The sequence below is a fragment of the Cyrtonyx montezumae genome, unplaced genomic scaffold (genome assembly GCF_038088225.1).
Source record: "Cyrtonyx montezumae isolate F1298 unplaced genomic scaffold, pur_monq_1.0 scaffold_3, whole genome shotgun sequence".
Classification (NCBI taxonomy): domain Eukaryota; kingdom Metazoa; phylum Chordata; class Aves; order Galliformes; family Odontophoridae; genus Cyrtonyx; species Cyrtonyx montezumae.
In genome coordinates this window covers 58,534,714-58,676,786 of record NW_027072034.1, presented here as the reverse complement: position 1 = coordinate 58,676,786, position 142,073 = coordinate 58,534,714, and the positions used below count along the sequence as shown (strand labels likewise).

Genomic DNA, 142,073 nt, shown 5'->3' with positions numbered 1-142,073 from the left:
TTTTCTTTTGTTCCAAACCAGGTTGTTTGCCAAGCAAACGTCAATAGATGTGTGAACCACCTATAGCAAATGTTCATACAATGAAAATTTCAGAAGTGACTGGTGATATTTGCTCAGGTATTATTTTCAGCCACCTGCATGGAGTTTACAAAGCGGGCGGGCAGCCATCCTATCTTTTGTGTTTTCAGCCTTCGTTACTGAGTTACTGCAACTCATTCCCAACACTGAAAATAAACTTACCCATTTTATTCCTCTGCCTGAATCCCATGGCTTCCAAAGTGAGAGAGATCACATACCTGAAAAACGTGAGAGGACCCTTTGCCTTTGAACTCTTCCATGTTTACAGATAGAAGCTGCCTTTGGAAACCCAAAGAAAATGGTGATCTAGGGGATGTATTGCTATACACCTGATGAACATGGAAAGTGCTCCAAACAGCAACATCTCTGGTAGTACATTTTCTCTGACCACGTCTTCCTGTGGCATTAAGGCCTGCTCTCTAATAAGCCAATATAATTATGTGATTTTCACAAGCAAAAAAGGAAATGATTGTGAGAGATTACAAGTGTCTCTCTTGTTAACAAAAGCCATGACAAACTCTTTTTGAAAGTAATCTTCAGTGTGAGTGTACTGCATGCATTACAAAACAGGGATGTAATATCCAACCTAAGTCCAGGTAATGATGACAGAGGAGCCAAAGGCTGGCAGTGCTGGAGGCTGAAGTAAAGGAATCACACTTTTAACCTATGGTGACTTGGAAAAAATTTTAATACAATTGTAAGAATGAAGGAGATAAGAAGTCTGGAAATTGTGCAAAGGAAACACACAGATGGACACAGTGGCCATGGCTGACAGGACACAGGAATGTCCTCTATCAAAAAGGGGAAGGCAAAGAGCAGGACAACCACAAAGAAAGACTCACATAAAACTGTCATAGAAGTGATCAGACAAATTTTTGCAGAACTCTTCTTTCCAACTGTGAACACGTTGAGAATTTTTTTAATAAGGCTTACTGTTCTCTAATTTCTTGTCAGTTGATCGCAGGAGGACATAAATGGAAAATCAGATACAGGAAACATCTTAATATAAGGTGTTTGGAAAGCCCAAATTACATGCTTCAGCAGCACAGTAGCTAGGTAATAGATCACACTGCCCAGGAAATATACCAGGCACATAAGCAAACTTACTGTTGGCTCAGAGCAAGCATATCAAGACAACTTGATATTCAATCCCACTTTACTATAAATTATGTGGATTCACAGTCTGGTTCCTATCATAACAGTTCTGTCTATCCAGAGGGTAGACTGATGCCTGAGTTGTGATGCTACAGAATTATAGAACCATTAAGGTTGGAGAATATGAGCTAGTCCAACCATCAGCCCACTCGACCATACCCATGACCACATCCCTCAGTTCCACATCCACATGGTTGAACACCTCCAGGGACAGTGACTCCACAATGTTCCTAGGCAGACTATGCCAGTGCCCTTCCACTCTTTCTGTGAAGAAATTCCCCCAAAATCTGGCATATATTTGTTCACATGGTCATCTAATTTGCAAAGAGACTTAAAACTGCTTTTGCTATCTGTCTTCTGAATAACCAAAGGATAGTGATAATTTGCAAAGTTATAATCAGTAGCAACAGCAGTAAGAGGCCCTTTGTCTGTAATTGTGCCCAGAAACTAAAGAGAAATACCCAGAAAGATGATTTCTAAACAGTTTTTCAAGATCAATATCAGAGAGATATTGAACACTAGAATTTGAAGCAGTTCAGCAGTTTCATACACAGCCTGTGAGTCTAGGTGTCTACAATGGCAAGAAAGCCTGCAATGCTTCATAGTAGTAGGGTGACAGCTCAGAAGACTCAGTTCTTCTTTTTTTTTTTTTTTTTGTAATAATAATAATTAAATAATTCAGGGTAACTTTTTCTTTTTTTTTTTTTTTTTTTTTTGCATGAGCTTGCTTTGGCAGGGGGGTTGGACTCAATGATCTCTAGAGGTCTCTTCCAACCTCTACAATTCTGTGATTCTGTGATAGGTAAGAACAAAGTTAAAGATTCAGGGCCATGTTTGGATTTTTTACACAATGAAAAAGACCAAAAACCAGCAAGTTAAAAAATGACCAAGCTCTAACACTGAGTTATCATTTAATGGACAGTATTACATCTTGTTCATTATAGAATCTGTGTGGATTTAATTTTTGAAGTGTTCTCAAGGCTTTGTCTTAGACTCAGACTTAAATATGCTCAGTACCATACAACATAGCACACAAAAAAATCTCCCATGCTCCTAAAACTGTATAGTTGAAATATGAATCAAGAGATGTGTAGGCAAAAAAATATAAAGAAGTAGGTGCAAATATTTGTTTTATTTATTTATTTCCTATTTTGATTTTATTTTTATTTGTTTAAAATTATAATCTTGTTTTTGTTATTTTGCTTTAAATTGTGATTTTGTTTTCATTTATTATATTTGTTTTAAATTATTATTCAAGAGATAGTGAGGTGGCTTGTTAGATATAGTTATTTCATCTTGTGTGCAGCACAGCTTGCAACTAACAGAGAAGAAAGACTGCTAAAACCAGTGTAAGATATCAGAATTGTTTCTGAATATCTCTGGGGCTTTTTATTTTTCCTTTGGTGAGGATTTTGTTTGTGTTTTAATAGGGCAGTAAATTGTCCCCATGTCAGTATGTTGACTATAAACTGAATGACAGAAGGAATGATGATATTGTACACTTCCTGTTAGGCTGTTTTAGAGCTGACAGATGGACACCCATGAGGAGATTGCCAAGAGGCAGCGAAAGCTTTTGTTTGTATGGAAGGTGATGACCTGGATTGGAGAGGTGTACATCTGAGTCATCAGTATGATGATTTGCATTGTGTTTACAAATAAGATTATCTTGAGAGAAGATGTAAAAAAGCATTTCACAGATGGCAGGAAAATTAAATGTGGCGTAAGAGCCTAATGTTCCAAGAGAGTAAAATTGTCAAAATCTGTCTTATAGTGGTGTATGTAGCTCAACAAAAAATCTTCAGCAGAACAGCAGCAGCTGCCTTTCTTAACCTGTCACTTATTTTCCCCATCATGTGTATGAACTAATTCTTTATCATGTTTTATATTGAAGCAGGTACAGACAATTCATATGACGCAAAAAGGGAGGGTGTGTTTGTTTTGGAAAGTGCCACGTTAAATTCCACATTCAACATTACAATACAACACACATACACACACACGCATACACACATACAAACAAAACAAAACAAAAAAAAGGAAAAGAAAAAAAAAGTGCACTGTTGCCAAAATATGACAAATGTCTCAGGGCATGAACTCACGCTGGGTTCTCATACACTTCCCTGCCACCTGCTGCCATTCTCTTCTGCAGTGGGACATGCAGCTCTCCCTGCCTTGCCAGGGAGCAGGCATTTCGAGCTCAGAGCAGCTGCTTTTCCATCTGCAGATAGCACAGGCCATGAGAAATCTTTTATCACAGAAAACCACTGTGTGTCATCAAAGATTTTATCATCAAGGAGCTGTTTGCTCTTCAGAGCGGAAGCATGCAGTTATCTCCACATACTCAAGAGGCTTGCTGCCCACATCCCTTCAGAACTAGTAAAAGCAGATGGAAACCTCAGTGCAGGAAGAGGCACACACACCGGAGTGGTTTATTCTCATCCAGACACATGTGTTCTGAGCGTTTCACCAGCAGCACTGAGCAGTGGGTGGGCCACATGACTGCTGCTGCTACTACTTCAAGAGGTAGGATTTTATTTTTATTGGCTCAAGCTGCACAAGTTTGCACTTCAAGACCCTGAGATTCAGGTTCAGTACCACTTGCAAAGACACTCCGAAAAGCACAGCATCCTCTATTCATGGAGAGAATGGGCTCTGAAAAAAAATGGCAACAGATATTGCAGGTGGAAAGAGGCTTGGGTAAGATTTAGATTGCACTTATCCTAGGGCATGTTTCTGTCCCATAGGTATTGCACTGTGTGTGCGACATGAGGCAGTCAGCACAGGAGACTGATACATTCGAGAGATCCTGTGCATGAGCAGAGCTAAGTCCAAAGATAGAGTAAACCGCAGCCTAACTCAATTGGTAGCATGGGTCTGCCTCTCACCATTTAGTGGTACAAAGACTGATTAGGAACAACTTCTTCTCAGAAGGAGTGGTGAGGCACTGGACGAGGCTGCCCAGGGTGGTGTCCCTGGAGGTGTCCAAGAACTGTGTGGATGTAGCACTGAGGGACATGGTCAGTGGGCATGGTGGGTGTGGGCTGATGGTTGGACTAGGTGATCTTAGAGGTCTTTTCCAACTTTAATTGTTCCATATTTCTACAATTTCTACCTAAAGATGGGGACTAGCCCAGGTTCGGTTGTGAAGTGAAACTGGATAGTGCCCAAAATCCTGCTGGCTTTGCACTAAGACATGTTACAGAGTGAAGAAGCCCTGGCAGTGCAAGAGATTTGGGTGTTTGGTTTTGTGATTCACACAGGACTCTAGGTGTGTGCAGCTTCAAGGTTGCATGAGGCAGCATGAGGCCAAAGGCAGCACTGACCAAAATGCAGCAGTGTGTCAATACAACTGCTGCTATGTCAAGAGATTTGCCTTGTGGGCACAAGATGATTATCTCGTAGATAAATCATGTTCTGATTAACTAGATGACTTCTCAGATTAGAGCTGTAGGCGGCTCCTTGCATTAGTGCTTTGGCACTAGCACTGAAGGAGCTAGCTCAGGTAGGTTTATAGAAGGTGACATTTTGTACATCCAGAATCTTATTTCCTTTATACATTCCTATAAATCAATCAGAGGTGTAATAAAGGACCATAACTACAGTGAGAATGACGTAAAATTCCTTTCTTTAAGATATGTCTCTGTCTCAGTTGGAAGTACAGTCCAAGATACCACCTCAGCTTTGGGTTCTCAAGGTGCCTGAGGCCATCGGGTGCTTGAAGTGAGTTGATTTTCTCTGTCCACACCTGGCACAGCTTTAAATCCCCTGCGGCCATGTTTCTCCAAGCAGCCTTGTCCCACAGGAGTGTAACTATGTGAGGCAAGGCCCTGGTGTTACCACTCACATGGCTGCACAGCGCAGGCCTCCCCACAGCCCCATCAGAAGGAATCAGCTGGGATGCTGCAGGAAGACGCATTTTCCAATTACTCTCCTGGTCTGCACATATCACAAAAGTGTATCAGTGCTGAGGTTTTCGTGGTAAGTGGGGAGAGGAGTTAACAGAGTGCTACTAGCACTATCTAACCTCAGTTGTTTTATCCCAACATGGCTGTGGTTTAGTCTTTAAACAAGCTGAAAGATAAGCAAATAGCTGATGTGACCCCTCTTGCATCATGTATGTTTTATGAAAGCAAGCAGCACTGTGTAATGTTGTGATTCATACCTTACCACCAAATACTCAATGAACTAATCGTTTCACCAGAACAGGTGTTGCAAGTGTTTTTATTCCTTCCCAGTATGAACACTGAGGGAACCCCATGCAGAATCATAGAAGAATAGAATCATTAAGGTTGGAAAAGACCTCTAAGATCACCTAGTGCAACCCACAACAAACCCCCACCGTGCCCACTGACCACGTCCCTCAGTGCCACATCCTCACGGCTCTTGAACACTTCCAGGGATGGTGACTCCACCACCTCCCTGGGCAGCCTGTGAGCATCTAGGGGATCCTGTGTTGATTTTGTGTCAATTCTCACAGGCAAACGACCAAATAAAAGACAGGCAAAGAGTAGAGTTTTGTGGCACATAGTGATAAATCTGTAGATCAGCATTCATGATTCTCTTCCTTGCTTAATGAGGCACAATGTCTTACTTGTCACTAGCACCCCAGATTTACGTTCCCATAATTGCTCACTTGATTTCTTCCTAACATAATGCATGGGCTACACAAACAGGAGAATCTTATTTCTGTGAAGAATCTCATTGCAAAGGCATCCTGGAAAGAGCAGAAAAAGGAGGGAAAAAAAGGAAAAAGAAAAAATAAAACAGCATTCACGTCATTAGTAGAATCACACAAGTCAAAAACTGAAAACAATTGAACATAGTTCTCAGCTCCCTTGAGAGCTGACATTTAAATCTCACATATACTTCTTGCAAGGCTTACAAGGTCTTCTTAAAAATACTTTTGTCTGCAGCTGAGTGATGAAGCACCAAATCCAAGCCATGCACGCAAAGAGTCTTAAATTGACTTTTCGTTGGTATCTACTGTTCTAAATAATTTTTATTAAGAAATGCAATTTTGAGTAGAGACACACTGAGAAAAGGTTACTAATATCATTTTTTAAAACTTTCATTTAGGTCTGAAAACATCTGGAGGAAATCTATAAGGCAGAAATAAAGCATTGTTTTGTTTTAAGATGGACTACTAGGATCCTAAGGTCCTGAAATACCACTGAAATCCTCTAAACATATCACATTTCTCTTCTCAACATTATAAAATCAAAAATCATTTGCAGTTTTAAAAGGGGGAGGGGATAATTACAGTGCCAGCACTTTTCCCTTAAAGCTTATCCTGACTAAATGAAATTTGTAGTCCAGAATGGATTTGACAAAGAAAAGCCCTTTAAGATTCAAATAATAAAAATGTTGAGCAATTCTTAAGTCTGTTCTTAAGTCACAAGGCTGGGCAGCTTGAACAGACACAAGAGACTCGTACATTTGGTAAGCACAGTTGTGCAGATAAAAGGGCAAGCACTGCAAGTTTCCGAAGTGCAACCCTATCACCTGCTAACCTGTGGACTCTGCACTGCATTTACAGTCCTTTGGAAACATTGTCAGCCCTGTGCCAATCTGTTATTTTGTTTTGACTTTCTCACTTATTGCAGTACAACAGTATCATTCAGTAGTTCTGGGAAGTTATATCATAATTTCTTTTCACTCTGCCATGAATAATTCAGTTTGTTGGTCAGAGTTGTCTCTCAAGCTCATCTTTTGCAAAATCAGAGAGAAGCTCTCCATCAGCTTGTTCCTTGAGCTCTATGCTGGTCCCATCCTCTCAGAAACTATCTGTGATGAACCAATTCTTCTGTGAGCTATATTAATGGAAAATGTAATCAAATGCTAATATTTTTAGCTGTTTTGGGTAAGAGTTTATCACACAAGTTATCCATTCAGGAAGCAAAAATCAGCTCTTGTGTCCAATTCGTGCCTTATAGGAATATAATATACCTATCACGGTTCTGGAACTAGAATACAGGGAGCAGCAAAACATACACTGATACTGTCAAGTGAGGCGATAGTCAGAAACAACCATCTGTCAGTTTCCAAATATAGAAACAGACAAGAAATGGCAATTCTGTAGAAGAACTAAGAACATTTCTCCCAGTGACCAGTGTCTGACAGCAGCAATAGCTCATGGGAAAAGCATAAGAGACAGCATAAGCATGGTGGTCTTGTTGTGGTTTGCATCTAGACCATTGTCCCTATACTTGTCTTGTCCTTTTTGGAAATCAAATCATTTATTCCTCCAGGGTATCTTGAGACAATAAGCTCAATAAACCTGTTACACACCACCGTGAAAAAGTTTTCCCTTTCGTTTTCGCTGTTCTCTTTTCCTTTATAATCCCACTAGACACCCCCTACTGTTTGTATTTTGAGAAAGAATAAGTAATCTTTTCCTATCTGCACTGAACCATACTATTCCTGATTTTATAGTCTCCTATCACAACTTTTTACCATTCCATTTGCCTGTTTTCCCAGACTTATGAAAATTTGTACGTTTAAATTGACTTTCTGCAGGGATCATTTCAGTCTCTGCTCTTCTCTTTACCTTTCCTAGCTCTGCAGTATTCAGTGAGTGGTAACCAAAGAGGAAAGTGTTAAATTATTTATTGCATTATATTATACTATGCTGATTTATACTCTGAAATTCAGAGAAGGTTTATGTTGGGTATTTGGAGAAATTTCTTCTCAGCAGGAGCAGTGAGGCAGTGGCACAGGCTGCACAGGGAGGTGGTGGAGTCACCGTCCCTGGAGATGTTCAAGAGCCGTGTGGGTGTGGCACTGAGAGATGTGATCAGTGGGCATGGTGGGGGTGGGATGATGATTGGATCAGGTGATATTAGAGGTCTTTTTCAACCTTAAAGTTTCTGTGTTTCTGTAATTCCTATCTAAAAGGTGGCATACTCATGAGTTGTGCAGTGACTAAAAAATACTTTGTTAAATCCCTATCCCTTTCCCAGCAATCTCCTGTTTGCCTTTTTGACTGCTGTTTTTGTGTTGGTTTTTTTTGACTGCTGCTGAGACCTGATCCAGTCCCTTACACAGTAACCTTACATTCTCAAGGTGACAGCAGTATCTGAAGGCAGTAACTGAAGGCAGACAAATCCACAACGTAGATACCACATTGACTTCAAAGTGCCTCAGCCAAAGAACAAATGTGCAATGGAGTGAATCCATTTCTGTTTCTGAAGACATGGTCAAAGTACGGTTTATGTACCTCTTAGCTCCTATTCAAATGCCTCATGCTAGACAGTAGTGGAAGTATGGACATTTTGCATATAATTTCATTTAACCTCTATTAGTTTGAACTGCCAGCCAGTCCTAGTCCACATTAACTTGTCAAGAAAGACTCTGATTCATTTATTTAATAGTAAAAGGTCAAAAACCAGAGTCCATATGGCAGTTACAATGGCTTGTTGCTTGTTTTAACTATAAACAGTTTTGGAAAAGGAGGGATGCCTCCCTACATCTACATTTTTTTTGTTCCTAATGGCAGATCTGCATGACTCCTGAGCATAGATACTATACTACAGAAGATGGACACATATTGTCCAGAAAGGGCATTAAGATGAATTAATTCAATCAATAAAATAATTCAAACTGAGTTTAACTGAGATGTAGATGCACTGTGAGAGGGAGGTGAAAGTTAAATAGCAGACTTTAAAACACTCCTTGAACCAAACACAATGACTAAAATAATATTTTAGCTATTAAAACATTAAGAATTTTAAAGCAACATGCATTTGTAGAATTCATAAGGTCTAAAATATTGCACAGAATCTATACCAAACTAGTTAAAGAAAAAAACTTTGACAAAGGAAGCTTCAAATCCAAGTAGTGTTGATCTTGGTTGGAATTTCAGTGCACTTTCAAATATGATACATTATTTAAACATAGCCCAGGTTACAGATTTTATTTAAAAGATATTTGTCTGGCACCAAGGGAAAGCTGCAAAGTAAACTGTGATATGAGTTACACAAAAGCAGCCCATCATTTCTGCAGAATACTTCTACTGTTGAAAAGTCCATTACATACTGAGAAACAGTTAACAGCTATTCATGTGAAAACCACAACTAATGCTGATGGAAACTGCATGTACTGTGAGTACTGCATGCACTACTCTCTTTTTGTATGCCTTGCAGCCATTTCTTCATCTTCCTCAGCAAGAGAACCATCCTGCTCTATACAGACTATGTTTCCAGTGCCATGACTGATCAGCCCTTTCTTTCTTTTCCTATTCCTCCAGTTTCTGACATGCCAAGATGCATATTCCAGCACTAACATGTTCATTTGTATGGAGTTGTTCCTGAGACATTGTCAGGAGACTGATCTGGTCTACCAAATCCAGACTGACATGAAACTCCCCTAAATCTGCAGGTTTTAGACCCTGAACTCTCATTTGGATCTATCACCACTATGCCCCCCTACTTCTGAAGGATGTCCTAACCTCCCTATGGGCCTCTTTTGCTGGGTCTGGGACTACCTTTCAGACCAAAGGCCTTCTGGCCAAAAGGTTTGAGCAGAGCTTTTTTTGTAAAAGCCCGTGATCACTCCTAAAGCACATCCCTGAGCTATTATTTCCATAGGCTTTTTTTGTGCATTTATTGTTCTTTTGGTGACAAAAATAAATCAAAGCCTCTCTGAGCACTCTCACACAAGGTTTACAAGAAGAAAACAGTAACAGCCTGTGGATAATAATTAAACAATCCCCACTTAACTTGGGGTTAGAAGACTGTTGGAGCTTGTCTTTAATTTTGCTCATGAGCTCACAAAGTTCTGTTGAATAATAGTGCTATTGACTCCAAAATCTCCAATGTGCCATTAATTCAGGAACTGTGAAAAAGTGACAATCAGAGCTGCAACAGATGTGGCTGAATAGCTCAAGTCACAGACTACAAAGAGAGAACAGCATTACTTACTGAACTCTGACCAGAAAGGGTGGGAGAGCATCCCTAGAGGCAGGAGAGAATGAGCGCTCATCACAGACAAGTGAGAAGGCACCACACTAAAACCGATTTATTCCATAGGTGGCAGAATTAACAAAACCCCATTTCCTTTGGGTTTGTGGCATGGATGGAGTTCAGTGGTGAACATACGCTGTGCCCCTGCTCGTCACATATCACTCTCTGAGTCCTCAGCCAGCCCTCCTAATGCAGCCTGTGAGGAGTCTTAGCCCACTGCATGCCCACAAGAACACCAAGAGGGGTCCTGGTAGCCCCCAAAGGCTTGCTTTGTCTTACCAAGTCTCTGGTTGCCATCACACGAGCTTTGTCTGACTTATTGTCTGACCATTGTCTCCCTTAGCCAATAATCCCACAATAAATCAGTGCAAAACCCACAGTTTTGTGTGGAGAGAAAATAACACTGGTTTGGTAGAATGGTACACAGCATTGCTTGTAAATAAGTTATCCTTTTCTCTCTCATGGGATTGTACTTTGATTTTAAAGGTAAAAGGAAATGTTGATATGTAAAAGGAAATTGTACATGTACACTTGTTTGTATATATATTGTATACACACAGCCATCTCACTATGAGCACCCACTCTATTATCTACAGGCATGGCAGCATTTTGTTTAACTATAGTAAACCAAGCCATGTTATTGAAGTTTTCTTGCAGATAACCATCATTTTAGCATGTCATTAATTATTTGTCATAGAGCCAAGGTAAAGATACAGAGCACTTCAGAGCTGCCCACCGTCTTTCTTTACACAGAACTTAAAGCCTCAGTTTGTGAAATTAGGCCTTTAGTTTGCAAAGAACAATCACTCTTTTCTTCTAAATTTGCTAATTGTAAAGAAAATTTGAATTTAGTACCACTGGAAACCAGAAGGCAAGTGAAACACTAAAAATCAGAAGCATATAGTCATGCCTTGTGATGGGAGGCAGATGTGAAGCTCTTAGGTGATCATAGAGGTGCTTTCTGAAGAAGTGCTTGTTGCCCTTGCTAGGAAGACCTTGCATAGGTACCAATTTTCTCTGGTCCAGCAGCCAGAAGGAGATGAGCAGTCTTGTCTCACATGCAAAGACATATGAGGCCAGCCCAGAGATGACAGGGGAAGAATCATCGTATCACATAACATCCCGAGTTGGAAGAGATCCGTGAGGATCACATAATCCAACTCAGGGCTCCACACAGCACCACCAAAAAAAATCAGATCATGTGTCTGAGAGTGTTGTCCAAACAACCCTTGAACTCTGACAGTTCAGCACTAGGGTCCACTGCCCTGGGCATCTTGTTCCATGCCCTCTGGTGCATGCCCTAACACCCAGCTGCCCCTCCCCTGACACAGCTCCATGCTGTTCCCTTGGGCCCTGTCGTTGTCACAGAGAGCACAACTCAGCGCTGCCCCTCCAAGAAGAGGCATTTTGAGCAGTGTTGGAGACTGTCAGAGCTCTCAGAGTCAGTACTCACCCACTACTGTGTCCTCCGCTCCCTTGTGCTGGGCTTTACCTGGCACTATGGAAACCTCAGCTCTGTGGGTTTGAACCACAGTGTTAATATAACACGCTATCCATCCCTTGTCTTGATGACCAAAGAGCACAGGGGCAGAGGTGACCAGAGCAATAATACATTTGTCCAATTGCATTAAGGAGAAGTGATTTATTGTGTGGCAATCTTTGAGGGAGACACTATTTAGAAAGAATACATCAGGAGAAAAACGTGTCTGAATAGAAATGCAGATGAAATGCAATAGCCACAGTTATCACTGAGAGGATCTGAACCTTGCCAGCGAGCAAAACCACAATAAATGGCTAATAAAAACGAATCCCTGTAAAGCATTAAAAAAATGTACATTACCATTATGTTGTGGTTAATTCTCAGACAATACTGCAAAATAACAGTGAAGTGCTACTTCCTGTCATTTTAAGGAAAAGAAACCCAAACACCAAGAATTCTTTGGGCTAAGGAATGCAGACATACATCATGTCTGTGAGAATCATAAAAAGATCAAATGTAATATTTTCTTTCAGCACAGACAACTGCTTTGAGATTTTCCATTCAGACAGCCTTGAAAACCGCCTCCAGCATTTGCCAATTACTACTGACAAATACCATTTGGTAGTGAGTGATGTTTTAAGTGAAATAAAACAGCGAAGAAAACTGAACATGATGAAAGGATTTTTTTTCTCCCTCTGAAGTGACTGTAAGTTATATATTCACAAGGTAGGGTTTACGCTTCCTGCCAGTGACAAATTCCATGTGATGTTGAGCGCGGAGCTGAAGTTTGTTTGACAGTAATAGGAAAGGAAGACAAAACTCGTTTTCATGTTCTTTTAAGCAGTCAGATATTTTTTAGCTATAAACAAAGGAAGAGTTGCTAATACCTCTGTTCCACATCATTCTTCATAATATAAGTGCACTAATGGAGAGAATGATTCTCTAATATTGAAGTGGTCAGAGTGCAAAGAGGGTTTACAGTGGATCCTGCTGTCAGGAGCACTTGATTTACATATAACTGCAACCTGCAGCCAGTAACAACTAGCACATACCATATTTTTAAAATATTTATTGTTCACAGAGAGCTTTGAGACAAGGAAAAATAGTTCAAGCCATATGACTTGAAGAGGTGTTTAAAGAATTATTTTAATAACTGACTATTAGTACTCTTCTGACCTTTTCTCCTTTTAAACACAGAATAGCAGTCCATTTAGCTCCACATTTACTACCTAAGATTGTCAGAAACATTACTCACAGGTCCTTGTATCATGATATCTGTTTTCCTCACATTCTCCAACTCTGCAGCCCCATAGGAAGCAAGCAAGTGTTTATAAGGAAGGAACAGAGACCCCAAAGCCCAGATCCCAGAGACATCCCCCCCCGATCCTTTTCTTGCCACGGCTCACACAGTAACACAGCAGTGTTGCTGTTGGCCCTAGGACACCAAGTTACCAGAATTCTGTCTTTTCCTCCCTAGGGGAGTAGCATCTTTTTTCTAACTTGTACAAAGCTGCATCGTTGCAGCAGCTGTTTTCTGAATTATCCAAGTAATGCTCACATTTCAACCCCTACTTGACATTCAACAGTTGCATCTTGTTACTGACTCAGATTCAGATCTTACTTTAATCTTGAAACAGTGGGGAAAATGGGGAAAAATCCAGAGAATGTGGGTACATTAGGAACATTTTTCATGCTGTTTCATTTTGCTATGGCCTGGGGTTTCTTTGTTTCACAATCCTTTGCATGTTTCCTCTACCAACAACAACAACAAAAAATAGCTTAGAAGTGCTCAACCCATCTTTTTTCTAGCACTTCTTCTTCCTTTTAGGTGGAGAAGTGATCATCAGGCGATTCTTCCAACAATTTTGAAAAAGTCAGGGTTGTGATATGAGTTTTATTTTGATGCTAAAGTTGAAAACTTCAGCAAGGAATTTCCTTCAGATCTCAGGAAAGGACTCCTAGCTCGCGCTCCCTGATTATTCTCAGGGAGGTGCAACCAAGGGACTCACTTGCCAGCCAGTCCCACAGTCACGAACATAGTGGCAAATTCACTGTGCACACAATGCCAGCTGGTCAGAGCGTGTACAGATGACGTGAATCAGGCTGTGCACAGGTGCAGAGCTATTGTCTAGCACACATACATGACAACCAACATGCACAGGCCTCATTCAGTGTAAAGATGCTGTTTGGCTATGTGCATGTGGCTGGTCAGGCACCATATGCCATTGCTACAACAATGGATCTCTCTGTCTTCCGGAAGTCCCAGACTAAGAACACTTATTTTTACCCAGACAACACTCTTTTTGGGAAAAACAGACATGTGACAGCCTAACCTCAGCACTTCAGCTGCATCGGGTGCTGTTCCTCTGTGGCTTTGTCCTTGTGCTGTTGCTGGAGGAGAGTAAGAGCAAGCTCAATAGTAGGTAGATGGAAGCCATGCAAACCTTTTAGCTGTGAGACTTGCACTCTCAATGGAGGATGTTAGTCTCACCTCGACACAAGCACAACATGCTTCAGGATAGCCAGAGCTACCTCTTAGCCAATCCAGTCATACTGTACAAATGGGAATTGTAGCTCAATGCATTCAGGATTCCCTGAGACATAAGCCTCAGACTACACCCAGGTACTTCCAGTGCAAACTGGGTTGATAGAGGAGTCGTGATCTCTGATACTCTCATGAGGCTGCAATAATTCCCTTACAACTGCAAAATATTTTATTATTTTCTTCTAAAAAATGAACATTAAACTTTGACACAAATAAGCCAATTGATTTCTGTCAGGAAGATTTGGACCACAGCTGTGCCTAGTGAAGCCCTGAGGCCAAATATCAAAGGTGAGATGTAGCTCCATTCAAGCTAGTGGAATTAAACTGACATAGGATTAACTGATTTTTCAGTTTTAGCCAGAAGCAGTCAGGGAGAGACAATATTAGGCCTCCTGAGGTTCAGATAAGACTGATCTGTGCTCTTCTCACGGCTTGTACCAACTATACATGCTTTTCTAACTGTATCTGGAAGTGGAATGGCCATTCCCCAAGGGCAGGGACCTCTTCAGAGAAGTACAAGCACCTACCGTTGCAATAATCTCCAGTACAGTTATGCTCAGGGCTGGCTTCAAAGCATATTAGGTGTGATTTTCTGACTTTCTGGTACGAATTTAGCCTGGAGTCACAAGGAAGCAAATCTCTGTATATCTGACTATCCTATTCCCTTCTTCTCTTCTTTATTTTCTGAATACATTAGACAGTTTGTATCAATGTGACATAAAAGTAGCAGTCTCAAAGCAGCAGTCACAACCATGCTGTCTCTTGAGTGCTGCTGGCTGTACCCTCAAAGCCAGTGTCTCTGACTATGCGCTTCTTAGCCTCAGAGCATGGTTAAAGGGCTGATTATGAAAGCACCCCACTGGAAGTGCCTGAAGAAACTTGACAAAGAGAACTGCTCATTTCTTTTTGATACATACTCCATACCTCACCAAACAGCTTTACACTTAGTCATCGTAGCCAGAGCAACTCATGTCTTCCCAAATCTTATCCCATAGAGCACAGCTCCTCCAGTGAACAGAGGTTGGATGTGCTGCATGTCACAGATGTGGCCAATGTTATTTCCATGCCAGCAGCAGCATGACTGACATGACAAGATGAACTTCCCACCAGGCAACATGGAGGCATCTTCATCTCCTTGTGAATGACAGCGTGAAGATAGGCATCCTGACTGACCAGCACAAACACAGGGCTCCTTCTGTCACTGCAGCTCTGGCTCATACAGGGCTTTTTCTGCCCTGAACTTCAGCCTAGGGACTCTGTTCTAATGCTGTAGTGCTGCGCAGCCAAATGAACCCAAAAGCCCTGATATCATGGAGCTCCGATAGCACTGGCTAGCCACAGCATGGCACACACAGACACACATATACGCTTGCCCTATGTTGTATCATTTTCTAATGGTTACTGATCCAGACTGTGTGCTTATCCCCCTCACCTTCATCTTCCAATCTGTACAGAATTGGCAACCCTGACCACACACCATATGGTGTGTATGAGGGTACAAAACACCCCCTATCCAAAGGGACCACGCTGTTCCTCCTATTCTAGCCCCCCCTTCCTCTTCCACCTCCACAGCCCAGCCCACACTGCACTTCCAGCAGTCCTTTAGGAGTCTCCCATGACCCACACAGAGTTTTCCCACTCGTGAGCAAGGGGCCTGCTAGCCCAGCTTAGAAACATTTCAGAGCAGTATGAGTCATCTTGGGATGGTAGAGTCCCTTATGATCTCTTGCCAACATCCTTTGCAGACCAGCCCACCCACACCCAAGCATCTCTGTCCGTATGAAGTTCATCTCACGGGAAGGATACACAAATGCACTGGCTCTTTCTTGTTGCAAAGAGGGCTGGCTTCTTGAGGATAGAGATACAGACTCTGGAAGCCTGCCCAGGCTGGGTGGTACAGACAGGCATGGCACCAGCCTCATGCTGAGAATGCCCCTCTGTCCTCTCCATGGCCATCGTTGTCTGCCAAAGGTCAGAAGATCCAAAATGCCTCTGCCAGCTCCTTCCACAGCAGCCCCAGCAGGAGGGAGTAACTAAAATAGCACATCTGGCTGTATCTGCAAAGGATATGGTGCTCATCTACCTATTTCTCCAGCCCAACTCCAGCTCTCTCAGGGGTAAGAGTCTGGAAACTTATAGGTGTAGGTAAAAAGGAAGAGTAATTTCAAAAGTGCAATGTAAATTCCTGCCTCCTGCCATGCTCATAGCGGTACTAGAGCTCAATCCACTACAGTGCTTTCAAGATTGGTGCATTGCAGTATGATACAGCACTGGAGACTGAGGAAAAGAACTAAGGAACAGGACAGAGGATTTCATGAGTAAACAGGAGCTTTGCAAGCAGCATTCCTCTTCACTCCTTCTCTTTAATCTACAGGACAACAGGAACAATCCAAAAGGGTCCAGAAGATGTGCACTGAGTGTTTCAGGAGTCCCTGGGAAACAAATATACAACAATAATAAGTAATCTCATGCCTGACCAATCTGAAGGCCTTCTATGATTGAGTGACAGCATCGGTGGACAAAGAGAGAGCAACTGATGTCATCTACTTGGACTTGTGCAAGGCCGTTGATGTGGTCCCAAACACCATCCTCACCTCTAAATTGGAGAGATGTGGATTTGAAGGGTAGAGTATTTGATGGATAAGGAATTGCTTGGATGGTCACAGTCAGGGGGTTATTGTCATTGGCTCTATGTCCAGGAGGATGGTGGCAAGTGCTATCCTCCAGGGGTCCATCTTGGGATTAGTGTTCTTTAATGTCTTTATCGATGACATACACAGTGGGATTGAGTGCGCCCTCACTAAGTTTGCTGATAACACCAAGATGGGTGGTGCAGTTGCTACAATAGAAGAGACACCATCCAGAGAGACCTGGGCAGGCTTGAAAAGTGGTCCCATGGGAACACAATGAGGTTCAACAAGGCCAAGTGCTAGGTGTGACACTTGGGTCAGGGCAATCCCAGTTATGAGTACAGACTGGAAGAGGAACTCATTGAGAACAGAGGGCTGGGGCACCTCTCCTGTGAAAACAGGCTGAGAAGCTGAGCTTTAGCCTGGAGAAGAGAAGGATTCAGGGAGACCTCATTGCAGTCTTCCAGTACTTGAGGGAAGCTTGTGAACAGGAGAGGGACTGACTTTTTACAGTCTGATAGTGGTAGAACAAGGGGGAATGGTTTAAAACTAAAAGAGGGGAGATTTAGGTTAGGTGTCAGGAATAAGTTTTCACTGAGAGGGCAGTGATGCACTGGCACAGGCTGAGACACTGCCCACAGCGGGGGTTGGGATGGGTGTGCTTCGAGGTCCCTTCCAATCTATGCCACTCTGTGATTCTATGAAAATAGGGAACAAATCTCCAGAGAAGGAAATTAATAGTTAAACATCAGCTTATTACTATTATACAGTAGAGATCCAGAGGAAATATATCAGAGTTCATTCAGCTATATCGAAGGTCATTACTGGAGGAGACTTGTGCAAATGATTGCATCTGGCACCTAAACTCTAATGAAAGAGGCACAAGTAGACACTGCAACCCCATCAACTAAATAATTAGGACTACAATAATAAAGATGATGTGATTCATTAGTTATGGCTCAGGTGTTCGTGGAAGTTCGTGTTTCATGGAAGAACAACCTGATTTAACTTGAGAAAGGAGTAACTTAAAATGTAAGAAAAAAAAAAACTGAAAGAAGATGTAAGTCTATACATCCTCAAGTTTCAACTGAACTCATCAGAAAGAATAGCACATCTTTTAATTATTCATGTAATACTAGCTACAGTGTATCCATGGACAACTACACTGTCTACTACTAAAAATATAATAGAATATATATGATTATATCTGCATGTAACTACCCTGTAAATTCTATTTCTTTGTAATACAGCTGCATCATCTAGTGGACAACACAGAGATTGCACTAGTTTTACTCAGTATAGGTTGGGGGCTGTTAAATATCTTTCCTTTTCCCCTTAACGAAGCTCATTACAGTGAGTCAGAAAAGTTAATTCCAGAACTAGAACTATGGTCTAAAACACAAATGAGTGAATCTTGGAAATATATACATTTTTTACTTTCTACTCCAATCTTCAGCAGGCTAACACCACCTAAATTTTGTTACAGGCAGGAGTACAATTGAGTTCTTTTAGTTAATTCCAGTCACTGAGCTGTGATTTCTCTTTGCACTGAAATTATAAAAATCATGACTCTCACATGGCTCAAAACCAATTGCTGTGCCAAACTCCCCAAGAAAATGAGGTAATCCTTGTAACAATTTTGCTTCATATTTATTATCTAATCAAATGTACTGTTTTGATGGGAAAATTTCCTTCAGTCTTAGTGTTCACCCTGTCTATACTCACAGAAGCACCAAGTGCAAACAATCACTTCAAATTATGACAAAGCGTGGCATCTTTAAAGAGGTATTATTTACCTTCTAGGTAGGGAGGGGCTACATACCCTGGGAGACATCACTTTTAAAAGCTCTTTCTTTGGGAATGTCATCTTTGAAATGTTTTCATAGAGCATCTAAAAGCTTTAATTATCAGAGTATGAGAGTTGATACTCCCTTATCTTGTCCTGAATAGACAGGTCTAAAGGCACTTAGCAATGATGGATGAGCTCCACACATTACAGCTGAAGAAAACTGTAAACTAGGAGCCACTCTCTGTAGAAGATCAAAGAAAATCCATGCCGTATTTACATAAATTGACACAGGAAAGATACTATCAGATGGTTTCATGTTTATCATTTTTCAGTGTCTTCAGGCTGCAGTACATCAACTCCCTCTACTCCAAAAGTAAAGAAAAAAAAAAACATAGAAAATCAAGTTGTACTATTTCTTCCTCACAATTTTATCACAGGATATAAAGCTTCTCTCACTGCACCTATTCAAACTCAGTGTCTGCTCTACAGTCACACCATACAGTCCAACTTCAGTTCTCTGAATAATACTGCACAAGCTGGAAGAAAATCTAGCTCACTGCCATGGTCAACACTAGGTTTGTATTACTAATGGTGAAAAGCTGGGGTTTAATCCTACTATTGCTGAGATTTGCAGATGGAATCTGAAAAGAAATTTATAACAAGAAGGAAATAAATCATATCTTTCCACACTAGGATCACAGCTAAATTCCTTTTTAGACTAAAAAATAGCCAGAGTCAAACGTTGACAGCAAGTCACTAAAGCTACAAGATGTTTGAAGCTCAAAGGGGTTCTGAATAGAGGTTGACAGTCAGTAACTTCACTCTTTGAAAAAAGACTTAATGTTCTCTAAAACAGCTGGAGAACATTCCCAGTGCAGTTCCTTCCTCAGGCACCCTACCTCATAGACCAGCTTAGGATGTCCCTTTGGCCTGTAGTTCAGGTTTGATTCAAAAACTGTATCTCAGCTTTCGCTGACAACACATGTAGATATACGTATAAATGCTGATTCATTACCTATGCCATGTCAGTTTATTCGTGTTAAAAATGCACTGCTATTGATGCTTTACAAAAGTGCTAGTCCCAATACTGTAATTTATTTGGGCAGGAATTTGTCTTTGACATTAAAGACACATGGTTCTACTCAGAACACTTGCTACAGTGCTTAAGGTAAAGCTGGGGGCTTACTGCTGTGTTTACATCCAAGAGACAGAAAAGAAATTCAGGCTGCCTATTATCTTGCACTGCCAAATCCCCACCCTATAGCCCCTCAGGGAGAGTAGGAGTTACAGAAGTAGATAAAGCCCATATTCAGACCAGCTGGTAAAAATGTGTGGCCTATATTGCAATAAACTTCTGTCAAACTAGTATCCATTTTGAAAGGCATGAACAAAAACACTTCTTTAAGTACAGTACCTTGTAAAGTATGTAAACAATATGTAAACATTTCTACTGGTACTGGTACTCTGCCAGTCATTTCAACACATTGTCAAATAGTTTTGAACCTGACTACTCCAAACTTCCGTTGAAAGACCTTGACTCTTGCACTGTGAATACGCATTCACCACCCTCCCTCTTCATGTCATTCATGGTGACTGGAGATGTTTTTGCAGGTGTGACCAAAGCAAATGGGCAACAGTCACAGAGTCAGGTTCTCAGCTCTGCCGTCTCTGCTGTAGCCATGTTCAGTGATACAGAAGGGCTCACTGGCAAGCTGATGAAGATTACCCTTGTTGGGATCATTTCCTTGAGGGGGTACGCAACCAACTGGTGTATTAACTGCGGTGCCAAGTGATTTACATAGGTTAAAACCACAGTTTAAGCAAATACAAAATTAAGTTGGTCCAAAGGATATAATACATATTCTTCTAGTTCCTGGAAGCACTCCAGTTCCTCTCCCAATCAATTCACTTAGCTCTCCGCTGTGAAATAACAAAGAAACCACACACTGGCAGCATTTCCACATGAACGATCCATAAAGCGTGAGAGTACAAGAGTCTCACTGCATTCAGGTAAATAACAGCAAAAATAGCTCATTTTCAGGATTTCCTAATCCCAGGTATAAGTTAAGAGGATGACACCTCAAAAACAAGAACAAATTCTGCTGTCAGTGACATGGAATCTGATTAACAGCAAACAGTTACTTCCCAGTTCCCCTGGCTCTTTTCAAGCTAATCCAATACACTTTCCTAGTTAAGGAAAGGCCTTTCTCAGAGCTCCACAGTTTGGTAAATCTAACAGGAGAGGAGGAAAAGAAAAAGAAACAGATGTCATCAACAGGACTGGGACACAAGAACTCTGGGAGGTGACAAATAGATATTGGTGTCTCAAATAGAACAAGGCAGAAAGAAAAAGAGCAAGGAAAACCCCTGGAATCCTCAAATCCAAACAAGTTTACACAATAGCACACTAGTTCACAATGAATGTTCACAAAGAAAGTCAGAAAGTGCATTGGTGCTAGCTTATTTCTTAAAAGTTTTCACTTGTTGTATTTTTTTTCTTTAAATGACAATAGCTAGAATGCTTTTATTGCTAGATAACATTTCATTTATTTAAAAATAGATAACAATCTTGGAGAAAATTAACCCATATAGTTACAAAAATAAACACTCTTTAGAAGCATAATTCCTAAAAACGCATAAAAGTATTAATGAAAAAGTACAAAGTGTGTTTCACCACACAATGGGAAATAATCATAACACAACAACAATACAAAGTTTATACACCCTACACATGCGTCCTGCTTAGAAGCACCCTTAAAAGAAGCATCTTTCTTCTCTTAAACTACATAGAGACCTTGAGCTCCCGGTTTAGGTAGAACTAATACTGAAAGGCAGCTCATGAGAACATCCCCTTGAAGGCAAGATTAAAACATCTGTCAGTGCTATCACCAGAAATGACCAAAAATAGAATGAAACGTCTGGGTGGGCTTCCAAATAAGAAACAGAGTTTAAACTGATACATCCTTTCTGTTCTCATTTCCAGCAGGAGGAGTCAGAACACAAACTAGTGAGTCTGGAGGAAGCACTGAGAGTAAAGGAAAGAAATTCTCACTTCCTTACGTTCAAGAAACACGATCTGAAACTGCAGAGAACAATTTGGTGTCAAACACAAAAGGACTGATGGTGATCTCTGCTCTAGTTCACACTTATTGCTCCCATAATGAACTGACACCATGCAAACTACTAATTCTTGAGCACACGCACGTATCTCAGGGAAAAGGTAAAGGATTAGTTCTGGATGAAAACAAGCAGCTCCCTCCTTTCCCCTCTCTGTCAAGTACAAGAACTCAAAATACATGCAGAGGAGAGTCTACCTGACCCTCTGATCCGTGCCTTTGCCCCACAGGCACAGATCAGAGGGTGTGACTGCTGGAGTCCCCAGTCCTAGAGCTGCTCAAATTACTCTGGAAGCTGTTTTGCCCAAAGCAATCATGATTTGGATGAAACTGATGAAAGCTGCCTGTGCCCCTCCCTACCCTTTGGAATAACCTTCTGTATTACTGAAGATCAGCAAAGAACAAAATAAGCCTTCAGTGCACACGCAATCCCATAAACTAAACTGGGCACATTATGATGGTTTTTACATTATTCTTTGCTGCTCAGGTCCGTTAAAACAGTTGAGCAAGGCAAGTCCATAGCAAATGAAATCCAGCTATTGGAGAAGCTATCACAGTTCCAGTGGGTCAAACTGTTGTCACGTTCAAGTCACAAAGAATCTCCGCTGATTTTTCTAGTATTTTCAGATCTTCCAAACGCAGTGCTTCTACCAAAGTCAGCTGTTCTTTGAGGTTCCCTTTGTCCCTCTTCATCTGGGAAATCTGGAGTTTATACAGATGGAATGAAATTATTCAAAATTGAAATCACTTAATATAGGCCATGAACAGAAACTTTGCGGAAAGCTCATCTACCATAGGGATCCCAAGCAAATATGTAAAAGTACAGTGTTTTTTTATCTTTACGTAAAAGTTTTTGAAAAAGGATGGAACAATCATCATGTGGATAGGAAGCACGCTAAAAAGAGAGGAAGTGAAATGCATCAAGGCAAGTCTGCAACACTTTATATGCCTACTTTATTTAAGTCTGAGTTTGTTTTTTTTTTTAAGGGGTAACTTCAAGAAATGTATTGATAGTATAGGCAGAGAAAGGTTAAACATGATTCACTTGTTTACAGTGCTTTGTACAGTCCTGATGTTTTAGTCATTGCTAAGCAGTGCTGTACAGAGCCAAGGATGCCTCAGATTTTCAGCTTCTCATACTGTCCTGCCTGTCCTGCCAATAAGGGGGATGGGGGGGCCACAATTAGCTAGGAGGGAACAGAACCAGGACAGAAGACCTAAACTGGCCAAGGGGGTATTCCATATGCAAAGAACTACAGAACTGAGGGCAGTTGGCCAAGAGGCCTGCTGTTGTCTGAGGACTAGATGGACACTGAGCAGCAGGTAGTGAGCAACTGCTTTGCACATTGCCTGTTTTGTAAATGTACAGATATAAATATATGCAATTATTATTACTGTTATTTTTCTCTCTGTTTTCTGTCTTAGTAAATTGTTTTTATCTCAACCTATGAGTTCTATTTTTTTTTAAACCATCCTTTCCCCTAATCCATGTGGAGGTGGGGGGAGTTAGTGAAAAGCTGTGCAGTGTTTAGCTGCTTCCTGGGTTAAACCACAACATGCATAAGCCCTGTAACATGGTTTGTTTCTCTGCTGCAGCCACGAATTCTGCTGAGTAATTAATTCAGGGGTGTCAGTAACCCTGGTAACAAACCCTACACCACCCCACTGAAGTCAATTACTTCTCTCACTCCATTTTCAACCCTGAAAATTATCCTGCTGTACAATCATGCTAGGAGAGAAAATAGCCACCTGGTTCTTCTAGCCAAATTACCTGCAGAAGGACATGCTGTGTCTCCTCTATTAAAAAATGGCATATCTTTGTTGTTATATTCAAAGCCTGCTGTTCATTTCTGGCTGAAATTACATCACCAAGTAGCGTCCTCCTCCAGCAAGTACTAGAAACAAAATGTTTGAACGACATGTAATCACTTGCTGTATTCCACAACTGAATAATAAACACATGATTATATTAAGAATAACATCACTGGCATAAAGAAATGTAGGTTAACATATCTGAAAAAGGCACAGAGCATACAGATGAGACAAGCCAGAGTAAATGAAGGTTTAATCATCCAAAGCAGCAATTCCAGTCCTCCAACCTTATCCTTTCAGACAAAGTCAATCTGCACTTGGACCAATACTTTACTGCTCTGCCATGCTGCCACCAACTTCAGCAGCACCAGTTAGAAGTGCAAATTGTTCAACAACTTTGGCCCTAAAATTTCTGAAACAGTCTGTGGAACACAGATGCCAAAGAAATTAAGCAAGGTTGACAGTATTTAAAAGTTCCATCAAACCAAAAGAAAAATAGTCTGCTGTCAGAATCTTAAAGAAACATCTGGTTCTTGAAATAGAAGGGGAAAACAATGGGATGTGTATAGTGTTTAATACAACAAAGTCAAAGAACAAAGCAACAATTATGCAACGATTTTACAGTATATCTTAGTCTCTGACTTTCTTGTTTTCCCTTCTCACACGGAGTCAGTAAGATAGACACAGGAGATCCAGAACAATTGCTTCCAGTATCTTACAGGCAGCAAAGAACAAATAAAGGAAAATGACACATGCACGCTTTGTAAATGTTCTAAAAGGACTGAAACTTACAATTCATCCTCTCCAAGACTTAACACCTTGAGGGCCGTAAGTAGTCTCCAAGATGGTCCATCCCATCCAAAGGTCAAGTTTCTAAAAAGTCAGAAGCGCTGAGATGCAGAAAGTACAAGGTGTCTTCTACAACCTGATAGCTTTCTTCCTGACAGTTGTTAACAAGAGAACATCTACTCTACAGAACTAGAAGATTCACTGACTACCTTTACTCTGCTGCTAACCAAAGTTAGAAGGAAGACAGGCTGGACACTGAAGCCTATCTGAAGTTCTGACATTGGTATTAACCACTTGCATGTTCTCTCACATGCAGCAAGTAAACCACTTTGTTACACAAAAATGATTTTATGGTGGATTTTGATACCAGAAGCAAAATTTGACTCCCAGAAAAGCTGAAGAGTGAAAAAGAAAGCTCACATGGAAACAAAAATCTTTAGATACCTACTCTAACAGATCATGATCCTTTAGAATGGAAAGTTTTGCATTCTTCTGCTTATCCAGTGGGGGGGAATATTTTAGAAGAGTATCTGCATAGAAACAAATGTAAATGTTTATGTAAATCATATGCAGAAGAAACCACAATTCTCAATTCTGAAATGACACTTCAATTGTATTAGTCAATTAGCTAAAGAAGAAAAGTACTAAATTTAGAGGAACTTTAACATAATCAAAATGTATTTGGGAGGTGCTCACTGTGTCTCAAAAGGAATCAGCAACCTGTAGAATTGTATCCTAACAATGAAAATTAAGACTCAAACCAAAGTTATCAACAACTCTCAATAACTCCAGCTAGTGGGAACCAATGGCACAATTGAAGACATCCAGTTGTGGGAAGCTCTTAATAAATGCTGGTATGAATAACAATTTCACAAAAGGAAAATTTATGGAAAACACCTCCAATTTATAAACTCCAATCCTTGCATTCTATTCAGATCAAAGTGAGCTCTATTCCTGTTCTTAGAAATATATAGAAATATTTTGATAGTACTAAAATAAAAACACGACAACGCCTCAATATGCAGTATGCATAAATGTATACGCAAGCATGTAAACTTCTTCACTATCCTTTAGTTGTCCATTTCTAACCACACCTCCTGTTGAAGAAATTCTGCTCTCTTTTGATGTACCTTTCAATGTTAAGACAATCTATAAACCCAACCTGATGAGACATAAACACTGCTATGAGGGTTATCAATGGCAACAAATCCATATTCTAGTAGCAGTCGCTGATTATCATGAGGTCCATAGCAGATAAATACTTCTTCATGCTTCTTGCACTGTGAATTTGTCTGAATTTCATAGCTTCTTGACTGTTCATTAAATGCAGCCTTTACCTATGAGAAATTGAAAATAAAAAGTTTTACTCTAGGCAGGAAGACAGGGGGAACAGGAATCAGATCTTTAATATTAAAATCCAAAAAAATTAAGTACTTCTCTAATACTGAAGCAATAGGGTACAAACAAGTGTTTTAGATGTCTGAAAAGGCAACATATTTGGACAACTGCACCCTAAAATTACTCTTACAAATATGACTATGAAGAATGAAAATCAAAACCTTAGCATGGAGGATGTGCCATCCACTCTGCAGACTTATTACAGAAACCCCAAGTCTGCTAATAAAGACGGCTTCATGCAGATCAGACTACTCTTGTGCTGTCCCAGAAATATGCTGGCACACAGAATTTCATTTCTGCTATCAAGTGGAACTGCTCTATACACTTTCCTAAGACAACCCAGAAGCTTCAAGCCAGAGGTGAAGTAAAACAAGGACCGTGTAACATAAGATTTGCCCGAGGAGTTGAAGCCATGGGAAGAGAAGTAACGTTATGTTTCTTCCCAACTGGAAGCAAATTGCATCCAGTCACTGTGGGCTTTCCCTGTACCTCTGCTATACTGAATAACAGCCTCCAGGGCATATATGAACCATGCACACTTAGCTTGCAGGTGTCTTCCAGATATACAATTTCTCCACTATCTCTCTCTGGCCTCCAGACATTCCTTATCTCTCGCATAAATGCATACTGTATTTAGATAGTACACTCTTATATCAAGAAATTAAGTGATCTATTTTCAGTCTCTTACCTGAACATTTGGACTGTGGTTTAGCAAATCTAAATATGGTGCCAATGCATAAACATCTGGCTCACGAGAAAAGCATTCCCTCTGGGAATGTTTCATGTATATTGTTCTGGTATTAATAGTGCACCAAGCCCACTCTAGGGCAGTGTAGTTAAAAACAGTTGCTGTGTTCTCAGCAAACAAAGACTGCAGGGAAGAGAAAAAAGCCTTGGAAGACAAGTACAAGTCATGGACCATTGTTCTTTGCTCCTGAGCTTGCTTTCTTAAAGGTTCAGGAAGAAGTTGAACTACATCTTGTTCCAAACAAACTGGGCAAGTGTACGTCTTGGGTAAAACATCCAGATAAGGTTTCCACAGAGATTTCTCACCAGCGTGCTTCTCTGCTATTAAAAACGTGCACAGTGCTATCAAAGGAGATACAGGAGGCTTCCACCTATTAAAAAAAAATAAAATAAACCAGATATACAGAGGTGAGACAGGAAATTGATGCAGCAGTATTTTATCTCTCTTTTAGTTCTTTAAAAGGATATAAATAGCTTCTACTTTAAACTTCTTTGTAGTTAATCTCCAAGTCCTTTTGATGATTTCAAAGGGACTTCTGACTTAATTTTACTGAGAAGCTACAAAAGCTGGTTTGTGATACAAATTTCAGGTTCACCTTTTTCTCTCTGTTGGCTTTTTTTTAGGCCACATAACAAGTACTCAATACCCAGCATAGGCCTTTTTCCACACTTTCTAAAAGGCTGTGTCCATGTGACTGCTTTGCAGCCTCATTTTATTCTCCTTCTCTTTGAAATTCCCTAGAAGCCACTCATAACTGACATTTAGGTCTGAGCCAGACCTAGAGGCGAGATGCATTCAAGCCTGTACCATCCCTCCAAATCTGTACTCAAATCTCACTTCTTGAACATTCTGGATGCATGAAAGTTCACAAGAAACACTCACAAATCAGGGTAAGCAGTTATGTCCTACCACCACTTAAGATGATTCATCTACTAATCCAGAGGAAGGGACAGTTGAAAAAGTCTTGTTTTATTTTCTTGCCACAATATGTCACTTTTCACTTACTTTGTTATGTATTCTCCTAAACAGCTGTTAAGGACTGTGCTGGTGGTGACTAAGCATTTTTCAGGCAATGAAATAACTAGTTCTCCTGCCTTTGAGGAAAACAAGAACAAAACAAACAAACAAAAGAAAATAAATAATCAGTCAAACACACACACACAGAACAGTAAACATCAAGTATAAATGACTCATCTGCTATATGATTTATGCTATATGATTTTCCCAGAAAACAGTAATTCCAGGAACCAAACAGATGTGATTTTGAATTTAATGGAAACTGGCATGGTTTTATGACGGTCAAAGTCGAGGGAAAGAGGATGACTGCAACTAACAGGAACTTTCACCTGAAGAAAGTCAACTATTCACAGAGAGTTTGGTGCCTGGTTACTCAGCATCACCACTTGCTTTGTACTAAGATATACGAGGACTGCTCCAAAAGTAATTCCTCCAATTTTATCATGTTGGTCCACGATAACAGCAGCAGATGTTGGTGGTATGGAAGCAGAGCTTTGAACCTTCCACCAATATTCTGTTACATTTTGTTACCTGTGACAGACAGCAGCAGACGGGCAGTCTGATACAACAGCTTCTGGCATAGAAATGTGTATGAGGCAAAGGTGTATCAATGAATTTCTCCATGTGGAAAAAATTCTACCCACTGAATTTACCAATGCCTGCTGACTGTTTATGGAGACCAAATAGTGGATGTGAGCACAGTAAGGCAGTGGGTAATGTGTTTCAGCAGCGGTGCAAGTGGGTCACCTCTGCAGGTGCAGATTTTTAGGAGCATGGCACACAGGCTCTCGTTCGTTGCTGGTGAAAATGCAGAGCATAGTGCTGACTATGTTGAAAAGTATCTTGTTTTGTAGATGAGAATTTACTCTATCAAATAGTGTTACTGTGATCTTCTCCCAGGAGCAAGGAAGTCAACTGCAGCCGGTGCAAAAGAAGCTATGCAAGCCAATGACTAAAGGAGAAGGCACACAGCAGGAAATGACTCCTGGCGTAAGTCAGCCAATTTTTGCCTTTAACAGAAACACAAGGCTGCATATTGAATCACTGTTGATGAGTATGATAATGTTTTCAGCCAACAAGTCCTCAGAGTACATGCGATATAATTTTACAGATAAGCTTGAACTACAGTTTCTGGTATTAGCCTAGAAATTGCATTCAGAACAAGGACTGCAAGCATCTTGTCTGGAATTTTGAGTTTCTTGGTTACAAAAGTCACTACATATCAATGATTCTAGAATATGAATCAATATTACAAACCTGAAGAGCTTTTGTTGTCATCAGTCCTCTTCCTGTACCTAAAGTAGGAACAAAGAGGATGCTTAGAGTAAAGTACAGGAGATAGTGGTAAATTGCAATAAATGAACAAGCCTTGGAGGAAAAATTCCAAAAGAACATACATACCATTACAAATAATAAAAAAGCAATAATAGATTGTTACAGATATACATCTCATTTCTTTTTTCTCTGATGCTCTCTTTACTTTTCTGCTATTTTTCATGACCTGGTGAAAGCCCTTCTCCTGCACCCCTGCAACTTCTCCAGATCTAGCAATTCTCACTTTCTGTTTTCCATTTTTTTCTTCAAACACATCTTTCGTCATTGGCTCTTGTTTCTGCTTTCAGAGTTTGAACTAAATTTTACAATTTCTATTCCCAATATTTTTCTCTGATTCATACTATCATCTCTACTCACTCTTTAATAATGCAAAAGTTTTTGAAACACTACCTAATTAAAGAGAAAAAATATGAGTAAATATATTTACTGCAAACAGCAGTAAGTTAATCCAACCTCTAAAATCATTTACTTGTCTGTTTCACTAGAGATGCTGATCTTCCATGGAAGAATAAAAGATAAAGAAATGATTCCAAGGTTGTGTTCTAATACTGCAAACACTCAAATACTGCTCCTCTTGAAAACTTACTCTTAGCACTTAATGAGTATCTTTATTTAAGAAACAATGAACAGTTCATGTTAAATAACATTCACATGCATTTGCAAAAAGTCTTTAGAGGACTAAGGGTAAGGGGCTCTTTTTCCTGATGCTAGCCATGTATGGGGCTCAAAACAGAAGCAGGAATCCAACACTCTAATTAGAATCAAACAAGATATAAGGACCATCAATAAATCATTAAAACATTACCCCAAAACTGTGCTGGCCTTAAACTACTGTCTCCAAATCCTCTGACTTTGAGCCACTTCTTAAGTTTAATGTATTCCAGTTCGTGACTGCAGTTGACTAAAAATGAAAAAGAATAGATGAATGCTATAAAATAGTACCTTATTTTTAAACAAAAGAAACTAAATATTTTAAACACTACATTTTGGACTTCTTAGAGTAGTGTAATAGAATAGCAAGTAAGGCTCTTCTCAAACTAGTTTACTAAGCAGTGGGGCTCTTGGCACTGGGAACTCTCTGAACTAGTGGGTTCATTCAACATATTCAAGGGGAAAGAATGTGAGAAAAAATACTTTCCAGTGCTCAAAAAACAAAGCTGACAACATTCACCATATTCTGACTGGAACTGTAAACTAACATTGAAAAAATTAATGTTTATGAATGTTGTTTTCAAAGCACAAAGGTGTTTGTGAAATCATAAAACAATACTTAGGCAAATGATTGTGTTATTATTTAGCATTACTTTCAGAGTTAGTACCTCCATATGTAAATCTCTGCAAGTGTTTTCTTCTTCTCTTTCGACTTGTCCGGCCTCTGCTTTTCTTCATATTAACAAACTGATTTTTCCTTATGTGGGCTGTCTGAATTAAAAATATTATATATTTCAAAAATGTGTAACGACCCTTTCAAGCGTTGTTTCTTTCCATAGAATCAAAGAACCATGAGGGTTGGAGAAGACCACCAAGGTCACCTAATCTAACGGTCAGCCCACCCCCACCATGCCCACTGATCACATCCCTCAGTGCCACATCCACACGGCTCTTGGACACCTCCAGGGATGGTGACTGCACCACCTCCCTGGGCAGCCTGTGCCACTGCCTCACTGCTCTTGTTCCCAGTATCCAACATAAAGCTCCCCTTGCACTAACTGGAGGCCATTCCTTCTCATTCTGTCACTGTAACGTGGGAGAAGAGGCCAACCCCCAACTCACCAAAACCTGTTTTCAGGTGGCTGTAGAGAGCAATTAAGGTCTTCCCTGAGCTTCTTCTTGTCCTGACTGAACGCACACTACAAGGCCACAAGCAAGGCCGCAAACGAACACGAGTAATGGCCGTACAGCACCGACTGGTTACAACTGGGGAATCCCGCTTCCCTCTGGCTCCCGATCCCCCCACCCTGAAAGCGTGACGAGAGAGACAGCAGAGACGAGCATCCACCTTCCAGCAGACCCACGGGACGCACCTGGGAAAGAAAAGGAACAAACCCCAGTACCGCTGCCGAGAGCGACCCGCCCCAGCCGCCGCGGGAGGCGGGGCCGCCCGCCGCCATTTTAGGTGCGGCCGCGTTACCGTTGCTGTGGGTCGGGCTAGTTGTCCCTGCGCTGGGTTGAGGAGCGGGGGAAGGTGCGTGGTGCTGGACGTGGGCTCTCTGGTTTTTACAGCGGTAGGGTCTGTCTGTCCGGCCCTTGGGGAGGTTGTGGGGTGGCTGGCTGGCGGGCGGTTGTCCGGCGAATTCAGCGCTGTGTGTGGGGTCTTGGGGGCTGGTTTAAGTTTCTTCCCCGAGAGATGGCGGCTCCGGGTTGGCTACGAGCCTGTTCTGGAAGGGAAACGGCAGTTCAGTCTGAAGTGAGCACACCCTTTTACTGAGCCCTTGTTTATCGACTTGGGTTGCCTCGGTGCTCGAGCTGATGCAGCTGGCTGCCCTCGCGAGGAGGTGGTGTTCCTGTGAGGTGGATGTGCCAGGTGCCCTCCTATTAGCAGCAGACATTGCTCTGCAGAGCACTTAGTGGTGGGGATGCTTGGGCTGTCTGTACTACGTTAACACCTAGTGCATTTCTTTGCCAAAGCCTCGTGCTGCTTCAGCAAATTAATGCCCGTTTATAACATGGGATTATGTAACTCCAAGTGGAGTTCTGAATAGAATTTGTAAGGTAAAAAGACTCTAGTTCGTTTTTTAGATATGCATTTCTGTCATGTCACCTGACTCCCCACAGCAGGGAATGAATCTGGGTGGTCTTTAAGGCCCTTTCCAACGCAAGCTGCTCTGTGATTCCCTATAACTTTTCTCTTTGCTGTCTGTAGTGACTGTTGCTTTGGTATACTCCCAAAGAAGACAATGTCCAGTGTGGCTGTGGTGACTGGCTCCAACAAAGGGATCGGACTTGCAATTGTGCGGGATCTGTGTAAGCAGTTCAAGGGGGATGTGTACCTTACTTCCCGAGATCCTGGCCGTGGCCAGGAAGCAGTGGCAAAGCTCCGAGAGGAAGGGCTGCATCCACTCTTCCACCAGCTGGATATTGATGATCCGCAGAGCATCAGAGCTTTGCGGGACTTCCTGAAGGAGAAGTATGGAGGTCTGAACGTGCTGATTAACAATGCAGGGATTGCTTTCAAAGGTAGGAGTTTGGGATACTCACAGATACTCAAAAGTAGGCTGTTTGGGATACTCATATTAATCCTGTGTGGTATAATGTGGTGAAGTATAATTTATGCAGCAAGAGTTTTGTGGAGTCATTTCTAATATGGAATTTCTGGGCTGTTGTTTGACTGAGTAGGCTGCCTGCCATCTCAGGGATGACAAGAGGAAAGCATGAAATGACTCTTCCTCTGGCACCTGCTGTGTTAACAGTGTGTGTGAGGATGCTTCCCTGGGTTATTTTATTTGCATCACATATTAAACCTGGAGTATTTTCATGTTTTGAGTTGGGTTGGTTGCCTCAGTGCTTTTGTGTTCCGTCAGGCCCATAGTAGCCCATTATCTGTATGAATGCCATCTATGTTATTTTGGGGTATTGTTTTCTCTCATCTGCAACCTTCATACTTTGCTCTATGCTCAAAGGTACAGGATGATAAAAGAGTACCTTTGATCTGAGTGCTTTTGTTATTTAACTTTCTCAGGCCAATTAACCTAAATCTTGGTGTGTTGAGTAGGAGTTGAATCCTTTCATCTCCTCTGGAGTGGGAAGGCAGTGAAGGTGAGGATGGCATAACAGTAGTAAGGTAGGAGAGTGCATTCCACTTGTAGATGATTTTCAGTGATTTTTTCATAAGCAACTTAGCTCCAAATAGAGCAGATCACAAGCATGACTACTAGCTCATTTCTCTGCCATTACAAACTTGCTCAGTGTGTGTCTTCTGGACTTCTTAAAAGTAACTTTTCATATTTATTTACAAAGACATACTGTATCTGAACAGTGTAATATAAGTGCTCATACTCCTGTTCACAATGTGAGTTGAGGCAGCCTGTCAGGTAGTGCAGATCAAACCTCACTCGCTGCTGAATTCCCAGCTTCTTGTGTAGTGGGAATGTAGCAGCGGTGTTCTGAAGTTCAATCAGCTGCTGTATTTTGTTTGATATTCTATACACAATAACAGAATGGCTTGGACTGAAGCCAGCCCCAACCCCCTGCTGAGGGCAGGGCTGCCCCCCAGCAGCTCAGGCTGCCCAAGGCCCCACCCAGCCTGGCCTTGAACACTCCCAGGGATGGGGCACCACAGCTTTTCCAGGCAGCCTGTGCTGGGGCCTCACCACTCTCTTGTTGGAATACTTCTCCTGACATCTAACCTAAATCTCCCCTTGTTTTGTGTTAATCATCTACTAAATAAGGGGCAGATATTAATATAATGTGAGTGCATCTGGAACTGTGGACAAATAGGTGCTGAAATCTTACAGCAGTGGTTAAAAGATTTTTATCTCAGTCCAAATAGATAATGCAGAAACCTTGCAGATACTCAGAATGGCATTGCTTTAATTCATAATGAGATCCTTAGCTCAACCTGCTGGTGTCAGTGGGTTCGAACTAGACTGGGCTGTAACTGAGGTGTAGTGTGTGTTGTTGCTGGCTTCTCAGCAGCTTGGCCTTCACCAGGTTAACAGCACTGTAGCAAGATTTTCTGCAAGTCGTGTGATGCATCATGAACTTACTGTTGTGTACTCACTTAGGATATAAAACACTCATTTAGTTTGGAGAAAATCTTGAGATCATCAAGTCCAGCTATCAACCACTACCAAGGCCAGCACTAAACCATATCTCTAAGTACCATGTCCACAAGTAGGTAACAACAATGTGCACAGTGAAGTTTCTGTTGTATTCGTTTTAACATGGTAGATTTTTCTGTTTAGAAGTTGTTTCCAGTTGCTCTGCCTTGACTTCATGCTTACAGCTTACTGTGAGCCAGCAGTAGGTCACATAGTCAAAAACTGTAATAGAGAAGCTGTTTATAACTGGTGTTGCATTAAGTATCTACTGCAAAGGATAGAGAGTTTAATTCCTATGTAATCACTGTGATGCATATCTCATATTTCAGCATTTGTACTGAAGCTTGCCTTGCTAGGTTTTTGCTGACATCCCTGACTTGATGCTTTCTTCATTAAAGTACTGTTTGTTATTGCTGTTAAAGATTAACGACTTATTGCCTTTTGGTACTGTGCTATGCATAGTACAAAATCCTTATTTCATAAAAGGCCATTTCTCTGTGGACTGACCTACATTCTGGATGAGCATCTCTGAAAGCAGTGACCTGCTGCTGCTTTTTGGAATTTACATAGGTCTGAGCTATGGAAAGAAGTGAAGACCTTCTTCATCTGTATAGGTGGCCTTTATCACTGCTGAAATTAGGCCTGTGGCAGATCAGGAGTACTGTCTCTTCTGCTTGTTTCCCTGCAAAGTAGAGGTTGGGTAGCATGTAGCTTACTGCTAAGCCAGGTTGTCAGCTAATGGCATATCCTACCCCATTTTTGTTAGTGGCATGCTGTCAGTTCTGTCTGAAATCGCAGCCTTAAGTGCAGTTCAGTGGTTGGCATAAGATTACCTGTGTCAGTTCCCTACTTCTCTGAACTGCTATTTCCCATTATTTTACTTCTGTGAGCACTTTGATTTGACACTTGTACTTATCATAGGTTGTTGTTGTTTTTTTTCGGACTGTACCAAATGTTATTCTTGTATTCTTATAAAATCTTTTACAACGTGTGTTACTGATCTGACCAGGTGAGAACCTGAAAGATGAGGTGACAGATGAGTTAGGCTATGGAAGCTGTTGGCTGCCTTAGTTTTGAATGTGAAAGCTGGGGGTGTAGTCTAACTTATGCATTTTCAGTGGCAGTACCCTAGATTCAGGGTCTCCTTCCCTTTTAATTGTCTTCCTCCCCACACTAACAGGCTAGTGACAAAGTGCTATGCTGTGTGACGCCTCTTAACTGTGGTGTCAGTGGCAGCCCCATTCTTTGATGGGAATAGGTAAGTCAGTGGATTGGTTAGGCAGCTGTAAGATAAACTGATGTGGTTTTCTGTTTGTACCGTAACTTTCCTTCAACAGTGGTATAATTCTGATATTTTTCTCTTTGTTTTTCTTCCTGTCCTTTGCTACCACCACTTAAAAAGTTGCTGACAAAACACCATTTTCAGTCCAAGCGGAGGTTACACTGAAGACAAACTTCTTTGGAACCAGGAATGTTTGCACAGAATTGCTGCCACTTATGAAACCTTATGGTAAGTATAACGTAACAAGTAGATAAATAGTTTTATATGACTCTTGGTGCTTATTAAATAGTGAAATCCTATCATGTCTTGAAGCACTGTGCCCAACAAGTAACCAAATTTGATGTCTGAATTGTTGTGAACTAGCAAGAGAAAAAGAGGAAAATGAACAACTTTGGTACAGATGAGTGAACTATTGATTCATCTGGCTCATTCCTGTGTACTGAAATGCTGGGAGAGAAAAAGCTTACTGCAGCTTTGCATGCTGGGATTTGTGTTCTGGAAACAAGCTGATGGTCTCAATGCATTAGCAACTAGATTTGCTTTTGTTTAATTCTGCATTATTCTGGCATTTGGACTGCATTCTTCAAGATGTTGCAAAACTGGGAATGTTTTCCACCGAGACATTAAGACCTAGAATTCAGTGTTGAGCTTTTGCAGATTAACATTACATATTTTTGTAATGAAATTCACTGCAAATGCTGAGTATAAACTGGATTGTGATTTTCTAGCTGTTTGTAACTCAAGTTCTTAGTAAATTCACATAAAAAAATTTACAGGCATTTGTTTCAGAGAACACACAGCAGGCTTGAATTTTGAGTTTTAGTGTGTATGGATATAATGAGTGTTTATTCTCTTTTTAACAGGTAGAGTGGTGAATGTCTCTAGCATGGTATCTCTCTCAGCTCTGGGGAGCTGTAGTCAGGAACTGCAGAAGAAGTTCCGCAGCGACACAATCACTGAAGATGAGTTAGTGGAGCTCATGACAAAGTTTGTGGAAGATACTAAGAAAAGTGTGCATGACAAAGAAGGCTGGCCAAATACTGCTTATGGGGTATCCAAAATTGGTGTCACTGTCTTGTCCAGGATTCAAGCCCGGATGTTAAATGAGAAAAGGAAAGGTGACCACATCCTTCTCAATGCCTGCTGCCCTGGATGGGTGAGAACAGACATGGCAGGTCCAAATGCCACTAAATCCCCAGAGGAAGGGGCTGACACCCCTGTTTACTTAGCCCTTCTGCCTTCTAATGCTGATGGTCCTCATGGCCAGTTCGTTAGTGACAGAACTGTTCGAACCTGGTAAACTTAATGTCTCTGGACCCTTGCAAGTGGTAACATGGCTGTGAATTAGCTTGTGCCTTGGAGCAATTTGATCCTGTCCACTTTAGTACTGGGTCTTTTATGTAGTGAGGGCTACAGTTAACTGTGTTTCTCTAATGTTTTGTCTATACTATGGTACTTCCAAGCAACATCTGTTGGCCTGTTTGCAACATTGACTGGGTAGCCTGACTTTTGATTTGTGGGGTGTTCCAGCTTAGTTAACACCAGTTGGCTTGGTGTTACCCTAATACAGGGGTGCCTGACCTTGTTTCAGAAGAGATTAGACTTAGGGAAATCATTGCCAGCCCTTTTTCCTGTAAGAGAGCCTGCAGTTCTCTCATATACGGGGCTCATATGAGGAGACAGATGCCTTATGCTTTCTTGATGCAGTGGATCTTTTTGGGGGGACCACAGTTGCTTCTTAAGATTGTATGGGATTTCTACGTGGAGAGAGGATTTTCCATAGGGTTACAGTCTAACCATTTTGGGGTTGGGGGAGCGAATCAGATTCAAACTGAATCACTGTTGTATAGAGATTGCTTACTGTTATAAAATGGAATCAAGTGAAAATAAGAACAGTTGTGATATATCATTAATAGGAAAAATTACCCAGCTGGCTTTATTAATATGCATGTCAATAAATGATTACTTAAGGTATACAACTGTCTTATTCTGATTTTAAAGATCTATGTTGAGATTATGCTTTTATTTTCTAAATTCAAGTCTGTAATGGAAGTGTGTGATGTTCAGAATATATGGCAACAAACTACAGAACTGGTCAAGCAAACATCTTGACTTCTGCAGGACTTCAGTTTCATTTATTGCACAACCCGAAGTTTTCTTACTCAGAACCCAGATTAAACGCCCTCTATGTAGTGGAGAAAATGAACTGAGAATTATCACAGCTTAAAAAAAAAGTGAAGAGGCTCTTCAAGCAAAATGGCATGTAGAGGAAGCAGCGGTGACATGGAGAACACACTTTTAATAGTAGGTCATTGCATTTCAAATGCTCAGCTTTGAAAGGTAGAGCTACGAGTCAGCCTCTGGGCAGTGGGGTAACTGGTTGCTGCTGGAAGCAGTGGGGTGGGTTTTGATCACAGCCAGGCACTAAGCTCTTGTCCTTCTCCATAATGTCCTGGTTTCAGATAGCATGACAGCTACAGCTGGGGTCTCAAAGACCCTACTTGCCCTGTGTTTCCTGCAGGGCAGGGGGTGCATGTGGCTGCTATACAGGAAGAGGATGCCACCTTCTTCAATGCTGAGAGACTGAAAGAGCTGTGGAAAACTGCAAATCTCATTAGGCATGAAAAAACAGCAATAGCCCTCTTAATTCTTAATTGTCAGGCAGCAAGACAATGGCTAAGTGGCCTAGCTAACTGGGTTTTACACTGGCTTTCTATGGCTTCTGTTCAGGGAAGTATTAAGTTAGAAGACCTTGAGCACAGTATGTGTTCTTTTAGTAATCACATAGCAGCACAGGACAAAGCTGGGAGTACTTGTCTTTTACAGATACAGTAGCTATTGTATTGTTTTCTTTAATATGGAAATATTGCTGTGAGTCAAGCCCCAGATCTAGTTGAATAGGGTGAGTGGTGCCCTCCAAAATTCTCATGCTGATATATTCTCTACAAAGAAAAACATCTGAGGCCTGATGCTTCAGGGCAGCAAATATTTTACAAAATCCCTGTTAAAACAGAAAGTTAATGCATTCTGTGTAGAACCATAGGTTGCCTACAGCAGCGTAGCTCCAGCACTGTTCTGCTAGTACAGCATCTTGGCTATCATTCTGATGGGCAACAGACAGGACTGTGGTCTTTGGCTGTGTCACTGGTACCTGGGAGGGGGGAACTTGTCCTGATTTATAATATCTTGTGCAGAATTTGTAAGAGATATAATTGAGCAGTGGAGTGTCAAACATAGCTCTGCACACTTGAGTCATTAAGCTTCAAATGCTGTGTGCCCTTCCAGGTGGTGTGTACAGACTTTCCAAATGGACATGTACCAAAACTTCTGCACCTGTTTTCATATGGTTTGTGCAAAGATCAGACTAAGAATCCCTGGTAAGTTTAATGCAGCGAGATGATGTCCTTCACCAAGTAAAAATCAAGTTTTGAAGTCTCCTCTATGCTCCTTAAAGCTCCAACTCAGCATCTGGGTTTTTTTTTTTACATTCAATTCAAGCAAACGATGTTTGTAAGTCTAACAGATGTTTCAAATTTGTATAGTAAGCCCTTTTGGAGTGCTTATTCTTTGTTAATACATGGAAAACTATGTAGTAGTCCATCGGAAATGCATTTTTGAGTGGTTGATTACAATACAGTTTCTTCTGATACAGACTGAAAGAGCAGAGGGCCCATCTTTCACAACCTTTCAGTTGAGTGGTGCTGTACTTGAGGAAGGAGAAGCTAAGAAGTGTCTGTTCACAGGACAGCCTGAGGCAGGGAGGAGATTGTGCAAGAGATGGAGGATGAGGACTGCATCCTGGGAACAGAGCTGGACTGTGCATGGCAGGCTTCCAGAGGAGGTCTGTTTGCCAAGAGCAGAACGAGGGGACAAGCTGTACAGTGTGCCTGGCAGGCTGAGTCTTTGGACAGGGCTTGCTTTGTACAACCGTAATTTATTTTTAAGGCTGCTTCCCTGCTTCTCTCCCATGGCTGTTCTGTCTGAAGTGTTTTGTTGCATTCAGATTCTGGCACGCTAGTGGAGTGGTCATTGAGTAAAGCTTTAAGGGTTGGGAAAAGGATGAAATAATGATCTGTTCTGCTGTATAAAACCTCCACATGTGAATTACTGCTTTTCTTTTTAGAGCATGTCACTGGCATTTCCACTTTGCAATTTATTAGCCAAAGAAAATGGCTGGCAATGCAGTGACTGCGGTGACATGGAACAGTAAAACTGGACTGACAGTTGTGAGAGCTCAGTGGAGGCAGTTTCTTGGTGATGCCATGGCTTGTGCAGGATGCAAGCCACTTAGTATTACCTAAAATGTTGAAAGGAAGAACGTTATGAAAATGCCAGTCTCCCATTCATATAAAAACATCTGTAGTTTTTTTCCTCAAAGTTTTATAACAAAATTTTCAGAATTCATTTTTACTCTGTGAAAGCTGTACTTCATTTTGGAGCTAACAATAAAGGAAACTATCAGCTGGGCCATGTTCTGGTTTTGGAAGCTAGTTGGCATTGCTGATAGCTTGCTTCACAAAGTTAGCTACTCATAACATTTAGATCTCAGTGAACAGTTCAAGCGAGGATTGTCTTGGTCCTTGCTTACCATGTAGTCATGGTTGCTCTCGAAATCTTCAGTGATGTGCCTGTGCTGTGAGGCACCTGATAATAGTGGTGTCTGTTTTGTTTGATTGGGATTGTGTAGTGTTTAGAGGATATACAGCAGAAGTGCCTGTGGTTTTGTTTTGGTTGGAGGTTGGTGGTCCTTCAGGTCCCTTCTAACCCAAGCCAATCTGTGATTGTGACAGGCCTGTCGTAATTCTAAAGGGTACCTGAAATGAGGTGATAACTGTACACATACCTGGGATTGGCCTGTGCCGATCCATCACCTGTGCCATTGATAAGGACGTGTATCAAAATATCTTAAAGATGTACATAAAATACAGATAGGCGAAGGTCTGCCAGTAGCTCTTTTTTATTCCCGCTCCCACAGGGACGTGCGGAACTGAGATAAGAGCCTACGAGCTGTCCGTACCTCTCCGGTTTCAACTCACCCGCCGCGCCAACCGCAGCGGGACGGCGCCCTGAGCGCTGCAGGAGGGCGGTGGCCGCCCGGTCACCGCCAGGGGGCGCGCGGAGCCCGGCCGCGGCGCTGGGCCGTGCCACGTCCCCGCGGGGATGCGGGGGGAGACATCGGGGGTGAGCGGCTGTACTGCCCGCTGAGCGGGTGAAGCCGCGAGGGCACGTGGCTGGGCCGGGCGCCCAGAGGCTGGCTCACGGCCGGGTTGCGCCTGGCCGCTCTCTGCCCCGCTTCTTTTCCCCCCGCGCTGCGTTCCAATGGTATCGCCCAGCTGCTGACTGCGGCGGAGCGGGAGGGGCTGCTGCTCGGCGGCAGGTTGGGTCGGTTTCTTCGCTCCTTCCCGTTGCCTTAGCGACTGCGGGCCGGGCCGGGCCGCGACACCGAGACACGTCGCCGCCGTCGGCGCAGCCACAGCCCGGCGGGTCTACGGGGAGCTGCCAGGTACCGGAGCTGTGCGATCGGCGGTGCGGGGCGGTGCGGTGCCTCCCGCTGCTCAGCGGCTTCCTGAGCCGGGCTGCGGGAGGAGCACGTCGGGAAGGTCGCTGTCGGGTGCCTTCCGTGGTGTTTGTGGTCGTGTTATTTTCCTGCCTTTGTATAAAGGCACAGCGTTCCCTCCTCCCAGCCGGCTGGAGTTTTGTTAGGTGATTGTTGTTATTTGGAGCGGAGCGTTGTGCTTTATCCTAGTGTCTCCTTTGTGAGATAGAAGGGATTTGGACGTTTTGAGGGCGCTTTGAGCCGTAATTACCGCAGGACGCGCAGAGCATCGCCAGGTGCTGTTGATATCGTGCTGGGTTCCTCCCTCAGTCAGCTGATGCACGCAGGTACATGGCGCTGTCAGACGACGGACGTGCGGTCAGCGGCGCGGCCGTGACTGACAGCGAGCCGGGCGGATGGCTTACCGCTTGGCTTGGCGGGACCACCTCCTGCTCGAGCTTTTCTCCACAACCAGCGTGGATGTTCAGCCCTGCCCGCGGCAGGGGGTTGGAGCTGTGTGATCCTTAAGGTCTCTTCCAACACGAGCCCTTCTGTGCTGCTAATGCAGCCCAGAAGTCCAGCGGTTCAGGTGTTGGAGGGAGATGAGGGAAACGGGGCTCGGCTTCTGCCCTGGTGAAAACAGAAGCTTTTTCCATCTTCACTGCGGTGGGTAAAAAACACCACAAAGATAGAGTCAGAAAAACAAAACGCACGTGCTTTGCCATGAACGTAGAATCAGTCAGTCACAGAATCATAGACCTGTTTGAGTTGGAAGGGACCCTTAAAGGTCATCTGGTCCAACTCCTCTGCAGTGAGCAGGGACACCTATGGCTAGACCTCAATTCATTTATGTTTTTATCACAGAGGTGTATCTAGGCTGCACAACTTCAAGTATTGTGTTAGCAGTGGTTGAACCCTGCTGAATGCTGCTGTTAAGGAGCACAAAAGTGGCTAAACGTGCCTTTAAAATTGTTTTTCACTTTTGTGTGCATTCTACATTTTTCTGGTTCTGAGTTCCAACCAGAACCCTCTCATTGTAGTTATTGTTGCCTTTAAGGAGAATACACTACTCAGGCTTTTTTTTTTTTATAATGTTTTGTTTGTTTGTTTAAAAAATACAGACAACTACTTAGACAATCTACTTTGCTCTGATTATGCCTATCTGCAACCTGGGCTAGGGAGCTGCTTTGGCAGGGGGTTGGACTCAATGATCTGTAGAGGTCTCTTCCAACCCCTACAATTCTGTGATTCTGTGACTTACTTTTGTGACTTAAAAGCATGAAACTGAATCCAGACATCTTTCAGAAATATTATAAAATGTTGTTACAAGACTATGCTCACTTTCCCATGTCAGTGAGATGTCGCAGATTGACCTAAGCCAGGTGTTCTTAAACCTATGCATGTGTGTAGGTGTTTATTTTGATAGTAGCCAGCAGAACTACTGTCACAGCTGGCACAGGAGTGCAGATAAGATTTCTCATGAGCACAGTGTAACCAGGCCTGTTTCCCATTGTTCTAAAACAGTTTTTGTTTGGTTGCGTTTTACCTGAACATTATGCAGAATATGAGGCAGTCATGTCTGGAAGACTTGTTTTTCCACTCTGCTAAAAAAATTATGAATACGTTCTGGTCAACTAAAGGAAGACTTGAATGCATGGCTTGTCAACTTTGCACAACACCTTGAGCCTTTTACATCAGCATTTCCTGCTGGCAGATATACATGTTGAGTTCTGGGGATCCTTCCACTATGGGCTGGGGATCCCATTAATGGGCATCCTATGAAAGGTCATGTTTTCATATGAAATGTTTTGCATTCTACTGCTACAGACAAGCTTTCAGAACACTGCACAGATAATGACAAAAACTGCACGTGTCTCCTTGCTTGTCAGCATTCTGCCAGTTTGCAGGGAGACTTTATCGTCTCTTTATCACTTTGTTATTGTGTGACAGATCCATGTGCACGGAATTAAAACAAACAAAAAACACATTTCAAAACCAGGAAATTGTGACTGTAAAGCCACTCAAGCAGGTGTTAGAGAGTTGGAGTAGTGCTTGCAAAATTATTTTTATCTTGATTTTGCAACTTGAACATCTGACTGGGATCCCAGTAAACTGGGATGTCAGTGTTTCTATGTATCTATTGTTATTCATTACATTTCAGGTTTACCAGAGCTTAAATGTCAATTATCTCTTTGTAACTCTGTACGTATTTTAGTTTACTAGGAAATTTCACCTTGCTATGAGAACTGAAGATGGACCCAGAAGAGCAGGAGTTACTTGGTGATTACAGATACAGGAATTATTCTTCAGCAATTGAGAAAGCTTTGAGAAACTTCGAATCATCAAGTGAATGGGCAGATCTTATATCTTCCCTTGGCAAACTCAATAAGGTACAATGTCACAGGACTATTCTTTCATTTATCATATTTTTATTTTTATTCTCTGTAACTCACAGTGCTGAAAAAAAAAATGAGTTGAAAAATACTGATTTATAAAGGAAGAGGTAATGGAAACAGCTAAATCAGTGTCTGTTATACAAATATGAGAAATCCTGATAAAACCAGCAAAGGTTTTCTTCAAATGTTTTTGTTCCCTTTATACGAATATGTCTAATTTAGATTCTGCTTTTAAAAAGTCTCCCAGTTCTGGTTAAAATTCAACCTAGAACAGTTGAATAAGCCTTTATGTGGAACAAGAGATTGCGGATTCTACTATAGCTGCTAAGTAAAAAGAAGTATATTTAAAGAACACATTTGACTGCGTCCTCATATTTGGGGGAATAAATAACTGATTTGTTGCTGGTGGTGGTATGTTTTTCATGACCTTGAAAAATATTCCCTTATACAGGAAAACACCGAGGAAATGTCTTCTCCTCTTGTCCAAGAAACAAGGCGAATGCTATTTGTATTGCACTTGATCAGTTTAAACATAATGCTCTTTCTGAGTGTACATGGGGCGTTGGTAGTTGCATCATCAAGTAAATAGGGATGGGAGGAGACAGATCTTGCAGAATTCTTAAGGAAATGTGTTGTTACCAGACGTGTGTCACATGATTTTGCTGTTGTTGCTAAACCTTAATGCTACAGAGGTTTGAAACAGGAGGAGAATCCAAATGGAAGATTTTCTGAAAGGCAGCCACCTTCTTTCTTCATCAGAAGAAGGAAGCTGGTCGCACATTTCTGCCTTTGCTGTTTCTCCCTATATTCCTGCTGAGGACAGTAAGGAGAGCGAAAGGTCTTCAGAATGCTTCTCTTCAAAGGAAAAATCAGAATTTAAATGAGAAATTACATACCTATGGCAGGAAGTAGGCTTTGATCTTTTATCTTGATCTAGGAGAATGTACTGCAACTGACCTAGCTGAAACTTCTGTAGGGTATGGAATTGCCAAAATACATAGCAGCATAGTGGAAAACAGAAAGGCTTTTAGCCGTTACATCAGTCCAACATCAGTCCATCTGCTGTGGTATTTTGTGTACTTAATCGTATTAGGAGCATAAGAATTGGTAGAACAGTATTCTTCCCTAGCGTTCATTTTCTTCTGTTATCTGAAAATAGGGATGTAACAGAAAACTCAGGGGAGTTTGCCACCAAAAGGAAGATTATGAAATGTCAGTAGCTGTTCTCTTAACTCCTACGATTTCTTGTTGATTTTTTTTATACCCTAAAACAAAAATATTGTTGGGGAACTCTTTCCATGGCTACATTCTAACATAAAGAGCCTAATTTATTCTACAGACAGTTTCTGATAATCCAAGAATGAATGAATGAGCAGGAACAAATGGGTAGAAGGAAGTAGATCAACGTTATCTTAATGATAAAAATGTATTTAAAAATACATTTTTTTTAATGCAGCACATGATAATGTTTAGGAGTCTGAGTGTCAGTAACAGTGATACCTATTACTAAGCAAACATGAAAATGCCGAGAATGGGAGAGAGAGCAAAGAGAAGGAGTCAGGGAGTTCAGGAAGGACTTTTCATGCTTTTGGTGTTGCTTGAGAGATCTTTCTTAAGCACATGCTTCATAAGGACTTTCTATTGTTGACTTGAATTGTGAGTGTTCTTGCTTACATACTTGTAATATTTTCTGATGCTTTTTCTCCTGTAGGTAGAGTACTGGATCTTGTTGTACTACTGAATCTCACATGTTAATACACACACCCTTATTTCCATAGAAGTTCAGTGGAATTGCCCTTTTAGTACAGGGGCTGGAGGAATCAGCATGGGCTCCTCCTATACAAAGATGAGAGAAAAAGAGTGGAAGAAGCTGATCTAGATGCCATTGGCCATGTCTAAAACAAGTGGCCTTTGAGCTCCTGCTGCTCTTAGTGCTGGTGAAAGAGAGAGACAGCTCCGCTACTTCTTTCTGTTATTGATCCCTATCAAGGTTACACTGAGTGCTATTTTTCACATTTTTTTGTTGCTTCTGTGGTTCAGACTCCTGTTTCATGGTAACTTGTAGAGACACAGGAGCAGCAGAGAAACTGTCTGACATCAATCTGAATGATCAGCCAAAATGGTCAGATTGTAGATCTCAAAAGATTATTTAGTCATTTATGGGAGACTAATGTTGTCGAACTTCTGATGTATTCAGTGTGGACAGGTTTACATTGAATCATTTTAAAGCAGGGAGAGAAATAAGGTTAAAGGTTTTAATTAGTTAGATGTGACTCACCTTTTGCTATTTAAAGTAGGTCAGAAGAGTCCTGTCCTAAAATTGCTTATGTTTCCCCCCTGGCTTTGTAGAGAGCCTGGTGCGTGTTACTACAGTTTTGCACGTGTCTTTTTAGATGACCTAGACTTGTAAGATTAGGCAAGAAGAATCCCATGCAGTGTTCTGACCAGAAGTTCAGGTACCAGGCATGAGCATGAGTGAAAACAAAAGCTGGCCATGGCATAGGTTGCTAACTTACACTACTTCAGATATTTGTTTTCTCATTTTATGGTGTGTTATGTATCACTACAATGATGGGTCCTATCTCTGGTTACACAAACGAATCACTTAATAGCCGCAGCATGGGCTGCTCCATGCTAAAAGAAGTAGGGTTACCATCTTCTCGTTGCTCTTAACAGATACAGCCTTGAACTCTCTTTTAATCTTGGAAATTTGGATATGTTCGGTGCCCTGAGAACACTGTTTTGTGGCTTAGGTTTTCAAATCTTCAGTGCAGAATGCTGCATCCGGGATTGTCTTAGTGCCAGAATGTGATGGTTCTATTGCAGATTTTGCCAGTTTGTTCCAATGCTGTAATAGGATACAGCTTTATACAACTCTGCAAAGTCACTCTGATAAAAGAACTGTCTAGGTTCTCCTCCCCCCTTTTTTATTTTTAAACCTAGAAATAGTTGGCAATCCAGTTCATGCAGGTTTGCCTGTGAAATAGATGCTTTTAGCCTCGTTTTAGCATTTAAAATACTTGTAGCAATCTGTTCAGAATTCAAGCAAATTAGAAGGAAAAGGGAAAGAAACCACAAAAGTCATTGCTGCTGCACAGCTGGTGTTTATTTCAGCAGTAACATTTAATGCAGGAATGCGTTTTTGAGCAGAGAGAAAAAAGATTTTTCTGACTGTGAGCAGAGCCCTTAATTATGCCAGTTAGTTTGTGTGAGAACTGTGACTGCCATGTCTTTATGACAGCTGTTTGCTGAGTTACAAACACAGGCATCACTTGCCTTCTGCTGAATACAAGCATATCTCCAAGAAGGGAAGCCCTGCCTTCTAATGGCTTTATGGAACTTCACCACACCCAGTGCTCAAATGTGATGTGCAGAACTGGTGATACGGCTCTTCCTTTTTCTTTTGATATTACTTCAGTTCCCAGTTTACAGTTTCCTCATTACTGGCTTTGAACTTCATGGTGCTGTTTTCATGGAAGCCAGATTTCATGGAAGCTCTGTTCAGAATTCCTTTCAAACTTCTCTGGAAAATGAATCAGTGGAAAATCATAGGCTGGCCTTGTCCCTTGCTCCTCCCAACCACTACTGACTCTAAGAGATACAAGATTTCCTGGTTGAATATACATGCTGCATTTTTTTGTTCTTGAATTCTGTTTATGTGAATAGAAATGTTTACTTGATTTGCTTGCTCTGTTAATGTCTAGATTAATTGATAATGATCTCTGGTGGTGCTATAAAGCAGTGTAGACTTTCTTAAACTACTAACTGTGGAAATAGAAATATTCCTGCATGTGTGCCTGTGTTTGCTTTGTGTTTTCAGCCACGTGTATACACTATAAAGCCACATGTATACACTATAAAACCTAGATGGGCTTTTCTTCTGCCCTTTATAGCTTGTGTTCAAAGAAGCTATAAGCATCCGTATGCATTAGAAAATGTTTTATGTGTATAATCTAACTCTTCTGCTTTCGTAACTGATCCCATGAAAGACTGGAGAAAAGGAGAAAATGTAGATCAGTGTGGGCTTCAGTCCATGTGTAACTGAAGAATGTCAAATTAAGCTCACAAGAAATGTCAGTTCCCAAGCCTGTGAGGGCAGTTGTCCACCTGCTGTTTTCTACCTAGTTAAGATTTCAGCAGATTAAGATGGTATTTGTTTGATCTTAAACTCCATGAGAAAATGTTTACCACTGGTGTAATTTTTTGTAGTCATCTTCTTAGATATTTACAGAAGGTGTGGGCAAATATATACCGACCAATATAAGCAGAATGTTTCAAAGTCCAGCTTTCAAACAGTCCTCAAAGTTGATACAAGACGACAACGTGTTAAATATATTTTCTTCTATCTCAGACATAAAAGCTAATTTTGCAAGTGTGACCCATTAAGAGTTTCATGTGTGAAATTATGCTATACTTTTTAATTCTAGTTTTTAATACCTATGAAAATGCAAATTGCGTCATGGGGGAGGGAAGAAAGGAAAGGCTCCGAGTAGCATTTGTGCTGTATGCATTTCAGAGTAATGCGACATTTCTGTTTACTGTTTTTAGGAACTCACAGCCTTTTTTATGTAGAGTTAATTTTTTTTATAGAAACTCTTCACTAACAGCTAGTCTCAGCTTAGGCAGGGCAGCAAATGGGAGAAATAATGCAGTTAGTAGATTTTAACTTCTCATGGCCCCCTAATGTGAAGTCTTAAATAATACGTTGCACACACCTTTGAAATAAGATGAGTTTTGTCTCTTCTCCTGAATGCTGATGTGTGTATTCAAGATTCTGCATTGAAGTGAATGCTGTGATCGTTTTCTTGGAACTGGGCAAGCATGAGTTAGTTCATTTGCCTGCTGCACTTTCAAACTTTTTTTTTTTTCAGGCATAATAGAATAACATACAGCTTTAAAAAAGGTTACATAGGATAAAATCAAGACTTAGCCTTTGGGAAAGTCAATAATCTGTCTCAACGTGAAAACATCCCAAAAGTCAACCTGCAGTAAACCACTTGTTTGTGTTTGTTAACAGACAGTGATGAAAAGCCAAAGTGGCATTTACTTGCAACCTCTTTAATTTTAGAAACATACTTATTCGTTCTGCTGAAACGCTCATATGTTTTAATGAAAAGAGGATGCTTCCAAATGCAGTTCACTCTTTCTGAGCATTAGCCTATGTGCAATAGTTTGTTGTTTCCCATCCTGAGGATCTTTCACTTACTCATCCGTACAGTGGCTATAGTTACTAAAACTTAATATAGCCATGCAGGTTTACAAGTAACTTCAGAGATTTTACATGCCTACTTTGGTGGGAGGATTATTTGTTTATTTCAGCTATAACTGAAATGCTAATTTATAAGGAAAGATAGTTATTTAGTTCTTACATTATTCCATGTCCATAAAAGCTGAGACTCTTCTCTTGTTGCTTCCCCACTTCCCTTGGAGATAGGATATGAGTGCCCTGTCTTTGTTCCCTCATTTAACTTCCATTTCCAGTCTCTATGGAAAGCAAGACCAGACTTTCCTAGGCTGTTAATGATTGATTTCATATGAAAACTATTGCAGAATTGTACAGTTTAAGTGAAATCATCTGCGTTTATGAGATAAAAAGCTTGAATGTGTTATTTAGTTCTGTTTGCTAGTAGGAAACATGTGAAATACAGTCATATTATAAACCATATTTCACATTACAGATACTCATTTTAACCTGTTTTCTTCCTCAGGCTCTTCAGAGTAACCTGAAGTATTCTCTGTTGCCAAGACGTCTGATCATCAGTAAAAGATTATCTCAGTGTTTGCATCCAGCACTTCCTAGTGGAGTACATTTAAAGGCACTGGAAACCTATGAAATAATCTTTAAAATAATTGGGACAAAATGGCTTGCCAAGGACTTATTCTTGTACAGGTAAACTTCTCTTTAAAAGCTTACACACTTCACAGTCTACTGTAATTAGTATATTTTCTTTTTTTTTTTTTTTTTTTTTTTTTTCAGCTCTGGTTTGTTTCCTTTGCTGGCAAATGCAGCAATGTCAGTGAGGCCCGTTCTTCTTGGTTTATATGAGAAATACTTTCTTCCTCTCCAAAAGTCCCTCCTGCCTGGTCTTCAAGCCTTTGTAATTGGACTGCTGCCTGGATTGGAAGAAGGATCAGAAATCTATGACAGGTGAGAACTAGGTTCATAGGTTCATTAGGTTGGAAAGGACCTACGAGATCATCTAGTCCAACCATCCTCCTATCACCATCCCTACCCACTGAACTACTAAATAAAATCCCTTAGCACCTCATCTAAACGCTTCTTGAACAGCGCTAGGGATGGTGCCTCAACCACCTCCCTAGGCAGGCCATTCCAGTGCCTGACCACTCTTTCAGAGAAAAAATGTTTCCTCAGGTCTAATCTAAATCTTCCCCGGCGCAACTTGTGGCCATTCCCTCTCGTCCTGTCATTATTTATCAGGGAGAAGAGGCCCACCCCCTCCTCACCACAACCCCCCTTCAGGAAGTGGTAGAGTGCAATAAGGTCTCCTCTGAGCCTCCTCTTCTCCAGACTAAACAATCCCAGCTCCCTCAGCCGCTCCTCATAAGACTTGTGCTCCAGACCCCTCCCCAGTTTTGTTGCCCTTCTCTGAACACGCTCCAGGGCCTCAATGTCCTTCTTGTAGTGAGGGGCCCAAAACTGAACACAGTACTCGAGGTGCGGCCGCACCAGAGCTGAGTACAGGGGGATGATCACCTCCCTGCTCCTGCTGGCTACTCTATTTACTAACTAATACTAATACACTATTTACTAACTAATATTAATTTAGAACTAATATACAGTATTTTGCTTTCTTAGGGAATTATGAAGAAATTTCTGAAGGCTATCTGTGGAAAGGGAAAGCTTGTTAAACGGCTTGATGGAAGAACAATGACTCCCTGAGAGTTTCAATAAATAGCTTTGAAGTAGAAAAAACCTTTCCCCATCTATTTTCATCCCGTGAGGAGGAAGGGAGAAGAGAAAAAGGAGGGCTAAAAATTAATATGTTGAAAGAAGAGAATGAAAAAGCATTTTTAAGTGCTATTCCAAATTCCTGAATAATTGACCTGACTTCCCAAACTGCTGCTCTGTGACGAAATTCTATTTAAATACTGTAACATAAGAGAGCAGCTGAATTCTGTCTTCATTCCTGTCTCTCTATACCAGATACTTACCCTCAGTTTCTGAAAGCAGAAGCAAGTGGCAACCCTTTCAACATGTATTGTGGAAGAGTTGTCTTATTTGTTCCCTGGTGCCACTGACAGTAATGACAATGACATTTGGTATGATAAAGTCAGCATCAGGGAGTGTGCTAAGTAGAGCAGTTCAGCACCCATTTGTGTAATGGTTTTACTTCAGTTACCAAAACTGTTATGTGAGAGCTTGTAGGAGCTCAGCAGTAACTGTTATTTTCTCTCATGTTTTTGTTCCTTCAAGACTTAAAAATTGAGCTTGTTGATTTTTAAGCATCAATATATGGGATATCTTCCAATACTCAGACTGATGAAGTCAGCTTTTAGTCTGCCATAAGCTTAAAGTATTTCCATTTCAACATCAGGCACATCTTATAGTCAATATTTAGGAATTAGAGGTACTTCAGTAGTTTGGTCAGAGCTTAGCATTAGCAGACAACTACAGGAGAAGTTCCCAGAGTATGCAGAGAAACTTCATTTCAGTGAGTGTGTGCAGTGACAAAGGACTGAAGGTTGCTTGATTGTTGATTTTGTTGTCACTGTTTGTTCTGTTTTTGTTGTTTGATTGCCTTTCTTTTGTTTGGTTGGTTGGTTTTGTGCAATCAGATGCTCACCATCTTTCTGTGGGAAGGGACAATGCAGAAGAGGGAGAAAAATACATTTTGTGACCTACAGTACTCACTGCATATAGTTGCCTTTTCATGGTATAAAACTATAGGAACAGAACTCTGTTTTCTCATGTCAGATATACTTTCTTACAGAACAGATGCTTTGCTTGTGAAGCTCTCCTTATTAATGGGCCAGGAAGTTTTCTATGGAGCACTCTGGGGCAGTGTTCTGGTCAGCCCGTCCATTAGGCTGCCTGCTTCTCTTTTTGTTGTCAGTCATATCAACAGAGAACTATCTGGAAAACAGCAGAAGTACATGCTCGGCACCGATTATAAGCTTACAGTAAGTTCATTATGTTTCTTGTGGAACAGTCTTACCTACTGTAATGGCAGCATGCTAGCAAGCTGTATCTCCTCTGTAGTGGATTAAAATGCCATGCTGCTAAGAGCGAGAAGAAGAGAGGCTGAAAGGTCTGTACTTCAGAATTGCATTATTAGGCAATTTCTTCATGGGAACATCTTAACCTGAAATGTACCAGAGAATCTATTGCACGTATTTTGTTTAGTCTGCATAATACAAATCTTCTGGATTTTCTGCACTTTTTGGTGCTCAGTAGTGCATACAGCCTTAGAAGACTGACTCGAGAGATAAATGTCACGACTTATCTCTACCTGTTCTGAACTACACCTTATATTACAACTCTGAATACCTTATATACCATTTTTAATGTGGATTTCTCAGCTGTTTACAATCCGAGAAGACTATTCTGAAATATGTCTTCTTATTTTTTCAATAAAATAGAAAATGTCAGTAGGTAGTAATTGATGTTGAAGTGATGGATTAACTGTAAAGCCAGCTTAAGTACTTAACATCTGCATTTTGTTAGGCTTCGCTTTCTGTCTGATAGTTAGCAGTACCGTGTTGTGACATTCTGTATTGCTACAAAACCAAATATTTTGTAAGTTTTAACAATATTTTAACAGTATTCTGCAAAACCTTTGGTGTGGCTCTTTTTGGAGGGAAAGTAAATGGGTGAATAATTATCCTCTCACATAAAATAATATTGTTTGCATTTAATCAAGTTTAGTTTTTCTCTTTTTCCTCGTGATTGTATTTTAGGTATGATCATGAAGTAAAACACCATTGTGCTTTCTTGTTGTTTCACAGATAAAGTCTTTGTGTGTATCAGTACTGGATTCAAATGTGCTTGTGCAAAGAAACACTCTCGAAGTGATTCTTTTCTTCTTTCCATTTGATACAGCTTTGGTAAGAGGACTACTTTAGTACTGTCACATGCACTTTGTGCAGGGACGTAGTTACTTGGAAACCAGTCCAGCTGCCACCTCTATTATCACCAAGTGTCTGAACTTTGTACCTTCAAAACCAATAAACAGATGTTGTAGTTTCTTATTCCTTTGTAAATGTAGTCAGACTCCATTCAGCTAACTCAGTTTTTACATCATCAGAACGCTTCAAATGAAGCTGTGCTTTGATGGTGAATGTTGAGGATATCTGTGAATATATGTGAATATCTAGAGTGTGCTCAAAGTGTTCAGGCCTGGGAAGCTGCACAGAGAAAAATATACAGCATTTGGAATTGTCTGCACTAAACCAAGATAACTTCTGTTACAACTAGTAAAACAAATAATTCTTGAAACATTAGCTGTCCCCCATCATTTCCCAGCTTACCTCATTGTGTAGTCAGTATTTCAAATAATTGTAAGTCTTAAAATGTAACACGACGAAGTCTTCAGTGTTATTAGCTTAACTGTGGCTCCATGCTATAAATAGGAAAATAATCACACAATATGTCAGGATCTCTTTCATGAAATTTTTAGTAAACAAAATACTTTGTCATTAATGGTTCATTATCACTTTGTTGTTGTTGTTCAGAACACTGATATTACCAGTTTTAAAACAAACACAAAACCCTCATTACCAGTTTGACTTGTTTCAGTGTTTGATCAACTAAGGTGTCTTTTTTGTCCTAGGACTACAATGAAAATGCTATTCTACTGCACAGGACTGATTTAGTCTATATTCTGTCAGCTGCTACACAGACATTGTTGAGGAGAGACATGTCACTCAATAGAAGATTATATGCATGGTTGCTAGGTATGTTAAAATATACAGTGATATTCAATGTTCTGAGTAAGCAGGAGAAAACTGCTTCAGTGCTTAAAAAATATAATAAGCTTTTTCAGCTGCTGACGAACAGTGATTAAATAAAAAGTTATCCTCCTTCCATTTGTGAAGTACCTGTTTGTCAAATGAATGCTTGATTTTTATTAAACAGGTTTCCTCTTCAGAGGTTGAATTCATTTCACTGTCCTGAATCACAGAATATTTAATGAGTTATTTCTGATCCCCTTCACAGTTCCCCCTAAAATGGTTCAGTGATCTGAAAGGAACAGAGTGCCATTTTAACCTTGCTCTTCTGGAAGTAATGGACTATTAAAGATTCCTGTGTAGGCTTAACAGTCAAGGAAGGAGCTATAAATGAGCTGTGGCTTCTCCCAGTCTGCCTCTTTTTAAGTGCCAGAGGAGACTGAAAGTGATAGGATAAGAGCTGCACTTATGTAATGGCATGAAGCCTGGTTCTGACAACCCCACATCTGGACCTGACCTTGGTTTGAAGTTCAGTATAGTATACCTGGATGTCTCAAACTGTGTTGCAGAGCTGTCCTTGGGCACCTTGTGAGTTAGTTTCAAGTGTTAAAACTACAAAGATAAAAAAATGCAGTGTAGTTTCAATACCTTTGTAAACAAAGTGTGTGTAGTTCTCTGTAGCTTGCGTAGTGCTCTGTAATGTAGCATTTTTCTGTATTTGTAATGCTTCTGTTTGTCTTGTAGGCTCTGATATTAAAGGGGGTACTTTTGCTCCAGAGTCAACAACTTCTGAAGACCACGCTGTTTATTTTTTTGGAAAATACTCTAGAGATCTTTTAGTTGAGGTTGGTATTCATTCTATACAGATAGTTTGTGCTAAAATTTAAAAGGATTATAAAACTGTGTCTGTGGTTCACTGTGTCACTTCATTTGTCCTTCAGAGCTTTATATCCCTAAATATAGCATCCCTTTGGTGACTTTATATTCTTTGATCCGAAAGCCTTCTGTGCTGTATTTGTCCCAGTGTTATACGTGCTTACAAATACAAATGGGATCTAATGGAAACTAAATGGTAGCATCTTTTGATGAAATACATGAATTATTAAAAATGCTTCCCTGAATAAGATCAACTTATGAGTGTGCATGATAAGATGATGTTATTGATTTGTCCATCCTAGGTGGAAAATTGGAGTTCGATTGTCATTGGTACTACACAAAACAAAACTTAGAAACTGTAGAATCACAGAATGGTTTGGGTTGGAAGGGACCTTTAAGATCTTCTGGTTCCCACTCCACTGCTGTAGGCAGGAACACCTCCCTCTAGGCCAGGTTGCTTAAAGCCCCGTTCAGCCTGGCCTTTGATGATCAACTCTTAATAAAATAGAAGTCTCTCTTCTAGATTTAACATTTTGATTCTTTCTTTTTACTAGAGTTTGGCTGAAATTTTACATCAGAAACTCTCTGATTCGGATACAGAGGAACAGCATCAAGCTTATTTGAAACCTTTCCGCATCCTTATCAGTCTTCTTGATAAACCTGAAATAGGTAACGATACTTGTCACTTCTGATGTGACTGTGTTAAAACCGTTTTGGCTTCTTGTTCATCAGCTTTGGAAGTAGGACTCAGGACAATGCCCTGCATCGTTCTGAATTCTGAAGGCATGTGTTTTGTGCATTACTGTCCAGGGGGACTGTTTTCCTTGCCTTAGAACTGGTTAAAAACTGTTCTTGAAAGCAAGCACCCTCCAGGTTATCTCTGGCTTTTCTGCAGAGCACTGCACTGGATGCAGTGCACTGCAGCCTGTAGGTATCATAAGGACAGCCTCTGCTGTGCCCAGATCTTCAGTCTGAGAGTCCAATTCAAAAGAACCACTGCTATCCTAGCTTCAGTATTCTGCTCTATTCATTTATTGTAGATTAGACTGTCAGGTTTGACGTCAGACATCCCTACTTTCTGTCTTATAAGACTTCTATCGGAAAAACTGCCAGTACTGTTTTTTCCTGGGTTTGTTTCTACTGTTTGGCTGTTTGCAGGCCTTTCCATAGACCTGCATCGCTCTAAAGACTGCGTTGTTTTCCCAGACTGTTTAGTTCTCCAGGCAGCTAGTTTGCAGTGCTGCTGCTGCCAAAATGAGCAGTACCATTCACCTGCAGCTGCTCCAGGTGGAAATAGTCTGCTCTGGGTTTGGGAGATGGAGGTTCCTCTTTCAGAGGCACTGTGTGCTTGTGCTGACCTGCTGCTGATGTGGGAGCTATAGTCTGAGGCCCCATGACTGGGTTGTGAAGAATTTCCTCCACTTCCTTGTCACATGCCTGTGCTGTTGTCTACATGAATTTCCCAGCTTGGCAAGACTGAGACCCAGCCAGAGTGCCCTTCAAAGGTCAAGTTCTTAATACATTAAAAAATAATAATCTTAAGGGACTTGACAGAATTTAGGATTTCATAGCATTCTTATAAGAACCACATGGAGATAAGTCTTTGAAATTATATTTCGTGAATCTGATGGACATGAGAGGTCAACAGGCAAGTTTTAGAAGTCAGTGTAGTCTTAATGACTGACTGTATTCCTCAGCATCCTAGGTGTTACTCTTGATAAAAATGTTACCGTTGACTAAGCCTGTAGTCTATACCACAAATAAAACTCGTATGCTGAGACTAAACTCTTGATTGATAGGTTTCTGTGCATTAAGATTATCCTTTTTCATGATTTAGGAAAGTTTTTTTAAGCATATCTCTTGTTAAAGTATTATCAAAACATTGCCAGGAAAAATGAAAATTCTGTATTACTTTCCTATTAAATGAATGCTACCTTAAGAGAGGCTGTCAAGTAATTTATAATCTAATTTAGAAAGTAGATGGCAGATACTGTCCTACTGTATGTTTTGTTTTGCTGACAGTCACTGTAAATCTGAATGACAAATAAGGATTATTTAGCTGAGCTGTATGATATGGTTTACTCTTTCTATTTCAATCGGCATACAAATTATAACTTCTTGAGCCTTAAACCTGTATAACTTTCACTTCCTTTTCGAATGACCTTAGCAATAGAACTTAAAAAAAGGCAAAATAAAATAACAAGAATCTTTGACCTTTTATACTACTTAATTATGTAGCTTTCTTTTTTTTTCCTGTAGAAACACTCATTGGAATGCTTTATATACTCTGTTCATGTTAGTTGTTCACCTTTATGCACAATTTTACATAAGACAAAGGTGTGCTGACCCATGAAATTCAGGTGCACATGACAGCACATGCCCAACTTGTGGATTCTTCTTAAAACTGTGTAAAAAATGCATGTTACATTTCTGCATTTGAGCCTTTGCAGGTACAGTTATTTCCCAGATTTTGTTCCTCAAAATTTAATCATGTCTACTACAGCGAATGTGTATTGGGAAATTTGCTCGTTTTCCTTATAGTTGTAGATATGGTGATTATTTTTGGCATGTGAGCTGCAGGTTTGTGGTATGCTTTTACCCACTTACAATGACTGCAGTATATATGCCTTACTGAAATGTCTTAATGGAATGTACGATCCTGTGCAATGGTCCGAGTTCCACTTTAAAAGTTCCTAAAAAGGAAACACAGTGAGTATTTAACTAAAATTAAATGTAAAAAAAAAAATCCCTGTAAGTAGTTAAAATTAACTGAGATGTTTCCTAATATTTGATGTATTAAAAAGCTACATAATTGTTTTCTTCATACTTCAAAACTCATGTTGTTTCTTTTAAATCATTACACTTAAGTTTATACAAACATGTAACTAAACTACCTAGCAATTACTTTAATACTGCTGCAGGATTTATTTTTTTCTTATTTTGTAGGGCCTCAGGTTGTTGGGGACCTCTTCCTTGAAGTTATTAGAGCCTTTTATTCCTACTGCAAGGATGCGCTTGGTTCTGATCTCAAACTTAGCTACAATCAAAGTGGCAACGTACTTGCAAGGTACAATTAAGTTTTCAATTATAAACTGAAATGGTATCATATATATTAAGCCATGTTAATAGAAACTAAACTGATAAAGTGAATTTAGCTTTTAAAAGCTAAGCATCCTATATAACATACTAGATTTCTTATGTCTTCCCTAGCATTTTCTACATATATGCTTGATTTCTTTGATTAGGAGAGGAAATTGAAGAACACAGCTTATCATTAGTGTTCACAGGTTCATAGGTTCATAAGGTTGAAAAGGACCTACAAGATCATCTAGTCCAACCATCCTCCTATCACCATCCCTACCCAACTACTAAATCAAATCCCTTAGCACCTCATCTAAACGCTTCTTGAACAGCGCTAGGGATGGTGCCTCAACCACCTCCCTAGGCAGGCCATTCCAGTGCCTGACCACTCTTTCAGAGAAAAAATGTTTCCTCAGGTCTAATCTAAATCTTCCCCGGCGCAACTTGTGGCCATTCCCTCTTGTCCTGTCGTTAGTTATCAGGGAGAAGAGGCCCATCCCCTCCTTACCACAACCCCCCTTCAGGAAGTGGTAGAGTGCAATAAGGTCTCCTCTGAGCCTCCTCTTCTCCAGACTAAACAATCCCAGCTCCCTCAGCTGCTCCTCATAAGACTTGTGCTCCAGACCCCTCACCAGTTTTGTTGCCCTTCTCTGAACACGCTCCAGGGCCTCAATGTCCTTCTTGTAGTGAGGGGCCCAAAACTGAACACAGTACTCGAGGTGCGGCTGTACCAGAGCTGAGTACAGGGGGATGATCACCTCCCTGCTCCTGCTGGCTACACTATTTCTAATACAGGCCAGGATGCCATTGGCCTTCTTGGCCACCTGGGCACACTGCCGGCTCATGTTAAGCCAAGCATCAACCAACACCCCCAGGTCCTTTTCCTCTCTATACATTCTTCAAGCCATTCTGCCCAAAGCCTATAGCATTGCATGGGGTTATTGTGGCCAAAGTGCAGGACCCAGCACTTAGTCTTATTGAACCTCATCCCATTGAGCTCAGCCCAGCTGTTCAGCCTATCCAGATCCCTCTGAAGGGGCTCCCTACCCACTGGCAGTTTGACACATCCTCCCAACTTGGTGTCATCTGCAAACTTACTGAGGGTACACTCAATTCCCTCGTCTAGGTCATCAATAAAGATATTAAACAAGATGGGCCCCAATACTGACCCTTGGGGGACACCACTCGTAACAGGACGCCAGCTGGACTTAACTCCATTAACCACTTCCCTCTGGGCACGGCCCTCCAGCCAGTTCTCCACCCAGAGAAGAGTGAACCTGTCCACAATGGGCTGCCAGTTTCCCCAGGAGAATACTGTGGGAGACCGTGTCAAAGGCCTTGCTGAAGTCCAGGTAGATTACATCAACAGCCTTTCCCTCATCTACCTGTCTGGTCACCCAGTCATAGAAGGAGATGAGGTTGGACAAGCACGATCTGCCCTTTGTGAACCCATGCTGGCTGGGTCTGATCCCCTGGTTGCCATGCACGTGTCGTGTGATCTCCCTCAAGATCATCTGCTCCATAACTTTCCCTGATACCGAGGTCAGGCTGACAGGCCTGTAGTTCCCTGGGTCTTCCTTACAGCCTTTCTTGTAGATGGGAGTCACATCGGCAAGCCTCCAATCTTGTGGGACCTCTTCAGATAACCAGGGAATGCTGATAGATGGTAGAAAGCAGCTTAGCAATCACCTCTGCCAGCTCCCTCAGCACCCTTGGGTGGATCCCATCTGGTCCCATGGACTTGTGGCAGTTCAGATGGAGGAGCAGGTCTCTGACTGTCTCTGTTTGGATTACAGGGGGTGTATTATGCGCTCTGTCCCGGACTTCCAGGTCAGGTCGAAAAGTACCCTGAGGATAACTGCTCTGTCTATTAAAGACAGATGTGAAGAAGGCATTGAGAACCTCAGCCTTTTCCTTGTCCTCTGTGGTTACATTCCCTGCCGCATCAAGTGAAGGAGAGAAATTCTCCTTAGTTCTTCTCTTGCTGTTAATATATTTGTAAAAGGATTTCCTGTTCTCCTTTACAGCAGTAAGCCAGTCTAAGTTCAAGGTGGGCTTTTGCATTTCTAATTTTCTGCCTGCAAATCTTGGCAAGTTCTCTGTAGTCTCCCCAAGTAGCCTGTCCCATCTTCCAGAGGACATAGACTCTCTTTTTCTCCCAGAGTCTCAACAAAAGTTCCCGGTTCATCCACACTGGTCTTCTTCCCCTCTGTCTCAACTTATGGGACTCCGGGACAGCCTGCTCCTGTGCCTTTAAGATTTCCATCTTGAGGAGCATCCAGGCTTCCTGGACCCCTTTACCCCTCAGGAGCAAGTCCCAAGAGACCTTTGCAACAAGTGTACTGAACAGGTCAAAGTCTGCCCTCCGGAAGTCCAAGGTAGCAGTTTTGCTAGTCACCCTCTTGACATCACCCAGAATAGCAAACTCCACCATTTCATGGTTACTCTGGCCAAGACAATCCCCAACCTTCACATCTCCTACTAGTCCTTCTCTGTTAGTGAAGAGCAGGTCTAGCAAGGCACCTCCCCTGCTAGGCTCTTGCACCAGCTGTGTCAGGAAGCAATCTTCCACACACTCTAGAAATCTCATGGACTTCTTCCTCTGCGCAGTATTGTATTTCCAGCATATATCAGGGAAGTTGAAGTCCCCCATGAGAACGAGTGCTGGCCATTGTGCAACATCTACTAGTTGCTTATAGAACACCCCATCTATTTCTTCATCCTGACTAGGTGGTCTATAACAGACCCCCACCACGATGTCACCCCTAAAGACTATCCCCCTGATCCTTATCCATAGGGACTCTACTTTATCATTTTCAACCTCAAGCTCTTCAACGTCAAAACACTCTTTGATATAGAGAGCTAATTGTTGATTAAGGTTTGATTTCTTTCATCTTGGGGGATACTCAAAGTTTAGCCATTCCAGAATTCCTTAGTCCTTGAATTAAAGCAGTCAATTTCTCATAGGAAAAATAAATATTTAGAGTGCATCAGCTAATGCTGTAACATACATGGTTTAAAGTTTTTGCTGATGTCTCTTTTTCTTTTTTTTTCTTTTATTTTTCCTTCCACACAGTGCAATCAAAGAGAATAAAAATGCTTCGGAAATTGTGAAAACAGTCAATGTGTTGATTACATCCTTAAGCACAGATTTTCTTTGGGATTACATGACTAAATGTTTTGAAGATTGTTTCAGGTATTTGTGCTATTGAAAAATAGAGCACGCTCCCTCTCAACAAATGATGCATTATAGCTCTCTATGTAAGATCATAAAGTTTATCAAAACATTTTACATTCTGGTAGGGCCTTAGGATATGTTAGAATCAGATAGATATACGTGTCACATCCTGAAATAATTAAAAACTGCAAAGAAATTATAATTGCATGCAAAAGAATAATAATAACAATAACAATAAGAGATTGAGTTTAATAGCAGCTAGTGTTGGGAAAGGCTTAAAAGGGAAAATACTTTTATCTTTTTTGGGAGAACGAGTGTATCCTTTGCTGTTTTTTTTTTTTCATGTAAGACCAAAGGTTATACTTAGTGAGGTAGTCTATAGAGATTTTATCTAAAAATTAAAAGCACTTGAGCATTTCACATACATGTAGCAATTTAGGTAGTAACTGACAGAATGCTTTTAGCAGCTGTATTAGAAATCCCATTTTACTTTGATTTTAGAAGGCCGAACTGTTCTGCTGAATGTGTTCTCTTCTAACAAGAATTTTGACAGGAAAAAAGTTTCTAAAATGGTGTTTATCTCCATGCTAGAAAGAAATCCACACAGATGAGAGATCGTCTTGAAAACGTTAGCATGCCTCCTACAATTTCAGAGCTCTGCACATTATTGGTGTTTCTTCTTGATGTGATTCCTTTGGTAAGGCAACTGGCCATTAACTATTAAGATGTCTTTAGATGCCTAAGTACAAATAATTAGTAGATTATATATAATGGAAGCAAGCAAGTGAGCGTGCATATATGCATGTATGACACGTCTGGCAAATTATAGTTTCTCATGCTGGCTTCTGTATGACTGTTCTTGCTGTTGCCTAGTAAAGCAAAAATTGTTTGCCTTTTCAAATTACTGTGATTCAGTGAAAGGAATAAGACTTCTTTGTCCCTTAGTAGCTGGCTGACTGTCATAACTCTTAGGGTATGATGTTTTTTTATCATATAGAATGAAGGAAAAAGAATAGTTCTGAAGCAGGGTTGTACAGTTTATTCACAAACTGATGTTATCAATGATTAACCAGTGTTACTACACAGTTAAACAATCACGTCTGATAACTTTTAAACAATGCTTGCTTATTTTAGGAACTCTACTCTGAAGTGCAGACTCAGTATCTTCCCCAGATGCTCAGTTATATGGTGCAATCTCTCCTGGAAAACATGGAGATGTTGGGTTTACCAGAACTCACTCATGCCTTAAAGACATGTTTCAAGGTGCTTAGCAAAGTGCAGATGCCTCCTTCCTATTTGGACATTGAGTCAGGAAGTGGAAATGGGGTAAGTATTTCTCAAGTACTCATCTATACGTAAAATAGTAAGCGACAAGTCTTGTTTTTAAATGCTAGTTCTCTAAACGTAAATGTAGATGATAACAGAATCAGTATAGATTTTCAAAACTTATTTTATTTGTCCCCTTCCAGATTATTCAGTGTCTATAATTGCTGTTGAGTATCCATTTCTGACTTGTTTATTTGTAAGGGTGAGGAAGACTTGTCTGAAACAGTGGCTATGATCCCATGTGTTGAGAAAAATGTGCTTTTAATAGTATTGAAGAAGCACACGATATTATGCCACTGATAATGATAAAAGTTGACAAATCAAGCCCAGCATTAAAGCTGGCTAGGTCTATAAGGCTTTTTGTGAATAGTTTAGCTTAATACATTGTGAAATTACTTGGGTGCATGAGTCTGTGATGGCAAAAAAGAAACAGTTGGTATGAACCAGTCACAAAAGCACAACCTGAAAGTTTTTCAGTAGAACAAATAAATGCATTTGACTGAAAAAAGTCAAACATAAGTTCCAGGAGTGAAGTAGATTTAAGGAAACATTTCCATTTGCTAAGCATCTGTAGACAGGGATGTTTGAGTCAGAGTGTGAGGACTACACAAACATTTGTTACGTTTTAAAAGAATTGAATTGAACTGCTTATCAGTGACTAAATACTGTCACACTAATTACATTAACATTTCTGTTTTAGAGCCCGGTGAAAAAGGAAAATGGGGATGTAACCTTGGAGACTAAGTCTGTGCTGCAGGAGGAGGATGAGACTCCATTCCCTCCCCTGAAATCAGAAGACAGTGGCATTGGTCTAAGTGCTTCCTCCCCAGAGCTCTCTCTGCACTTAGGAATGCCAACTGTGACACTTGAGAGAGATGATGTCTGGAAAAAAGGGGGGAGCATTCAGAAGACTTTGCATTGCATCCAGGAGCTGGTTGCCAAGTTTTCCAGTAAATACATTTTTGGGATGCAGTTTCAGGAGGCAAATAGTGAAAGCATCTCAGCAATCAATCTGAGTGGAAAAGAGAAAAAAGAGAATGGATACAGAATATCTGAGGGTGCCAGCAAGAAAAAGATTGTAAAGCAAATCACTGTACCACAGTTTAAACAAATGCTTTCAGAATTGTTCTCAGTTCGAGGGTCACCATTCAAGAGCAAGAGTTCTAACCTTCTTTCTTCTGATTACAACACTGACAATAAAAAAGAAAAGGAGGAAGACTGGGACTTGGAACAAGTGATGCTTGTCTTGGGACCTCTTAGAGCTGACTGCAAGGAAGCTTTTGCTGCAGCTTGTCACCTTCTGTTGGATTGTACCACATTCCCAGTCTATCTTTCAGAGGAGGAAATGGAACAGTTGTATATTTCTTTGTTTCAGTTTCCTGGTAAGAAAAGATTTCTTTCATAGACAACTTCTACATTCTGCATTACAGTGTGAGCTCAGTTACATGCAAGAGGTGTGATCAGTAGTAATGCTTTTTGATTGGACTGAATGCAAGTTGCCTGTGTATTCAAGATTTACCACATCAGTATATAATTAGTGTCTTGGGAGTATGGGACAATTCTTCTCCAGCATTTTTAATGAAAGTTCTACTGAAAACTTCTACTACAAAACTTCTAGATGGTGGGATGAGAAGGTCTTCTGGCCTGGAGCATTTCTAGCAGGGTTCATAAGTTTCAACCAGTCCATTAAAAAAAGAAGCATTAGAGGCTGATGGACTATGTGGAAAACTAGAACTCTAAACCATAATAGAAGCAAAACATCCATTTTCCTAACTTTAAAGTTCAAAGGAATTTGGTTTAAGAGAACATATAAAAACAGTCTTGCATGACTGAAGGGCCTGTCTGTGTGCTAGGAATTTTCACTAAGTTTAGCAGTATTTGCTGGCTTAAAGGCTTGTTGACAAGATTGTTTTGTAGTAAACAGAGAGGTGGGAAACTGAAATTTGTATCCTCTACCTCACTATGAATTTCTGGTGTCTTCCTTAGGAAAGTAGTGATATGCTTATCATTTAAATGGGTGAGCTCTCTACTCAGCATGGACACTTGCATACTTGCAGTGCTTTCCACTTGATTAAGCAATTTAGCTGTACTTAGAAGGCTTACTAACATACTTGTTTTTCTTTGGAATATTGTCCTAGGATTATAGAAATTTATTTTTAATATAATTTTCAACTGCACAGCCTGCAGAAATAGTAAGGTTTAAAGGCAAAAGGAGAGAGACCCTCTAGTAATGAAGATGTAGCCTGAATGCAATCAGAAGTTGTCTGATGTGGAGGAGGAAGAGTATTTGTTTTATTATATTGGTTAAAACTTTTGTCTTTAAAGCTGGAGATGTGAATTCATACTTCAGACTGGTCAAGTCCTAATTAAACCTTATCTGACTATTCATGCATCAGGGCTCAAAGTGGATTGGCATGCTGTTAGTTGTCACTTCCTTGTGTACTGTATGGTTACTGAATGATATGCCTCAGCACTGTTCCAGGGAGCCACTTTAGATCAGCAGACCTCTGTTACTATTTTTGACAATGACAGCTGAAAAACACCAGCTGTAAAAACTAATGGCATGTAAACAGTCCAAAAAGCAGAAATTCATTTGCTGTTGGGTCACTGAGATCCTTTCTGCTAGGAGAAGTACAGGAAAAGTATACTTTGCTTTGAAGAGAGATTTTCTGAAGCAAGGGATGTTATGATAGCATCACAACTGAATCTGGGCAGTCATCTTTGTCTCTTGGTCCTGTGAGCTAGGCTGAAGAATAGTTGGAGGTAAGACTATTACCTTTAGGTTACTCAGACCTTTTTTTCACTTGTCTCCTGAGGAGGTTGTGATGCCAGCTTCCCTCTGTGGCTGAAGTCCTTAATGACAGTGTGCTGCTGTGTGAATGACTGCTATGTTCAGAATGTGTCCATCTTCACACTGCTGGAGGTGATCAACCATTCCCAGTCACTGGCACTGGTGATAGAAGACCGAATGAAGCGGTACAAAGTCTCTGGCCACAATCCCTTCCTCGGAAAGCTGCAGATGGTCACACTTCCTCCCATTGCTCCTGGAGTTCTAAAGATCATCTCAGAGAAAACAGATTTCTACCAGGTGTTCACCCTCTCTTTATTACTGCCCAGTTGTAAATCCAAGGATGGGGTGGGACGGGAAATAGTATCCATATGAATGTTTGCAGCACTATGTTTACAGCTGTTTGCTGGTGGGTTTTTTTTGTCTTTCACAAGCGTTTGAAAGAAATTGTATCCTTACTCTTATACTTGACAATATGATGTTCAAAAGTGACAGGTTATTTTTAAATTGCTGGTTGGTTGTTGTCCAAATTCTTGAGACTGAGGTACACTTGAAGGGCTGAGTTTCATTAGCCCAAGCGCTATACTTCAGAGAATATAGATACCACTCACATTTTTCTGTAAGAGTCAGTGCTAGTGGGTAAATAATAATGGGAACATTCGATTTGATTGCCTTGATTTCAAAGATGCTTTCCTCATCTCAGCCATTTGTCAGTGTAAGAGTTAATTCCAAGTTCTTACTGTTTATTACTTTGCATCTAGCTCCTGTGCTGGAAAAGTATAATCTGTTTTGACTCAAAAAATAGCAGAAATGCTCTCCTGAACGCTGGTGCATGTCTACTTGAATTACCTACCCTCTAATACCAGAGTTGGAAAGTTGCATTCCTTTAGGTCTAAGTGTATGACCTGAATTCTTACTCTTTGCTCAACTAAGATTTGGAAATGTCTTTCAGCAACAGAGTGCTTTTACGCAATAGAAAGCTTTGGAGTCAATGAAGAAATGACACTATTATTGCCTATTCATTTTATTCTATTTATTGTTTTTACTGTTCCCTAGAGAGTTGCCTGTGTGCTCTGGAATCAGCTGAACAAAGAGACACGAGAACATCATATTGCCTGTGTGGAACTATTCTATAGGCTGCATTGCCTGGCACCATCAGCAAATATCTGTGAAGACATTATATGCCATGCACTTTTGGATCATGATAAAGTAGGTCTTCTATTCACTGAAGCCTTTTCATCAGTGTAGAGTTCTTCCAGTGCTTCCCAAACTGCATCCAGTTCCCTTCTGTCCCATGGTCTTTGCTCACACGGTCCCTCTGTCTCTCAACAGACTCTCTGTCCACTCCACTGTAGTTCCTTGGCACTACTGCTAGATTTAATCCCTGATGCAAGCTGTATCAGTCAGTGCTGGAACATCTTTAGTTTTGGCCAAAATAATCTAGTGTCTCAAAACTTCCAGTGTTGGTCATTACTTCCAAAATGACCAAGCCCCACAATTGTCCAACACAACATTTTATGACTTTGTATGTGTATGCCAGCATAATGTTGACCCCGTGTCTGCCTTAGTATTTAGTTCTCACTTTAAGTAAGTTGTATTTAAACTAAGCCAGTTCTTAATTACTTTACTTACCTGGTATAATGACAGAACAGTTCTTTAATGACTTCATGTTTTTTTTGTGAGAAATGTCTTGCACAACAGTGCTTACAACAGCCTTCTTTGGTCTCCAGCATTGTTTTTGTATCTTTCTACTTGCAATTTTGAGACTTAAAAGTTTGGAAATGTTTTAAAGCTTTTCAAACAAAATAACCAATAATAAACAGTACTTGATAGAGCAGTGTTTGTCATCTAACTTTCAAACCTCCCTAATAGCAAACCAAGAGTAAGTGCATATAATACACTTAAATCCTGAACTACATTTTTGGTGTATTGGTACATCTTTGTTGTTTGGATGGTTGTTGGTTTGGTTTGGCTTGGTTTTTGCTCTGTGGCTGTCAGGGTTTGGTTGTGCGTTCATTGGATATATGATATTTTTATTTAGTCTACTACAAAATATAATAGTGGTCTCAAAATCCCTGAGAAGAATTAGTGGTCATCGGTATCTATTGTTTTGCTAGAGGTTTAAAAGTCAATAAAACTTTACTCAGAGGTGAATACTGCAAAAAATAATGTCTGTGTCTTGTTTCCTTGCAAAGGGAACAAGGCTGGAAGCACTGTTCAGATTTTCTGTCTTGTGGCATCTGACCAGAGAGATCCAAGGCAGCAGAGTATCTTCTCACAATCGGTCCTTTGATAGGTATTTTCCATTTCTACTTGCTTAGACGTATGTTTATATTATGCTTTGCTCTGTTATTTTTTTCTGGGATGGGAGGAAGTTCTGTCGAGCCATATGAGCAAAAGGATGACCTTCAGACTCCTTGACTGACTGCACTCATTGCATGGTGCACTGAAGAGCAATTTTACATCCTGGTGTAAAGGCTTTTGTAAAAATAGAAATTGCTTCTTATATGAAGGGTAACTTACAGACAAATTTCTGCATAGCAGGCACCTTTTTCTCTTAGATTGGGTTATGGGGTTTTTTTTCAAAGAAAATGGAAGCAGTGTGCAAAAAAACCCCAACAAAAACAGTAGTTTTTATTGAGTTTTACTAAATATATATATTAAAGAACTTTAAAACATGCTGTTCTTCTACAGTGTGAATGCATGTTTGGCCTTGCTTCTACAAATGCATGTGTAGTTGACCTCAACTCAAGAAAATGTGCATGATCAAGCTGCTAGCAGAGATGAGCTATTGGCTGATGCTTACTTGAACATGCACTGAGTCTGTTCCACGCAACTACTTTGTTGTTTGCATTAACTTTTTTAGGGATTTCAGTTGTACTTATTAGCTCTGATTTCTCCATTCAGGTCTCTGTTTGTGGTACTGGACAGTCTCAATTGTTCAGATGGTGCAATTGGTGCTGCAGCACAGGGCTGGCTGATCCGTGCTCTTTCACTTAATGATGTTGCACGGATTCTTGAACCAGTCCTGCTGCTGTTGCTTCATCCAAAGACACAACGCACGTCCATCCACTACATCAAACAGAAAAATTCAACAGGTAAAACTGTTCTTGGACTGAAACTGTAAGTGTTGACATAGCATTACATACTTCTGAACACCTGCTGATGGTCTCTGAACTGTGATGGCATCCTGTTGTTATCTTGCCTTAGTGCTGTAGATTCTTCCTCATCCATGTGTTTCTGGTGATGCCTAAAGCAGAATTCAGGAGTAAGTCATGCTAATTCAAGGACTAATGACAATTTCTGTTACGGTGGTTGCACCTGCACTGTTGGTTTGGATTGCTTCTTGCTTTGCTCTGGGATCTTGTCCCACACTTCTCATCACCATTCCTAGATGTTCCACACTGCATGTGTGTTCACTGTTTACAGGATCCCTTTGTGAGCAAAACTAGGTTTGCAACCAATTGAAATCCAGGAGCAGTTTGGTGACTATGTCAGTCCAGGAGCTGTTCCAGTAAGTGGGATGGACAGGCAAATCTTACTCTCTTTGCCAAGTCTTGCCCCAGTGGACCATGCACCCTCAATATCAGATTTCTTTCTTTAATCAAAATGTATTTTTTGTTTTTTTTTTGTTGTTGTTTGTTTGTTTAGTTAAATTTGACAATCATTTTAAGAACTATAATGAGAAGTATTGTGAACCACATATGGTCGTGTGGCAAATGTGGAACAAACAGCTCGTGTGATAGAGACCTCTAGGAAGGAGCTGTGAAGGACTTAGATATATCTAGGTATGAACTCAGGGTTTACTCCAAGTGCAGAATCCTGTGAAGGCTGGCAGCCTATTTAGGTTTGGGTTGCTGGGAACAGTGTAGCTATGAGATGCCTGCATCGTTTTGCCCAAGAAGCCAAAATTTTTCCCTGGAGTAGATCAGGAATATTGCGGAGAAGTGTCCAGTATTTTTTTTGCAAAGAAACTTCTAAGTCACCTGTCCTTCTGACTACTGTTAGCCTAGCTATGTTTATATAAGTATTTCTGTCTTGATAGGCAAGTAATTAGATAACAGGCACTGATAGAATCCCAAAGGACCTGTTTAGAAGATGCTGTAGAAACACCGAGCTAATGTATTCCTTCCTTGTTCCACAGCATGTAATCAAGGAAAGCTTTATCTCTTTATTCTCATTTCCTTCCCAATCTCAACAAATATTTTATGCATAAAAAATATTTTCACATCTCAGACATCATAGCATAAGAATAACAGCACATGCTTAGTGCTGTGATCCTCTTGTCTTGCACTTACAGTAGCTTAGTTCTGCTCTACCACTTCAAAAAAATTGCCTCAAAAAGTAAAATCTTTTTTTCTTAAACTCTGTTCATTACAGTTAATGTTCATCATACAGTTAATGTTCTGTTCATTACAGTTAATTACAGTAGAGCAGAATAGCTTTTTAAAATCTTTTATTTTTTCTTGCAATAATTTACTCAATGTAGAGAATGTTGTGTGTATTGAATCATTATGTATTCTTTCTTTTTTTTTTTTCAGAAGATATACATGATTGGCTTTGCAAGAAAAAGGTCTCCTGGAAAGAATCTGGTGTCTCTGAGAGCAATTCTGAGGAAAACCTCCCGTTAAGTCAGTTTACTGCTGTGGACAGGGAAGCAATTTGGGCAGAAGTGGAAAAAGATCCAGAGAAGCTGGAGTTAAGAACTGAACAGTCTGAAAATGATGCCTCTTGTAATCCTGTAACTTCACATGAGGCAGATGGTGAACAGGATAATAGTGAACATACAGAATCAGCGGACACCAGCACAGGCCATGACAGTGAAAATACATCCTCTTTTTCTCCTTCTCTGGAGCTGCAAGAAATGAGCAATGAGGACAATGACAGTGCTGGAGCTGATGGCAAAGAGAACACAAACCACACATTCCTTCCTGAAAGCTCCAAATCTAGTGTAGTGCTAAACCTTGTGCGTGCTGACTCTGAAAGGACTCAAGCATCAGAATCTCTGTCAAGTGATGAAGAGGTGGACTTGGAGCTCCAGGAAATTACAAACTCTAGGTTGCGCAAGCAGCAGAAGGAAAAACAGGAGATGGCTGAGGCTCTGTTCAAACATATGCTGTTATACTTGCAGCCCTATGATTCCAAGAGGGTATTGTATGCTTTTTCTGTTCTGGAGGCAGTGCTTAAAACAAACCCTAAAGAATTTGTTGAAGCTGTAGCTAGTACTAGCATGGATACCAGCTCCACTGCACATCTGAATCTTATTTACAATCTCTTAGCTCGTCACCAGGAAGCTCTTGTAGGGCAGAGTTTTTATGGCAAGCTTCAGACTCAGTCCCCAACCATGTGTCCCCATTCTCTCCTAATAGAATTGCTCACTTATCTTTGTCTCAGTTTTCTGCGCTCATATTATCCATGCTACTTGAAGGTTACACACAGAGATGTGCTTGGCAACAGAGACGTCCAGGTAAAAAGTGTGGAAGTCCTGATTAGGATGATGACCCAACTGGCTACCATGGCAAAAGCAGCAGAGAACAAGAATGTAGAATTCATACGGAATTTGCTGGGAAGATGCAAAATTCAGGAGTTTGTTCTTCTTTCCTTGTCTGCATCTATGTACACAAGTCAGAAACGGTATGAACTGCTTATGGTAGGTGGAGTTAATAACATTCTGGAAGAAGATCTTTTTGAAGAGAGCCTAATCAATTTTGGACATGATCAGATATGGAGTGAACACCCGCTTCAGATTGAGTTGCTGAAGCTCTTGCAAGTATTGATTGTCTTAGAGCACCACCTTGGGCAGACTCAGGAGGAGCAGGAGAATCAGCCAGACCTCTCCAGGGAATGGCAGCAGGCTCTTAATTTCCAGCAGGCTATTGGTGCAATGCAGTATGTCTATCCACACCCAATAACTTCACAGGGATTATTTGTCTCTGCTGTTGTTAGAGGTTTGCAACCAGAGTATGGTTATGGGATGCATCCTACTTGGGTAAGCTTAGTCACATGTTCCCTGCCTTATTTTGGGAAGTCTTTAGGCTGGACTGTGGCACCATTTGTTGTACAGATTTGTAAAAACCTGGATGAGCTTGTCAGACAGTACGAAAATGAAGCTGTGAAGACATCTACGAAAACATCTGCAAGGTAAGAGTCTGCAGCTTGGCATTTGTTACGCTAAAACTTTTTTTTTTTAAGTCCCTTTTACTACAGACTAGTGTACAGTAACTTTGTAACTCAGAGTTTGATCTTTTGATCCTTAAACCCTGCTACCTATAAAGGCATCTGACCCTCAAGCCTAGGTGATGTGGGTGCAGTACTGTTGACTTAGAGCTCACAGCAGTTGGATGAAGAGAGGAAAGGGGACCAGCAGCAAGAACGATCAGCATCTGTGGTACTGCTTGCTATCCAAGTACAAAGAAAGGTCTCTGTTCTGACAAGATTCAGGATTTTAGAGAATTAATTGGAGACAGAGACCCTGTAGAAGTAAGAGGAGCCAGGAAAAGGAACACTAAAGATTCAAGTTGAGGTGGGGAATAATATTCTAAACAATCTAGACAGGTAAATGGGGCTGTCCAAGCATAGTTTGTGAGTCCTGTGTTCTAATAATTACTGTCTGTCTGGTCATTCTGATATTCCTTTGCAGTGTTTCATAACTATTGAACAGTAATAGATCACTCTTGGAATTTTTAATCGTGGAGTGCCATTTAGACTGTTGAGCTTTTTTTTCTCTTTTCTTTTTTTTCCTCCAAAAGCTTAACTTCTAAAAGAGAGAATGTTACACCTGATTATCCACTAACCCTTTTGGAAGGTCTGACAACTATTGGTCACTTTTGCCTCCTGGATCACCCTAATCAAACTAAAAAGGTAACTTCTTAATGCCTGCCATTGCCTACCACTTGCTTGATACCTTTGTACTAGTTTGTCAGAGTATGCATCCCTTTTTCATTCAGAGGTGAATTTAAGTAGTAAAGGCAAGCTTGTAGAATAAAGGTAGCCTTAGGGAAGCCTGATAGCTCATCAAAAGAAGTAAACTAAGTACATGTTTAAGGAAGGGGATGGTTAATTTTCTTTTATTTGAAGAAAGGAAAGTTGTTTCTAAACAAAGTTGTTTGTGATGATCTTAGTCACACATATACCAGTCCTATGTAGCTTGTCTATAGTCACTCTGTCATTAACCAAGTCTTCTATTTTTATTACAGTTGATAAAGTGTTTTCCAATATCTTCTCTAAATTTTTGTTCCTGCTACATAAGGCAGAAATTGATATAATTCTAACAGTTTCCTATACAAGTATGCACCAAAACATTCAGCAGACAATTAAACAGGCTCTGATAGCAGCAGTATAATTCAGAAGTACAGTACTTTGATTATTTGTGAGGTTGTTACACAGCCACACACAGCCACACAGAATTGCAAGGGTTGTTGTTACAGAAGACTCCTAATTACAGCAAGGAAGCAGTCACTGTAGTGCACAATATAATGTATTTTAACATTCATATTTTTGCTTTCCTAGTCATCTTGTTTAGCTGAGCCTGCAAACTTGAGAAATGCCAGGAATGCCATTTTGGAAGAGTTACCTCGTATTATTAATACCATGTCCCTTCTTTGGAACGTTATAAAGAGAGAAGACTCTCAAAAACGACCAACAGACTTCTTGGGAACTACTAAAGGCTCTTCCTCAGTCTACTTTAAAGCAACCAAAGTAGGAGTTCTTTTGAAACTACTTTATATCTCATCATTCCTATCATCTCTCACCAGTTCATTTTAGATGGAGTTCATAGGAATAGTGTTGCCATTTTCAGAATGATACTGGGACATAAGGAGTTTTGGAAGAAATCTTAAAAGCTATTAACTTTCACAGTACTTTCCCACAAAAGTACATCTTTCTCTGTTCCTTCTGCCCATCTGGACTCATTCTTGACCTGCTTAATGTTTGTTTTATTTTTTTTCTGTGAACTTCTGTTACTAACTGCTGTAGAGCCTGAATTGCCTGCACTTTCCACAGGCAACAGTGCATGTATCTGAGGGAATAAAAATACTAGGCTTTACCATTTTTCTGTAGAGACTGCTAAACTGTAGTAGTAAAAAATGTTAGTAGGAGAAAAAAAAGAATATACCACAATAAGTCAGTTTTTCTATTATAATGTCTGTTTTCTAAAATATGTGCCTTCCTTCTGTAAGGATATAAGTAACTTACTAAAACTAGCCTGATTGCCAAATATATAATGAGATTATTTTGTTATTGTGTATTTTTTGGACATCTTTGGAAAAGGACAAATACTTTAAAGATTAAGAATTAGCCTTTACCTAGCAAAGCTTAGCATACTTTTTTTTTTTTTTCCTTTATTCTCTATAGACATTAAGAACTAAAATACTGGACTTCTTGAATCCATTGACAGCACACCTTGGAATCCAGTTGATGACAGCAGTTGCAGCAGTGTGGAATAGCAAGAAACCTCACAGGAATCAAAGTAAAACAAAGGTAAAACTGAAGAAAGGAGCCCTTAGGTTTCCAATGCGAGGCAAAGGCTGCATTTATGTGATCAGTTCTGGTCTCGTTTATAGATTGGTTTGAGGGTTTTGCTTGTTTTTGGTTTTTTTTCCTGTTGTTTGTATGTCATAAAGATAAATCCAAAATGTTTTTGTTCATATGCAATTCCACAAAGCATCAGGGCTCCAATTTAACCTAAGTAATCAGATTACAAGGACAGTGTGGCAGCTCAAGTCTGACAGTAGTAGCCTTTTTTTTTTTTTTTTAATTCACTACTGGATTATAGTCTTAGTGATTACAAATTGCTAGTTTTACTTAATCAGCTCCATCTTCAGAGAAAGTTGAGATACATTGTTCTCTGGAACTACACATGTATTCTGAGCAGAAGACTGACCTTTTCTGATTCCATTTGGACACACTGTCATAATCATCTGGGTTGAAAAAGACGTTTGAGATCATCAGGTCTAACCATCAACCTGACTTACCAAGTCCTATCACTAAACCATGTCCTTAGTGCCATGTCCACACATCTCTTAAATATCTCTGGGAATGGAGACTCCACCACAGATGGGCAGACCCTATTTGTGAAGAAATTCCCTCAATCGATCCTCATAAACAGTATCCTTCCTGTAGCAAGGAGTCCAAAACTAAATGCAGTATTCAAGGTGCAGTCTCACCACTGCCAAGTACAGAGGACAATCATTTCCCTAGTCCTGCTGACCACACTTATTTCTGATGCAAGCTAGGACACTTGGCCTTCTTGGTCAGCCTGAGCACACTGCTGGCTCATGTTCAGCCATGCATCGACCAGCATGTCCAGCTCCTTTTCTGCCAGGCAGCTTTCCAGCCACTTTCCCAGGCCAGTACTGCTGCATCAGGTTCATAGGACTCAAGTGCAGAACCCTGCACATAATTGTTTTCAGGAAGGTTTTGAAAGAAATCTGCACGTGGCAAATGGTTGTTGTAATTTCTCTGATTTCAGTTTTGTGTATTGATATGTGAGTAGTCCCACTGAAAGCTGCTTATTAGCTTCACAGTTTACTTGGTATAATGATCTGTCAAATGTGTTTTTTGTTTGGTCAGATTCTTCCAGTGGCTAGTGCATCCCAGCTTATTCTCGTGGACTTAATATGTGCACTTAACACGCTTAAAACTGATACTATATTACATCTATTCAAAGAAGTGGTGAAGAAGCCATCACAAATCAAGGGTGAAGAGGTAACCAGGAAGATAATTTCATTTTCTTAATATGATCTAGAACTGCATGCATCTCTAAAGATTGTTAGAAGGAAAGTTGCATTTTTTTAAGTGCAAAGTTTCCTGAACAAGTTACGCTTTCCAGAATGTGGTTTTCTTTGGTCTTTCAATTTAAGTAGGTTCTTCAGAATATTTTGCCTGAAAAGTTACTGATAATGAGAAGTTACTGATAATGTGGGTCCTCTGGTATTGAAGATGTCAATACATATATCATAAAGATGCTGCAGATATACTGCTCAGTGAGATATTTTTCTTTCTTTACCATTAGCTGAGCAGCTAGAAGTACTTTTATACTGCCTCTGCCATTTTCCATTGAGCTTTCAAGGAAGCCAGAATTGCTAACATGCATATCATCATAGGAGTTCCTGAAGCACTGAAAAACTGTAGGGGATATTCAATTAATGTCACTGATTCTGAACCAGAGTCCTCTAATGAAGCTTTGAAATCCTTTGCTCTCCTGAGTAGATAATTGTATCATAGTTGCTCAGTTGTTTGAGTACCAGCTGCTTCTTATAAGTCATGTGTTTTCCATTGAATACAAGTACTCAGAGCTTTCTAATTCAAGAAGCATTTAGATGAGGTGCTAAGGGATTTAGTAGTTTAGTGGGTAGGGATGGTGATAGGAGGATGGTTGGACTAGATGATGTAGGTCCTTTCCAACCTAATGTATCTATGAATCTATAATCTTCTGAGGGCAAATAATGAAAATTTTTTGCTTTTATTTTTCAGAAATCCTCTCTTGTGGATATTCCGATGTTGCAGTTCAGTTATGCTTTCATTCAGAGGTAATCCACTCATTGTACAAGGCGATTTTCTGCTTTACTCAAAGTGCCAGGATAACAGTTAACATTACTGGCTTTGCTCTACTTTGATCTGCTTGTCGCAATGTCACCTTTAGGTAGGGAATGGTTATTGGCACTTCATTGTTAAGTGACAGGTAGGCCCAAAATAACTGGGCTTAGGTTCTTTTCCAGTGATCTGTTGCTAATGCCACTTGGAAAATCTTATTGCATGTGAATAGAGCAATATAGGTCAGCTTTTTCATTAGCTAGATACTAGTATAAGGTGTTACGATCTGTCTCCTTATCTGGTATGTGTTTCCAGATGACTGGATAGTCAACTTCTTATCTTCAGGTTTGGGTGTGTGGTATTGTTTTTTTTTTTTTGTCAGATTGCCTGTCGCAGCCTTGCAGGAGAACTTCCAGTCCTTGTTAGGACTTCTGAAGGAGTCTGTGCAGTTGAACTTGGCTCCTCCTGGACACTTTCTGCTTCTCAGGTACTGCATAAGAGAGAAGGTTTATAGATGCACTGAGTAAACCTATCCAATTGCTAATTTGGAGTGAATTGATTTCCCCACAGTACCCTGAATGATTTTGTGACAAGGACACCTACTCTAGAAAACAAGAAAGACCAAAAAGACCTGCAGGTACAGTCTATACATGTGTATATATTTTTTTCTTCTAGTTTGTTTATTTGGCATGTATATCTGAATGAAAGCAGAAGTGGCCTAATCTGAACTTTGTATCTAAATACACCCGTTGGAATGGATGAATGCACAATTACATGTTGTGACTTAAATGTACTTAAATACAGGAGACTGAAATACGATATGTGTTGCACAGAATGTCTCTAACAAAACAGTAGCAGCTATGGACTATTCAAAGCTATTTTCCTTGGGTAATTGCATGACTCTTCTTAGAGTTGAAATCATAACAAAAATTTGACCGTCATGAGTTCATATCATGTGTGTGAAATATTGAAATCTCAAAACAGTCTAGAAAATCAGTGGCATAATTATCCCTGAAGGTCATAGCTATATTTTGCAGTGTAAATGACTGTCGTCTCACCTTTTACGTAAAGGAATGGAGTAGAGCAGGATTCTCTTCTAATGATTGTGATTTCACTAGAACAACTTTAGCACTACCCACATAGGTGTAGTTTTGGCTCTGAGCCAACCTAACACTTCCTCTGAGGTGAGACTCTATTATGGTTGTGGTAATTCTGCGTCCCAGCACTTCTGTGTATATTCACCTCTGCTTCAGAGACTGACCAGCAAAATGACATCTTGTAGTCTCTTCACAAAAGACCTGTGCTTTAATTTGGACACTTAGGATTTACTTTCCTTAAAGCGTGACCAGTTTTTCATTTTGTTTGGAATGAAATGTGCTAAAATATGTATATAGTTTGATACTTATTACTCCTAGTAGAAGGACTGATGTATGGACAGGTGAATTTCCATGGAATAGAACATAGGCTGACTAAATCTCCTCAAAATACAAAAGGAAGACACTAACGGGTCTCAGCACAAGCACTATTATGCCATTTCTGAGGGACTGAACAATGCAGATTGTGTCTCTTGACAGATGAAATTGGATTTACGAAGTATGTCAGGACTGATGCTGAACAGATACTGTATTAGTGGTAATGGCTTCCATGGAAATTAATTACTAAAAGCTCCATGACAAGCTAACTTACAGGTTTCTTTCTTGCTTCCCATTTTCTTGTCTAATTTGAAGTGAGCAATAATGTATGCTGAGATCTCAGATAAATCAATACATCATAGAAGAATATATGTTTCCAAGAGTTAAAAAGTGCCTACTATTGATTTTAGTTCCATGTGAAAAAGACATCATTAGACTTCACAAGTGACAGTAGGTTTCATCTAATGCCAGACTGTCATGTTATTTTATAGGAAGTGACCCAAAAAATCTTGGAGGCGGTAGGGAATGTTGCTGGTTCTTCTTTGGAACAGACTAGTTGGCTGAGCCGGAACTTAGAAGTGAAAGCTCAGCCTCAGATTTTGCCAGATGAGTTCAACACTGAAGATGTGAATGGTAATGTGGTTTTGTCTGAATTTTCACTGGTTTCTCTCTTCTGCTTAAGTCAGTAAAGAATACAGTGTGTTAGTGTGTAGTTTGCTTTAGAAGGAAGTAATGTGGATGAAAAGTAGAAGTAAAAATATGCATTGTCTTCCAACAGCAGTGCCAGACTAAGTGGATTTAGTAAATGCTATACATTGTATGTAATACAGAGGAAAACTTATTTTAGGTGCATTCAATACGTGGGACAGAACAACATAAGGCATGAAGTATGTTACAGTGGTGAGATGCCCAGAAGCACGTCCCTGTAGTACCAACATGCAAATAACAATTCTGTTTGGGAAGAAAATGGGTCAACAGTAAAATTTAAACGTGTCTTGTCTGAAGTGAAAGCTGTATGATTTTGCCTCCTGTAGATACTTCAGTGGCACCATCGTCAATGGTTTCTGCTTCTGCTCCTTCAATATACAGTGTCCAAGCTCTTTCACTCCTTGCAGAAGTAAGTAAGAAGTAAGATCCTGTACTGTAATTGCTGTTCTCATTCATGGTTATTTCTCAATATTATTGGGCAGAAGAATACATTAGGTTTTTCTGGTAGACTGTATGAGAGTTTAAATCTCAATGAGGCATCCCTCACACATTCACACCCTATCGTGAAACACAGTGTGCTTTTCCCCTTTGTCAAAGATAATTACTATATGTTTAACGAGACATTAATTTCATTTTTAAGGTTCTTGCTTCTCTTCTGGACATGGTTTACCGAAGTGATGAGAAAGAGAAAGCTGTGCCATTGATTTCTCGTTTGCTGTATTATGTATTTCCTTATCTTCGCAACCACAGGTGACTTCTCTCTCTGTATTTCTGAATTTTCTGAATTTTAATTTTGACCACACTACAAACTTCTGCTTTTTCTTCTTCTCAGGCGTGCTTAATAGTTGGTAAAGTACCATAAAGTTGACCTTTTGTTCTAGAAAATTCTCAGTACTCTCACTAACAAGTGAACATTTCCTCATGGAAGGGTTTCTGTTACAAGCCTTGTAAAACTCCTGTGCTCAGAGACTGCTGTCTTGACCATTGCTGTAATGGATTAAAATTCAGGGTAATACTTGATGGCTGATTTTACATTAGCAATTTGGTTAGAGCAGTAGTTTAGTTTTGAAGTGAATCCCATGATTTGGCTCCATTTATGAAAAGCACATAGTCCTCAAAGTAGTTTTGGTATGAAGATAGGCTGAAGGAACTCGTCTTGTTCAGCCTAGAAAAGAAAAGACTGTGGGGAGTCCTCACTGTAGCCTTCCAGTATTTAAAAGGAGTTTATAGACATGAGGGGAATAAACTTTTTACGAGGGTAGATGGTGATAGGATGAGGGAATGGTTTTAAACTGAAGGAAGGGAGGTTTATTTTGGATGTTGGGGAAGATTTTAACTGAGAGAGTGGTGAGGTGCTGGATCAGGTTGCCCAGAGAGATTGTGAATGCCCCATTCCTGGAGCTGTTTAAGGCCATGTTGGATGGGGCCCTGTGCAGTCTGGCCTGGTACGTCATCTAGCAGTTGGCAACCCTACCTGCTGTTTTGAGAAACGGAGCCTGGTGATCCTTGAGGTCCCTTCCAACCCAAGCCGTTCTATGATATGAATGTGAATAGTAAGCCTGTTCTTTTGTTTTGTTTTCCTGTTTTTCCTTGCAATGAAGGTAGTACCATTCCATTTGATTTGAGACAGATGGTTCAAAAGACATAGGCATCAGATTCCTGATGAGTTGCTGAGATGCCTACATATATTACTTGATGGTTTTCCAGTGTCAGCCTGGCAAGACCATCAGTCCCCGTGAGCTGTATTGCTACAGTGAAATGTTCAATGGATAAGAATATGGAGCCCCTGTCAGGTCTGCAGAAGGGCTGTTTTCCCATCACTCACATGTGTTAGTCTGAGTGCCACTGCTCAAACCTCTGAAACCTGTGTTGAGCCATGGTCAGAGCAGCTGTCATACACAGGATTTCCAAGAAGTTACTTGACAAGTATGAGTTCATTCTCCTTGCTCCTACTACTTCAGGCTTGAGCGCAACACTCCTTCCCTGCTATCCCTTGCGGAGCCTGTTGACCAGTTTGTGAACTTTCTTTTGGGGAAAATTTGAACCACACCTGTAGTTGAGATTGGCAGTGCCATGATATGTCTAATCAGAAAATACCTCCCTAAACAAGGTGCTCTGGAAATGTGGGAACTCCTGCAGAAACTGCTTCGATCAACTGATCCGCCACTGTGCTGAGTTAATGAGCTAATGTATACAGAGCCTACTCTGTTACTGAGATAATTTGGTTAGAAGTTCTGGGGAAAACAGTTAATTTTCTAGATACATAAATGTAACTTTTTAAAAGATTGATATTTATCATTACTTTTCTCTTTCCCCCCAGTACCTACAACATTCCTAGTTTTCGTGCTGGTTCTCAGTTGCTCAGCTCATTGAGTGGATACGCCTATACCAAGCGAGCATGGAAAAAAGAAGTCCTTGAGCTGTATATGGATCCAGCATTTTTCCAGATGGACACTTCATGCACTCAGTAAGACAGGAGATAGTAGCACTCCAAGATTTTATTCAGTCATTTGCAAAGAAAGACTTAAGAATGGGTTAATACTGAAATTTTTCTGTAGCACTTGCTCACAGAATGTAGTAACATTAAAAATGGAGCTCAATGATTCATTCTACTAAATGCATTATAAATATTTAAGTTATCCTCATGGAACAGAAGAATAAACTTGTCTCTTGCTAACAGTTGCCATTAGTGATTGGTAACGACATATAATGGAGCTGAAGGAACTAGAATTCAGTATGTTCTAAGCTAGATTAGATTCTGCATTGTGAGTACACATTGGAAACTGTTGCCTAATAGGTAATGTTTGTGAAAAATCTTTTGATGTGAGTCTACACTGAAACTTTCTCTGGTTATCTGTCATGTCCTTTACATTATTGTTGGTCCTTTACATTATTCAATTCCTTCTATATCTTATGCAGTTGGAGATCCATTATTGATCACCTTCTGACACATGAGAAAACTATGTTTAAAGACTTGATGAGTAAGTACTACCTACTGATAACTTATTTCTGCATTGATTTTAGATGTATTTGCTTTAGAGCTATTTGGTGTCTAGTGTATCAGTAAAATGCAGATGATGCTGCGTCTGCAGAATTGATTACGTGACAAACTTTAGTCTCTACTAAAAGCTGTTCTGCATTGAGTCTGTATTTTGGTAATGTTAAAAACATTGAGAAGAAAGACTTACTCCAGAGATGCTAGCGTTGGACTGCTGCAAGCACATTTGGCCATTGTTTTAAGCTGCTGACTGTAGCAACCATTGCCTGCTGGAAAGCAAGGAGACTTTGGTTAGCTTTGCACATGTCTGTATACTCAACAGAGCTGCAGCAATGTGGAGCACCAGTACAGCAAGCCTTTGAGCAACATGCTTTGATCTCTAATTCAGGCTTGAGGATAATGCAGAAGAAGAAGTCATTAGGGAAGAGGTGGGATAGGACCCTAACATTTGCTTGGAGCTTTGAAAGATAAAGCAGTTTCTGTCTTTTGTTCAAATCTTTTAAAAGAACAGTTGAAGGCTTACAATGCAATTTATTTTTTAACATGGTATGTTTTTAAACTTACCATTCCAGTTTTTTCTCAGTAGAGATCACTCATCCATGGTTTTAAGAGCCTGAAATGAAGAGATTTGTGCACATTAGAGACAGGGCTTTAAAATACCAGACAGCTGCAGCAGATGCTTTATATAATTCTCCTGCTAGTGCTGATCCTAGATCAGGATCAACACCAACATGTTATTCCAATCAGTAGGCTTAAAGAGAGTTTTTATTTCTAAAAGATCTCAGGACACAGAAATTATTTTCATATCAAATCACAAGTATGGCTGCTAAGAAGTAATTCTTGTATGTGTTACAGACATGCAGAGCAGCGCCTTAAAACTCTACCCAAGTTTTGAGCAAAAAGCAATGCTGTTAAAGCGGCAAGCTTTTGCTGTCTTCAGTGGAGAAATTGATCAGTATCATCTCTATCTTCCCTTAATACAAGGTAAGATTTGCAGACTTCTGTCTTTTTCGTTCAGCTCTAATACATAGCGAAACATTAAAAAATAAAAATAAAGACAGAAGTATGACATTTCTTTCTCACATAATTTATTTCAGAACGATTGACTGAGAACCTCCGTGTTGGGCAGACTTCTTTAGTTGCTGCACAGATGTTTCTCCTCTTCAGAGTTCTGTTGTTAAGGATTTCTCCTCAACATCTAACCTCCTTGTGGCCAATTATGGTAACTGAATTGGTAAGGAATAAGTAGTAACTTAAAATCTGTTTGTTTGTTTGTTTGCATTTCACCTTCCTCATGGATGCACCCCTTGTGTGAAGGAGGAAATGTTCATAGGTCCACATTAGTTTGATAATTTGTAAAAAGAATTAACATTGTCATTAGGAAGTACCTTTCTGATCCATGTTGCTGTTGTTGCTAATGTGGTTTCTTTCATAATTTGTTGTTTCAAGTCATAACTTAGAAGTCATAGAATCACCATTCTGTGGTGATTCTATAAGAGTAAGAGTCTGTGGTTCCTTATACTACTATGTGAAAGCTTATCTTTTTATGACTGAATTCTATGAATGATTCAGCATTTCCATACATTTATTTATTTAAAGATTCAGACGTTTCTACAACTGGAAGAAGAATTAACTGAGGAAGATGAACCATCAAAGTAAGAATTAGCATTTATCTGATGAAAGCTTGCAAAACCTCTGAAAGCTGCTAGCAATTGTGCTTATTCTACACCTGTTTTGTCATTTGTACTTGTATATTTCTGGAATTGGTAAACTATATCTCTTTCAGCAACTGAAATAGTTATAGTTAGAAAAAAGTGGTTTTTAACAGTTGCATACAAGAGTAGAAAAGAGGTGAAGTCAGTGTTTGAATATTTTAACATTGACTTTTTTCTGCATACTTTAGATATCTGTTTCTACTTACATCCTTTTATATAAATCTCACTGTTAATACAGAGTGAAAATAAGACTTCTGTGCCCAGGTACAAGTGCACATTTGTGGAAATGAGTACATTTCCCTTTTGCTGCGTAAAACGCGTAGTGGATTTGTGCTTTAATTGCGCATTTCTCAATTTTCACTTCTGCAGAAGCAACAGCAAAATAAGTAAACACAAAGTCTCAGGTGATGGCTGTGGATCTGACATCCAGCAGAATGAGCTGTCCTTGTACTTATCTGCTTGCAAGTTTTTAGACACAGCGCTTTCATTTCCACCTGACAAGATGCAGTTGTTCCAAATGTAAGTCCTATAATTGCTTAACTTTTCTCTGGGTTCTGTTTCTGTTCTTGTCCTTCAACATAATTCCAGATATATTCTATAGTTAATTTTGCTCTTTGTTCTTTTCACAAGTGCAGGCATTGATTCTAGGACAAAAGCGGCGTAAGATATTTAGGAAAGCAGTTTGGTCTTGTCAGTGTGTGAAGATTTCACCTTTTTTGAAGGTTATCTCACATAGAAAAACTGGGAGAAGAGAAAGACTGTTCTTTGTTTTCCCTTTGCCACACATGGGAATTTTTTAGAGCCAGTGGCATTTAAGTATTGACATGGTAGTAAATTCCTTTTTCATTAAGTTTAGCTTTGATAATAGCATAACTTTATAGTTATGACAGCTCTTTTGTGAACAAAACAGTGCTTTGCTAAACTACGTGTGATCCAAAGAGGCAGTTTTTCTCCTGTCTTCTTAGCAATGTAATCCTTTTGTTTCAGGTACAAATGGGCATTTGTCCCAGAGGTGGACACAGAGTCTTCTACTGTGACTTCTCATCTGGTAGAAAATCATCAGGAGTGTAGACCACACATAGTAAGAATCATGGATCTGCTGAAGATGAAATACGGGGTAAAGAAAGAGGGCTTTACTTATTTATTTATTTTTATGCCTTTTACTTTTCTAAACTAGTGGTAAGATTCTAAGTTGGGTGAAAGAGTTTTAGATGTTAAGATTCCAAAGGGTTTTAAAAAAATTATCTGCCTGCTTTCACAAACATATTGAAGATGCCAGTTTTCTTTTGCACATGGAGTGGCAGTCTTCCTCATTGCTCTCTTAAATGTGCCCACCCAGTTAAAACAATTTATCTCAGACACAACTGGAATTTATAAGAAGTGTGTGCTGCTCTTCGGCAAAAATAAGGAAGTTCACCGTAAGAGCATTTGAAATTGTCATTAAGGTTTAGTGTTACCCCTTACAGAAGAAGGTATTAGTATTTATCAGATATCTCTGTGTTCTGCTTCTTTTTCTGAAGGCTTGTCCAAATTTCCAGTGTTCCAAAATCGTGGGACTTCTATTTAACAGATGCTCAAATCTGAACATAGAAATAACTCAGCATACCATCTGTATGATTCATACTGTGATGGAATTGTAGGCTGTGGACCTCTCAGGATAAAACCAAGTGTACAGTACAGGCTGCAAATGAGCCAAATTTAGTAGGATGTGTTGTCTTAGTGCACTAAGTAAATCTTGGTTTGTACGTTGACAGGAAAGAAACAGCACTGGCGAGGGGATTTCCAAAAGGCACAAATTTCCTCTTTTGGACTTCCGCACTATATCTAGCATTACACAGCTTATGCCTTTCTTCAAGACACTGTGCTGTGCGTTTACAACAAAAGGGAGTGAGGCCCAGAATTCACACACTTCTGCATCTCTCTCTATGGACTATGTTGGTGGCAACGGCGTAAAGATCTTGCAACAGCTTGAAGAGAGTGTTGAATGTGACTTCCTTGAAAACATGGAAAGTTAGGCTGCATGTCAGACACTAATGTGGCTAAGCAGCTGAAAACATTACTGTGATTCTTTATTTTTTTTCCCCATTTTGAAACCGCATTTTAGGTTTTCTTCCTGCTTTTCTGGGATGTACTTCAATAATTCAGACTTCCCATTTGGTGATTAAAATCAGGATTCTTTGTGTTCTCGCGAGGCAGGAAGGAGGATGTACAGCTTAGTGGTAATTTACCATTGTTACTGTATTCTTTTACTTGTTTTTCCTTGTGAAGGATTAAAGGGATTTGTAAATAATGGTAGCAGATTTTTAACTTGGTGAAAGTAGCAACTGTATCATTTATCCAGTAATTTCTCAAGCACTTATTTTACACTGCTTTTGAACCTGTGGTCTGAGAGTAAATTTCATAAAAAGCTAATATTGCATGTCAGCATACAATCAGTTTGCAGAAAAGCCATGTCTTGAAGTTGAAGCCCCCTTCTATTTCTCCTTCCTTTAACTGGTCCTAAAACTTAGCATCTTGTAAACAGATAATTTACATTTCCAACAGGTCTATTTTATAAGCCTTATTATGCAAAGAACTGCAGACTTACCATGTTTGTAATTTCAGCTTTGTATTATAAGAGCGTTCTTCAGGATTAGTGATTCCTAAATAAAAGACAAGTACATTCATAAGTGACCAACCTATGCAGTAACATGTTTATAATTTGCACTACTTTGAGGGCTTTTGGTTTTAATTAGCTAATTAAAGAATATTCTAATTCAGTTCTTTAATGAAAGAACTTTGTTCTTTCAATAGCTAAGATCACTTTGCTACTTAGGAAATGCAGTTAAATGAAGATAATCCTGTAAAAATACAAATTACTGTATACCCACAGCCTAATTCAAAGAAAAAATCATTTTTTAAGGAACGCTTTTTATACAAGCATATTTGGCTGTTCCTAGGTGTTAAAGGAGGAAGGGCTGTCATTCACAGTGCCATGACTATGATAATGTTCAAGGTGCAGCTTCTTTTGGATCTGCACTGCTTCCACCATCCAGGAATTGGAATAGACAGCAATTAGTTCTACCCACTGTACAGTAAAGCTGCTTGTCTGAAGGACACTTCTGGCTGTTGGTGGATATGTACCACCATAGGCACTCGAACAACAAAAAGCTTAGTAGAACACTTCTTTCCATGGGGAGGTGGACTCCATTGAGTTTTTGTGTTTATTGGGTTTTCTGACTGGATTTGCAATGCTGATTTGTCTGGAGGTGAAGTTTATCATAGTTTTCACGATCAAAAGCTTTGTCCGCTTCATTTAAACAGACTGGGACTTGTGCTATTTTAAACATCTCATCTGAGGTAAACGTGCTTGGTATTGGACTTCATCATTATTGGTGTTTGGTTTTATTTTTCCTAATTTAAAAAAAAGAAGGACATGCCAAATGAATGGTTTAATGTTGTAAGGTTGTGAGATCAGGGATTTTTATTTTTTTTCAGAACTCACACAGGAAATACAGAAGGTTACTCAGCAGTGTATTTTACCTTCAGATGAATGAATCCATCTTTTGATTATAAACTAAAGTAATGAAGAGCTAAGCAACATGCTTTACAACTGTAATGTTGTATGATGGTAATATTACAGGCTTATGCTAAATTTCAGGTTTCTGTGAATTTTTACAGGTAAGGAAAGCAATAGTCTGAGGTGTGATATTATGTAGTACTAGGGATGCAAATTATTTGTATTAATATAATTTATTAACAATCTAATGCTGTTGGAATAAGCTCAAATAAAAAAAAATCATTTTAATTTTGTTAATTGCTCACATAAACTCAAGGATTTTTTTTTTTAAATAATATTGCTAATACTCAGGATGACTTTGTATAGTTCAACTTGCAGCTTTCTGGTGGTTGCATTCCATGCTTCCACTTCTTTATCACTTCTTTACAAACATGAGATGCTACTGAATTGCTGTTAAAAATGTAAGACAACTTTATGCCGTTAAGCCATTCGCTTTACATTCTCCTCTAAGCTCTAAACCCATGTCTTCACTTAGTTTCCTCACTAACAAAAGGTGATGAAGCAGTAACTTTGACTGGGGGTTTTGTCATCCTCCCCTCTGGAAGTGAATGTCCCATTCTATCTGTAAAGACTTTGGATGCGCATGGGATCAAACATTGCCTCCCCCACCACCCAGGATGTGTCAGTAAACATTAAAAATTGAATCTGTGACTGAGGTGCTTGGAACTCTTAAGATGATCTTACTTTCTGCAAAAATAGCACTTGCTTTTCTCTTGCCTTCTGTGCATACTTTTGCCTTTGCCCTGTGATTCTGCAGATCGCTGCTGTAAGTGACCTACACATCTTTTATCGTTATAAAAAGGGTTCTGAACAAAAAGGAACAGACTCTACTAAAATAGTCTTACTTGGATGTCAGAGAATTGCCACTGAATATGTTTAAGGTATCATCAAGAGTGTAACTTCATTCCTTTTCTATGTGGGACTAACCTTAGCTATTTTAATTCTTACAGTACTGCGATTAAATCCACGAGAAGGAAGAAGGTTATACTGCACTAACACCAACTACCAAAGCAGTATAGCCTAACTGTAGATACATCTGATAAACTTCAGCCTCAAACTCAGTAGCAAGAGCTGGAGAGAAAATGCCTTTGCTTTATGATGTAGTTTTTTGCTTGTTTTCAAGCTTAGTTTTCTCTTTTTCATGCTTCATCTTTGGGATAGTGTAGCCACAGTGCATGAGACATAGAGGGAAAAGTATTTAAATATTCAGAAGGGTTTCCTTTTCCTGAAGGGAAGAAAAATAGTTTGTGCAACCAAGATAACTGCCAAAGAACAGCAGAACTTTAAATATGGAGCGTTAAATAATGGCCAATTGTATTCAATGCTACATTTGAATGTAATTCTAATAATAATATTAAATGTTATTTTGAAATACCTTTTCAGCTGCAGTTCTCATTTTTAGATTAGTGCTGACAGATCGTCTTGATGATAAATGATAAAACTCTCAAATTGGATCTCAATGCATTGAAGGCTTCTGTGCAGAACTCCAGACCATACCTGGATTCCCGCAGCAGTGGCTGCATGCTAGGCCATTCACATCCCCTTAGGGCAAGGCTGTACCACCTCCCCTGTCTTCTGACTGCACGCACTGCTGTTCCATAAAGTCTGTACTTTTGAACACTTTTGAAGTTCACACTGATGCTTTTGTATGTTCTGGGCAAAAGCCCTGGAGGTCCCGTCCCGCCTTTTCATTTGGGAGGAAGAGATCTCCAGAGAAGTATGGTTTCAGTGACCTTGATGAATAAGCTATTTTCATACTGCACCCTTTCCCTAGTCTTTGTGCATCTGGAATTTGACCTCAGTGCTGCCTTGAAAAACACATAAATCCACTGGAAAAGGGGAAAGGGAATTGTGCAATCTTTATTGTGCAAGTGTATCTAACGTAGCAGCTGCAGTTAGCAAAGAGAATCAAAGCCCTCTGATTAAACTTTCAGTTCTTACCTTGCTTTCTGGGGTTTACATCCAAGTGAACAGTTGCAGGCAGCAAATCTTTGACATGACTCATTTATTCCTGTTGGATATACCCAAATAATTTATCAGGACGGTATCTCTGATAAAGCAGATTTTATTTGCAATGGCAATGGCGGGTCTCCTGAGAGCAGAAGCACACACAGAAAACTGTTGCTTCTTGAATACCCTGTTACCTGACACTTATCTCTTTCTCCCCTAGTTCCTCATTGGTTGAGTACTTCAGGTTCACAATCTCCTTAAACATACAAATACTGGATAGACATAATTTTTTGCTGGCTAAGCATAAAGCTCTAATTATTTAATTAACTTCTAACACTTACTCACTCCACACTTGGTCATTGTTTCTGGATATCTGCTTGTCCTCCCTTGCATAGAGAGAAGCTCAGAAGGAGAATAGATGGGAGTATCTTTTTGCCTGCCTATTGCATCCCAACCTTCCCAGAGTGAAGCAGTCTGGCCTTGTGTAGGGGCCGTTGCTTCTTTGATGTTTGTTAAATCTTTCTTTTGCTGGGAGTTTCCTAACAGAACAGCCCTGCAAAATGTTTTCTAGTCCCTAATACTATATGCACATTGTTTGGAACATTTAAAAATCTATTGCGGTTTTGCAAGAAATAATTAATCTCATAATTCAGCAGCTACGTTTCTTAAAATATTCTACTAACATATACAGTACTCCTGCTTTTTTACATCAACTACTTCTCAGAATAAGTTACAGAATACAAATACATTATGTTCTACTTCTTCAGATCAATTGCTCTTTTTAATATCTAATGCAGAAATCAACATTCTATTCCCATAAATGATGTTACCAAATTGTCAGAATTACAACTTTGATCTGATCACAACAACAGCATTCTGATGCTACAGCTGTGGGAGAGAAAACTGAAGCAATGTCAGCCTCTGCTGTTGGGAACTCTGCCCATTTAGAGCAGTTATGTTTATGTACCTTTTGGTTATAGGGCTCTGAGTTGTCAAATAAGCAGGAGTACAGGGAACAGAGAGCAGTGACATCTGGATAACTACACGTAAGGAGGATCTGCACAATCGGTTAAGAAAGCTCAAGATGATAGCACATCCTACAGATAATGCACTCCCTTATTAATTAAAGGCTCCTCAGGTTATGCTGTAGTGCATTTCTTAGCTGGGAAGACTGATGCAGGTAACGCTTTGTGAGCCTCTTCTGCAGCATGCTAATTTCCTTTCTCATTCATGGACAAACTGACACTGAAAATGAAAGGGCCAGAAACAGATCTCCCTGCTTACATTTCAAAGAATGACAGAAGTGTTTGGGTTGGAACTGGCCTCAAAATCCATCCAGCCCCAACCCCTGCAGTAGGCAGGGCTGCCCCCCAGCAGCTCAGGCTGCCCAGGGCCCCATCCAACCTGGCCTTGAACGTCTCCAGGGATGGGGCACCACAGCTTCTCTGGGCAGCTGTGCCAGTGCATCACTGCCCTCTCAGTGAAAATTTTCCTCGATATCTAACCTCAATCTCCCCTCTATTAGTTTAAGACCATTCCTCATTGACCTCTCACTATTATACCATGCAAAAAGTTGATTTTCCTCCTGCTAATAAGCTTCCTTTAAATACTTTAAGGCCATACTGAGCTTTCTCTTCTCCAGGCTGCACAAGCCCAGCTCTCTCTGCCTGTCTTCACACAAGAGGTACTGCAGCCCTCTGATCATCTTCATGCCATCCTCTTGATGCTGAGAAATCCAACATAGTAACTTGACACACCAATGAAATATGTCAAGCAGGTATTCCCTTTATTACAGTGGTGGGTGCATGGGGGATCTCTCCACCAAACATGCACACTGAAGAGAGAAACGACTACACATTTAAAGGCATAACACATTAATATTCATTACATTCTAAAGATGGACAGAAATTCCAAAGTGAGTGACATCTTCGGTGGTAAATTTCCAGATGTTAAAGGGATTACATTATGTCACCAGCAAATCTGCCTCCTTATCTTCATAGACTCCCCCACCGAGTTGCAAACAGCAATCTTCCCTGGTCCATCCATTGTGTTGTAAACAACCACCCTACACGCCACTGTGTCGTGTTCATCTTCATGGGATCATGTATTGAGCTGCAAACAGCAGCTCACTTCAGCAGCACCTGTATTTCTATGGTCCCTGAGTTTCTTCCTAAAGTTTTCTGTTTGCTCAAGCTATGATGCCTAGTTTAGATTCGTTCCAGTTCAATTCTTTGATTCGCTCTGGACCCACTTCAGCAGCTCCCCATCCTTCCTGTGCTGAGGACCCCAGGCCTGGATGCAGTACACTAGATGGGGCACCAGAAGGGCAGAGAAGAGGACAAACCCCTCCCTCCCCCCTCTGGCCACTCCCCTTGCTATGCAGCCCAGGATACAGTTGCACTTCCGGGCTATGAGCACACGCTTCTGGCTCACGTTTTTACCCAAAAATAGGGAAGGCAAAACACAACAAACCCGCCCACCGCGGCACGCCGGCCTCGTCCCACCCTCCGGACGACTGCAGGCGACGGTCCCGCCTTCCCGTCGGCCTCAGAGCGACAGCAGCCGCCCCCCACCCTCCACCCGCCCCACCCCGACCGCGCGGGAGGGGGCGTGGCCTACCCGCTAAGGCTGCCAGCTCCCGGAAGTGGTTGAGGCTGGCGGCGGAAGCGCGCTGGGAGGGAGGCGAGGCGGATGTGCGCGCTCTGGGCGCTCCCCGGCGCCCCCATTCCCTGCTCCTTCCCGCCCCGGCTCTCGCTGCGGCACAAAAGATGGCGGCAAAAACTCAGGGCGGCATCCGACTCAGCGCGGTGAGCGCTTCAGCGCTGGGCTCGGGGGGCGGCGGAGGGACCGGGCGGCCCTCACGAGGGGGGCGAGGAGGAGGAGGAGGAGGAGGAAGAGGAGGGGGAGGGGCGAATAAGGGTGGCTGCGCGGGGCCGCGGAGGCTGAGGGAAGCTCCCGCCGAAGCCCTCTGGGAGGAGGAGGCGCGCGATTGGACGGCGGCCGCCGTTCCTCAGCCGAAGCGGGAGGGTGCAGGGCAGCTCGGTGTGCCCGCGTAGGGAGGCAGCTGCAGGCGGGAGGAGCTCGGGCCGCCTTTCCAGCGGAGCGCGGTGGGGATGGGCGCTGCCAGACCCGCGGCTGCGCTGCGCTGCTCCGTCTCGCAGTGCTCGCTGCCCTCCTTCCCGTGCAGCTCTCGTTGTAGTTGCTCAGTACCCCGTGGCTGAAACTGGCTGTTTTCGAGGGACTTTCTGGGTTTCGTATGCCTCTAAGTAATGTAAGCGGCGCGGACGCGTGACTCGGAGCCTTACTCTGAAATATGTAGCCGAGTGGTGGAGTGGAGCTGGGTCCTTAGGGGAAAGTAACTGCTCAGGTGTCATATGTGAAACATATGTCACGTGTTGGACTGGGTCATCTTTATGGGTCCCTTCCAACTCGGGGTATTCAGTGATTTACGGTGCGTCAGTCTGCTCTCAGCTACTTAAATTACCTTAAATTAATTGGCGTGATTGCAAGAGGTTATCTGTAAATGTCACCCGTTTGGAGTTTGGGAATAACGCTTTCATTTCAGCGCCTTAATTGCTGTAAGTGCCTGATTTTCTTAGGGATGGGCTCACCTGGCTTTGTAGATAGCATAAGGCTTTACAAAAGAAAACAAAAGGGAGGTGGAATCTCCCTTTCACTTTTAATTGCACTAGTAGTATTCCTCAGAGGGAAGGTGTGCCTGCGTTAACATCTGTTGTGGGCAACATAACCCAGGTTTAAAATCTGGTAGAAATGACATTCGGGTAGAAATCACACTGGCAAACTTACAGATGAGAAATCTCAGCTAGAATTGGTGTGGCTAACAGCAGTTGGTAACTTTCTGATTTGTATTTGGGATGCTTTTTTTTTTCATCTGTAGTCATAAGTTCAGGTATTCATTCAGTGCATTTCTGATCACAACTGTAATTTATTTATGTAGGTTTTCAGTAAAGAGATGGAACAGCTGGTAACAGTTCTTTATACAGCTAGCATCTTTTTTGTAAGTTAGACCACTTTTCCAATGAAGAGTAATGCAGAACCATCAGCCACTGCTCTTCAGAAATAAGTTGGGCTTCACCAGTACACGTGCTCTAATTCCAGAGGAGTTTTCCTCTGTGAAGTGAGCAAGCCTGGCAATTCATTCTCACCCTTATGTTTGTCTCCTGCTGTTGCTCTGGTGAAATTTTTGCTCAGTTGCGTCATGAGAAGTATTGTGGAAGTGGTCCAGGTTAAAAATACTATTTAAAAAAAATGAGTTGTAATTAGCATCAGCTCCCTGATGTAGTTTGTTGTGTGATCATAAGTGTTATCAGTGTAACTGGGAGGGAGGAAGAAAGGAGAATGTAGCAGAAGGGAAACAGCATCCAGATGGAAGAAGAGCGCTAGGAGGAGAATGACAATGGCACTGTTCAGCCAAAAGCTGCAAAATAGCTCGAAAAGAAAGGGCTGCTTGCTCAGTATTTATAATCAGTGCATGAGATCATCTGTAAGAGATGGAATAGTTCAGTTTCTCTGGAAAACTAAAGTTCCCAAAGCTGCTGCTCTATTCTTAAATGTTACAGCTCATAATTTTAGGAGATGCTCTTTCTGACTGCAGTGAGTCTTTCTGTCGTATGAACTGTAGATACAGTTTGAAGTTCAGTTGGTTTTTTGGAAGGGAATTTGCTGCTCTTGGTCTCAGGATGTCAAATGGAATAGCTGACCAAAACCCACTCCCTAACAAAATATTCTTGTTCCGGTATACAGAGCAGCTGGATCATCTCAACCACAGGCAAAGCGAGTGTTCACCTGGGGATTAATGCTCATGCTGCACTCCTTGGTTCTGCATAACTTGTAAAGCTAAATGGGCTTAAATGTTTCCCACTGGGTTCCCCTTCAGTTGTGCTGGCAGCTGGATATGCTTTGAAGGGAATGCCCTTAAAGTACTCTTTTCCATCTTCTTAATCTGATTTTGTTGTGTATCCTTGTTTCACAACCTTCCATTAACAAATGATGCTATCCACTGTGAGGTAGCTTTTTCTGTGAACTGCCCTCCAGGATGCTCACCTTTAGCTGTAGAGCCAAGAACCAATTTCTTAAAGCTCTCGTGTTCTAACCCATATCTCCTTGTTTTGTGTAACTGGCCGTGTTCCCACAGCTATGTACCACCTCTCAGCCTTTTTCACAACCTTACCATCTGGAACAGCAATCCAGAAGAAACTGGCTTAATTCTGATATTTGTTTATAGAAGATGTTTCTGAAAAAGTTAGTCACTGGTGTGCAGCAGTGACACAAGGAATGGAGAGGCGTCACGTTACACAGGCACTGCACGAAGAGGTTTTCTTGCCATACTGATACGTATCCATTCTCAGCTCTGATTGTGTCAGTCCCTGGGATACTATAGTTCTTGCTTTCCACAGCATTGTCTGATGGGGAGAGCTCACAACTTTGAATTCGCACCTTTCAAAACTACAGTGGTGGTCCTTTAATAATTCTAAATTATTTGTAAGCATCTGTTAGGAATTTTAAAAGAGCTCTTGGCACTTGGGCTCATCCAATTCACCAGAGTTTATAAAGCTATATTTAAAACACGTGGCAGTGAAGAGCGTAGTGTCTGTCTATACTAGCTTGGTGGAGAAGTAGTGGGGTTAAACTGTGGTCTGAAAGTGTGTCCTGTGCTCTCTGTGACCTTTGAATCACAGTGAGTTTTCTTGTCAGTTGGTGTTGATCTGAGCAAGGGCTACTGCAGCTTTGCTCCCAGTGTAGCACCTGGCTCTGGATCTTGTCTGTGGTGTTAATCTTTTCTCTGATTAATGATTTTGGACACCTGAAGTAGTTGCTTGCTCTAATTTAGTCCTTACTGACTGTACAAATGTGACTGTCACTGGAGCAGTTCTGTAAAATTGATGGTGTGGATGCATACGTGTATTTTAACATCTTTCTTATTTTATATGTAATGATTATATCCTGTTTTCTCATACAACTGTACTGTACAAGAGCTATTTCCAGCATTGGATATTTGTATGTTAATGCTTTTTAGGCCATCAATGTAACTATACTAATAAGGCATAAGCATATATATGCATTAAGTCTGTGCTTGAGAGCTTGTAGAAGTATAGTTACAGTTATTCTCTGCAAATACAGCTGTACCAAGATCAGCAGTTAAATTTCCACAAATGCTGCACTAACAGATCCTTAAGTTATGTGGTCCCTAATCCTGTCCTTTTGATCTAGGAGGGAATGTATACGAACCTAGGCTTTCATAAATTACTTGAGAATGCTTTTTATAACTGACATCTGTAAAATCTATCACATAAATATGTATTTTATTGTGCACGTTGCCATCTAGTCCTAGTATTGCCTACATTTGTGGTTACATCTGATCATAAATGAGGCTGAAATGTATGAACCTGAATTGCCAGCAGTACAATCTACCATTTGAAAGAATCTGACAGGTCCCAGTAACAGGCGTTTAATCAATATGGGCAAAAGGAGTGGTGACGTTAGACAGCAAGTCACTGGGTATGTTAAGTGCTTTTTTTCCAGATTAATACTCATGGTTTAAAGTTTACATTTTTTGTATTTGAGAGCTTTTGTTAATGTTACTTTTGGATGGAGGCACTGATGCTTTTTTGTAACTTCTTGTTGGATCACAAACTAGTACTGTTGTTTCTGTTTTATTTCAGCTTTGCCCAAAGTTCTTGCATACCAACTCTACCAGTCACACATGGCCCTTCAGTGCAGTTGCTGAGCTTATAGGTATGTGGTTGCTTGTAATGCTTTTTTCTCCAGTTGCAATTTCTTGTTCCATCAGTTAAGGCCTTATTCTATTCCTTCTTGGTGTGATTAACCAGGTTTGAATTTTGTTAGGGCAAATACCTGCAGGCACACACGTTTGGGTGAGAGAGCATTCTCGGGTAGGAAATTATATGTTCTTATTAATCTGTTTCTAACTGAGTGGCAAAGGGTCCAGCCATGAAAGCATGCTTACCAGATTGCACACAACCAGCCTGTGCTGTTCCCCTTGGTCCTGCACCCCTGTTAATCTTTTGCTTTTTCCATCTGACTTTCAGAAGCAAACTCTATAACCCAGTGTTAGGTTATAAAGCTGCACACGTGCACACTGGGTGTAAGGGGGGTAGCCCCACTTAGTTTGCACACCAAAGAGATAAGTGATTACATATTGAAAAGCACAAAGCATACATACTCATTACATTCCTGAGAGTGGGATGGACTATTACAGTCATATATAATTCAAAGTCAAAATAATTTCCATAGGTACTGCCTTGAATTCCTTTAGATTGGGCATACATAGTGCCTTCTAGTGCTTGTGGGCAGGGGTCTTGCAGATGAAGGCTGTATGTCTTCCTCTCTCTTTTCACCCCCACTTCAGATCAAGGAAGTAATTTGGTTCCATCTGGTTGTTAACTAACCGTGGTTTTGCAGTTTTTTTGTCTTTGCTCACCCACCGTCCAGACGTTATATTGTTTTTACTCAACCTCCATTATTCTTGTCCTTCCTGTCCCAGGTGGTACCTCCATTAATCTTGACTTCATTAATCTTTCTTCTCGTGCCCTGAGCCGTCCTTAAGTCTCTTAACCCACTCTTAACCCCAGTCACATCCATTGGAGCTTTCCCTTTTCTTTACTTCAGCGCTTCCTCCACAACATCTCTCAGTAATTTCTTCATGTTGGCACACTATCCCTCAAACATCCTTATTTTCTTTTGGGTTGCAGAGTTCTTGGCTGAAGGGTTATGCTTGGGTGGTTCATTTTAACAGTCCATCCATCAGTGTCTTAGGAGTTCTGTTACTGCCTTTATTATCCCCTGTTTGTTAGGGTTTGAGTATATGTTTGATTTAGTAGATCCTGATTGTCATTTTGTCTTTTATTTTGAATAAGTATTAATTAAATATTCTTCATTGTTTCCTAAGTTGGGAAGTGATTAATGAACTTTGTTTGTTTCCTGAAAGTAAAGGTGTGGTATGGAAAGACCTGTTGTTCTAGCAGTTTGCTGCTGCCATAGGGAGCAGCTCTTCTGGTCGTATGTTCCTTTGCTTCCTCTGCTCTAGTTTTGTCAGTTATTAATCCAGAAGAGGAGCAACCTAACAAAATAAAATTTTTTCTGCCAGATAATGCCAGAATTGCCACAAAGAAGGAAATTGTAACTGTGTGGCTATAGGAAGGACTGAATGTTTAGTGATGAGTCATGGCTGAAAAGCTAAGTCATTTCAGCTGTCTTATCTTGTTGTGCCATACCTGTTTGGAATTAACAGGCATGTGCTATGTAAGGCATGTAAGTGTGCCTCCTTCCTTCCTTTTGCCTCTGTTTTGTCATATGCTTTGTTTTAACAAAAGATTAAAAAGCATAGTGGTGTCATGACTAATTAGTCATCTTGGTTTTGTAATCTGTCTTTCACATGCTATGTGCAGCTATACTGTATGCCAAATATCAAGTAATATTAATTAGGCAGTGTTATGGAGGCCTGAGCTTCATTTTGTTCACTCATTAAAACATTAATGGTCTATGTGATAAAATTTGCTTTTTAAGCTCTGGAAGAATAAGGAAGAATATGGTTGTGGCTGTCAGCTCTGCTGGTAATGAAGTGAAACAGCAATTTTTTTTTTTCCACTGAGAGCTCCAGCACTTGAGCTTCAGGCTTTTGCTTTTGTTTGTTGATTTGTTTTTAAATGTCTGACTTATTTAGAGCGCCCGCAGCAGGTAAGATATTTTTGTAGCCATGTATGTGTGCTGTCCTCTGGAGTGTGGGCAGTAACCTTGCCACCTGAGAGCCAGTCAGAAGAGGTGTTTTGGTGGCTGGGAGAAAATTGAATTTTCTAACAGCTGCCTGGGAGGCAGAAAGCAAAAGTCGAAACTTGTCTGGCTTTTGTTTTCTGTTCTCTGTTTCAACCACTCATCATTTGTAGTAGCTAGAGAACTTTTCTTGTTTTCAGGCAAGTTTTGCTGGCTTTTGATGAAGCTGTTATATTGTAATGTTTTGATCTAATCTTATAAATTATAAAGAGGATAGTGTTTTAGGAGACTTCATTTTTTAGCATGTTTCCTTTATTAAAAAGCTTTTTGTATCTGTGTGAGAGTTGACCTGTTCTACTATGACTTTCCTGAGGAGTCTGAGTGAGCACGTAATTCCTGCAGCTATCACATCGCTGACGTGAGAGAAGAAAAACTGCTGCAATTGTAGAGCTCCCTTAGTTCACAGTGAGACTCCACAGGGTCACAGGATTACCACAAGTGCAAAATTGAGAGCCCACAATGCAGTATTGCACAAACACGTGTACAAAGCACAGTGTCATGATAAAGCAAGGGAGAGCAATTCCATATAGCTACAGCATTGCAAGGCTAATGATTGATGCATAGGTTACATGTGAATGATTGCAAGGAAAGGCTGTTATGTGCCACATATGTGTTTAAGTAACTTTGACAGAGTTACTGTCTGACATCTTCACTGGAATGAAGCGCTTTGTGTAAATGTGTCTTAATTGTTTACTTCTCTATGATTCCTCTTTTTTTTAGTATCCTGTTCTTTTTTCTCTCTCTTCAGATAACGCTTATGATCCAGATGTGAGTGCTAAACAGATATGGATAGACAAAACAGTGATAAACAACAATATATGCTTGACATTCACTGATAATGGAAATGGTATGAACTCAGAGAAGCTGCACAAAATGCTAAGGTGGATAACCTCTTTTGTGTATTTTTTTCTTGTAACAATTCCAATTACATTTTTGTTCTTGTTTAACTTCTTCGGATAAGTATTGGGAACATATGGGAATGATCCTTTGTATAATTCCAGGCAGATGGTACTTTTGGATAACTAAAAGATGAATCTAAGTTTATCTAAACTCTTGCGTTGTGACTTTAGGAATGTTACATAGGTGTTGATTCAGAATTTGAGTAGCTGTTCACTGTTTAATTGTGTAGTAGCTCCCCATTCTTAGAACAAGAGAGACTCCGTGTGGTTAAGTCAAATTTGATGCACCTTGCATTGGTATTTTGGGTTTTCAGTTGTTTATGGGGCTTTTTATGCTCATTTGGCATTGTTATTTTTTTCATTTCAGCTTTGGCTTCAGTGAGAAATCTGTCATGAATGGCCGTGTTCCAGTGGGACTGTACGGGAACGGGTTTAAGTCAGGGTCCATGCGCCTGGGAAAAGATGCTATAGTCTTCACCAAGAATGGAGAAACCATGAGTGTTGGTCTCTTATCTCAGACTTACCTTGAAGTCACAAAAGCAGAACATGTCATGGTTCCTATAGTGACATTCAACACCCAACATATCCTTTCAACAATTTCTGAACAAAAAGTTGTGTATGTGTCAGACTTGGTTGGTAGCATTGTTAAAGGAAATCTCCTGGTCTTTTACAGATAACCCTCTGCCCATCTTAGGATTTATTTAACTATAAGGTGTTTAAAAACTCACATTTTTGGAGCTCTGCATTTGAGATGTGGGATGAGAGCCTCTGAGGGGTTCAGGAGTCTGTTGCAGAATTTTAATGATCTTCTGAAATTATTATTTTTTTTTTCATTCAGAGTTACTCTCCTTAACGTTTTGCTTACGACAGATAAGTGATCCAGCAGAATCAAAAAACAGTTTAAAGGCCATCTTAACACATTCGTTATTTTCTACAGAGGAGAAATTACTGGCAGAGTTGGATGCTATAATGGGGAAAAAAGGAACAAGAATCATAATTTGGAATCTTAGAAGGTAAGATGAGGCTCAACTGCTCCTATCTTTCATTTGCATTCTCTCTTCTGTGTATGCAAATACACTGGTTTTTTAGCAGAGCGACTCTAGAAGACTGGAGAGTTAGCTGCAGTTGGTGAAATTAGTCTCAAATTAATTTGACTGAAGGAGAATGTAAAGGATTTCATATTTCATTTTGGTAAAATACTGTTATTATTCCAGAAGAAAAAATGGAATAGATTGATTAGAAATCTGATATCTCAAACCAATGGGGAAAGACTTGAACCTTTCAGAACTCCTTAAATATTTATCATGATACAAACAGAAGTCCAAGTAAATAGATGCAATTAATTATGTTCATATACATATGTATGTGGATTATCTGCAGGAGAATGTTTTTTCAGCCTTTTGAAGCTTGGACTTGCTGTTTTATTTCTTTAAACTGTGGCAGTGGCAGCTATGTGGTAGCACTTCCTTTTTCCTTTCCCTTTACTTCTCTTCATATATGGTTGCTGTTCCCTTACTTTCAGGCAACCTGTCTGATGGTCCATTCAGAGTAGTTCTCGCTTGCCTTCAGCAGTGATGGAGCTAATTGTTTGGGGACATATTACCTTGTGTTATGCTTCTGTGTGAGTTCTGTGTGCCTTCTTAGTGTTTAGTTTACTGCAGTTTTAAATACCTGAAATAACCTGAAATACCATAAGAAGCAATTTCAGATGGTTTTACAGGCCAACAGATTTGGTAGGAAAATAGTTTATTCTTGCCTATCAGAAAAAATAGAATGGGGAAGAAAATGCAGTCTGGAATGACTGTAGATTAAATGTTACAGAGCAAAACAAAATCTCAGTCCATCACAGCTGATGAAATACTTTAATTATTTCCCTGTTTCATTAATTTAATCTGTATTTTAGGAACTTAAATCACTTTTAGCTTAGTAGATTTTTATGCAAGAAAGCTGGAGGTAACAAAATGTTCTGGTATTACTAATTTTAGTTTTCACTTGTCATTCATAATAAAAAAGTTCTCTCTTTTACACCAAGATACGCTTACATTTATTTTTAGGAATGTACATTGCATAATTTCTTGAGCAAAAGGAAATACAAAGAAGTCAAGTGAACGTGCAGGGTAACTTTCATGTTGTGAATTTGTGTCTCTGCACATGAGATTGTGGAAGAGAACTCTTGAGGTTTTTTGTAATTTTTTTATGTGCTGCAACTAAAACTACTTTTAAAAATCCAGCAGAGCTGTTTCAATACTAAGACTTCTTGCTGAAACTTTTTTTGCTAAGTGCAGTGTGTCTGAGTGTTGTGCAAAACTACTGCCAGTGCAGTTAAATAAAAGAAACCCTCTGGTGAGAGCTGCAATAAGAAATTATGACAAAAATTACTGAGTTAGGAAGTTGTAGTTTGTCATTTTTACAACAGTAAAGATCTTAAGCAGTTTGCATTGTTGAGGAATTTTGCATTTAGAAGGAATGCATGTGTCTAGGCCCATCCAGTGTTCCTGGTGATACTGAGTGCTTTTATTAGTGAATAAAACTTATGCTAGTTTTGTTTGCTGACATTTCTCGTATGTTCCTTGGGTTTCAAAAAGAAGCCAGTGACTGTTTTTGAATTCTAGAAAGTCTGTAAGGAAAAACATTGACTCTAAGGAGTTCTGTTTCTTTTGTATCTTTTCTCTTGTATTTTCCTGATATACTCTGGAATATCTTCAAATTTAAAACCTGAAACATTTTGGAAAGACAAGTGTTAAGAGAGCAGGAACTGCTTTCTTTCAGCACAGGGTGTAAGGTGGGTTATCTCCACGAATCATGCCACTTGAATCTTCGCATCTTCTATTTATAGTTGAAATTTTTTAATCTATACCTATTTAATACGTAAGTCATACCTACCTACTACATCTTCATAAGATTATATCAGAACAAGGCTGCAGTAGCATAACTGAGTCTTCTGTGCTTGTGTGGGAGTCTTTAGTGGCTGTTTGAGGAGGTGTCTTCTCTACTCATTTTGTCCATGTTCATTTTTTCCTAAGGACACCTAGTTTCCATTCTAGCCTGTACTGATTAACACTGTTTTAAACTTGTACTCCTATTTCAAGGATGGTGCTCGTATTATAAGAAGCCTTGTGGTCAGAAAGGATGTTTATCTATATAAGCAGTACATCTGGAAGTTATAAGCAGAACTATAAACTTGGAGCAAGCACCCTAATTAGGCAGAAATGACAAATAATTAGTTGCAAGACATCAGGTTCACCTCAGTCTTTTTTTTTTCCTCTTAATTAGAATTTTTTCTTATTTCTTAGAGATAAAAATGATAAAACAGAATTTGACTTTGACAAGGACAAATATGACATCAGGATTCCAGAAGACTTAGATGAAACAGGGAAAAGAGGATATAAAAAACAAGAGAGGCTGGATCAGATCGTTCCAGAAAGTGACTACTCACTAAGAGTATGTATACTTCTATTCATTTATTTACTTTTTTTGTGGAAACTGAAAGGTGCTTTTCTTTTATTGAAATTTACTGTACTGCAGAGGTTTTGTTAGGACAAAAGACAATTTAAATGTTAGGGCAATGGGTCAACAGTATTTGGAAAACATAGAATGGTTTGTGGACTTGTATAGACATCTGCTGGGTTTGTTGTTGTTTTTCTTCTTTTCTAGAAGAAAATTTATTTTTTACATAGTCTTGCAGATACAGTTTTGCTAGTTTTCATCTGGCAGAGTGTCCTCTTTAGATTCCAGAAGAGGTAAGTGAACTAGGAAGTAGCTCTGTTTCAAGACTTGCATATAGAAAAGCCCTCATCCTGATTGCAGATATTGTTTATGGTTCTGACCTATAGTCTCTGAATGCATTTCTTACAAGAAAGCAGACCTGAAGTTAGTAGGTGTTCTGAATAATATTTGTAAGTATTGTTCCAGCTCAAATTCAGTCTTCAATAGTCTAAGACTCATTGAAGTCATAAACCTGTTTCAAATATGGCAAGTGAAATGAAGTTTTAAGTGAACGGATTGACGCGCTTACAAGAAGATTATGGTTTGTAAGTCATTTGGAACAAAGTTATCAGCTGCTTTTTATTCTTTCAAAGTCTGTGATATAATTTTTAAGGTCTAAGTAGGGAATAAGAATATAGGCTTTTATATCTGAACACAATTAAAAGCTCTTATAACAGTAAAACCGTATCTCCAGATACCTAATTAACTTGGCTATATTCACAAAAGTTCTCTTTCAGTTTCTGTTAAGGTGATTTGTATTATGTATGTACATTTGAGTTTCCTGTGTTTCGTGGAGTCAGATTGGAGGAGGGGAAAAAAAAACAACAGTTCCTAACATCTTAATTAAAATCTGGATTTGTCTTTCCAAACATGATAAGTATTTTATAGTACGCATTTTCTGAGCATTTTTAGATGTGTAGTTTTTCTAGGGGGTGGCAGCGAGGATCTCATTGCTGTTGTTTTGAATAATGCAAATTATTCTATATTTTGTAGGCTTACTGCAGTATTTTGTATCTGAAGCCAAGAATGCAGATCATTCTGCGAGGACAAAAAGTGAAAACACAGCTGGTTTCCAAGAGCCTTGCTTTCATTGAACGTGATATATATAGGCCAAAATTTTTGAACGTATCCTTTGATAATTACAATCATTGCATGCTGAATTTAGTGAAGAAACTTTGTATGGAAGCTGTTAAGATTCTGCTGGGAATGTTGCAGCTGTCCTTATGAGTGGTCTAATAATTAATTTTTTTAATCTTTTCTGTGAAGTTGTACCCAAGGAACTATTTCAATACTTAAAAAAAAAAATTAAAACGAAATAACAAAAACAAAAAACAACCCAGCAGGACTGTGTTTAGAATGAGCCCTCAAAGTGTATGTCTTTTTGTCACGTGACAGTAAGCAGACTTTTCCTTAATCTCTGTTAAAGGCTAAAACAGTAAGAATCACATTTGGATTTAACTGTAGAAACAAAGATCACTATGGAATAATGATGTATCATAAAAACAGACTCATCAAAGCTTATGAAAGAGTTGGATGTCAGTTAAAGGTAGGATTGTAATAGATACATTCTTTTATCTGGTGGGTTTGTGTCAAGAGATCTTATGAAGATAAATCATGAAGCAGGAGTTTATTTTAACTTGGCGTATACATAAATTATAATTACTTCTGTCAAGATCAAGCTTTAGTATAAGATTTGTTTTGTTTTCCCTGACGGATCTTAATTGTTTTCTACAGGCGAACAACATGGGTGTTGGTGTAGTTGGGATTATCGAGTGCAACTTCCTAAAGCCAACTCATAACAAACAAGATTTTGACTACACAAACGAATACAGGTAATCGTGTGCTTTATGTAGGCTTTTCATCGAATAGTATTGTTCACTGGGAGATACTTGTCCCTTTTTTGTAGTTCTTTTGTTTTTGTCCCTTTAAAGTAGTAAGAATAAATACCTTATGTTCCATCATTCAACTGCGTACTGTTTTAAACAATAGGAGTGGGGTGTTAACATTTGTGCTGATCGTAGTGTTTTCGTTGTGCGGTCAGTGAAATCAAGGGTACAATACTCACCATTTTTTAAGCAAACTTCCTAAAAGCAGTTGGTTGCGACTCTGCCCTTCATTGACTGTGGGTTGAGCCAAGAATAACTAGCTTAGATTTAGTCATCTGCTACACAAATATCCAAAACTGTGAGATATGAATCCCATGTGATTGACAATTCATAATGATTCATCATGATTTCCTAGGGGTGGGTTGTTTTTATCTTTGGTGGGTTTTTTTGGACACTTTTTATCCATTGTTTTTAGTCTTTTACCTAAGAGTAGACTTTAATATCCTCAAGTCTACCTGATAGAGCATTTAAAAAAAATACAGGACCTGAAGGCAGCTGTGATTTGGAATGTAGCTTCGTTGCAGCTTCATTCCATCAGTCTGTATCTATTATGTTGCTACTTACTTTTATTGTCGTTCCTTTCAAGATGATGAGGCTATTTTCTATCTTCTGTGCTGCTTTGTGTTAAGGGATGTTAGGTGCAGCTGCTTCGCCCAGCAACTCTGTCCTAGAATGGCCCCTGACCCAGCCTGGGGACCCAGGGTCTCTGTCTGTGCTGCCACTTGCAGGGTTAACTGGCAGTGAAGTTGAGTACATATCTCAGAGATGCAGAGTCATTGAATGCTGTTGTGGTTGGCTGTGCACACATTCCTTTCAGCAACACCTGCATATTGGACTCACATAGAGCATGGATGTAGACAGCCATGTCATTTTGTTTCTACTCTGGGTAGAGACTGAAGGTCACAGAGCTTATTGAGGAGTGACTGAGGGAGCTGGGATTGTTGAGTCTGGAAAAGGGGAGGCTCAGGAGAGACCTCATTGCTCTCTGTAACTACCTTACGAGAGGTGGTAGTGAGCTGGTAGTTGGCCTCTTCTCTGTTGTAACTGGTGATAAGACAAGAGGGAATGGCTTCAAGTTGTGCCAGGGAGATTCAGACTAGATACTAGGAGATAGATCTGAGAGAGTGGTCAGGCACTGGAATGGGCTGCCCAGGGAGGTGGTGGTGTCACCAATCCTGGAGGTGTTCAAGGAATGTTTAGACGTTGTGATGAGAACATGGTTTTAGTGACAACGATTGGTGATAAGTGAATGGTTGGACTGGATGACCTTGTAGGTCTTTTCTAATGTTGGTGACTCTATGATTCAGTCTACATGTTGCTGCTCATTTCTGCCTCTTCACTAATTCCTTCTTCAGGCACCAAAATTCATGAATTTGATTCAAAGGTGTTCCAGGTAGGAACTTCCTAGGCTTAAGTTCCTTGATCCCCTTCCACATCACTCTTTCCTGTGTGCCAGCTCTAATGGTTGCACAGTTGCACAGTGATTAGCTTCCTAATCAGAAAATGAATCCAGCTAAAAATCAGTATGGGGGAAAACCACTCTGCTTCATTTAGCAGCCTGTAGACTATATGGTAAAGTGAACATGTGTTTGTAATGTCAATAAAGTACTGCTTTTAGTCAGCTTAGAGTGATTGTGAGCCTACAGTTAATCACGTAGCTCAGTGCTGGACTGACAGGGGCAGTATTGTACTTATTTCTTTTATGATTGAAGTAGAAGTAATGAATTGGCGTCAGGGTTTGTGCTGTACATTCACAGTGCTTCTGAATCAAGCACTTTATTTCAGTTTAAAAACTTGTCTGTGTCCTAAGTCAAATTTCTTGTAGTTTTACATCTGACAAACATGTTCCCTCAATTCTAAACGTGGGGGGTTTACTAAAAGCGAAAAGCTTACTATTGTAAAACTGTAAGTATTAGGGTGGTTCGTATACTTACTGTTTCACTACTGTTTATAAATATTTTCTCCATGCTAAGATTTTACTACTTCAGGTATTCTCTGAAAAACTTTTGTTTTCAGGCTTACAATAGCAGCGCTAGGAGAAAAGCTGAATGACTACTGGAATGAAATGAAAGCAAAGAAAAATGAAGAGTATCCATTAGCTTTACCAGTTGAGGAGATACAGTGAGTATCACTTCCAAATAGAAGAACATTACATGCTGTCATTACAGCTTTATATTTGTGATCATGCAAGTAAACCTCTCATGTGAAAGTTCTGATGTCTTTTCTGTCACAGAAAGCAGCCTGATCAGACATGGGTGCAGTGTGATGCATGTCTGAAATGGCGGAAACTACCAGATGGGATAGAGCATTTGCCAGAGAAGTGGTACTGCTCACTGAACCCTGACCCACAATTCCGGTAAGATTATATTTAGGTGTTTATGTAACACTACTTTTACATTTTATTTTATTGCCTAATATAAGCACATACGTTAATCTCTTTTTTTTCTTAACTCAGGGATTGTAATGTGCCAGAAGAACCAGAAGATGATGACTTAATACATCCCACATATGAGAAGACTTATAAAAAAAAGTGAGTACCAGAGACTTCAAGTGTTCTACGCTAGAGAAGGAACGTGAAAGCTAAACACCCTTTTCTTTCACTTGTGGCATAATTACAGATCTTCTGAGAATCTATCCAGTCAGAAAGCAGTGCCCTAAAGTCAAGACCTGATCTCAGCAGTGAATAGATGAATAGCGTTTTTCTTTTCTGTTATTATCATGTTGACATGACACTGAAGGTAAAGAAGCCTCAATCGTTTAGTAAGTAGTAAGGACAATAGAGCAAGAAGTTGGCATTCAGGTACAGTTCTTAGAGAGGCAGTGTTTCATAGCAGCAAGCAGCGTAAGCATGGTTTGGTATGTTTGAAACAAGTCATGGCTGTTAAGAGGCCTTGCCTATGTGACTGCTATTTTCAAGGTCCACACTGAAGCAGCTGAATACCTCAGTATATTTAAGAATTTGAGGGTTCTTAGTTTAGATGCATGGAAAAAAAAACGACTTGAGCAATCTTAAAGAATTGCTGGTTTAGGTTCTGAAGAGCATTTTTCCTGTCTTTTAAGCATTTTTTTTTTTAATTTTAATCTGAGAGATAACTTGTTTGAAGTTGAGCTCAGTCTAAGCTGAATTTAAACTGTAGTAGCTTCTAAGTTCATTAAGGAAGTTTTCATTCAGTGAAGTAGAATGTTTGTTAAAAATTCATTGTATATAGCTGAAAATCAGGTGTTTAGTTTTAAACTTAATTGAGGCTGTTTTGGTTAATTAACATCTTGAATCTAAGCCTTTTTTTTTTTATTTCCCTTTGTTCCTGTGCAGAGACAGGGAAAAACTGAGGAAACGCCTAGAGTACCAGGTAACACTCCTGAACTTGATGGCCAGCCAACTTTGGTAGCTGTTTTTTTTTCTGGCACCATTACTGTGCAGTTTGATCCAGTGGGCTAGGCTTTGAGTTAGTTTGCTTTAAATAGTGACCAACTGATTAGATCAGCAACCTTTGTGATAGCTGTGCTCACTATAAGTAAATCAGAAATCCCCTGTCTCTTCTGTCCAATTATAGAAGTCAGTGGTGCATTTCATGTCGTACTGAAGAAAGAGTTTGAGGTGGATGAAGCTGCCCCACAACATAATACTAGAAAAGATGTCACTCACTGCTACTTGTTTTTATAGCACTATATCTATCCCTTGTCAGAAGGGAGTGGTAGAAGGATGGTATTTGTAACAGCTATATTTTTGAGTTTGTTCTGCAAGGGGGCACTCAAATTCATTGGAACACAGATGCAAGTAAAAATGACTTAGTGATAAGAATATGTAGATTGGAACTCAAATTTCTGAAGTGAGTTGTGGCTTTCAAAGGAACTGTTAACTTCAGACCCACTCCATTTCTGGATGAAAGATTTTTCCATGTGCTGTTTTAACCTGTCTACTTGAGTGTATTCATTTTCCTGTGATTAGTTATATCCAAGTAGAAAAGTTACTTCTAAAAGTCCAAAATGAACAAAATGTTTTACGAACAGAACTAATGAAGAGCAACTCCCAGAGAGATGTCTGTCCCGTATTTTGTGTATGATGGTCAGACTTCAGACATGGGTACAGAACAGGCTGGGAGAAAGTACTCCCACGGTTGTATATAGGACATAAAATAAGTATTTCTTCAGGAATGCTTCTAAGATAGCTGCTTTCGAACAACAGTAAATCTCTGTGTGGGAAGGGAGTTTGCAGCTGTAGTCTTCTGAGAAATCCACCAGAAGTCTGTAATCCAGATTTAAAAAGCAAATTAAAAATAATAATAATAATAACAACACCTTGCTGCTTTCAAATGTTTGTTCGTTTGTTTTTTAATGCATGGCTTAAACCAGTATGGAAAAGCCATGAAAGAAACAGTTAATGCACATCAGCAGAGTTTAGTTTAGTTATTGTGTTGTCTGTCCTGTTTTGTTTGTTTTCGGTATATGATTGTTAAGCTGATAACTTCTGTTAGTTTTTAACATGGGTTATATAGTCCACCTTTCTTACTGCAAAATATTGAGCCCTGGTTGAAGGAGATTGCTATGTGGAGAATCCTTACGCTGTACAGAAGAAACATCTGTCATAATTTTGTGTTTTCAGACAGTTAGCAGAACTACTTGAAACTTATTCTGAAGACTCTACTAATGTCTACTGCTTTTCTTTCTTAACATTGTCTTATAGATCAGTAATGAAATGCTTTTAAAAACACCCGTTTCCTCCAGTAAAGACTTCAGAACATTCTCACCTGTGAGTGGAAAGGAAGTTGTTCCAAGAGCACTTTTACCAGAAACATCAAATGCTTCTGTCAAGAGACCTCTACTTGTTTCAAATAGATCGGTATCTTCACCTCATTCTGACTCTGATAGCAGGTTAGTGAACCTGTACAAAATTGATTCGTTTCTAAATTAATTGTTTTTAAACAAAAATGGTGTGGGGGTAGTCCCATCTTTGGGTTGTAGCTGCCAAAGTTCACTTGTCACCTTTTGGTAGTACAGGAGGAACCATTGTGCTTAGAAACTGTATGAAGAACAAAAGTGAGAGCAACAAAAAAATACCACCGTACTCTCAAGGAAAATTGCTTAGTGATTTGCCTTCCTTTTAGGGAAAGACTGTATTGTGTTAACCTCATTCTGCAGAACATTTTCCTTAACTTCTCTTACAGGTCTTCTCTACCCCGTAAATGTTGAATCTGTCTCAAAAATCGTATGAAAGTAATAATCTAGCATGTGAATGTCAGACGTTGTTATTTTGGTTTTTTGTTTTTTTCTTAAAGAAAAGGTATTTACTGTGACTACTGATCTTGAGATACTTTTCAGGGAGACATCCCTTTCTAGTTAGTGAGTAGTAGTTTTGAATTGTGCTTATAGATACACTTAAACATAGTTTCAAACAAATGACTTTATGGTATTTGAGCAATACGATAATCAATTTAATGTTTTCTTCCTCAGCCTTAAACGGAAGATACTCATCAGTGTGACACCTTTAACTATAAAGACACCTCGTTTAAATGACAGAGCATTCAGCAGACGTGATGATGATGATGATGTCATTATTTTAGAGGAGAGCAGCACTCCGAAGCCTTCAGCGGATTCTGATGTTCCGGTGGTCAAAACTGAGTGTATAAATGTTGACCAAGAGGAGCAGAAAAGAAATGGTGTTGTCAGAGAACCTTGCAGTGCGAGTACTTCAGAATCAAAAAGCGAACAGCTGACCTCTGCGACACAGACAGAGGTCCCAAATTTGGTTGTTAAAAAGGAGGAGGTGGAAGATGAGATCGATATTCAAGTTCCCAATGCTGAAATGGAAAATAATCTTCCTGAGATATCTGCAGGTCTTGGAAACGAACTGAGAAACCAGCTGCAAATAGCAAATAAAGAGAAGGAGATGTACCAAAGCAAATGTGAAGCATTAACCAAGCAAGTAGAAACACTGGAACAGAGGATACTAGAAATGAGTAATAAGTACGTGAAAAAAGAGATGTGCCATCAGTCAACTGAAACAGTTTCTTCATTTGTAGAAGGAAATGTTCATGAAAAAAGTTTGGCGGAAACAACCCTTCTCTATGAACAGGCCTTAGAAGAAATAGCAAAACTAAAAGAACAGTGCAATACTCTGCAGAACTTAAAAACTGAATGCAGCAAGTGTGCTGACGGTGAAAGTAAGAGCGAGGTAGATGAAATTGCTGTGCAGCTGGATGATGTTTTCAGGCAACTGGACAAATGCACCACTGAGAGAGACGGTTACAAAAGTCAGGTATGTGTGTTAAAATAGTGGCATATTTCAAATGAAGAGTTTTACTTTCCTTTTTCTTAAGTGAATGTTTTATAGCGGGTATAGCAGTTCCAGTGCACAACATAGTGTGTGGTTAAATTCAGTCCATTTGTTAATCAAGCCATCTGAAAGGGTGGGGAATAAATATAGTTTAGCCTAGAATCTTTTGGTTTTTTGAATTCCATTGAAAGCAATAAGCACACTTGAGAGAGTCTGACAGCAGGCTGAGCATGTGTTCAACTGGCTGCTTCAGAACAGTTTGTGTAGGTTGTTGTTCAGTATCGTAAAAATGTCAGTGAATAACTGATTAACAGGAGCCAACACGTTTTGTATGGTTATGTTCATTTTAAACACAACAAATTGATTTGAATTATACAATTATTTTATTTATTTGCTAGGTGGAACTGCTGGAAGTGGAGAAAAATAAAATTGCCTGTCAATGTGAAGAACTTAAGTCAGAAATTGCTGAGTTAAAAGCTTCAATTCCACAAGCTGTAGCACGTGCAAATGATTCTACAGCCAGTACTGTAGAAGACACTGTAAATTTTTCTGATGGAGAAAGGTATTAATTTTTTTTTCTTTCTAGACTTCAAATAAGATTATGGTTGTCTGATTGTATTTAAAAGACCTTGATGAAGATCATGTCTGACAATTATATAATAAAATGTGGTTCTTGGAATTATTTTTACTGCCTCTTGTGACTTCCAAATTGATAACACTTATGCTTCGTCTTCTCATCCAGTGATTTTTATTTTAGTCTTGATTTAAGTACTTGTTTAAGCAGCACTGAGCTCAATAGAATGACATACTGACAGTTCTTTAAATACTGAAAGTATTATAAGAATTTCTAGATTCTAGCTTACAGAACAAGCTGAGGAAGAAAGGAGGCAGGAAAGGAGTGCTCATTAGTATATGCTATGTAGATTCTTTGCTTTTGCATGCTATTTTCATTTCTTGACTTAGTTGTACCATACTGGAGTTTGTTTTCAGTTTTGGAACTGGTTTGACCTTTCATATAAGAACTCGCTGCAGGCCAGTCCTCTGGAACTGCACTGATGTCCAGGGTCTATCTTTAAACTAAACAAAAGTTTACACCTCCAAATAGGGATCTTACTGCTCTCCATTAGTAGAAATAGTAAACACACAGAAGAAGTACATGTACAAGATGGAAGCAAGCAAACTCAACAGACTTAAGTCTGTAGAATCAGATGAGATGCATCAGAGAGCTGGCCAGCTGATGGAGAGTTGGCCTTGTGATGTTGTCCAAAAGTTTGTGGCAGTCAGTGGTGGTCCCTGATGCCTGGTTTAAATAAAAGTTCATAATAGTAAAAAAGTTGCCCTGACCATGTTCAGGGCAGGCAGAAAGGAGGATCTGAACTACAGACTGTCCAGTACAGTGTCAATCTCTGGGAAGACCCTGAAGCTGCATGCAGGCTCTTGATAGTCAAGGTAATTAGAAACAATCAGGGTGGATTTACTTAGGGCAAAGCTTGCTTACCCAACTTGGTAACCTTTCCATTGAGATGATTGGCCCATCATAAGCCTGGGCATCGGTATCAAGGCCAGTGATTGTTAATGCCTTAATTAACGGCCTAGATGACAGAGCACAATTACCTTGGTAAGCTCATAGTAACAACACTTTAGAGGGAATTGCTGATACACTGGACAGAAAGGCTGCTGTTGAGGGACCTTGAAAAGTGGGGAAAAATTGACTTAAAAAAATACTGTAGAAGCTCAGCAAAGGCAACAGTGATGTTCTGCACTTTTGCTCGGAATAATTTGCAGCTGGACAAGCTGAAGACCTGGGCTGTGGTGGAGGTGGATTAGAAGATGAATACAAATCAACAGTGCTTCTTATGGTGGGAGTGCCCAGTGCCTACTGGGCCGTATCGGCAAGTGTTCTGCCAGCAGTTTTATAGAAGAGATTCTTCCCCTCTGTTGAGCAGATGTGGAGTACTGTGTCCAGTCTGGCGCTCTGCATTGTATGAAACACACTAGCATTTAAGAGTAAATCCACTGGAGAGCTACCAAGATGCTTAGGGGGCTGGACCATCATACAAGGGGTGCTAAGGGAAATAGCCTTAGGAAGACAAAGGCTACCTTGAGATCCAATATCCTAATGCTTTCTTCTGCAGCTGAATGGCTGTGTAAAAAAGGTGAAGCCTGATTCCTCATGAGCACGGTGATGGGATGAGAGGCAATAGAAACAAACTACAAGAAGGGAGATTCTGATGAGATAGAGGGGAGGGGAAAAAAAAATAATGTTCACAGTAAAGGCCCAGGAAGAAGGGTCCCATGGAGATTATGGAATTACCATCTGTGAAGATTTTGAAAACACAAGAAGGTTGTAAGCAACCTAACCTGAGTTAGCCATTCTTTGAATGTATTTTAGGGGATGGGGGGAAAGGGAATGTATGATGTCTGGAGACCCTTTTCAAGCTAAATTTTTTGTTTGTTTGTTTGTTTTTGTTCTGGGATTTAGTCTCCTTTGCATCTGCTAGCCTTTTGCTTTCTGCTTACTGCATCTGACTTCTTCATAGAAGAATTAGAAATTGCATGCATTACTTGTGGTGTACTTACAGGTCCTTTGGGATGTAATGACTCTATGAAGAATGGCTACTGGAGATAATAAAGAAAATAATGGTAAAGGAAATGCTCAAGAGAAGGGATGAATAAATTAGAAGCAATTTGATCAGGAAAAGGATAGAGCAGTGGAATCATGAAAGAAAGAAAAAGGAGGAATAGTATTTTCCCTTTATTAAAATTGCTGCTTTGTCTGTAGGTTTGTAAATATAAAGACAAGCTCCTGTTTTGTACTTTCTTTTTCCTTTGTTTTCTTTTCTTTTGTTCCCATGATGGTAGTAGTTTGAAATGCTAAATGTATTAAATATTTTTAAATACTGCTTTGAGAAATAAAAAGATGTTGTGTTATGAAGGATTATGCTGATGTTTATTTATGAAATTCAGTAGAAGTATTCAAAAATGCCTTCAATCCATTCTGAGAAAGGCAGAAATTTATTTGAATGAAGGAAATATACACCTTCAAAATTAAAACTTGAGGCAGTAAGCTCTGAAAAAATGATAGATCTTGAAATTGCTTTGATGCAGTTTCAGTTGCATAAGCTCTCCTTTGGATTGTGGAAGTCACATACCAACCCTTTCTATTACTGAATGTTATTCCAATTTTGTTAATTAACGTTCTGTGTATTTGAATGTGAAACTTCATCTGTATCTAAATATCTCAAATTATTTCTTCACAGCCTGAAACTGCGCTCCCTTCGAGTGAATGTTGGACAGCTTTTGGCTACAATCATGCCTGATCTAGACTTGCAACAAGTAAATTACGACATTGACGTAGTGGATGAAATCTTAGGACAAGTTGTAGAACAAATGCATGAAATCAGCAGTACTTAAAATATTAAGATTTTCGCAGACCCCTACTTGATCTTCCAGTATAACCTTTATATAGGTTCAGAAGTGTAAATACTACTTCTTCACTTTATATATTTCACAGTTTGATCAATAAATGTATATATTCTATGCGTTCAGATGTTCCCACAAATGCAGTGGGCGTTATTTCAACTTCCTCTTAAGCAAATACTGTCAATATTGACCAACCTCGATGTACTTAAAATTTTGCTTTTAAATTGTATTTGTAATTAAATTTGCAAATATTTTTACGATTAAGAATGTTAATACTTTTCTACAAAAGTTTTGGTTGACTTTTGGTCTTATATACGCATTGATACTTGCAATTTTTTTCCTCATCCAAAATCTTACCAGTGAAACATATTAAAAACACACACACAAAAAAAGGAACCTTGCTCATTTTCTTCCCAGAACAAACCTCAGTAACTTTATTGTAAACTACAGTATTTTCATTGCTACCGACAATGTTGTATGTTGCATTAATGGTTTAGAAATTTAACTAATAGATGAAAATTTTGGCCACAATGTCTATATTTGTCTTACTTCCAAAAGAAAAATTCTTCAGGGGTTTTGTCCTGAATATGGATAGTCTCTGACACCCCTTTGGATTTTTCTGGTGTTGCTAAAGGACATTATCTGTACATAATCTTGTAGCATAAATAAATCCATGGAATATTTCAGCCTTCCTCAGTCTTGGAAACCACATGCCTTGTTTGTGTCCTGCCCTTTCTACTTGATTGTTACTTCCTCGTTCCAAGAACCTGGGTGCATTTGTGTGCAGTCAGAGGGATGATCAGTTCTGCCTGATGGTTCCCAGTTGAACATGGCAGTACTGGTTTGTAAGTCCACTGCGTTCCGGTATGCAAATTCAAGTGGTCAGGATTCACATTCAGCTCTTGACTGCCATTTTCCAAGTCAAAAGGAGCTGGTGATCTGTTGGAGAGAATCTATCCAATGCTAGGGTAGGATTCCTGGAGTACCTCTGCTGTTAACACCACCTCCTGAGGCCTGAAGGCCTTACTTCAGGGCAGCTCAGTGCTGAAAGTAACTGGTAAAGAAGCTCTGCAGTGTATGCAAATATTGGTTTATTTTGTCTCTGAAGAGAAAGTGTTGAAGCATTAAACAAGTAGTGTGCCCTGGAGTCTCTCAGGCTGAAAGTCATCTTTCAGTCAGAATGTGCCATGCCACGTGTAAAAGGGTCAGACTACTAAATCCTTGCTTAACTAGTCTAAGTAGAAATATTTTGAGAAGAAGGCATGTTTTCTTATCTGTGGTGTTAAACGGCGGGATAAGCTAAAGCTGAAAATGTTCAAATGTCACTTGTTTATGCTATCTTAATGTTTAGGTGTCTTTTATTACAGGTAAGATAGGTGAGTCCCTCTCTTTTTTCCCTCTTAAATAATCAGAGTAATTATTAAGCCACTAGTTCTATTACTACAATGGTGATAGTGTTCTCTTCAGCCAGCTGCATGCTTTTTCCATTGAAGTTTTCCATTGAAGTTATCAGGAATAAGGAGGTGGCAAAGAGCCTGTCTACCTTTTATCTCTGGTGGCATTCGTCCTCCAGACAGCGATCAAGAAAGGCACTTTTTGCTTTAAAAAAACAAAATTATGAAACCGCGTTCAGTGTTTGTTCTTAGGAATTGTCTTTTTGGTAAAGCCAGGAGTTTTGGCTTTTGCACTGCTAACTGTTCATATTTAACAGGATTATGTTCTGTTGCGGCTCGGTTTCTCTCAGTGGGTGGTATTTTGATTTCAAGATGCTTTGTGTTCCAGTACGCCAACGAGGAGAATGCAGTACTGCTTTGCTTTATAACGGATAAATCGAATGTTTGATTTTTGGAGAGGTGGCTGTAATATAACTTTTGAATATGACTTTTAAAAAGTTTATATTTTCCATTTTTTGCTGTGTAGTTTTTCCGTTCCTTTATCATTATTTATTATGTTTCATCAGATTCTGTAGTTGAGTTTATTCTAGATGACATGAAATATAGCGTATGTCTATATTAAAAATGGGAAATTTACAGTGTACATTTACACTTCGAAGAGCAGTGGACTAATGGGAAATGCTTTTTATTTGTCAAAATGTATTTTTTGTAAAAAAACGAAAATGAAAAAAATAAATTTGAATTTGCCGGATCAAAACTCGCGCTCAGGCGCCGTGTTTGCTTTACAAAGAAGCGCGACTGTTAGCGGATTTCCTCAATGGCTCGGGCTGAGGGGAAAAGCCCCCTCGCCGCGGGTGTGAGGCTGCGGTAACCCTTGACGCGCGCTGCCCGGCTGCGTCGTGCCGCCCGCCGCCGCTAGGGTGCGCTGCCGCCGAAGCGCCAGCCCGCCCGGAGCTCGTGCGCATGCGCGGGGCGGGAAAAGCGCTCCCGCGCTGGAGCTGGAGCCGGAGCCTGAGCTGGGACTGGGTAGGTCGGGGTTGCAGGTAGGGGCTGGGGCGGACGGCTGGGCGGCGGATGGGGCTGAGGAGAGAGGCGCGCGGGGCGGGTACGCCGAGGTCGGATCCTTCCTGCGTGCGTGCGGTGATAAGCGGCGGGGTCGGGCGGCCTACGCGCTTGCATGCGGTTAAAGCCCTGCAGCTCCCACCGGCGACGGGGGGGAGCGGCCTCTGTTGGCGGTGCGGGGTGTGCCAGGAGGCTGTGTGCTGCTGCGCTCGGCCGGTAACCTCTGCCGCGGTAATCACGGGCATTTAAAATGATCTTCCCAGCACCAGCGTCCTGTCAGTTTCTGTAGCGCTTGTGAGGTCCGCGTTAACTTGGATCGCCGCGGTCGTAGGGAACGGGAATTTAGTCAGGGTTTTGCTCTTTTCCTTAGGCAGTATGAAGGTCATCACTTGTGAGATAGCATGGCACAACAAGGAGCCTGTGTACAGCTTGGATTTCCAGCATGGAACCGATGGGAAGATCAACCGTCTGGCCTCTGCGGGTGTGGACACGGCAGTCCGGGTACGTCTCACACCCTTTCTGTTCTCTGTTCTGGCATAAATAAAGCATTGCCTGTACTTTTATCTCAGGCGTTACTTTAGGAGTCAGTACAGACATTGAGGCAGTGTCCAGAGAATGGCAGCGTTGCTGTGAAGGGTCTGGAGCACAGGTCTGTTGGGGAGCAGCTGAGGGAGCTGGGGTTGTTCAGTCCGGAGAAGAGGAGGTTCAAGAGGGACCTCATCGCTCTACAACCACATGAAAGGAGGCTTTGGTGAGGTGGGAGTTGACCTATTCTCCCATTAACAGGACTATGAGAGGGAATGGCCTCAAATTGTATCAGCAGGGGTTGAGGTTGAATGTCAGGAACCATTTCTTCGCAGCAAGAGCAGTGAGGCAGTGGCACAGGCTGCCCAAGTACATAGTGGAGTCACCATCCCTGGAGGTATTAAAGCACTGTGTGGATATGGCACTGAAGGACGTGGTTGATGGGCTGACAGTTGGACTAGGTGATCATAGAGGTCTTCTCCAACCTTAATGATTCTGTGCGTGGAGGGATGTTGAGGGCAAGAGCATGAGATTGTTCAGTTGTAGGCAGAATGGCTATATCTCTGCTTACTGCTCCTGGCTAATGCTGAGTGTTGAACTGAAACTTTTAGAAGATGATCTGCACTGATTGAAGGGTTGGACTAGGAGGTCTTCAGAGGCCCTTTCCAACTCCTGTCATTCTGTGATTGAGTAGTAACCCCAAATTTACGGCATTGTCTTACGAGTTAATGAGGAACGACTGGTTTTCGTTCCTTTATGTTCATCACAGTTGATCGTCATCTGCCTCTTCTGTAAACAGTCAGCACTGCAGGATCTTTCCACAGGCCTTTTCACTCAGCAGCACATACATCTCCTATAAACGCCTTTCTGTTGGCGTCAGCAAACTATGTTAATCAGTTGTTCTTCTCGAGAGTCGTTTCTAGAAATAGTGGGTTGATTGTGTAGCCCAGGCCCCAAAATAAGTGGCTGTCGGATTCAGCACTGCAAAATCAAGCAGTTGATCTCTTTTATAAATTCTCATTGGCCGTGAGGACTGCTACTGTCGTTCAGTGTTTGCTTGTTTTCTCTAGTAGCCTTAGCTCTCATTGGAAAGCTTCGGGAAATTGAGAGCACTGAATGAGCCATGTTATTTTTTAATTGCGTGTTCATTAACTCCTTAAATAAAGTTAATGGACTGGTGAGGCACAGTTTTAATTGCAGAAAAATATACTTGACTTGAACGTGTTGCTGTTTTTCTAACAGCTTCTCAGTTTGGAAGGTAGATGGAGTGCTTAGAGTTTTTCTGGGTCACTGAGCATTTCTGAAACACTTGCCTTCCTTTTTATTGTAGCCAACACTGAAATAAAGTTAGGTTACCCATCAGTGCTGGGCTGCACATTTTGTGTTTGAGTTCCTGTATGTCTCTTCAGCATCGTCCTGGTGATTTGCAGCAAAACGGAAGTTTTTTTGTGGCTTGTTTAATAAAAATTCTATCACTAACTTTTCAGTTTGAGAAAGTTCCTCAAGCTCATCCTGATACGAAGAAGGATTCCAAGCCAAGAGCTTTCCATGTGCTCCTTAGAAATGAACTTGAGGGCAGTGAGAAATGAACTCAAGTGCAGTGAACTGAAGTTAGTTTTCTACAGTGTGTGTATCCTCTATTTATACATCTTTGCTGATAATTTTACATTTTAATTATATTTTAGGCCTTCTTATATTCTGTCATTCTTCCATCATCTGATGTATTTGAAGAAATCGGAAATGTTGCAAGAAAGTCTTGTATGTGATTGGATCCAACCGTGTTCCTTGGGATCCTCGATGTAATACTTTATGAAATATGCCAATGTTTTTAAACGTGCTTATTAACAAATAGTGATGAATTGTAATTGCTGTGATACGTGTCTGGCTGGCCAGCCTCCTTCTTTTGAAAGTGCTAAGTGGGATATGTATCATGAAAAATTAGGAGTTAATTTCAGTAATCTTAGCTGCAGCTTTTCTGTGGAGGCAGATTGATTTCTTACCTGACACTGGCACCTCTGGGATTTTGGCTGTATATATAGGTTAATGAATATATGTTTAAGTAATATTTATGTGTATACGTGTTTTAAGGTCAGTAATTTGTCAGTGTTGTTTGACATAGGAGATGCTGCTTCTTCCTTTTGAGGACTGTTTAATAAGGAGGGGAAAATGGCAAAAATCACGGAAGTCAGACTAAAAATAAACTACAGCGTAGTTACAGATGTAGCTCAGAGAGGGAAAATTTGTGGTACCACTGCAGCTTCTGATTATAAGTTGAGAATGATGGTCCAAGTTGTACATTGTGAATTCTTGAAGTGAGCTATGTAGATTATACCTTGTTTCCAAAAACTACCTGCAGTGCTTTTTTAACTAGATATGGAAAGTGGAAAAAGGACCTGATGGAAAAGCTATTGTGGAGTTCTTGTCCAATCTCGCCCGCCATACCAAAGCTGTAAATGTCGTGCGCTTCTCTCCCAGTGGTGAAGTCCTCGCCTCTGGCGGAGATGGTGAGTAACAGTGGTCAGTGATGCTAATGTAAAGAAGCTCTGTTTGTGCATCTGGTGAGTGAAGGGGGAAAAGTGAACGTAGGAACTGGCACATACCTCTCTGTCATGCTTTCAGTTTTGAACTCCTATGTGCCCTCTGACTGTAAGCAGTAAATGCCTGTCGTGCCGTTAGTTTCTAAATGACTTTTCACTGGCTGTGAGTCTGAGAAGCTGTTTTCCATGTTTCCCAAATGGGGTGATTGAGTGGATTAGAACAGGGAATCTTTTTTTTTTTTCATTAAAGCATTACCTAAAAAAAAAAGAAGGGTCAGGCAGCCGAGGAACTTCCCCAGCACAAATTAAGATCTCTTCTTCATGTGTCATATGTGAGACAACATTGAACTAAACATAATGTGTTACCAAACGAGTGGGAAGGAAAGAAGCTTCATATTGTTTCTTGTGCAGATGCTGTCATTTTATTATGGAAGCTGAATGATAGCAAAGAATTGGAACCACTAGTTTTTCAGGATGAAGATGAAGCTCAGCTCAACAAGGAGAACTGGACAGTTGTTAAAACTTTAAGGTATCTTAATTTTGAGTTTGTTTTCTGTTCAGTGTTTCTGATTCCACGGTGATTTTTATCATCTAGTACAGTCTTTTGCTCAGTGATTTTTAGAACTTCAGTACTCTCTAAAATTTGCTTACTGTGAGTTCTTCTTTTTATTGTCTTTAATTTTTTCATTTGATACAGGACCGACCTGCATCTTGTGTTACAGCATTTATGTGACATAATTAATTTGCAAGACATAGCTGATGTGCTCTGAAATTAATTCCTTAGATTTACAATCACTTACAATTTAATACCTGTATATAAGTAAATATATAGTTTTATTTATTAGCTTTATAGTGCAAACTTTGGTCATTATTAAAACCAAAAACATCAGTAGCTGAAATGGTTCAGGCTAATTTACCAGATAACTGTGAGGCTGGAGGAGTCTTTTTCAATTAATTCTTTTGAATAGTTGAATATATACTAGACTACACAGCTTTTGTTTCAAACTATATTGTAACTAATAAGATAGACAAGGTTTGCCTGCGAAGACCAGGTAAGTATAGCTGACAGTGGCTAAGGCATCAGACTGCTGGCAGTTGCAGTACTGTGGTGTTCTGTTCTCACTCTCAGCAGAAAACTTTGCAGATCTCTGGGTACAGATTCATAAGCAACTTCAAATGCAGGGTTTTTATTGTCTGTGAAAGAAGAAATGTTAAAAAAAAATTTATTTTGAGTAGAAGGGGGATGCATTTATGAAACATTTTAATGCCTCCTGAGTATGGAAATTCTGTAGAAGCTGAAAGTCATACTGTTCCTTTTCTTCACCAGTTCTTTATTTATTTATGTATTTTATTATATTATATATATATATTAACCCCAAAACATGTACCTGTTGGCCTTAATAATTGGTTTCTTTGCTGGCTTCTAGAGGCCACTTAGAAGATGTGTATGATATTTGTTGGACCTCAGATGGGAATTTCATGGCATCCGCCTCTGTAGATAACACGGCTATAATGTGGGATGTCAATAAAGGTAAGCACTATGTTTTATCAGTTGTGGCTCTGGCCCTGGTGGAGTGTCTCAGGATATTTACCGAAGTAATTAAATGCATCTTTATTTAGTGAGAGAACAGTCCACTTAATTGGTAGATTTCTGGAATTGTGAGACATATACCCCTCACCATACCAGCATATGAAGATAGCCCCAGGTCAGCAAAGTTTACACACAAGTAATTTGTTGAATTACTTGGAAATGGAAAGTCACCCTTTCTTCTAGCATCTGCCTCCTTCCAAGCTCCTGCTCTCCCCACGTTCCCCAGCAAGCAAACAAAATTTAACTGGTATCAAGTGTTACCTATGCATAATGTCTTCCATTCTTGCTCCTTTCTTTTAGCATGAAATTACTGCTGTAGAGGAATTTTGTACCTTCTAGGCAGTGTCAGAACTAGTAAGTTGGTAGTAAGAAGCCAGTACTGGAAAGAGTAGGCTTTGTGGTTGAAGTACATGAAAGTAAGAGCTTCAGGGGCATCTTGAGCCAGGCTAAAAGATTGCATGGTTTAGGGAAAAAAGAAAAAAAATTGACTTAAAGAAAATTAATATAAAGCCATAGGGCTGTTTAGTACAGAGACAACATCACTAGCTTAAGAAATTATACAAGTACAGACTTTTGGGAAGTCACATAGCATAAGGGAGAAGTACCATTGTGTGCTCACTTTCATCATATGCATTTACGCATCTGTTATTGGGCACTGCCTGAGAACAAGGACTTACAGACCAGAAGGACTTTCAGAATTTGCAGCATGGCCTCAACTCTATTTGTGTTATCCTTTCAAGAGGAGTTTCTTTGATACAAAACAAGACTGCTATTACAAGACTGTAACTGACAGTTAAAATGAAGTATTTTTTGAGAATTATATGTAACTTTACCTCATCCTAGCACTTTGGATTTGTGCCATTCTGCTGTAGAACGTCAGAGGGGTTGGAGAGTTCATGCCTTTGAGAGATCTTTATGACAGATTGAGTTGTGGGAGAACGAGTTATCACTGCTGTAGTAGTGTTTCTGAAAGCTGTGTGAGTAAACCATCAGTCAGTGAGCATGCAGTGTGTTTCTCCAGAGCTCGCTCTGTGGAGGAAGTGAGTTTCTACAGCCCTGGATAGCAGGAGCTAGCTAACAAGCCCGATGTGAATGTTATGTTTTAATGCTGGAATTTCTGACTTGGCATACAGCCAAAATCAAAAAACTGTTGAAGAGGATTGCAGAGTTCCACGAGAAGTTTTTTCTGCATCAGGAAAATTTTGGTATGCATTTAGTTTTGAAATGTGCACGTTCGATACCTGAAGCAAGCTGCTTTATCTGAGTTAGTTTCCAGGGTACAGCCCTTGAATTGGCATTGCCAATTGTCTGCATCTAGCTGCTTTATTCCTAAAATCTGCCTGTTTCCAGCATTCTTGTCAGATACCACCACGATAGGTTTGCATGTCCAAAAGATTATTTATTTACATTTTAAAACATTCTACTTTGTTTTATTTCTGAAATGAAGAAATGTTTTTAAAACACACTTGAATTCAGAGTTTGGGAACTGTTTGTAATTTCAGGACAGAAGGTTTCAATATTAAATGAACACAAGAGTTATGTCCAAGGAATAACCTGGGATCCTCTAGGCCAGTACATTGCAACTCTGAGTTGTGATAGGTGAGCTGCTGCTCTAACTGTTTTGTCTTGATGTTCTTTCTTAAACATACTTTTAATTCATGCTCAGGTGTGTGATAAATATGACTTCTATTGTGTTCAGATTGTTTTGAGTTGAAAGCAACATGCTGTTTCAGTTAACTTCTTGACTGTGGTAAATGATTCTTGAGGTATGAGTGTTTTTTCTAAATGGCAAGTAAGCGAACATAACCTTTCAAAGAAAATTGTCTTTAGGCAATAAGTTTTTATGCCATTAGACACTAGAGATAACAGATGCATCTTAAAGAGATTGCTGCTTTCTCTGGTTGTCAGTGAGCTACTAAGTCCATCCTTGTCAATACATTTTACAGAAAGATGTGAACAGGTTAAGAAATGGGTTAAAATGATTTTCCACTGATAGTTTTCTTTTGCCCTCTTGCTCCCTCCATCCCCAGCAGTTTTGTAGGTGATGTCATTGGGAAAGCAAATGCACACTTCATAAAAGTTGGCCCTTGTCAGATCTTTGCAGTTCAGCTTAAACTGTTGAGGGCATGTGTGCTGCTCTGAAGGGATTGCAGCTGGCTAATAAATGCATGTCATCTGGCACCCATTGCAAAGAAAATTGCTGTAATAGTGCAGAAGGAGTTTTGATTTAAGATTTGCAATAGGCTCCGAGAAATGATGAGTTAATAACTACTAGATCATTATGAGCCTCTGTCCTCTGATAATCACTTATGTGGAATTTGTCTGCTTCTATTAAAATGAACAGCAGTGAAACATGAGTAATAATGTGATGCACAAGTTTTTCTTGGAGTCAAGTCACAAGCTAGAGCATGAACTAATCTGAATCGAGGAAGTCTCTTACCTCCTCAGGTTTCAGATGCTTCTGCAGGGTTGGCAAATATTATCTAGCGCAGCAAGAGTCCAACAGGGGCCAGAGCTGGTGCTTAGACTCGATGCTCAGCAGCCTGAAGTGGGGAGATTTCCTCCGCTTTTGCCAGGCCAGCTCAGCTGTGTGGCACCCAGAGCCTGTAGTTCCACAACCAACTGCTGACTGCTACAGCATCACCTTCTGTTTTCTCCTCCTTTCTCTGTGCAAGATTCTGTGGAGCTGTTTCAGGAAATCAAAACTATTTTTCTTAGGTTAGTTTTCTGCCCACCTAACAAAGCCATGTAACCAAACAGAGGCTTCAATGGGTCTCAGAGCTGGTGGAAAGGACAGGATGGTTAGACCAGCTGTTAGACTTGCTCTGGCTACCTGCTGTTTTAGAGAGATGAAGTCAGCAGAGCTCAAACATTCTCTGTGGTGTTACACTCCAGTTTTCATTTATTCCCAAGAAAACTCAATGAAAGCACAGAAATGTACCTAATAGTGAGATGAATTCCCACGTCACAGGAGCATAGTGGTTACTGCAGCACAGGTAGGAATGGCATGCCTGTTTGCTGTCCATTAAATTCCTGTATTCTTCCATGAATATGTGTGCTGGTACTTTAGAAACTGAGTCAGATAGTTGACTAATTGATTGCGTAGCCATAAGAAAACATATCTTTCCTAGTGGTCTCTCATGAATGGAGTTAAAGCTCTTGTGTGTTTGTCACTTAGATTTCTCATAGTTGGCAGTCCTGACTGAAAAGTGAAGTATTGTAACAGTGTGTGAAACTTGGGGTGAAAGGACACTGCTTACAGCTAACTGTACTTTCCACCATGCAGGGTTCTGCGGGTATACAACACGCAAACCAAGCGTGTGGCATTCAACGTTACCAAGATGCCGTCTGAGTCAGGAGCTGAAGGAGAGGTACTTGTTCTGCTACTAATGGTACTGAAGAACATGCTGGGTGATATTCTGCATGAGTTACTCTGTTCCCTGAAACCAGAGGAGCAAGTATTTTCCATTCAGATGATCCACACATAGTGTATTTCAGTCTCTGTCTCACCTTGATGTTTTGCATACGATTTCCTGTGCCATTTTAGAAGTGACTGAGAGCGTTGCCTGCTGCTGTTGATCTCTAACAAGTTCAGCTGAGTAAAGCATAACACTGTGCATTTTGGTAAATGTTAGAAATAATGCAAAAAAAACCTACATGTATGGTGAATTTTTAATAAACTTGAAACATGTCTGTCAGATAGTAGCTGTACGTTCAGTAACATGACTAGATATGACATAGTAGTTATATTTCCAGTTCAGCAGTCTGAAATTTTCAAAAAGTACTCTGAATTTTTAGGGAAAATGTAATTAGAATTTCTTATATTTTCACTGAGTTGTCAATTTAAAATCAAAGAGCTTTTTTTCTTTCTCCAAATTAATTCAAAATTATACTAAAATAGCAATTCCAAACTAGCTTTTCAATTTCTTTTATTCCTTTCTTTCCCCCCTTTTCCCCCCCTTTCCCCCCCCCTTTCCCCCCTTTCCCCCCCCCTTTCCCCCCTTTCCCCCCCCCTTTCCCCCCTTTCCCCCCCCCTTTCCCCCCTTTCCCCCCCCCTTTCCCCCCTTTCCCCCCCCCTTTCCCCCCTTTTCCCCCTTCCCTCATCCTCTCCTTTGGGAGAAGGCTCTTTGCTATCATAGAAGTTCTGTTTGAACTTCTACTTGAAGAGTTAAAATTAAATGCATGTAGAACAAGCTTTTACATTGACTGCTTCACAGTGTTGTTCTCCAGGTTATTACTCCTTGATTACTGGTCTAATGTGACTACTCAGAGTGTTTTGATTAGTTGAAGAGGAATCAGGGCCTTTTTTTCTTAGCTGTGAAGAGTTAATACTTCCTGAAGCTGTGAAGAGTTAACTTCCTGTGAATTAACTTAGCTGTGAAGAGTTAACTTCCTGAAGGGGGGTTGTGGTGAGGAGGGGGTAGGCCTCTTCTCCCTGATAAGTAATGACAGGACGAGAGGGAATGGCCACAAGTTGCGCCAGGGAAGATTTAGATTAGACCTGAGGAAGCATTTCTTTTCTGAAAGAGTGGTCAGGCACTGGAATGGCCTGCCTAGGGAGGTGGTTGAGGCACCATCCCTAGCGCTGTTCAAGAAGCGTTTAGATGAGGTGCTAAAGGACTTAATTTAGTAGTTGGGTAGAGACAGTGATAGGAGGATGGTTGGACTAGATGATCTTATAGGTCCTTTCCAACCTTATGAACTTATGAACTTATGAATAGCAAAGAGAGAAAATGAGTTTGAAGGAGTTGTGGTTTTTAAAATATTTGTCTTTTATTTTAAAAGTTCCTTGAGGATGGATTGTAAAACCAGATGATTTTTCTGACTTGAATTCCAGCTGACATGCTCATGGCACTTCTCACAATCAAGTTTTCAATGTTACAGGCTAGGAGCTATCGGATGTTTCATGATGACAGCATGAAGTCATTTTTCCGTAGACTCAGCTTTACTCCTGATGGCTCCTTATTACTCACTCCAGGTATGTGAAAAGAACATACGCTACGAAGTGCAGTGTTTATATTTTAAGTGTGCATGAAGATTGCTTTCATACTACTAGGGGATGCTTATTTATCTGAATGATGCCATTCCTCATTCATCACCTTCCTGTTGAAGGAAATAGAGACTCCACAATAGTTTTTTATTAGCGGTTCAGAACTTCAACTTCCTCTGTGATAAAAAATAATATTATGGCATTTTTCTTAACTTAAATGTAAATTGCAACAGTGGAGTTCTGTTAAAATAGAAACTAAGAGTTAGGATTTTCTTTTGACTGTCAGGCCTCACTTCATTTGTACTCTTTCTTAAAAACATTATGCAGGTTAGAGTAAAAATAACATTGCGAGGAGGGGATCAGTTTGCCCACTTAAGTGCAGCATTTAGAGATGTCTGGCAACATAAAAAAGAAGCTTTGAGGGGGAAGTGTATAAGGGAAACACAAACAACATTAAATAAATATTTGGGATGCCTTTTTAAGTTGTATTCAAGTTGCACCGTTCTTGCCCAACTAAATGACAAGTCTAATTCTTGAGAAGTAAAATGTTTATAGACGTAAAATGTGTACTCAGTACCTTTTTGATTTGATGAGTAATGCTTTTTGCTTTTATTTTTGCAGCTGGCTGTGTTGAATCAGGAGAAAATGTGACAAACACCACATATATTTTCTCCAGAAATAATCTTAAAAGGTAGAGTTTAATAAGATGTAAATATTATTTTCTTAAAAAATAATAATAATTAAATGCTGTTTTCTGAAATACTTATTCTTAAAGGCCCATGGGTCATCTGCCCTGCCCGGGAAAGGCAACTCTTGCTGTTCGCTGCTGCCCAGTCTACTTTGAGTTGAGACGAGCACTTAATAAAGGTACTGCAAATCCTTCAGGGGGTATGATTTTTACAGCAAACATGTGAAAAGGCCGATGTAACTGTTTATTTTCAGCCCATACAATTTTATGCCCTGGCCTTTTAACATTCCATTAAGATAATGTTGTACCACATCTTAGAAGCTGTTTCATGATTCTAAGACCCCGCATTTATCTCAAGTACCTTGTGAGTAGCTTTTGAAATAGTAGATAAATGCCTTACTTGGCACTGTAGGCTACAAAAATAACTCTTAGTGTTTTCTTTTAACTTCTAACCATTTTGTGTGTGGAGGGGGAAAAAAAAGTAAATAAGTTGGCTTAGCACTAAAGGAGCAATGCAATGAAATATTTTCTTTTAGTCTCAGCTGCCCACATCTTAGAAGCACTGCAGAGTTAGTGTAGTTTGCAACAACCTTTGATGTTTATTCAAGGAAGCCAAACTTAAAGGAATGCTGATTACTGATCAGAATGGGAGTTCTGAGGAGGGAAAGAGCGGTATGAAGTTCCGTGAGAACTTACCTGGAGTTTGAAATTTAGCTTTATTATGAGCCCTGTGGGGCAGGAGTGTTTATATTTTAACAAGAGTAGTTGTATTCTGATGAAAAGGCAGTTTTGCTCATTTCAAGCAGGAGCGAAATAAAACCTTTCTCTAGGGGGTCAATTTGCAATATTCCTTAGAGGATTTAGAGATTATCTGTTGTGTATTTCAATCACAATATTTAGATCCAGTGTAATTCTCTGGTAAGGAGATGAGTGTCAGCTGTCAGTCTCTATAGCTCTTATAAATGCAGTGGATAGTTTCTGCAGAACACTCCTGGAGAAGTGCAAATGTGGTAGTCCAGAAATCTGTAAGTGTGAGTACATGTTAATGGCCTGCCTTTCACAGTGCATTGCTTCCATAATCACAGAAGTGAACAGGAGGCCCATATTCTAGGAATTTTGGAAAAGAGCTAGCTAGTGCTCCAGTGAAAGGTAGAATAATCTATCCTTATGATGAAGTAATGCTGGAAGCAAAAGGCTAGCTAGAAGCTGAAATCAATACAGTGTATTGTACGAGGGAGGCATAAAGAACATAATGTGCTGGCATAAATTTACAGTGACTTTGGCTTAATGTATATCCTAGGAGCTGTTTGTTTGAACTTTGGTATTTAAGTGCATAATTATGTTAAAAAAAACATAAACTGATAAAAAACAGACTTTACAAAACAAAATACTAGCAGTCTGAATGAACTAAGCTGTCTTCTCTCTAGGATGGTAGAACATATAGACAACAGAAATGTTAGCATCTGACATGCAACCTTACATTTTTTTAGTACTTGCTGTCTTCGTCATTTGATGAACTAAATCTTTTATTTGATGATTTAAATCTTTATTTGGTTCACGTTTAACTAGTGCAGTTACTACCCTGCATTAAATACAAGAAAGAATTCTCAGTGTTTTCATTTCTTTGCATTATAGATGAAATCAGTCAGAAATCATCACCTGCTCTATTGAATCTACCCTATCGATTGGTGTTTGCTGTTGCTTCAGAAGATTCTGTGCTTTTTTATGATACAGAGCAGTCTTTCCCTTTTGGTTATGTTTCTAATATACATTATCACACCCTCAGTGACATTTCATGGTAGGTCATTGTTAGATTCTTAAGATCTGTTGTGTTGGGGAAAATGTCCTCTTTCTGTATTGAAGCTTTGCACTGCATGTTGTGTCCTGCTTTATTTTTGAGTTTCACTCATGACACATCTTTGGTCACTGTCATTGCAGTATCTGAACAGCAAGTCATCTTGTTTGCTGTGTAAACTGGAGGATTGTGGTTCTTTGATCAGTTGGGAACCAAGGTGCCATCAGCCAAAGGACAAGTAGATGGCATTTGTATAGATATGTGCACAGTAAAGTACCTGTTGTCCAGGGAGTGTAAGTGGTAACAGTGATGTTATTTGAAGTTATAAAGGTCATCTCCAAGTTTAGGTGTCTGTATCGTGGCCAAAAAGTGCTTTATCTGCATAACTCTTCATAGTGGTTTCTTTATGCATAGGACTGATCTGACTTGATGTGGGAAGTCAAAACTGGAACTGAAAACTTAAGTCCTTGCAGTCAGGATAATCCCTCTGCTGGACTGGGCTTATGCTGTTCTAGCTAGTGTACCTAAACTGAGGACCACATAGACACTTCTTTTTCAGAAGTTATAATTGATGCTCAGAAACTGAAAATCATTGTGTAACATGAGAAGGGGAGTAGAGTAGATTAGAATCATGTGCTTTTAATTGGTGACTGACGCTGCTGATTAAAATGGGCACCAGGTACCTGTCCTTGTGCACACCACAGTGATTCTGAACATTGCTTCTGATTATCCTGAGGTCGTAACTAGAGAGCTGAAATTGCTCTTCTGGTCTGAATGTGCAGAGTTCAGCAGTATTTCTGAAATGGTGGCTGAAGATTTGTGTACCTGCATATGGACTGCATTGTGTCCCAGCTCAGATGGATGTAGTTTCTGGCAGCAGCGTGCTACCAGTAACCACTGGCAAGGCCAGAGGGATTAGATCAGACGTGAAGGCGAGATGTGAAGATCTTCTGTTCCTTTGAACTGGATGTCTTTCACTTGATTGCAGTTTTACTTAGATGTGTGCGTGTACTGGGGGGAAGGGAAGAAGCACAGATGAGTACAGTGTATGTTATAGATGGGGGGGAGTTGGGGTTGAAGAAGTTTTCACCTTTCCCCTTAATGAAAAAAAAAATCTCAAATAGGTCCAGCGATGGAGCCTTTCTTGCAATTTCTTCTACGGATGGATACTGTTCTTTTGTTACCTTTGAGAAGGATGAGCTGGGAATACCACTGAAGGAAAAGCCTCAAATAAATGTCAGGATGCCTGGTGCAACAGAGAAGAAAGTGAAGAAGAGTCAGCCACACAAAGCCGTTTCCCCAGGCTCAAGGCTGGCAGAGGGGACTCCTCTGAGCACTCCCACCCTCCAGCCTAAAACGCCTGTAGCTGCTGCTAAGGACTTGCCTTCCACACCTGCTGGTGTAAAAAATGTTCCAGTCTCATCTTCAGAGGAGAGGAAAGTCAACCAGCCAGCCAGCCAGAGTACTAAAGTAAACCAGCCCAGGAGGATTACTCTCAACACTTTACAAGCATGGAGCAAGACGCCACGGTGAGATTTATATTGCCATTTGCAGTCATAAATATGGAGGCCAAGACAAGCTGTGCTTGTGCTACATTTAAATGTTTGAGGTTTAGGTATAAATTCCCAGTCTTGACGTGGAACTTTTTGTTCTAGTTGTACTGCAACTAAAAGGTCAAAATGTCTTTAAAATCCTAAACGTAGCTCTCATATTTCTATCTAAAATGTGAGGCAGTAGCAAAGTTAACCTGGCTATTAAGCCTTGTCAACATGGCAGACACAGTTGTCTGTTTTTATGTCCCACTTTCTAGAAAGATGGTGCCTTCAGCTAACAGGAAATATTCTAAAGCCCTTCTGACAAGACGTATTTTGAGAAGTAAAAGAAGCAGATGAGTGGGTCTTAAAGCACTGATTAAAGTTATTCTCTAGGGTGAAGATGTAGATGTTTTCAGAAATTGCCTGTGATCCAAGTATTGATGGTCACGCAGCCTGCAGTGTAAGATCCTGAGCAGATACACGCACAATTAGAGGTCTAGACATTCTCAGCCAAAAAGCGCTGATGTTATAATTTAGGAGCCTATGGGTATTTCTCATAGGAATGCCTCAATTACTGGGTAGCTAGGGAAGAGGTGGTCGTTGAAAAAGCAGGTTCTGGGTTTCATCATCAAACTGCAAAGAATTAAAAGGGGTTTTTGAGAGTTGAAAGGAACTGTTGTCTGGAGGACAGTGCTAGTGGATGGTGCAAGTTAATCTTGTGAAATAAGCTACGTTTTCTCATATCAGCTAATGAGACTGTGGGTGTCTTCTTGTAGTAGTGTACATGGTGCTGTCTGTAGGATTTGTTTTTTAATAGATCGGTTAATCCTGTACCACTCTTGTTCTGATTTTTTAAGTGTCATCCATAAGGCATGATGTAAAGGAAGGTTTTATTTTGTTGTTGCTACTGCTGTTGTTTTGGCTTGGTTTGTTGGGTGTTTTTTTGTTTGTTTGTTTGTTTTAAACACATTCTCTAGAGTTTTGTCATTCTGAAGAGTTAATGTGGGTGGGTCTAGCAGAGGAATGGTAAGCTGTTACAGTGGAAGCCTTAGCAAGTGTGAAGTAACAGGTTAAAATCAGCCTTTTCAGCCAGTTTTAGCTGTAAAATATTTGAGCAAAATAATATACTCTGTAGGATTATTTTACATGTAACATATGAAAAAGTATTTTCTAGTGAAAAAAAGATTAATTAGTTGTCCTCAAAGAACTTCTGGAAAACATCCTAACTGGTATATCATAAGAAGCTAAAATGCTTAGTAACACATTTCTAAACAAGATCTACATTTAAATTACACTATGTCAAATAAATCTTCAGATAAACTACTTGAACTGTTTCTTCTCTTTCAAAGGAGAATAAACTTGATACCACTGAAGCCAGATACACCAGCCTCAGTATATACAGACACAGTTCCAGTACCTCCTTCCTCAGAACAGGAGCATGGTAAGTTTTTGTGGCTCTTAATATCCAGCAAAAATTTTTGCCAGTCATTTTTTCCATTATAGACTTCTGTTATAAGCTGTGAAGATCTCAAATCTGGCACAGATGTTAAAGTAGCTGCAGACTGTAAAGCTTCTTCATTATGTAGGTGTGTTTGAAAGGTGCTTTTGACCGTATGAAATGTGTTCTCACTGCAGATGTCTCAGCTGCTCATGTGACAGTGCTGGACTCTCTCAAGCCAGGTTCTTGAGCGTTTAGTTGTTCTTGAAGCCAGTAAACCAATTTACTTCCTTAATCTGACTTCACATAGCTTAAATGACTTTCCTGTTTGCCTGTTTCAGAGAGGCCATTACCATCTGATGACAGTCTCCAAAATCCACCGGCATCTAAACGTCCTAGAACTGAGGAAATGCCTCTTTCTGTGTCTGCTGAAGATCAGATCATCTGCAAACCAAACAAATAACAGCCACTTTCTTAGTTGACTCTTCATCTGAACACAGGGCAGCCATACCTGAGAGCAGCTCATTTCTTTATGCAAATGATAAATCCTCAATTCCTGATTGAAGTACCGCATGTGTATTTGACATAGTGCTGTGAGTAAGCAGGCAGTAGTAGGCAGTTTTCAGGAATGTAGCTTTACAGACGAGGAAATCATTCTGAAGTGTCTTCCAAGTGCGGTTCTATTTCTTGAAGAGAGCTTTCTCCCACACCACAGCTCAAGGAAACAATGAAAATCTGGCTGTCAAAGCCATACGTGTTTCCATCAGAATTCCATGAGTCAACATTTCTAAATATCACATCTCCAGCAGCCAGTCCAGCAGATAAGTAGAATTTCTGAGGAGTAGATTCATTCTGACTGGATGTTGCTTAAGAAAAGGGAAGAAACGAAAAACCTGAAGCTATTTCACTCAGGCAGCTTGGCTTATACAGTGTAGCAATGTGCTAAATAGTGCTGTCCAGTGTCTGTGGATAGGAAGCAAATGTTCCTTCCTGTGCTCTGAACGGAGCAGAATGGAGTATGACTGATGCTGAAACAGAAATCAGAAGCTGAAACTGCAAAAAACAAGAAGCAGAAGGAAGACATTTTCTGAAGAGCTGTTAGAAGCATTAAACAGTGGAAGAAAGTTCTTCACTGAACAAAGCAGTTTCTATATTTACAAAAATGCAGACATCAGATTTTCCTGAGGCACCAAGATCTGAATTTATACATTAAAAGGACACAAAAAGCTTTCCTCCTGCTCTTTTTTCTAACTCAGACTCCTTTGGCCAATAAAATAAAACACGAATTTGAATGTATGTTACAATATTAAAGGTTGATGTGTTTAATATTTCCTATAATTATACTATGACCTAAGGCTGGAAGCACATCCAAAAATCATTGAAAACTGCTACACTGAATTTTATCCTGTGTGCAGAGACTCCAGAAGTAGAGCTCAGCCACAGTATTCTGAGCTTATCCATTTCATTACTTATACTTCATATCAGGTATTTATTTTTAAGGAGATAATACTTAAAATGTAAATAGTTCTAGTTAGCAATACCACGTAGATAAAATTTTCTCTTTTGATTTAGCCCACGCTTTTATGTCGTCAAGTTCTGAAGCTCATGGGAGGGGAAGAGTGGAATTTGTATCAAACCCCTTTGATTTGAGGCTGAGGTGAGGGTAGAACTTCCCTAGGCGTAGCCAAACCTGAGATTTCTCACAGCCAGGAATAAGAAGACTATTAATAAGCAAAGTTACGTGTAAAACAGTTGTTTGTTTGTTTGTTTTTTCCAAAATTTACAGAAATGAAATAGGTAGAGATGTGAATTGATGGCTGAAAAGCAGGTATTTGTAGCTAACACAGCATGGTAGTGTTTCTGTAGGACAGTGACCCACCTTGGAGTGTCATTTTGTGCACTACTGAGAGTCTTGAGTTCAAACTTCCATTTCTGGGTACTGATTGCAAAGCTGTCCTGTTTATTGGTTTGCTTTTTTTGTTTTGTTTTCTCACAAAATGCATTTTGTTTCAAACCACTTCGTTGAAAGCTGTAAGACTGAATATATTATTTCAGTGTTAATGACATAACTGGCCTTTGTGGTCTTCGAATGTAATTCATTAGCAGAGTATTAGTCTTCATTTCATGCCACACCCATTCAGGTGACATCCACATTTGTTCATCTAGTTGCAGGCTTATTTTCTCACTGCCTTGCAATGCAATTGGATTGGTACATTTATTGATGCTTTCACTGCTCCCATTTGGAGATTATTTCCATATCATTGCCATAATGCTCTGTCTGGTATATTATCTTTCCTAATAAGGACTCCTTTCATTAGTTTTAGTTTTCTGATGCTGTAATTTCTTTCTACTGTTTTCTATGTATTCTTTGTTAGTTATCTTCTGCTTGGTTGTTAAGAGGCAGCGAATCAGTTTTAAACTTGGGAACTGTACAACTCTTCATTGAGTGTCCAAAGCCTGCACCCAGTCAGTAATGTTTTGTACCTGTGTATGTCAGTATCCTCCTAACAGATCCCCCAAAAGACCAGTTAAACAGGATTTTTGGTACCCGTTTGTATTCTCTTGAGGTGAAAGTAGTAAGGTCTTCTGTACCTGTTGGATTGGTGAGTCTTCCTGTCTGGAGATAACTGTGGTAAGGCTGGAGGGGGCTCTGAGCAGCCTGATGTAGCTGCAGATGTCCCTGTTCATTGCAGAGGAGTTGGACCAGGTGGCCTTTAAAGGTCTCTTCCAGCTCAAAGTGATGCTCTGCTGTGCCTGCTTCGTCACTGTCCCCACCTCTTGGCGCTAACTCAGCTGCCCTTCTACAGAAAGCCTCAGTTTCTGCTTCAGTCAGGTGATGAACTCACCACCCCAGAGGGGTTCCAAGGAGCTGCCTGTCACAGGGAAAGAAACCTTCATCTTCTTTGTTTACTTCTACTTGCAAAATTGTCGTCATCCATGAAGAGTGCAAATTTTGTTCGCCTGTTTCTCTGTGGGCTCCCTACTAGGAAAATTGTATGCCTCTTTGTCAGGAGCCCAGGCTCCCCAGCATGTGGGCAGTGGCAGGAGCACCGACTTCTTCCAGCTCAGTCAGGGACCTTTCCATAGCAAACATCCACCTCACGGGGAGATAGGTGTTCTGTTTATGTTGTGACTTCAAGGCAACCTTGAGACTGTAGGAAATCTTAGCACACAATTTAAACTGTTTCTTTAGGGAGAGGGCTTGTCACCCAGGCTTACACCAGACAGACTGCTTACAGAGGACACAGGAGCTTCTGCTGATACAAAGCTAACACGTACTGTACTTACCTGACCTTTCAGAAGGTCATCTTTATGTCCCAATTCTGCTCTATTTTAAACGTGTCTATGTATATGTAATCATCTGCTGATGTCAGAAGAAAAAAAAGAAGTCATATTGATCTTCGTGCCCTTTTTTCTTTTGTTTGGTTGTAGGGAGTTCAGCCCCTGGTTCTAAAAACCCAAGCTGCAGAAGCACTGAAGAATGATTTACATAAAAAGAAAGTACAGAGTGCCCACTTGATGTCGCTGTTCTAACAGGATTCCCCTTGCTACGGGAAGAAATGATCCAGGCAGCAAGAAAACGGTTTTTAATAACAGGTTGTAATTGAGTCTATATAACAAATATAAGTTATCACTAAAGAAATTGGTTTTATTATTTCGACAAAAAGTATTTATTTGGCAAAAATTATTTATTTAACTTCCTTCTAAAAGGATGTGTTTGGGTCTTATTTGTGGTGTCCATACCAGCATATCCCTACTTTGTAGGGGAGATATAAAGTAATAATCTGAAATACCCTCTGCAGCCCTGAACTTTCCAGGAATCTCTTAAGCATTGTTTGTGTTGAAAAGCTCTTTGAAGGGATGCATAGGAAGGATCTGGGATGTGTGTGGACCATCCAGTGGGCACACACTCCAGGATCAGTTTTGGATTGCCTTTTCATGTTTTCCCTGATTATGATACACGTATCGCTGCGTGTTTGCATGCCCCACCCCTATGTGAGAAGTTAATTGCTCTTATCATTTTTTAGTGGTGCTAATATAAAAGTCAGGTGACACTGAGATCTCCTATGCAGGAACGCTCAGCCTCGCAATAACCCTAACCTGGGGGCACCAGTTTTCCAGGACAGGGTACCATTGCACCGTTGCTTTGTTTCCTCTGGAAAATGAAATCTCTTCCAGTCTCTGGACTCTTAGCTTTGCAGTCTCCTGCCAGCAGGAGATTTGTCCCTTTCCCACCACATTCCAGATATGAGTAGGAGATCTAGAGATCTGCTGGGCCTTCTTTGGCAGCACGTACACTGTCAGTACGTTCTGATGCAAAATTCCCACATTTAGTATCAGTTGTCATTCTCTCCAACCAGCTCAGAACCCCATACTGCAGGTCTGTTCTTCCTCCCATGAGGTTTTGGGGGTAGTGCCATTTTCTTGCTGTTTATTCAGAGAGTTGGCAGAGCAGCCTATGGATGCCAAGGTTCCCCTGAGCTGGCAGCTCCAGCCTTCTTCAGGCAAGGCGTTTGCATATAGGCACTGCTCTCTCAGTCCTCCTTCCAAAGGAGGTGTGAGAGAAGGAACACGTACTTGCTTCTCTGCTGTTGACTAATGAACTTGTGTGAGCCCTCTCTTCCACCAACACGGCCAGACCTTGTCTTTCTGACTGTGTCCTGGGCTGCAGGTGCTCTGTCACCACCAGAAGAGCTGGAATTTGCAGAGAGCAGTTAAGCTTTTCCCCTGCCAGTTCCCTTTCATGTGTGCCAAACCGGCATACAGCACTGTTTTTCTTGAGCCTGGCAGCCACTTTCATCCAAGTGATATTGCTGAGAATAGGGCTGCTTATTCCCTCCACTGAAAACCCAAAAAGCCACGGCCTGGAGGCCTCTTGTCCTGCAACTTGAGAGGGTTTGCCTCTGGGAGCATGAATAATTTAAAAAGTTCACAAATTTCTTTCTGTCTGGAAACTGTTCACAAATCTGGTCTTGTCCAGGGACTGTGAAAAAACTTGATCCTGGTTCTCATGAAAGCAGAAGATCTTTTTGTGTCTTTTTGGCTTGGACTGATGGATGTTTGCCTGAAATCTCCAAAGCTTCAGTGTTTGAAGTTTCTTTGTGCCATGCAGTTATTTATTTGCAGAGAGGTTAGATTCATTCTGTGCTTAAGTACCCAAGTGCTCAAGTGCATTCTAGCTTATGTTAATATCCTTATTTTTAATATTTTACATTTCTAAACATTTTTCTTGCTATGACTTACATTAACCATAAAAGCTTCATTTTGAAGGGCCTTATTTCTCTGACATTTGCATGGTATGTTTCATAGGCACACTAACAATGATTACAAATAACGTCAGGTTTTGTCTAGGTATAAAATTTCTCCGTGCACTTAACCAGCACAAATAAATAAATAAGCTGTGCAGGCATATTTGTTTGAAATAACTTGAAACAAGGCATTCTTAAACTTTGTTTGCTAAGGGAAATGGGCCAGATTGAAATGGAAATGGATATTTGGATATATTAGGCAGTTTAATTGAACTGGTTTAAAACCATACTCAGGGCTAAATGAATGCCACCTACTACATACTGGGTGCTGCTGGAGCTTCGTGGATGTTTTTATTTTGCCTGTCCTGGCACCAGCAAGGTTGCACCAGCTGGATGGACTTATACATGATGGGGCATGAAATAAGGTATGGATTTAGTCTGCAGGCAGAAGAGACAATATGTTGGCTCTGTGCTCCAGCATTTTAAACTTGTATATTGACTCTACCAAAAAGCTGCATCTCTGCTGTCTGATTATTTATTGCAAGAAGGCAGTGTCTGGAGCCAGCTACCAGTTAAATCACTGTGTCTCACACACATATACAGTGATAACACTGACCAGTCGCTGCAATATTTTGTCTGGGTGCAAGTCTGTGTGCTTGAGAGCAGAAAGTACAGTAAAAAAGATGAGTTATTGGAACATGTCTCCTAGAATGGTCATCGGTCTGTAGTGAGAAAGTGTGTGTATGCATACCTAGACTGTTCTGCCAAGAAAACCAAAGTGTTCTGCAAATGCCTCTATATTGATTAGTTCTTTGAAGAAATGCTGTTAGTAAATACAGCCTTGTTTCTATTTTGTTCATCAGATTCCCAGGAATAAGGAAGCAGCTTTCAAAATGGGTTGTAAGTTTGCAACAACTTTCAAGACAGCTGTATACACGTGTTAACTTGGGTCATGTTGTGATGTGAATGCCTCTTGTCCATTTTTTGTTCAGTTTAGAATTGCTTGTTGTGATTTTGCAGGGAATGGGGTGGGGAAAGAGAGAAAGTAACACTCCTGAAAAGGACAAATGATCCTAACAGTAGTAAGAATGGCGTTTGGACTTTAACCCTTTACTTATAAGCCATTGCAGCTATGAAAGGTATGTAAAATGACTATTCGCTCTGATGGTTTTCTGCAGTAGGAGGTGATTCTCAGTTTTCTAATTTCTGGGTGGATAACTCAAGATTGATTTTGGAATGAATTCTTAAGTATGAGCTATAAATCCGTGAGGATAGGGACCAGAATGGAAGGGGGAATGTAACTGTGTATTGCACCCATATCCTTGCTTCATAAATCACTACTGTAGGAAGGAGCAATTTGTATTCTATAATAATAACAAGAAACTTTAAACATTGCTTTTCAATTTTAACATCAGAATTCAGAGGATTCATTCTGCTTTCTGATACTTAATAAATTCAGGATCGTGCCTGAGCATTTGCTTATAGTAGCCACATGATGGCAATATTGCTAATCTTTAACTTTGCTTAACCACCTTGCTAGCTCTGGTTTTGTTTCAGAGTATGGTATGTAATTCTACAAAAATACTGAAAGTCTCTGTCTTTTAAAGGAAAACTTAAGACTATATATGTGATATCTGTTGTAAATTTGGCCCATGGCTACACCCCTGATTTCAAGGGGAAGAAAAGAATACTAATGCCATTTGTTCTGTGACAACACAAGAAGTGCTACGTATGGGTGATGCCGAGACTCTGGAAACATGCATTAGCCATGAAATGGGAGAATACTAAAAAGAAAAAAACAAAGTTTGAAAGACTTTTTCTGGGTAACTGAAGACACAGAAGTTTTTCAGTCTGGTATATCTGTTAAGCAGTATGGAGCAAATACCTTTATTAACTACCTGTGTGACCTGGTGTGGGGAACCTCCTTTGGCAGGGGTGTTGGACTCAGTGATCTCTTGAGGTCCCTTCCAACCCCTGTGATTCTATGAACTGTGTCACAAACATTTTTGTTCTTTGCCTTAAAGAGCATACAGAGCTCGGTGTATGTCCTGTCTGCTGCTTGGCCTGGGGAGGCCTCTCCGGTGCTGCAGGATAGGGGTCTACTTGAGACCATCCGCTCAGCAAATCACTGCCAAACAAATGTGTCTTTAGAGTCCACAGCACAAGTAGAATAAAATTAAGGAGTCCATGACAGAGGCTTCAGAGGTGGATTTGGAAAAAGCAGGAGAATATGTCTGTGGCCAAGCAAAGGAAGGTTGTTCCATGGTTGGAAAAATGGCTGCAGGAACACAGCAGCACAGAGAGCTGGTGGATGATGAAAGGGGGATGGAGAAAGCTGCAATGAAGGAGAAACAGGCTGAAAGCAGCAAGGATGTGTGAGGTGGAGGAAAACTTGGTTCTTCACAGAAAACCCTGACACTGAAATCAAATCTCTTTATGAGACATCCTGGGGGTTTCAGCTTGACACAAGCAGGATTTTAACAGGCAGGAGCAGAAAATGCTACTTTCTTTTTTTTTTTTTTCCTCCTTTTTTCCCTTTTATGAGCTGCAGTGGAACCTGTAAAAAGGGTTGTCCCTAGTGAGAACCAAGTCATTTCTGAAATGGTACAGCTATAAAACAGGAGACCAGGATCTGGCACCAGTGTAGGAGCTCAGCCGAGTTTAAGCAAGATCTTTGGTAATGTCCTTAGTTTCTCGATGTGATAAATATGGGCCAGTTTTGGTGGAGACTGGAGGAAAAATGTGCTCTTTCAGCCAAAGTAACTATCATCTTGACAAACATTTTGCTGGATTGTTATTTGAATGAATATTTAATGTAAAACATGCAACCTGCTCTAATAAGAGCACATTCATAATTTCTAGCATGCTAGTTGTGTCCAGAATTCACTTGGCTTTGCTCTGGGTAAAGGATACCTTAAGAAGGAAATGTTGGACTGCAGCTCTGTTTGGCTGAAGCACACAGTACAACATGAACAGCTGTGGAAGCCAGATTTACTGCAATAAGTGAGGCTGCTAAAAACCTGACATTACTTTGATTTTTTTTTATGAAAAAGTCCAATATATAGTTTATGACTTTTTGTACAGTTATTTATTTTAGGAATAAGAGACCTGCCAAACACAGCAGGTAGTTAATACCCAATTCAGACTGCATTGAAATAGGAAAGGAGGTATTGGCTACATCCTTTGGGATCCTGTGATTAACCTACAGGGAGCTGTAGGTGGCTTTTTCCACACGCATGCAGATGGAACACGGCTTGGAGTCATCTACCATTGAATATCTTGAAGTTTAGATGAGATGTAGCAGATAATTCAGCTCATAATCTGATGAAGTATTCCTTTGAATACAGAGGATACGCCTGCTGTAATGGCATGAAGCTGAGATGCAGATCCAGTTCCCACTTCTTTCCCACACGTGGGGTGCGTTGCCATACTCAGAAATACATGTCATGATGCTCTTCTGCGACTGGTGTGAACTACAGCATTCCATGTCAGAAAGCACTTGGCTGTGCTCAGCTCCAGGGACCATGTTTGTTCCCTGCTGTTGACACCCAGCTCTGGGTCCTCGGGCTGATCTGGAGGATGGTGAAGCTTGGTCACAAAGCTGCTTCATCCTGCACAGCAAAGAGTTGGGGCTGGTTGTTGCTGCTTACTGCTGAGCAAGCTGGTCACTTTTAAAACTCTTTCTAGTTAACTCGGCCACAGTCCTCTAAATCTCCTTCTTGTTTGGCTGTCATAGTAAAAAAGAAGGGGCAGCGATCCTTGCATGCCTCCCAAGGGTTCTCAGAGCTAAATCCATCAGTGCTTGAGAGAGTGCCAGTGATGCAAGTCACATAAATGTCCCAGTGGATACCACAGGACAGCATAATGCTTTCCATATTCCAAGCGTCGTTTAGGATTTCCTGGGGGTAATGAGTTACTTGCTGATAGTGCAGTCGTTGTATATAGATGTAGCAACCATTAGGCAGTAGTATAATGCCATAGGCATCGAAGGTTGGATGCTGAACCTCTTTCTGGGCAGGATACTGAAGCTATTTGCTGCTATTGTGACAATGCATTGAACTTCTTAGGGGTTTATCTCTTCTAAGACCACTTCCTGTTATCACAGGAGCCCATGGTTTTGTTTCTGCTCTATAAGATCCAATTAACAAGATCCTGTATTTCTTGCCTACCCACTAAAATAGTAGAATAGAATAGCAGTAACCACCAGAGAGATTAATTAAATGAGTTTGAGAAGGTTTTAGGTCTCTTGGTGCCCAGCAGTATTTCAAAGTCCATGGCTAAATCTAGATAGGAGTTGCAGTAGTTAGAGACCAGTAAGTTTAGGATAGTTCTGTATTTTGTCCTTCTTTAAAAATAGAGATATCCTTGTTGTAGGAAATCTATGATTATTAAGTTGTCCCTCTTTGATATTTTGAACCACCAGAAGAGAGGATATTTGAACAGACAATCTTTTTACCCAGACTTCCTTTAGAAACCTCTCATCTGCCTATCTGAAGAGATTGGTTCTTCAAGAAAAGATAGAGTATCTCTGTTTCACTTTTCAGCAACTGAAATCTTTAAACTAGTTACTTCCAGTTTACAGAAAACAGATTAATTTTATATCTTCTGAGTTCTGCAGGAGAAATTGCTTAAAATGCTAAATGCATTCAACTCCACTACCCATCCATCAGCATGACCCAATGACGTGGCAAGGCCAGCCCTTGGTAGGTGTCTATTGCATACTGATAGTTCAATGTCAGTGATGACTTTCTTCTCCTTTCTCAAATATTAGTTTACTAATTTAAAGAAAAAGGAGTCAAAGGAATCAGATGCACATCTGCACTAGAAAGAATATTAGTGCTATTTTTCAAAGTGAAAAGGACAAGGAGGAAATTCTGCTAAAATGTAGCTCTCATTAATCCATAATTTTGAGTGCTTTCTGCCAACAACACCCTTGGTGTCTGACTTGAAATGTTCTTTAAAACTTCTTTTTTACTGAACTGACAACCATCAAAATCGTGCCCGCTGCTGACAGGAGAAGGAAATTTGCAATGTTTGTGAACATTATGTGGGTGTAGAATAGGTGCTTTGCTGGCCAGGAACAAAATACCAACTCACCAAAGCCATAGGCCCATAAGTTGTCTTTAAAGCATTTGCTGTCTAGTTACTGATGCAGTAAGAATAATGAACTCTTGCATAGGAAGACCAACACCTAATGGAAGGGAAGTTTAGAGGATGGAAGAATCGAGATACAGAATGATGGTGGAGCTTCACTGAGTATTTTTCACAGAGTTGCCTGTCTTTTGGGAATGTTCTAAAATGCAGTCACAGCTATGAAATTCAACCATATGACTTCATCTAGATTGGATGTTGTCGATTTCCATGCATTGTTATCCAATCAAGCATAAATGAAGTAACAAATACAAGTATAATAATGCCATCAGTTGTGATTTAAAAGATGCAGAAACATAAGCTCAATACATCATCTGAAGTGTATATGAGATAACCGTATAATATCCCAGGGACTCCACAGGTTAAAATGCAGTTACTCATTTAGACAGAGTGAGTGGTTGACTTCTGACACAGCCTAGGGATAAAGGTTTGGGAAATCCTACTGGAGAACTTGTAGGCTGATATTGAGTATTTATGATATACTTGTTACCAGGAGAAGAGAGGGCTAATTTGAGGAGTTTCACGTTCATAAAGTGTGAGTTCCTCACAGTAACAGACAGTATTAACTCATTTTTGCTTTTGAAGCAATGAGCTGTTCAGAAACAATGTTCCAAGCCCATTTCTATTTTAGTTTGTCAGCTTGCTTATGTCTACCACATAACCTCAGAGATGAAGTGCCAAACTAGAAGCCAAAAGACACTAAATTTCTTTGAAATTATGGGAGATGATGAGTTGAAACTATGGGAGGAACCCGTGTGTCTGGAAGCACAGTATCTGTTGTATGTTTGAGTCACTAGTTGAGCACTTTGTTATTACTGAGGGCAGAAATACCTTTTCTGCCATTTTTCTGCTGCTGGCATCTTACATAACTGCAGAAATGGTTTTCTCTCATTGTAGAAGAAAGAAATATTAATTCAGTTAAACTGTTGGAAATGCTAACAAGTATGAAGCTGCCTCTTTGGGCTGATGGGACTCAGCAAGAGGAAAATACTAAATTATCCCAACTTCCAGGTTCCTTCTCCTCAGCTGCCTTCTGAAAGCATACATGATGTAACTTAAATCTGATGCAACTCAGTCCGATCTGTATGGCATAAATATTGAAATAAAAATATTTGCTGTGCTCTGTTTGAAAATAAAGATAGGAATCTGATGGTGTTAAAATAAATATACCTCCTCCTCCATGCAGTCTGAGCAAATTTAAGTGACTTCAACAGATGGTTTTGATTAATGGCCAGTGTAAGCAAGTGCTCTTTCTTGCTGCTTTGAAGACTGCTGCAGTGTTTGTAATATTACCTTTGAGTGATGCACCTACCAACAGAATGGGAAAATTCATGCAGGTAAAAATTTGTATGATTCAGTACTGTTTCCTTCTATGCTTACAATGCAGAAATCTTTAGTTCTTTTCCATCTCAAGCGGACTACTATTCAGATGAACTCTGTAGGGGTATTCAAGATTACAAGGTTACTTTTTTTTTTTAAATCCTCTTGGCTACAGTGGATGGTAAAATCTCTTTGACAAACAGATTTAGTGTATGAACCAGGATTTTACATTACACAAGTTTGAGGAAAGGAAAGGAACTTGAGGTTATGTTCCAGCAACTACTTTTTAGTCCCTTCTTTCTTTTTGTTCTCAAGTTCTTAGTAGTTCAGTTCAGCCATGCTGGCTCGACAAATGGAAGTTTCCATAATTTGCTTGAATATTTCTTTTAACTTACGTTCTTGGGTGGTCTCATTTTTCTTTTATTAACTAGATCAAGCCAAATCCTCAGTGAAACTGTGGCAAAGATTTTGACAAGTAACTTGCTAAATAACTACCAACTTCCTTATGTGAATTTTACTTTGTTGATTTTTTTTTACTGTGCAGAAGCGTGTTGTGTTTCTATCCCTACTCAGTAAGCATTTCAACTTACAGTTTCTACAGTTGACACCAAATATAGTGTCTACTAGTCAGTGTTGGCTGCTCACAATGGTGGATCATAATGCCTGCATTTTGGAATGGTGTTACATCTTTGTAAATTATATTTAGAATGATGTGTCTGACCAGTACTTCCAGCTTTCTCATTTTATTTACCCAGTCTGAGCAAATATGTTGCTCTGCTGGTAACATTCAGTAGCAACTGAACTGAGGGCTCTCAGTTTATGTAGGTTTTATCTTTTATTTTTTGAGTTATTTTGGAATGCAGTTTTTAAGTTCGGTTACTCATTCTGTGTTGATTTGTTAAGTTTTTCTTTAATTCTTTTTTCTCCTCCTCCATCTTTAATTTCCTATAGGTTTCATATATGATGAGCAGAAGCTGTATATCAACTAGCAGATTTCATATTTGTTGCACTTAGGATAAGGAGGGACATCTAGAGAACTCAGCACACTCTGATATATGGGAACAGGACTAGCCAGTAATCCATGAAGCTGTTCTTCCATGCTCAGCCTGCTCTAGGTTTTGGCAGACCAGTTTTTACCTACACTTCCTAATCTTAAATGA

The 142,073-nt window shown here is 40.1% G+C and overlaps 5 protein-coding genes and 1 long non-coding RNA gene across 10 annotated transcripts; 4 read left to right on the top strand and 2 right to left on the bottom strand.

Moving 5' to 3' along the window:
- Positions 1-21,717: 21,717 nt before the first annotated feature.
- On the bottom strand, positions 21,718-30,695 carry SETD4 (SET domain containing 4). Its single transcript, XM_065741702.1, has 11 exons — positions 30,626-30,695; positions 30,172-30,274; positions 29,658-29,753; positions 28,775-28,812; positions 27,506-27,594; positions 26,441-26,870; positions 25,517-25,691; positions 24,803-24,884; positions 24,358-24,438; positions 23,525-23,648; positions 21,718-22,455 (listed from the first exon to the last, which is right to left on the bottom strand). The coding sequence occupies exons 2-11, from the start codon at positions 30,239-30,241 to the stop codon at positions 22,321-22,323; spliced, it is 1,320 nt and encodes a 439-aa protein (XP_065597774.1). The 5' UTR covers positions 30,242-30,274; positions 30,626-30,695; the 3' UTR covers positions 21,718-22,320.
- A 252-nt stretch (positions 30,696-30,947) lies between these two features.
- Positions 30,948-36,911, top strand: LOC136051969 (carbonyl reductase [NADPH] 1-like). 3 transcript variants are annotated; one of them, XM_065741701.1, is made up of 4 exons: positions 30,948-30,968; positions 31,716-32,029; positions 35,015-35,122; positions 35,758-36,911. In XM_065741701.1, exons 2-4 carry the CDS (start codon positions 31,750-31,752, stop codon positions 36,192-36,194), a joined length of 825 nt encoding a protein of 274 aa, XP_065597773.1. In that variant the 5' UTR covers positions 30,948-30,968; positions 31,716-31,749; the 3' UTR covers positions 36,195-36,911. The 3 variants fall into 3 exon arrangements, with proteins under 3 accessions (XP_065597773.1, XP_065597771.1, XP_065597772.1); XM_065741699.1 differs by having other exon boundaries at positions 30,959-31,037; XM_065741700.1 differs by lacking the exon at positions 30,948-30,968 and adding an exon at positions 31,057-31,077.
- A 3,410-nt stretch (positions 36,912-40,321) lies between these two features.
- DOP1B (DOP1 leucine zipper like protein B) lies at positions 40,322-83,404 on the top strand. 2 transcript variants are annotated; one of them, XM_065741735.1, is made up of 37 exons: positions 40,322-40,397; positions 42,646-42,820; positions 48,535-48,716; positions 48,804-48,974; positions 50,779-50,968; positions 51,794-51,892; positions 52,618-52,741; positions 53,480-53,580; positions 54,166-54,280; positions 56,558-56,678; positions 59,769-59,888; positions 60,462-60,567; positions 61,005-61,196; positions 61,897-62,578; positions 64,016-64,284; positions 65,041-65,193; positions 66,180-66,280; positions 66,892-67,082; positions 68,526-70,125; positions 70,734-70,845; positions 71,494-71,682; positions 72,337-72,462; positions 73,555-73,689; positions 74,458-74,513; positions 74,900-75,004; positions 75,088-75,154; positions 76,421-76,562; positions 76,964-77,046; positions 77,278-77,387; positions 78,958-79,104; positions 79,557-79,618; positions 80,491-80,619; positions 80,733-80,869; positions 81,235-81,290; positions 81,720-81,869; positions 82,338-82,467; positions 83,105-83,404. In XM_065741735.1, exons 2-37 carry the CDS (start codon positions 42,683-42,685, stop codon positions 83,363-83,365), a joined length of 6,852 nt encoding a protein of 2,283 aa, XP_065597807.1. In that variant the 5' UTR covers positions 40,322-40,397; positions 42,646-42,682; the 3' UTR covers positions 83,366-83,404. The 2 variants fall into 2 exon arrangements, with proteins under 2 accessions (XP_065597807.1, XP_065597806.1); XM_065741734.1 differs by lacking the exon at positions 40,322-40,397 and having other exon boundaries at positions 42,624-42,820; positions 64,013-64,284.
- On the bottom strand, positions 83,324-89,377 carry LOC136052002 (uncharacterized). The gene is made up of 4 exons (XR_010622510.1): positions 89,332-89,377; positions 86,851-86,920; positions 83,938-83,992; positions 83,324-83,397 (listed from the first exon to the last, which is right to left on the bottom strand). It is a non-coding gene; the product is annotated as an uncharacterized LOC136052002 (long non-coding RNA).
- Positions 89,378-89,538: 161 nt separating this feature from the next.
- MORC3 (MORC family CW-type zinc finger 3) lies at positions 89,539-111,631 on the top strand. Of its 2 annotated transcripts, XM_065741745.1 has the most exons (17): positions 89,539-89,666; positions 93,543-93,615; positions 96,419-96,551; positions 96,937-97,151; positions 97,435-97,582; positions 99,863-100,010; positions 101,049-101,180; positions 101,482-101,601; positions 101,790-101,887; positions 103,958-104,062; positions 104,175-104,297; positions 104,397-104,471; positions 105,255-105,291; positions 106,626-106,813; positions 107,393-108,197; positions 108,614-108,777; positions 111,476-111,631. In XM_065741745.1, the coding sequence occupies exons 1-17, from the start codon at positions 89,628-89,630 to the stop codon at positions 111,627-111,629; spliced, it is 2,757 nt and encodes a 918-aa protein (XP_065597817.1). In that variant the 5' UTR covers positions 89,539-89,627; the 3' UTR covers positions 111,630-111,631. The 2 variants fall into 2 exon arrangements, with proteins under 2 accessions (XP_065597817.1, XP_065597818.1); XM_065741746.1 differs by lacking the exons at positions 89,539-89,666; positions 93,543-93,615 and having other exon boundaries at positions 96,436-96,517.
- Positions 111,632-114,469: 2,838 nt separating this feature from the next.
- Positions 114,470-129,936, top strand: CHAF1B (chromatin assembly factor 1 subunit B). Its single transcript, XM_065741696.1, has 13 exons — positions 114,470-114,595; positions 116,991-117,123; positions 117,568-117,685; positions 118,584-118,687; positions 120,250-120,346; positions 122,034-122,118; positions 123,632-123,725; positions 124,359-124,428; positions 124,513-124,604; positions 126,061-126,223; positions 127,345-127,749; positions 129,105-129,196; positions 129,535-129,936. The coding sequence occupies exons 1-13, from the start codon at positions 114,470-114,472 to the stop codon at positions 129,654-129,656; spliced, it is 1,701 nt and encodes a 566-aa protein (XP_065597768.1). The 3' UTR covers positions 129,657-129,936.
- The last annotated feature ends 12,137 nt before the right edge of the window (positions 129,937-142,073 follow it).

Excerpts from the sequence above, each read along its gene's own strand:
- SETD4 (XM_065741702.1), bottom strand. The coding sequence starts at position 30,241 with ATGAAGAAAAGCAGAGGCCGGACAAGTCGAAAGAGAAGAAGAAAACAC. Across the intron at positions 28,813-29,657 it reads AAGGCCAGCACAGTTTTGGG|GTACAGGAAGAGGACTGATG; the intron begins GTAATGTTTTAA and ends TTCCTACTTTAG. Across the intron at positions 24,439-24,802 it reads AAGGATCATGATCTGTTAGA|AAACTTGACCTTTGGATGGG; the intron begins GTAGGTATCTAA and ends CTGACTTTTTAG.
- LOC136051969 (XM_065741701.1), top strand. The coding sequence starts at position 31,750 with ATGTCCAGTGTGGCTGTGGTGACTGGCTCCAACAAAGGGATCGGACTT. Across the intron at positions 32,030-35,014 it reads TGCAGGGATTGCTTTCAAAG|TTGCTGACAAAACACCATTT; the intron begins GTAGGAGTTTGG and ends CCACTTAAAAAG. Across the intron at positions 35,123-35,757 it reads GCCACTTATGAAACCTTATG|GTAGAGTGGTGAATGTCTCT; the intron begins GTAAGTATAACG and ends TCTTTTTAACAG.
- DOP1B (XM_065741734.1), top strand. The coding sequence starts at position 42,683 with ATGGACCCAGAAGAGCAGGAGTTACTTGGTGATTACAGATACAGGAAT. Across the intron at positions 64,285-65,040 it reads AGAAAACAGATTTCTACCAG|AGAGTTGCCTGTGTGCTCTG; the intron begins GTGTTCACCCTC and ends ACTGTTCCCTAG. Across the intron at positions 81,291-81,719 it reads GAGGAAGATGAACCATCAAA|AAGCAACAGCAAAATAAGTA; the intron begins GTAAGAATTAGC and ends TCACTTCTGCAG.
- MORC3 (XM_065741745.1), top strand. The coding sequence starts at position 89,628 with ATGGCGGCAAAAACTCAGGGCGGCATCCGACTCAGCGCG. Across the intron at positions 104,298-104,396 it reads AACCCTGACCCACAATTCCG|GGATTGTAATGTGCCAGAAG; the intron begins GTAAGATTATAT and ends TTCTTAACTCAG. Across the intron at positions 105,292-106,625 it reads GGAAACGCCTAGAGTACCAG|ATCAGTAATGAAATGCTTTT; the intron begins GTAACACTCCTG and ends ATTGTCTTATAG.
- CHAF1B (XM_065741696.1), top strand. The coding sequence starts at position 114,470 with ATGAAGGTCATCACTTGTGAGATAGCATGGCACAACAAGGAGCCTGTG. Across the intron at positions 127,750-129,104 it reads GCATGGAGCAAGACGCCACG|GAGAATAAACTTGATACCAC; the intron begins GTGAGATTTATA and ends TCTCTTTCAAAG. Across the intron at positions 129,197-129,534 it reads TTCCTCAGAACAGGAGCATG|AGAGGCCATTACCATCTGAT; the intron begins GTAAGTTTTTGT and ends TGCCTGTTTCAG.